General features: G+C 46.6%; 8 protein-coding genes across 9 annotated transcripts in view; 6 read left to right on the top strand and 2 right to left on the bottom strand.

Annotated features, from left to right (window-relative positions):
* LOC135824943 (uncharacterized) overlaps positions 1 to 5653 on the top strand; it is a gene marked incomplete in the record, with an annotated part of 28015 nt that extends 22362 nt beyond the window's left edge. The window contains 1 exon segment of the mRNA XM_065337682.1: positions 4730 to 5653. Coding sequence (XP_065193754.1) covers positions 4730 to 4733 — 4 coding nt within the window.
* Positions 5654 to 12200: 6547 nt separating this feature from the next.
* On the top strand, positions 12201 to 27494 carry LOC135824487 (uncharacterized). The gene is made up of 9 exons (XM_065337221.1): positions 12201 to 12416; positions 14312 to 14413; positions 16803 to 16963; positions 17549 to 17730; positions 19126 to 19462; positions 20212 to 20697; positions 22231 to 22389; positions 23050 to 23166; positions 26688 to 27494. Exons 1-9 carry the CDS (start codon positions 12389 to 12391, stop codon positions 26760 to 26762), a joined length of 1647 nt encoding a protein of 548 aa, XP_065193293.1. The 5' UTR covers positions 12201 to 12388; the 3' UTR covers positions 26763 to 27494.
* A 1388-nt stretch (positions 27495 to 28882) lies between these two features.
* Positions 28883 to 46488, top strand: LOC135824502 (trichohyalin-like). Its single transcript, XM_065337237.1, has 17 exons — positions 28883 to 29233; positions 33565 to 33660; positions 34248 to 34383; positions 34755 to 34863; positions 35500 to 35597; positions 35936 to 36015; positions 38114 to 38222; positions 38472 to 38569; positions 39084 to 39117; positions 39397 to 39437; positions 40553 to 40653; positions 41169 to 41317; positions 41858 to 41992; positions 43257 to 43406; positions 44039 to 44116; positions 45073 to 45165; positions 45826 to 46488. Exons 1-17 carry the CDS (start codon positions 29205 to 29207, stop codon positions 45865 to 45867), a joined length of 1578 nt encoding a protein of 525 aa, XP_065193309.1. The 5' UTR covers positions 28883 to 29204; the 3' UTR covers positions 45868 to 46488.
* Positions 46489 to 52936: 6448 nt separating this feature from the next.
* LOC135824638 (protein phosphatase 1 regulatory subunit 12A-like) lies at positions 52937 to 54941 on the top strand. The gene has a single exon (XM_065337363.1). It carries the CDS (start codon positions 53498 to 53500, stop codon positions 54527 to 54529), a length of 1032 nt encoding a protein of 343 aa, XP_065193435.1. The 5' UTR covers positions 52937 to 53497; the 3' UTR covers positions 54530 to 54941.
* Positions 54942 to 61050: 6109 nt separating this feature from the next.
* Positions 61051 to 65845, top strand: LOC135824612 (uncharacterized). The gene is made up of 5 exons (XM_065337345.1): positions 61051 to 61431; positions 61747 to 61771; positions 63385 to 63493; positions 64066 to 64294; positions 64615 to 65845. The coding sequence occupies exons 1-5, from the start codon at positions 61343 to 61345 to the stop codon at positions 64988 to 64990; spliced, it is 828 nt and encodes a 275-aa protein (XP_065193417.1). The 5' UTR covers positions 61051 to 61342; the 3' UTR covers positions 64991 to 65845.
* Positions 65846 to 66753: 908 nt separating this feature from the next.
* LOC135824281 (uncharacterized) lies at positions 66754 to 72972 on the bottom strand. Its single transcript, XM_065337013.1, has one exon. The coding sequence runs from the start codon at positions 72970 to 72972 to the stop codon at positions 66754 to 66756; it is 6219 nt and encodes a 2072-aa protein (XP_065193085.1).
* A 34876-nt stretch (positions 72973 to 107848) lies between these two features.
* Positions 107849 to 109781, top strand: LOC135825291 (forkhead box protein D1-like). Its single transcript, XM_065338027.1, has one exon. The coding sequence runs from the start codon at positions 108010 to 108012 to the stop codon at positions 109453 to 109455; it is 1446 nt and encodes a 481-aa protein (XP_065194099.1). The 5' UTR covers positions 107849 to 108009; the 3' UTR covers positions 109456 to 109781.
* Positions 109782 to 131140: 21359 nt separating this feature from the next.
* Positions 131141 to 131722, bottom strand: part of LOC135824615 (uncharacterized) — an 8144-nt gene continuing 7562 nt past the window's right edge. For both annotated transcript variants that reach the window (XM_065337349.1, XM_065337350.1), the window contains exon 4: positions 131141 to 131722. This exon is cut by the window's right edge and continues 424 nt beyond it. The gene's annotated coding sequence lies outside the window, so the exon portion shown is untranslated.

The raw sequence follows: 131722 nt of genomic DNA, 5'->3' as shown, positions 1-131722 counted from the left end.
TGTATCCCGCTTTAGTCAAAAGAAGAAGGCTGCTCTAAACAGTTGAATGACTGAAGACTGGCGTCAGGAGAACACGAAAAGATTGCTGGGCTGTCCATTCGGCAAGCCTGCAAGAAAGCACCGCTCCCTGCTCGATACACCGTGTTCCGGCGGGAATTCACCTCTCATCAGTTAAGCTGGTGTAGGTCAAAGAAAGGTGTGCTCCGAGAAAGCGCCGATTGCTCTCTGAGTCAAAACATCACTAGGTATGGCAACTTACAGTGCCGCTTCGTTTCCTGCACGACGCCGACTCACATGCACTGCTGCTGGGTGCTCACAAAGTGTTTGTCATGCTGGAAAGGAAGTATTGCTGTACGCAGGTATCCCTAGCGATATTTGGGCTGGGAGAGCACTACATAACACAGCGCTCTCGGAGCAGAAATTTCATTAGCCTACTGAAGCGCAACTGATGAGGGGTGAATTCCCCGAAACACTGTGTATTGAGAAGGGAGTGGTGCCTTCTTGCAGGAGTGGACGGCCCAGCATTCTGCTCATATGCTCCAGACGGCAGTCGTGAGTTGGTTGGTTGGTATATTTTATTTTACTTCGCCAGAATGAACAGGTATTGCTGCCTTCTTGCCTGGACAAGTGGATTGTCCATGCTCTCATGAAAAGACGAAGAAAGGAAAGAAATATTACATGAGAGTGTGAAGCATGCAGTCTTATAAAAGAAATATTTCATGAGAGTGTGACGCTTGCATGATGAGAGAGGAGAGATAGATAGATAGATAGAGAGAGAGAGAGAGAAGAGAGAGAGAGAGAGAGAGAGAGAGAGAGAGAGAGAGAGAGAGAGAGAGAGAGAGAGAGAGAGAGAGAGAGAGAGAGAGAGAGAGAGAGAGAGAGAGAGAGAGAGAGAGAGAGAGAGAGAGAGAGAGAGAGAGAGAGAGAGAGAGTCTCAGTCAAGCATCAGTCAGTCAGTAGGACGCGCGAGATCCAACATTCGGAGGAGCCACCTACTTCTACAATTGCCGCAAAAGTCGCAACATCTCAGTTGATGTGTGACTTTTGATGCAATCCCTATTACAATAAGTTTGTTTGGGAGGCTTGGAACTCGCCCAGGATGGGCTTTAAAGTAGGGCTGAAACAATTATACCGAATAATTGAGTACTCGTTTGATAACTCTAACGATCGAGCAATCGTTTAGATTACCGATTACGATTGTTTTGCGTTTTTGAAATTTTTAAATTTCTGATGCGAGCAGTGCATGCAGCGCAGAGTAGAATACACACATGTTGTACACAGTACTACACACTGCACGCGCTGCGTCGCAGCCGCTCAGGATGTATAAGTAGGACATGTACGCACAGTGCCAACATTTTGTACATATATCCACTTTTGGCCATTCCACGTACTTGGTCCGTTTCATCGCAATTGTCGCTTATCTCCCACGCACCTTTTGACAGGTAAATCCCAGCCCGATCTCGATATCTAACTCCCATTTGTTTGGGAGGTTGTGAAGGCAAGATCAAAGGAGACCAGAAAGAAAAAACCATCGCGACTAGCGCCAGTGGCATCGCGATTCGTACGATTGTGTTGGGAAAGTGGGGAACTTTTCGCTGCAGTGAATGCACACATTCACTGCAGCGAAAAGCCAAACGCAGCTCAAAGACCGGAACTGTAGCAGGGGAAATCGACATCCCGACCTTGAGAGCGTGACAGTCAAGCTCAGTCGCCACGTTTGAACTGCAAGTGCGACGACCTGGCACTCTTTGCAAGCCTGCAAACTGATGGCGAATTGGTGGCAAAGAAGACATTGTCCGACCTGGCAGCTGCAGTACAAGAGTCGTGGTCAGCGTATCCAGCAGAGCGTATGACAGCTGTCTGGTGAGGGATGTGTGCCTGATTCAAAAACATTGTTGAAACAGACAGTGGTGACACACGGGTCACGCTGCCCACGTTCCTCCAAGTGCCAGAGTGACAGCCACGATTGTTCCTTTCCCATCGCTGCCATACGCGAAGCGGAGAAAGCAAGATATACTCTACGCCATGGCGCCAGCAGCTATACACACCAGCGAATGTCAGCTCAAGTGACATCAGCTCGAGTGATACAGAGCCAGAGTCGGATAAACTAAAGCGTGAGTGCAAGAACGCGCTCCGTCGCCGTTTTCTTTTGTACATTTTTTGTAACCTTGCTTTCTTTCTGGACTTGCTTCATCAGATTCCATCGCTGAATTATTTTTATTGTGGCGGACAGGCATCCTGTATCATGCTTCTTCACTATGCGTATTTGAAATTTTACAGAGCGATAAAATAACTCTTGTTCTTAGTTGCGATAGATAAGCGACAATTGCGATGAAACGGACCAAGTACATATTCCAGGTGCGGCCTCTTAAAGATTATATTCGATTGATCGATCGTTATGATAAAGAGTAATCGATTGGGCTAAATGAATGGTCGTTTCAGCCCTAATTTAAAGTCTGGCTGTTTGACCAAGTTCGGGTTTTCCTGATGCGTACGTTTCTATGTGTGTGTATTTAATTAACAGGCCGATCCTATCCAGTTCAAAGACGTTCGACAAATAGGTGATGCCTTCATAAGCAAGATTGAACCTGTATTTTGTGGTCCATTCATAATAATGCAGAAAGGACTCTACGGATTATTTTCTCAGTGAGTTGTACAGTAGAGTGCTATGATCATGAAGAAGAGTACTATTATTATGAAGAAAAGTAGTATTATTATGAAGAAAAGTACTATAATTATTAAGAAGAGTGTGTGAATCAGAGCTGGTTGATAGATCATTTCTATTTTTTCATGTGCAAAAGACTACATGTACTGTCGTGGACATGGAAATCCAGTCGGAGGTCAGGCGGCCCCAGGGCGCTGGCCATGCAGCCGTGAGTAAGCAAACGATCAACACCGCGCACTAATGAGTCTGTGCCTGCAATGTTCTGTACGCCCTGAGGGCACTGGCTCCGGTCATTCGACCGGATTTCCATGTCCACGACCGTACTTCAAGGTGGTACAACTGTTCATGGGAGTACATCAGGGAGTTGTGCACAAAGCTAGATTACAATAATTGCAGTCAAACCTGGCAAGGCGACCACTCGGATAAGGTGACCACCTGTCCCAGAAGACCACTGCAACCAGAACCCAATGAAGCTTTTTCCAGTCAAATGACCCTGGATAAGGAGACCACCTGGTAACAGAGACCGTGTTTTCAAGGTCCCTTGAGCGGTTGTCTTAGACAGGGTTTACTCTTTATGCATAGGGACACCATGCAGTCTTAGTGCTGTCAAACCTGTCAAGGCGACCACTCGGATAAGGCGACCACCTCTCCCAGAAGGCCACTGCAGCCAGGACAAAGGGATGCTATTTCCAGTCAAATGGCACTGGATAAGGAGACCCACCTGGTAACAGAGAGCACACTTTGAAGGTCCCTTGAGCGATCGTCTTAGACAGGTTTTCCTGTACTTGTACTAGTGCTAGGATTACTAGATGAACCCATGGTACCGAGACTGATGTGCACTCACCTCCGGATTATTTGGACCTTCTACCTTCTTAGTGCCCTACTCCATCTCCTTAAACTCAAGGACGGAGGAGCGAGTTTGGGGTGACTGGGGGGGGGGGGTGACTCAGGGACGGAGGAGTGAGTCTGGGGTGACTGGGGGGGGGGGGACTCAGGGACAGAGGAGCGAGTTTGGGGTGACTGGGGGTGGGGGTGACTCAGGGACGGAGGAGCGAGTTTGGGGTGACTGGGGGGGGGGGGGTGACTCAGGGACGGAGGAGCGAGTTTTGGGAGTGGTACTGTCATAACGTAGTCCTGGGGCTGGTGATGTCACCGCGGGAAAAGTTTGGGATTTTGCGTGAGAATGGGTGAATTCAGGCCTATCATGATAATGAGATCCTAGTCAGTGAAAACAAACAGAAGTGAACAAAATACTGAAACAGAACGCAGTGTCGACGATAAGAAGCTCAATTTGCACATTCTCTCAGCCGACCGAAAAGCCGATTAGGCGAAAAAATCGTCCCAATTTGGGAAATGCCTGGCAAAGAGGTTTTACTTTCTCTGTTGTGGTGACTTTACAGCAGGAATGGTCTTCGCCAGCCCACCCTTATGTGCACAATGTTATCCTCTCGGTTTAACTCAGATGTTAGCACTTGCAAAGCATGCTGCCGTCGTGTATAAAAGCGGCGGCTTATATGACTTTTTAGTAGAAATTGTACAGGCTTCTACGTGAGACAGGCTTCTACACAAGACAGGTATTTCTATGTGTGCAACACTAAAACTAGGTTTATGGGCCGGCAGCGTATCTGGAAAGTCAGGCTTCTATTCAAAATGGGCTTTTAAACGAGACAGGCTTATTCGCAAAATGCTGATTTTACAGTTGTGCTCGTTGAAATCCGACAGTGAGTGAAAAACAGATGCCCCGGGGCACTTCTGAGTAGCTTACTAAGTTTGTACATGCGTGCTTTCAGTCTCAATAATGATTCGTACCACATCCAGGACGTGTTCAAGTACAGGGCTGGCAACTGAAATCCGACCACTGAGCGGTGCGCTCACATCGCAAAGACCCAGGACGGTAAAGCTACGAAACAGAGACCGCTAGAATGTGAACGCACCGCTAGGGGTTCGGATTTCAGTTGCCAGCCCTGTAGTTGACGGTGCCAAATATGCACCATTAGTCGGATTGCACTTGGCGATACTGTACCTCTGAAGTGTGAACTGTCTTTGTCTTTCCGTGTCCTGAAGATGAACATCGCTGGATGTGGCGCCGTTTGTCCGGATGAGGTTGCTAGGCAACAAGTTCACAATTGAACTAGCGAACACTTGTCATCACCGTGAGCGATTATGCTGAGATTGCACGGGCTATTTTTTGTGCTGCAGGAGTTTTCATTCCAGTCAAGTTATTATTATCCATGCTCTTTCTCTTCATTGCTTTTCTACATCGCGCCATCTCATAGTATTGGTTTTCCGTACACGCATCAAACATTCTAGACACACATGTAACATTAGCATCACTTTTATTTTACTTTGGAGCACAACGTGCACATGTATTACTAATGTAGCGGGCAAAGCAAATGCACATTCTCTTATCATTCAATACATTGGGGCACAGGTTTTGCGTCAGTGGTCAGTCATTTTAAATATGGATTTTTCTTTGTATCGCCCTCTGTTTTCTTATTAGAGAGCGAAGATGGCCTCGCCTTAGCTGTCTCCTTTTTTGGAATTATGCATTGATGTAGTCAACTACACATGGTCGATGATAGCAAAGCTGATTTCTCTGCGCCGTATAGCGAAAATTTCTTATCTAGCTCTACGCGCATTTTTCAACTGCAAGTTTCTTACTACGTTGGAGAAAGAGTAAAATCAATACATGTATTGTTCATTGGTATTCCGATACATGTATGTAGAATCGGGCTATACGATTTTTTAGCATTTTTTCTTTGACCCCACAATACTGCATCTTAGCTTTTCGTATTCTTCCCTTTCTTCCCCTTTGCTTCGCCTTTCGGCCGCATTTAATAACCTATTTTGTAAGTATTTTTCTCGCTCAGTCTCTCTACCTCAAGTATTACAGTCCAGTTGTCTGTACGCTGTACGAGAGCTAAGAATGCTGCAGGATTCGCTGGAACATGTAATTCCTTCGATACGCCATAATACCGTCGAAATCGACCGCCAGTCTCTTCCATCCTGGGTCTCGTGTACATATACATGTACGTGCATGTACATGTACATGTACTTGTGAGTGCTGTACCTACGCAACTCGGTTCCCGTGGTTACTGCACTTCTTTGTGGAGGTGTGGCACTGTATGGCAAATATTCATTTTGCCGTTCTGCCTGGGCTCCCATCTCACTGACCAAAGACTAAGTGGCCGAAAGTGTGAGAGGAAATATTAATTAGGGAGGTTTAGTCCCACGTAATCCGTGGGTACTTTACGTGTGTGTACCACGTGATACTCACTGACCCACGTACAGACGTTTTCTGATTCACGACATACCGTGTATGGAGGCTCACCCACGGTCCGCCAGAACGTGGGTGAAAATGAAAATGGAGCGCATTGTGCGAGCTATGAGGGTGCTCAGCTGAAGAAGTTTCCGAATCACGAAATCAAAATATTGGATGAGTTTCTAAGGCTCGGGTAGCTTCGTCTTTGACCAGGTTTGGGCCTTTCGCTTCATGCTTTTGTCTGTTTCGTGTGACTAAACACAACATTGCAACGTGGGTGCCCTTCATCCACTTTACGTGGATCACCCAAGTACGCGTTTTCGCTACGTGGGAATTGAACCTCCCTATTTATTCCTGTTCCGCCCGGCATCATGGATTAAGAAGCACTAAGGTGGCGTTCGTTTTTGATCTACAGGTTTTGGTAGAAACTACTTCTTCCGGTAGAGGTGTTTTTCTACTCAAAAAGGGTAGATTCTACTTTCCTCCACCGGTTCTACCAGGAAAAAGTTGGTAGAAGGCGGTAGAATTTGGTAGAGCAACGGAATTTCCAACAAAATCAAGGAGTTGCACACACAACGCCATACAGATGAAAAAAACATTTCACGTACATGTACATAAAACTATTTAATCCGGTAGAACAGCGTTCGTGCACTTACCTCTACCATCCACACACATGTACATGTACCTCTAGTCCTCTACCATCCACACACATGTATGTACCTCTACCATCCACACACATGTACCTCTACCATCCACACACATGTATGTACCTCTACCATCCACACACATGTACCTCTACCATTCACACACATGTATGTACCTCTACCATCCACACACATGTACCTCTACCATCCACACACATGTACATGTATGTACCTCTACCATCCACACACATGTACCTCTACCATCCACACACATGTATGTACCTCTACCATCCACACACATGTACTTCTACCATCCACACACATGTATGTACCTCTACCATCCACACACATGTACCTCTACCATCCACACACATGTACCTGTACCTCTACCATCCACACACATGTATGTACCTCTACCATCCACACACATGTACCTCTACCATCCACACACATGTATGTACCTCTACCATCCACACACATGTACCTCTACCATCCACACACATGTATGTACCTCTACCATCCACACACATGTACCTCTACCATCCACACACATGTACCTGTACCTCTACCATCCACACACATGTATGTACCTCTACCATCCACACACATGTACCTCTACCATCCACACACATGTATGTACCTCTACCATCCACACACATGTACCTCTACCATCCACACACATGTATGTACCTCTACCCTCCACACACATGTACCTCTACCATCCACACACATGTATGTACCTCTACCATCCACACACATGTACCTCTACCATCCACACCCATGTATGTACCTCTACCATCCACACACATGTACCTCTACCATCCACACACATGTACCTGTACCTCTACCATCCACACACATGTATGTACCTCTACCATCCACACACATGTACCTCTATCATCCACACACATGTATGTACCTCTACCATCCACACACATGTACCTCTACCATCCACACACATGTACCTGTACCTCTACCATCCACACACATGTATGTACCTCTACCATCCACACACATGTACCTCTATCATCCACACACATGTACCTCTACCATCCACACACATGTATGTACCTCTATCATCCACACACATGTACCTCTAGTCCTCTACCATCCACACACATGTACATGTACCTCTATCGGTAGAGCGACTCTACCCTACTCGTACCATGATGCAGGTAGGTAAAAACGAACGCAGCCTAAAGTCTTCCAGTGTTCTATAGCTCTGTGTTCAGACTACAACTACGCAGCATTGCCCATTTATTAGACTTTTACCAGTTTTAGTTCAGATTGATCGCCGCACCTACATTTGGATAATTACAATCATAATAAAATGACTGCACATGTTGCTGGCTGACAGCATTGAAACAAGGTGGAGGACCAACGTGTTCGTAAACGGTGACCTTACTACAACCAATCCACGGCGTTGGTACATACACGTACAATGTACTGTGTGGTTGGCAAGTACATTGTACATTGTATGTACCAACGCCGTGGATTGGTTGTAGTTTGGTCACCGTTTACGAACACGTTGGTCCTCCACCTTGTTTCAATGCTGTCAGCCAGCAACATGTGCATTTCACAGAATCACACATGTAGGGTCGATCTGATAATGAAGAGACTCAGATGTTGGTCCACCAATGAGCAACGGGTTAGAAATGAATGAAAAGAAAGAGAATAATTGCACAAAAATAAGCATAACGTTGTCATGTTGCTGTTGTAAATGCCGAATGATGGGGAGTGTGGCCAATGTATAAAATACCATGGACAGTGGGTCTCCCTGGGTTGTACGCTCTTTTGACGAAATCTCCCCACCGCCAGAGACGAACAGACGTGCCTCTGACAGATAGGCATTCGGAAGAATGATGGATAATGCTGGACAGAGGCGCTGGACGTGATGCAGAGCTGCTTGTCGGTTTATGCTAATGAAGCGTTACTGGCATCCACCAACAGCACTCACTCAGTGGACGATTCGTTGTATATATGTCTTGCATGGCACGCACTGCTGCTTCAATGCCACCTAGTGATCCAGCGCATTTTTGAAGATACTTGTACTAGTAACCGCAGCCTGCATCCACGTCTTTCGAAGCGATGCGCAGCTCTGGATACTATCGGAGTATGCGCCTGAGCACCTCACTCACGCCGATAGGGCGTAGATCCACGCCAGACTGCTTATCAAGGGCAATCAACCGGCATGGCAGAAATTGCACCAGGCCTTCAGCCGGAAGAACACGGGTAGGCGAGAGAGGTATGCAATAGCCTGGCACAGACTGGTTGATATGGGAACAATGGGAGGATAAAGGTTAAAAGAGGAGCACATCCGCCGCCAACAAGACGAGTCCATCCCAGACGGACCTGCAGACCACTCCGAGTGCATCGCCTTGGATTTACGAAGCTCAGGGGTGAGGACGTCATTATCGTAATACGGCGTGTCGTCAACACGATTTACACCCAAAACAGCGCAACCATAAACGGCGCGTGTTCATATTAGCACCCCCAGTACAGCGCGACCTAATGTGACACGGTGTCACTACAGCTCGTCTCATCTCTTGCACGCCCCATTTTGGCGCGACCAATTACGTTAACGTCCGAATATAAGCCAGCTCATTACACACGTGACCCATAATGTGCAGGCTCATGTTAGCAAGCGTGCATAACCAGTTTTATGTACTCTTGATGTTAGTATTACCATGGTGGATATCAGGAGGAAACCCGTTCTTAAAAAAGATATGCAAAAAGAGAAGAAACACATGAGAACGAGTTGTGCTGCATAGGCCCCAGCGGCAGATGCTAGCTAAATGTTGCCAAGATGCTTTTTGGGATGCTAGCTGACAACTCAGAAAGATGCTAATTTGGATGCTAGACAACACGAATTATGCTACCTATTAATGGTAATGGTGAAACATTTGGGTTGAAAACGGTGTTCCGTGCTATTTATGAATTCTCACAAAGCAGGTATGTGAAAAGAGTTTTTAAAGGTGCGATGTTGGCATCATGTTGCTATGGAAATATTTGCAATACAAAAGAGCAAATACCAAGAAGTACCAATGGCAATGTGGGTTTTGGTCACAACTAGGTAATGCAAACAAATTGAATGTAGTGCATGCAATTATCAATGTGGTAGTACCGTAATACTAGTTTCATAGTGTAATCTAGACCGAATTCCACATCCAGAATGCCAAAATTGGCAAAAATGTATCGGATGCCGGTAAAAACTGCTGTTTATGCTAGCATCGTGTGGAGTCACAAAAAGGCCCTTTTATGCTACTTTGGGTGCTAGCATTTGCCGCTGGGGCCTAGAACTTGTGCAGCAACTATCCACGACTGTAACAAGATGATAAACAGTCAGAAAGTGACTGTGCGATAATAGGGCACGAAACTGACAGGCCACTGAGACATTCAGCGGCCCGAGACCTAGCTCTAACACATCTCCAGTGCGCAAACCAACCTTCCAACTTGGAAGGTTCGTGGTTCGTGGACTACAACCTATTTGTATCTGGACCTGTTAACGTCCATCCAGGCAATATCGCCATTTAATACTGAACTGGTGTTTTTGAGTCGATAATTGCATTTTTTAGTTCATCATTGCTTTCTAGAGTTGATTATAAATTGAGTCCAGGCAATATCGCCCTTCAATACTGAACTGGCCATTTCGAGTTGATCATGATTTGAGTCTTTGACAAGTCGAGTGTCCATCTTTTGGGTTTGAGTGTAAATGAGTCGACCTGTATTGAGCGTGCGCGCTGACGGGGTGGTCTGTTTTGGGGATGTCCAGTTATGGGGATGGGGCTTTTGGGGGGGGGGGGCGCTGAAGTCAACGGCGCTGTTTTGGGTCGCGCTCATGTGGGGGCATACCGTCAACACTGGGTGCGTCTCCAGACAGCATGGCCTCAGCAGGTGGTAGCCGAGCCTCCGGAATCCGGATGCCTGTCGAGTAATGCATCCTCGAGATAAAGGAATACAGGTTGGTGATGTTCCAACGCGGCGATAGGTACATAATCCGTCATTATGATTACATTGTACTTGAAGTAGGCAATCTTACACTCGTACTTATACATGTACTCTTGTTTCATGTACTCTACAAGTACAAATTTTCGTTTGGAACTAACGTTCGCTATACATGCACTAGTATTCGTTAGGGGTCACGAAATAACTAAAGTTTGTACCATACTAAAAAAAATTATGAAAGTTCGGGGTGACGGACCTCGACCAAAAACGAAATTTAGTACGTAACAAGCCTGCTGGTGGAGTGAAATAGCGAAAGATTCCGTGAAATTGTACTTGTAGAGTCCATTGTAATTTGTAGGCGTATCTTACACTCGTACTTCGTAGATCCACTCTTGCTTGATGTATTCCATAGGACCATCCATACTTCAACAAGATTAGTACTTCAAGTACCGTATTTTCCGGAGTATATAGTGCGCACTTTAGATGTGCTATTTTAGGCCCTAAATTGCAGGTGCGCACTATGCTCCGAATATGAAATGCATGTACAGTCAACTTCGCTAATAACGACTGCGGATATAACGACAATTCGCGAATAACGACATAATTTCCATGCCCAGAGCAAAGTCCCATCCCACTGTAATACTGTTAGGTACCTCCTCCCGTACCTTTTTTAGCTGGCCTGCATGCACTTACGTACTCACCTTTTGTCTCCTTTTGTTCCGTTGGCCTGGGTAGCTACTTGCGCGCCCATATTTGCCATAGCTACCCAGGCCCTTTATCTTGCTGTTCAGACTTGATCTCTCTCTCTCTTTTCTCACTCTTCAATGTAGTCGTTTCGTTCGTCTTGGTCTCTTGTCTCGTCGTCTACTAGTATAATAAATGTCGTTCCCACTAACCTGTTCCCGTTGTAATGTCTGGATATGTCGTCTTTTTTTTCTCTCCGCGAGGACGCGGGATTTTTTTTTCATGGAGGGGTGGTATGTTAGGTACCTCCTCCCGTACCTTTTTTAGCTGGCCTGCATGCACTTACGTACTCACCTTTTGTCTCCTTTTGTTCCGTTGGCCTGTGTCTGGATATGTCGTCAGTCGTCCTGTTTCGAACTCAACAATACATAATTATAATGAGACTTCGGGTATAACGACACTTTTCGAATAAGGACACTTTTCGAATAAGGACACTTTTTTGATGCCCCGCCGAGTGTCGTTATAAGCGAAGTTGACTGTACTTCAATGAAGATTGAACTTGCACCCCCAATGAAGATGGGGGGTGCGCGTTATACAAAGGTGCGCAATACTCCGAAAAATACGGTAGCTCAAAGCGCATGCAGACCACGGACTACGGTCATGTCATGATAACAGCGTCGTACTCGTAATCTGAAAAAGACCACTCACTCACTCACTGACCAGTCCTATACCATGTATACTGCACTGGTATGTAGATCTATGTACCGGGTAGATCTACATACATGCATGTACCACCCTCTTGTAGTTGTAGTGTGGGTCTACGTCTATCTAGCTACGTATACTGGACTACAACTGCAAGTAAGTAACTACAGTACAAGTACGAGTACTCACTACTGCAGTAGTTAGTTTGTGCCTGAAGCACGCACTACATGCATGCGTATCGCGTAGCACTACTAGTACTAGCATGCTAGCATCATAATTTTTTTTGTTTTGTTTTGCTAGCCTTGGGTTTTTGAGTCTGGAGTTCAGGTAGGCTAGGCGGCGAGTGCATTGCAGTAGAAGTGAGGCTGGAGAGAGAGAGAGAGAGAGACAGCATTGCTCTGGTCCCGAGCTACATCTCGTTGGTCTCGACGCTGGCTGCGCGTACAGTTGTAAGCGTATCAGGTACCGTACACGACCGTCACGAGAATGGCAGCAGTAGAAGGCAACGATGAAAGTAAGACCTAGCCCTAGTACTCGTAGTGGTAGTACCGGTATAGAGTATGTCGCTGGAACGGAGAAGTCTGACACTCTTTGATGACATGACCGTAACAAGATTTTGCAGAGCCACCCACGGGGATGGTTTCGATCGTTTACTTCAAGCCGCACAGCTGTTAGTCGAGTCACTGCCCGAATCGGCAGCTGACGCTGTACACATGTGCCAGCGTGGCAAACTGTACAATGTCGTGGGATGATCCTTCACAACACCTATGTCTACACGTTATAAAACTAATTATTTTCACCACGGCATAGTACTGTAGTTTTGACAGTTCCATAGTGACTACAGGGTAAAGTGTCCGCTAAATGTGCTAGCGTGCTGTGGAGTACGATTGGAGAGAGAGGGGGAGCAATCTCACAGCGTTTTCTTGGAAATACCCTTCCCCAGAAAAAAATCCGCCGCTTTCCTGAGACAGATTCTTTAAAAAAGTTCAAATTCCATGTAGACTGAAACCTGTCTGCTCAAGGGACTTTGAAAATGTGGTCCCGTGTACAGGTGGTGCCCATATCCAGAGCCATCGGACGAGTGATAACATCCCTTTTGGTCCTAGTAAGAAAGGTCATTCTGTACATGTCGCCTTGACACGTCTTTACTGGAGTTGCTATACTGCACACCAATCAAGCATGGATTATTACGTCCGGGAAGGCACTGGGGGGGGGGGGGGGGTAATGAGTGAGCTGGGATGGCTGAATGTCATAGATGTAAAAAAGGGAGGAAGATTGCATGCACCGATAAATCCAAAACCCGGATGCATAGCCCTTGGTCCTGGGCAATGGTCTTGTTTCGAGTTTCATCTTGAGTATTTGCCGGACACAGCGCCTCTCCGATACGGTATACCCACAGTAAAGTGGAAGGTGCGACTAAAAGTATTCGAGGTGCTTCTACGAGTTAACTTGGATAGTGTGCACAGCACCAGTGACCAGTGCTGAGTACAGACGCCATAAGCAAGAAAACTACACCTCATGTACATTATATTTTGAACAGTTTGAGGGCTCATCAGACTGATTACTGGAAAGACAATTTCAATCCAGTAAGGCAATAACTCACTGCTTTACCGTCCGGCGCCGAAGAACGGCCAGGCTAGAATTTCACCAATTTTTTTAGAATGGTGTTGGCTGGATTATTTGCAGATAAGAACGGAAACCGTAATATACGCTATCATGTACACTCAGACGTATAACTCTGCATAAATGGACATGTAAGACTGTGCCATCGAATAGGAACGAAACTGCTGTGTTCACTAAAAATAAGAACGGGCTACGCTAGAACCCTGACCCCCCCCCAGTTCTTCGGCGCCGGACCATACTGTACGCACACTGTACACTGTACATGTACCTATACACACAGCACAATAGGAAATTAGAACGTCTTTCCAAATTTCTTAGAATGTCGGTCCGTGTGCGTGAGATATCGGGCTGTCGCCTGACAGACATCGTTGACAACCTTGGCACTGGTAGGGAGGATTTGTTCCGATGTACAGTTCAAATTCCGACCCCAGGAGCTACCGAGCAATTTGATCCTGCGCTACGGATAGTGAGCCGAGAAGTGAACGTAGCTCTGCTGAATTTCTGATGTACTGTAGAGGCAGACAATTTCGTCGGTCAATAATTTCGCCCAACTCCAAAGAAAGGGAGTTCGTGCGGTTGCACATTTCGTCCATTGATGATAAGAGTGTATAGAAAAGCTGCGCGAATCGACATTAGTCCGGCATTTAATTTAGTCCAAAAGCTCATTGGACGAAAAAGACGAAATTTAATTCCAGACGAATATATCTGCTTATACAGTATGTCAATTTACATGACTTCAGTTCCTTTGTACTTCAAGTACCTTTGCCCTTTATTCCGTTTTTTCAGATGACATGGTCGATATCGTTGATGGAGGACGCGTTTCTAAGTTCCTGCTCGGCGAAAAAGAGATCTGCTTCAATCCCAGTACAAGCAGAGCTGTATGTGCAGGTACGCTCCCGTCAATACTGTTCAGTTAAATTTTTCTTTGTTACGTTAACTCAACAGTACTGAGTACTTCTAAAAGAGAAAGCAAATCAGAAAAAAATGACGATGTAATAAATAGGAAAGCAATGAATAAGACAATAGGGCTTGAAAGTGAAAGACGTCAAAACGGCCAGGGAGTAGTAAGTTGACATCAGATTTCTATTTTTGGATCCACTAAGGTGTGACTTTGCTATTGCCTAAGTATGTGGGTGCATAGCAACCCACTCATGTCGCATGCAGGTGTGACTTTTATTTCGCCACCAGCTGTAACCCCGCCCCCAGTAGCCAAATCAGTCAGTTTCACTGGTTACATCACCTTGCTGAGAGTAAGACGGCTTGAAATGTGCTTGGATCCATACAAAAACTGGATCCAAGTGGATCCAATTTTTGAATTTTTGAAATTGTTGCTATGCTGTGACGTAGCACTTTCAAGCCCTATTGAAGCCGACATAATACCCTGATGGACTAATAAAATACAGAGGCAATATTCTTTGGTTCTGGAAGAGTGCTCAATGCCTGATTCAGGATTCAGGTTTTCATTGTGTGCCTTTGTGGACTAATAAAACGAGAAAGCTTGGAAGCTCAGGGCCCTACGCTATGCTTTTTTGCCTTGATGACCTAGACAAAAAAAGCATAGGGATGTTAGGGGCCGTCCGGGGTTACCGATTGTTTTTACAAAACGAAAAGTTTTAGTATTTTTCAGCCCCCACCCACCCACCCACCTTTTCTGCAGGTAAAACGAATTCCGATAAAAATTGATGTCAATTTTCGACACCCAAAAGTAACTGGGCATTCTCCATCAGCATTCAATAATTATTTTCAAAACGAAACTCCATCAAACCCACCCACCCACAAACGAAAACATTTCGTTTTGAAAATATTATTGGTAACCTTGGACGGACCCTTATAAATTCTTATAAATTTCTACTTTTTGTTTTTAGACATAACCTGGGATTCGAACCCGCTATCGCCCTGCATGCATCCCCCGATACACTTCGTATACATACTAATTCTTCCAAGTTGCTTCACGTTATGATCTTGTATTTGAAAGCCCTATTTGAATATGCATTGTGGCCAGCCGTCTTTGATTGTACGGTACGGGACAGGTACGGTCGAGGGTAATACGACATCATCTACCGCCTTGATGACGGCAAAAAAAGAAAAGGGATGTTATAAATTTTTCAATTTTCCTATTTTTTCAGGCATTACCTGGGATTCGAACCCGCACTATCGCCCTACATGCATTCCCCCATACACTTCGCATTCATACTCATTCTTCGAAGTTGCTTCACGTTAGGATCTTGCCTTTGAAAGCCCTATTAGAATAGTGCGGCCAGCTGTATGTGGCCAGCTGTGTTTGACGGTACGGTACGGTACGGGACAGATACGGGATAGCGCCAGGCGTGACACAAACACCAAATTAAAGCTGCGTGGACCCTGGCTAGCGCCAGACGTTACTGAAGTAGCGTCTTCTGCATGCCTACGGGAATAAAACTATATGTGGACTGATAAAATAAAAAAATATATGTGAAGTCGAATTCAGAAACGATTTTCTTCGCTGGTTATTGAATGTTACAAAGTGACTGCAGCAACAACAAGCTGCTGCTGCTCCACGCTGCTCACACCATGGTGACAATACAATCACCCTTGCACACTTGTTGTTACTGTAGTCACCTTGCAGCCTTTAATTAATGAACACATATAATTGGAGTGAAGTTGATTGTTCCAACTCGGTAGGAACACACGCTTCTTGCCGAACTTGACACTTGACTGACTCACCGTGTTACTAGTTGGAACAATCAACTTCATGACTATTACCGCCGAAGTCGCAACTTCTTAGTACATGTATGGAGCACACATGTATGTTCTGATTTGTTTTACCATGCACATTATCCGCTGTAGGTTCACCGATGACCATCGAAGAAAATCGTTTCTGAATTCGACTTCACATTATATTTCTATTTTATTAGTCCGTCATGGTATTATTGTCGGCTTCAATATTATTGTTTTATTCATTGATTTGCTGAGACTTCTTTCTCCGAAACGGCTCCTAATAACATGTCATAAGTAGAAAGAGGATTTCTGGACCTTGTACTCTACACCTTATGTTCCGGAAACCCAGGTTGAATTGGATGACACAAACCTGAAATCATAAGCTCAATATTGTCTACTCCGTAACCCGTTTCCAGAGGATTGCTGCGGACAAATCGGTTTCCGCTTTCATATTCTTTCATGCTTATTGAGAAAGTGTAGGGTTTGTTAGTTAGACTGTCTATATCCACCAGCTTTTACTATACACAAACTGTGATTGCAACCAGCCACCCATATTGTCCTCTCTTGCTCTGGTCCTCAGCAACCGAAGACCGGCTTGCGGAAGCCGCCGTGAAGTTCCGCGCCATCTTCCAGCAGCGGCTTGGCATTCCGCCGGGCAATGTTGTCACGCTGAGTACGAAGGCGCAGCACAGAGCTACCTCCGAAAATCTGGCCACAAATCTGAAGGCCTCGGCGGAAACGGTGAGTTGACTTCTGTCTTCTGTCTCCTTAGAGTGTGTACCGTCGCTTAGTGCACCCTCCGATCCAGCCCGTTCACTGCAGAAGAGGCGCATTTCAATTGTGGAGAGCTAATTTTTTTCTGGTGTGATGCAGTACATTGGTGAAACCGAAATCCGTTGATCCCCGAGCTGCACACAGTGCTCAATGTCACAGACACCCACACATTACCCGTACATCGATGATGTACTTTTGCTCCAGATCTCGTGTGAATCACACATATAGTACTGTTGGGCCCCGAAGAACGGACCGGCGAAGAAATTCACCAATTTTTTAAAAACGGTCTAGGCTGGATTTTTTGCAGATAAGAACGGAAGCCGTAATGTGCTTTTTGTTTGTACACTAGCATATTGTTAACTCATATCTACAACTGTGCATAAATGTACATGAAAAAGTGCACCACTGAATGAGAATAAAAGTGTTGTGTTTGCTAAAAATAAGAACGGGCTAGGCTAGAACCCTGACCTCCCCCCGCCTGTTCTTCGGCGCTGGACAGTACTGCACGTGGACATACTGATGTTTCCTTCCTCTGTGTTTGTCTGTGCACAGGTAGGCAGTGACGGGTTGCTTCTGTTTTCCTTTGCTGGCCATGGGAAGCGTGTTGAGGGCACTAGGCACGGTTACATGGTACCGGCGGCCAGTCTTGATGAGGACAGCAGTGGAGGTGATGAGCCAGAGAACCTCATCGGAGCTTCTCTATTTGATGAGTGCTTGTCCGGCTGCAAGGCGAGGTAAAGTAAGAGTACCGCCGAGACATCTGGTCGGTCGAGTTGCTCCCCGTACATCGGCACGTCGTCCCTACATCTCCTGTGTCTTGTTTTGCGTTTGTCTCCACATGTCTTTTGTAGGGCTGTGTTCCCAGTAAAAAAAGAAGAAGAAAAGTTCAGGCCTCGTTGCTGCATTCATCAACGCTGAAATCTGTGTACTAGCCTCTGGGACATAATGTGGATGTGTGGCGGTGGGTGGGTGTCCGTTTGCGTGCGTGTGTGTGTGTGTGTGCATGCACCTCTGAGCGTGTTCATGTGTGTGTGTGTGTGTGTGTGTGTGTGCGTGTGTGTGCGTGTGTGTACGTTCCTGCGTGCACGTGTTTGTGCATGTTCTTGTATGTGTGTATGCGTATGTGTACGTGGATGGGTTCGTATTTGAGTGTAATATTGTAGTAGTGATTACACCCATATTTTCAAAACTTGCTCCGATCGCTTCGATATTGGTCTCATTCGAATTTCACATCGTAATATAGGCAATCTGCGAGTATTATTCGAATCGGCCCAGCCATTCTGGAGTTATAGTGACTTGAAGTGCGCCAAGTTAGACTTTCCCTAGAAGCAGAAATGAATGGGAGTGGCAGGAGAATCGAGAAAATTTCAAGACAACTGACTGCACTCAGTGCATGCAGTGCAGTGTACAGGGCACACGGCTCGTTACTCGAACTGCGCGTATGATAGTGCATAGTTTGGAATGCTGGCGCAGAATAAATTCGCTCATAGAGGAAGGCGAAACCTTCTCACCACCTTGTTATTCTACATGGCCAGTAGCTTTTCGACGCTGAGGACGATGGAATAGTTCGCGACACTTCCACCCGACCAGAACAACCCGAAATCCATACCCTGAAAAAGCGCAGAGCGAAGAGCTCCTAAATTGTGTCGTATGTAAACGGGACTTCGGGTCTCAAGGGTACGAACATCTCCTCTCTCGGATAAAGCAATACACTCGATGCAATATACTGCAATTTGACCAGGCCACGCCGAAAACCACTGCGATGTCGGATTCTCCCATCAAAAGTATAGAAACTTGTTTTCAACAATCAGCGTCTGGGTGCGAGGGAGTAAATTCACTACTTATGGTGTTCTGTGAGATATTGGAGTATCGTCGGCATGTGCCGATACTGAGTTTCAATCATGAGACAGGAAGTGGCGTTTGGCAATTTGCAACTCCCGGACACGCCTGCATCCAAATAGTTACGTGCGTATTTAGAATCTTGTTTGTTTCCTCACTACCTCTTGATATCATCTAGCATTGCGTGCAGGGGACTGTGGTACATTGTACATGTGAATTCATTCATCTTCTGTTAACGAGTTTCTTGATTTCTAATCATACTTCCTTTTTTTGCAATTTTCTCCCACTAGAACGGCTCTACTGTTCCTGGACTGCTGCTTCAGTGGACGTCTATTACGGGACATACAAAGGTCCACGGCGAAGCTGAGGACGGGCGTTTACATCATGTCGGCTGCCGGTGACTGGGAAGCCACGTGGTACTTCTACACGCTGCGCTGCAGCATGTTCACGTTCTTCGTCTGCAGCCTGCTTGAACAGGAGGCCACGACGGGCGCGGTGCCGGTACGGAAAGCCGTGGAGCACGTCCAGGAGCTGTGTCCGGCTCTCGCCGCTCTACGCTACTCGTCCAGGGCAGAGCTGCAGGAAGTGGACGCTGGCATATCGCTGAAGCCCTTTCCGGAGCTATTTGTGAGTTAAACTTGTAGTGTCGAATTGTATAGCTTTACCGAGCACCGACACATAATGGTGCTCTTAGTGGCCAGTGACGAGAGGAATGTGAAATTGCTGATCGCAGCAGGGCCACGGTCGAAGAATGTGTAATAAGCTGATTACCGCCAATTGAGGTTGTGCCTTGCCTGGTAATAGGTACCTGAGATGCTGTTAAAAAAATGAATTGGGTGCATCTTGGGGAGCCTCCTCTCCCCACTCCCTCTCCCCCCCCCCCCTCCCATTGACCCAGACGGTATAGGACAGGGCCTGCACCTTGTACCTGCACTACTAACTCCCTTCATGTACAGTCAACTTTGTGTATAACTACACTCGGCGCGGCATCAGAAAAGTGTCCATATTCGCGAAGTGTCCTTATACTTGAAGTCTCATTCTAATTATGTATTACCCGTAGATGGGACTTTGCTCTGGGCATGGGAATTCTGTCGTTATTCGCGAATTGTCGTTATATCCGCAGTCGTTATTGGCAAAGTTGAGTGTACATGTACGTTTTCTGTATTGGCCTGCTCATGAAACGTCACACCGTTTGTGATTTCGGTTTTCGAAACTGTGCAAATATGCAATGTCATGTAGAGTGGTAGCACGTCAATCATCACACAACCATACGGGACAGCCATGTCGATTACTGCTCCACTGCATCTATGGCTTATGTCACGTGATAACGGCCATGTTGGTTTTTGCGGTGTTCCTGTCTGCTATGCTTGCCTCAGTACAAGCGACCGTCTTTCGACGAAGAGTGGGATCCGATATTTCAGCCATCGCGCCATGACCCTCTCTCAGTGGACTTTATCAACTCGTTGCTCTCCTTGGAGAAACATAACGAGAACCTGCTACCGGACACTCTGTGTCGCTGGTTACAGACATCAGCGCTACCTAGCCTGAAGACACTGTACCGGACCGGGTATCTGAAGCGAAGCAGCAGCAAGTACAGTCCCGTGTTCGCTTGCACGCGCAAGCTGCTCATCACGAGCGCTGCGAAAATCATGCTGGACCACCATCGCCGCCGTCAGTCACAGCATGCCAACGCTGAGGAGACCAACGACAGTGACCAATCAGCGCTGGCTATTGATGGTAGAGGTATGCCGGCTGACGCGGACGTCTTCTTGCGTGTTATGCAGTATCTCCTGTGGATCTTCGAGGAAACTGCGTCGAGCGACGAAACGACTGCAGAACCTGACAATGAAGTTGAGGAAAAGGTTAGTACCCTGTTCGTTCCGTTCATATACTTTTTCTTTCTTTCTGCCATAGGGTTGTCAAGTGCAACGTTTGATGTTACAGCTGCTGGCAAACAGACCAAGACCGAAAGTGTGTACATCACGATAGAAATACATAAACAAGAGTGTGCAACTCCGCTTGGATTGGCAAGAAGCCAGACTTTTTTGTTGGCGTCACATTATCGGGAGATCACGAGTCATACCGTACGAGGCATGCACTGAAAGTCTGTGGCCGTGCAAACTCGGCAGGGTTTCACTGAACTTCCGCTATGAGTAGGGTAAAATCTACAGAAGTGGAAGAAAAAAAATTATTCATTATTTTTCAAAATTAATGAGTAAAAATAGTTTTAAAACAGTCAAATACCCAAACTTGCGGTGAAAGTCGTATCCTAGTGCAGTGCAGATCGGCTATAGGGTTGTCGGCTATAGGGTTGTCGGCTATAGGGTTGTCGGCTATAGTAATATACCTCTTATAGTGATCGTATTCTCAAATTCATTTCGTAAACCACCCCATCCTATACATATCAGATCGGCTATAGTAATAATCGGCTATAGTATTATATCGGCTAAAATGATACGATTTCTTTGTCAAAATGATCTTATGCATACATTTTTCATCGGCTATAGTGATGATCATAAAAAATTATACATCGTACATGGCGAGATCTGATCGCGGCAGCCAGGAAGCGCTGGTACGACTATGATATCCCTCGGAGGAAATTCGAAATGTTTGGCATTGGCTGTGCTTGTTGTTCCGGGGCATCCTCGAGCGAGATCGGAGGCAGTAATGAGTACCAGCGCTGAAGCGCTACCATGGTCTCCGCCGAGATGTCGGAGAAGGCATTCAGGTAACAGCGAAGACGATCAGTGACGCGGAGATGCTTCTCTGTGACATACGACATCACGCGTCGATCGACCTGCCACTTGGAACGGTTTCAGCGGTGACGAGTCGAGCGATGGCGACCCAGACTGAGACTCTACTCCCACTAATCGATCCTGTAGATATTGTTCATATGCCGATTGAATGTGTTGAAGTGTTTCTCTTCCAAAAGAACACATTTGTTGAGCACAGCAACTCCTTGAAAACTCATGTCAAAAAGTCACGAAGTTTTTTTCCCCCACAGGAAGTACATGTAGCTCTGCACCGCGCGTACTGCACAGTCACATGCACAGCACACTTCTGCACGCTGCACTGATTCGAATGACACCATACACGCATTTGTCAGGCATACCTAAGTATGCATTATCGCCTATAGTAATAATTATATCGCCTATAGTGATATTTTCACGAAAATCAAACACCAACGCTAAAGCCGATCCGTACTGTACATGGCTTGCGCGTGCTTTGTGCAACATGTTATCATAGGCTCTGAAAAAGATGACGTCAAAAAATGTTTCCGCTGTGCACCATACCAGCTACAGAGTGGCACACTCTTGTTCATGTACTTTTGGTCACAAATACGAACATTTCAACATTATGTCTTGTGTTGCACAACGTCCTACTGTCGTCTGCAGCCCACACTTCAGTTCCGTCACTTTATCAGCATGGCAAAGTACTACTTTGTGACGTTGGCATGCAGTCTGGGCAACACGCGCAGTCTCAAGAAGTTCTGGCGCATGCTTCACGGTGGCCATAGCATTGTCTTCTGGAACAAAGCTGCTTTACAGGGACAGGTTAGTGATACCAAGGCTTTAGACATGCCAACATGCTGTTTGACTACATCAGGCGTAGTATCATCACCGTCCATGTCCAAAATACGCCGTATTTTCCGGAGTCTAAGCCGCAGCCAGATTTTTGTCACGAAATTCCCGTTTGTGGAAGTGAGTGAGTAAAAGTTTGTGTACGTTTGTGTTTGTGTTTGCGTGCGCGCGTTTGTGTGTGTGTGTGTGTGTGTGTGTGTGTGTGTCTGTGTCTGTGTGCGTGCGTATGTGTGTGTGGTGTGTATGCGTATGTGTGTACGCATTTAGATGTGTGACTCCTCTCTCGGTCTCTATATAACTTTGTATCTCTTTCTCACTCTCTCTCTCTTTTTCCCTCTCTCTGTCTGTCTGTCTCTCTCTCTCTCTCTCTCTCTCTCTCTCTCTCTCTCTCTCTCTCTCTCTCTCTCTCTCTCTCTCTCCGTATCTCTCTCTCTCTCTCTCTCTCTCTCTCTCTCTCTCTCTCTCTCTCTCTCTCTCTCTCTCTCTCTCTCTCTCTCTCTCTCTCTGTGTTTGTCTGTCTCTCTCTTTCCCTCTCCCTGTATGTGTGTCTCTCTCTGCCTTTGCATCTGTCTGTCTGGCTGGCTGCCTGTCTGTCCATCTATCTGTCTCTCCTTCTCTCTGTTGCGTACACAGATACCTCTCCCTGAGTATCCTGCAGCCCTATCTAATGACATATCATTGGCTGACGCTCTGCCACCTGACCAGGATGAATCGGACGAAAGTGAATCTGACCTGCTACAGGATATGACGGTACGGACCATAGTTGAGTTATACTTATAAGAATACCAAGAGCTATTGAAAATATGCTCAGCACACAGAGGGCACATCACTTTCACAAATTGATGTTATGCATACATATGCAGCGTGGAATAATCCACCCCTGGTTTTCCTCTCATGTACAGTGGTTGCGTGACAGGGTAGAAACAGTGAGTTGGTCTAGGACCAGGATTGAGATACGAGAGGTACATGTTTTGTTTTAGTGTTTTTTGTTTTTCTCTACAAAATCCACATATCTCCAGACACTGGGGTGAATGATGGAGTGTGGTGGTGGGGCCCATTAGGCTCCGCCGACCAGAGGTCTCGGCTTCATAGCTCCATGGACGCACCAAAGGGATATTGGGTGGGGAGGATTAAATTGAAAAAGAAAACAGAAGAAAGAAAATGGAAAGATTGTATTGCTCAGTGAGCAAAAGAATAAGTTGAATATTGATGTGAACGCTGTTAGACTTTTAAATTCAAGAGGGGACTGTCCGTGAGAAGAGATTACATGTATGTCCAAGCAGGGTAGGACACTGTACCCTCTTACTCGCGTATGCTCTGAGTGGCCCAGTTCCAGTTCGTTCTGAGGAGATGGTGATAAGCTGCTGTCTTGAACTTTTGAATGTTCTTTGGGTGAAATGGGTGGGGAATGATAGAGGTAGGCAGCTGGTTCCAAATTGGGATGGCGGAGTGGGGAAAGGCTCGGCTCACATTGTTCCGGGAATTGGCAGGAAGAACATTCTGTAACTGATGGGGATGCGCGGTGGACAGTCGTACAGCCTGGCGGGTGAGGCGTGTGGTCCTGGGTTGGTGTGTCGGGGGTGGAGCCATTCTCGAGAGAAGAGCGGGAGAATTATCGCAAAGGGCTTTATACAGGAGGCAGAGGGCAGCGATGGTGCGGCGAATTATGAGGCTAGGAAGCCAGCATTGCGGATGTATTGCCTTAATGGCTCGCTCCTGCACCCAGTCCAGCCGATTCAAGTGGGAAGGAGCTGCCCCCATCCAGACGATTGGGCAGTACTCCATAACCGGCCGGACAAAGGCTTTGTAGGCTCGAAGCCGGGCAGGAATAGTCAGCAAGTGAAATGCCTTGCGCAAGGCTCCAAGTCTCTGCGTTGCTCGGACTACAACAGTTCGGATATGCTGGCTGAATTTTAGCTGATGGTCAAACGTGACGCCGAGTACTTTGATGGAGGGCTGCTCCTCGACAGGAGTTCCATTGAAGACAATGGGGGGTATTGGCCAGTCCCGACGATGGTGGGAAATTGTAAGGGCCTGAGATTTGGCTGGCTCGAACTGCACTTTCCAATCCGAGCCCCAACTGGATACTAGGTCGACAGCAGCCTGGAGTACTCTAGCGTTGTCAGGAACAGCAGCGAGCGTTGCAATTTCGGCATATAGGGTTGTGTCATCGGCGAATGAGGCAAGGTTGGAGCCGATTGGGAGGTGGTCTTCAAGGTCGTTGACGTAGACCAAGAATAAGGTGGGCCCCAGGATACTGTACAGTCAACTTTGCGTATAACCACATTCGGCGGGGCATCAGAAAAGTGTCGTTATTCACGAAGTGTCGTTATACCCGAAGCCTCATTATATGTATACAGGTAGAATGGACTTTGCTCTAGGCATGGACATTCTGTCGTTACTCGGGAATTGTCGTTATATCCACAGTCGTTAGTAGCGAAGTTGACTGTAGATGTGCGTCGTTTAAGTCCTGCCTAGGGTATTTTTTTCAGCCGTGCTGTTACCCATGGGAACTTGTGGCCAGACGCAAGGGGTACATGGATGCGGGTAACGGAGTTTCGGCACTTGGGCTATTGGATGTAAAACTTGTCCCCTCGCCTACTGTTAGGCACTGGATCTGCCACTGGGTTTCCGGGTGTTAGCGGCCGCTGTGAGCTGCAGTGGGAACGGAGACAAAAGTGTAACCTTCAGTGGGTTCTCAATACATCAACACAGCATGCGAGCGCAGCAGCAACGAAACATGCACAACGCATGCTGCCATATCTACAAATACGACACTGTACGCATGCCGTATCTTCCACTTATACCATGGCTGGTGGGGAGGCTTATAGTGCAATTGTACATATGGATGCATGTGAATGTTTGTTTGTTTTTGTTTGTTTTGTTTATTTACGGATTCTACAGAGGTAAATGGATACCTATCATGGGAGTCTCACCAAACCAATATAATTTTTAATGAAAATAAAATTATGTATGGAGTGCAAAAAACTCAAAATGTGAGATTTTTTAAGTCACAGGAGAGATGTATCCATACGGAGACCAGATAGCGTTCTGCACACTTTGCTCGCATGCCATGGGGCATGCAGCCTGCTCGCTAATATTCATTTGAAAGCCTGAGTACAGCACTCGTACGTAAAAGTCCAGGAGTCGGATTTCAGCTGCCATGCACAAGCACTGTACAAGCGCACTGGCTCCAAGCCACTCAGCAGAATCATCCAGTCTGCTAGGTGGAGAATGTTTGGCCACATGCTTCGACTAGACACCTCATCCCCGGTCCAGCAGGCTATGTCAGCATACTTTCAGCCAGGAAGCTCAGGGTTCCGAGGCCGCCCGAGAACAACACTCCCGCGATCCATCAACAACGACCTGAAAAATTCCAGATCCACAAACTCCCTCACATCACACGAGGATCTAGTTGCACTGAGGCAGCTCGCCCAGGATCGTCCAAAGTGGAAGGAACTAATGTGTGCTGTGTGTAATGGCTGAAGTTATACAATTACACTAGATACCCTTAACAATAATAACGGATACAATTACACTAGATACCCTTAACAATAATAACGGATACAATTACACTAGATACTCTAGATACTAGATACTTGGTACTCTAGATACTAGATACTCTAACAATTTTATCAAACATTATGATAATTACCACATCAAATGCTGCGGAGACCTATCCAGAATCGGCAATATGCTGGCCCTGGCCTGGAGATCTGCAACTATAATCAGCTTCTACTTTGCAACACTAACGGATTAGTCCCCTTTGTCGATTGATGGATCAATCGGTAGATTCGGCTCTGTTTTTCTTTCCTTTCTTTCTTGTTTTGAATTGTACGTTGAACTCATTGGATTTCTTTGTATTCTGTATCTCGTTATCGTTATATTTCCCTCTAGCCCTCTCGCTTAGGATGAGCTTTCTTTTTTATGGCAGCTTAAGCGAAGGCTATATACCTGCTTTATGCAGGTTGATGCCAACGCGAACAAGCAAAATAATAATAATAATAAATGCACCACAGTACACCAGCACCAGTTTGCTGGCTCCTCATTCTGAGTGCTACAGGCAAGGGTATGTGAAGAACTGCCTTTGCCAGATTGAATTTAGAAGGTACTTCTGCGCCTTGATCCTTGAGCTTTGGAGCGTTTCCACTGATACAAAATCTCCCAAAGAAGGTTCGTTATATCCAATTTAAAATTGTGGCTTTAAATTAATCTCAAGGTGGATGTGTTTTGTGACTGTTCCACTTCGCTGCATTGTTTCACCATGGCAGGTTGTCCGTGACAGCATCGAGAAGGAGATATCTTTGTTGACTCAATTCAAGGAGGCAGATAAAGCATCATCCTAGCAGAAGATGGCGACGAACCAGCAAGACGGGTAACTGAATCCTTGTCTGGTATAGTGGCAAGATGGAACAATAGCTGCATATACTTCGTTTTTTTACATTGAATTATCTGACCCTTGAGTACTTTGCAAGTGGATATGTTTGCCGGGAATATTTTCGCCCAAACAAAAGCAGTGTGTCTGTTTCAAATTTCATTTCCGTCCGTGGATGTTGTCATGAATAGAAAGGCCTCGGAAAGTACACCTCCAACAATGCAGGCTGAAAACTTTTAGGATGGAAGTGTGATGAACTTGAATTCCCAAAGAATACTCCTGGTGCCCCAGTATATCTTTCGAACATTTTTTTGCACTGGCCATTCTTTGCTACATGTTATTAGACCAGCTAAGCTGACGGCGGACAATACAGTATGCACTGTGCTGCTTTGATGCTACCCATCGTACATGTATGCTGCTGTGGTAGAAGTATAAGGGTCTCGTGATAACACTGGTCTCATCCCGTGGCGCTTTCACTACACACCAAGGTATGACATCACATGGCGTATTTCCAACATGAGTTGGCCTGATTTCAGAATTTTTTTATTTTGTAAATTTTTGACGCACTATGAATGTGTGCTTGTGCGTTATTATCTGGCGTTGCCAATGATCAACCTGACATGGAGCAATGAAGCAGAACTGTTCATACAATCAAGATGCTCACATTTTCGCTAGAGCACGGGCCGATGTCCGTGCGCCAGTATGGGTGTTGAAGAGGCAGCAGCCTGCTGCATTGTGTGTGTGCTTTTCTGGCCCGACAGTGGCCCGGGACAATGTGTAGTTATTATTATACGAAAGGCATGCCATTGTCCACATAAGGACGACATACACAGGCTTCTCTATGTGTATGAATAGTATGATGCTGAGAATCATTCAATGCATACCCAGAAGTATTTTGTTGACTTCAGATGTTATCACTTTCAAGACCTCATAATACTCGTAGCGGGAACAGGTACGACCATTATGTACGGCGTCGTGTACAAGAGCTTGTTTGGCAGCTGCCCTGGTACCAACCACACAAAACATGGTCAGCGAATGATGCCATTCCTGATAAAACCTCAGCAGTCAGCACACAACACACCATACCTATAATATGCTGTAATTATTAGGTGGTCGTGTAGATTGCGAAGTACGAGAAGAGAACAGTAATCCAACAGCCAAGCCACGTCACGTCTGAGATACAGTCTTGATTGTACTACAATGTATAATGTACTTGAAGTATTACTAGGCCATAAATGCATAATTATGGCATATGGTCCCAACGACGACTCCCAAGGCCAGGAGGTGTAGACTGACTGTAGACTGTTGAGTATACTCTACTCTACTATACTTTATCACTCCCTTAGTATTGACTCCCATTGATTTTCGCTATACCTAAGCAGTCAAATATTCCTGCATATTTCACTCCTTAGGGCTATATTGACTGCTTATATTTGACTGCTTAGGGGTTGCGCAGTTGAACGGTGCCTAGTGCAGCATTGTCACTGCATGAGTAGGTGGTGGTGCAACGGTTGTGCAATCATAAAACCGGGATTCATGAGGTTATCGTTCTGGAATTTGAAATACGGACTGTTTGTCGTGATAAATCTAATATTGACTTCGTACTTGGTCAGTATAGGAAATAAAAACCTCGTAAAAGACCTCGGCTTCGCCTCCGTCTTTTTCTCGGCTTTTATTTCCTATAATATTGTCCAAGTACGTAGATACGTATCCTCAGTATTCCTGCAGAGGAGTGTCAAATCTGCCAGATCACGTGATCGATTGTCGCCAAGACACCCATAATATACCATGTCGTTGCTGAGGCGGAGCGCGTCGTATCTAAGCCAGTCCACCCGAGCCGTAGTCTAGATACTACAAGAGACTCCGGCATGTCATGCACAAAATTTGGTGCGCAAACAGGTCCACGTACCACAGAACTCAGAAGATCAACAGACTGGCTCCGAATAGACTGTCAACATGGTCAAGTGTCAGTGCAGTCATCATGGTCATTCGAGAGCTCATGTCCACGAAGCTCCACGAAGAAATCGAGCCCAGCGGGAATGCATGTGCATGTGGCAGATCAGGTCTCAGCTGACGCCGTGACGGACTGTGTAAACAAAAAAATCTCCGAGATTCACAACAGCTGCGCTACAATTTTGAGTTCAGTATTTTCCTCCAACTGGCTTGACGTGCGATCTCTTTTTCGTATTGGAGGGCCCAGTGTTTTACCCCATGGGCAAAGAGGAAGCGCACACAATTTTCCGTGGAGGTTCGTTGTTGATAGAGTATCGGCGGCTGCCGTGAGCGACTGGATTCCCGCTGCCACTGGGTCAAGCGAATCCGCCCATCGCTCGCTGGCCTGCAAGCGCTACAAGAATTGTTTGAGCAACCTCTCTAGTCTTTAGGGCTACGGCCCGTCGCATCTCAGGTCACCATGCCGCTGACGGACCAATCCCTTGAAAAGTAAGCTTGTGTGTATGGATCTCAGACGACCGTTTTTGGCCGAGTTCAGAATTTCTCATAGAACTGTGCTTCGCTGCGCGTGAAGCTGCAGTAAAAGAGCAGAAACTGCAAGCAGAAGTAAACATCACCATTGAAATGCATAGCAGTACAAACAATGTACTATCTTTGCAATGCCACAGCTGGTTATCGACTGCACTCACTGCAGTCACACTGACTCTGTCCGCACAGAGTTCCCTGGCCCATATGCAGCCCTTGCTTGAAAATCACCACAACTAACTTGGATAGCACACAATAGAGGAACTGCAGTGCAGTGTATGTTCATGTAACATAGCATGGACAGTGGACCTAGAGTGTTGGCAGATGAAATACAACGGCAAGGATAGTAGCGCTGGGTTTGAGAGCACAGAGCAGTGTGCGCAATGCCAGGGTTGCGTACCGCACAACGCTACAGTCAACTTCGCTTACCGTATTATCTCTAATATAAGCACGGTCCTTTATTTTTTCAATGTACCTCCGCCCCGTACTATTATTGGAGACGTTCCTTTATTGGAGACTGTTCCATTATTATTTCAACCTCATTTCAGAGGCATGTTGCCATGCCAAATTCATGTCAAACACACACATTTCAGGGTTTTTTCGCCGGTACAGATAATGAATTTACACAGTGTGCTTATAATGGAGACTGAGCACTTTATTTTTTGAATGCCGCCCCAAGGTGTTCTATTATTGGAGACGTGCTATTATTGGAGACTGTGCTTATATTAGAGATAATACGGTATAACGACACTCGGCGGGGCATCAGAAAAGTCTCCTTAGTCGCGAAGTGTCGTTATACCCGAAGTCTTATTATATGTGTCACAGTTGGATGGGACTTTGCTCTGGGCATGAAAATTATGTCGTTATTCGCGAATTGTCGTTATATCCGCAGTCAAAGCGAAGTTGACTGTATATTGCTCACGAGGTTGAATTTCTCTGGCCAGTGCCGCGTAGCACAGCTCCCAGGCTGAATGTGTGGCTCTAGCAAAGTGAGCGTCATAGGCGGTAAAGTGGTGATGAAACAGACAATAATAATAATAATTCTCGTCTACGTTCCAAACGGAACTCACGACAATGGAGTAACAAAAAGCACCGCGGCAGAGAGAGAGAAAAGAGAAGATAAAATATTTGACGAAAACAATCACGGTGTAGATTTCACATGAGTTCCAATACACCACATCAACAAAGCTCTTTCTTAGAAAAATAAAATAATAAAAAATAAAATAAGATAAATGAAATGAAATCATTTATCATCACAGTCAGTCATGTGTGTCCACACCAAAATCACAGTCGGTCATGTGTGTTCACACCACCGCAGAACAAATGTTACTCCTCTTCTGCCGGTCAACTGCACAACTTCTTAGGGTTTCGAGGTGCCGGCTCGTCTTCAATGCGACGGCGGTGAACTTGACGTCTTGCTGGAGGGTGGTGACTAAACAGGACCTTGGAGCTCCCCTCCTGTGCCTCACAGCGTCCTCCATTGATGCGTATGCAATCATTGCTTGATTGCCTGGTGTCGATGATGGCTGGCGTAGGATGTGTCCAAGCAGACGCCATCTCGCTCGCTTTGCCATAGCGGATATTGGCTCAGTGTGAGCAAGCTCATACAGGTCATCATTCGACACGACACGAGGGTAGAAGATACCAAGCATATGCCGAAGTTGCTTGCGATGGATCTTATCCAGGGAGTCTTCCAGTGCCTTAGAGAGGCCTGCGCAGCCAATATTGTACGTGAGGATAGGAAGAACGTATGCGTTGTAGAGTCGTACCATGGTGTTAGTTTGTAGATGTTGCCGCCGAAACCAGATCGCCTTCATTCGACCAAATGCCACAGCAGAAAGACCAATCCTGCGTGTCACATCTTGTGCAGTGCCAAACAGAGCGCCCAGAGTCCTGATGCTTCTCCAATGCTCTTGACCACGGTGCACTGCTGCTTCTGAAACTGGTTCAAGGTACATCCCGACCCATTCCGTTTTAGAAACATTGACTTTCAGGTCCCACTTGTCGAAGATGTCCTCTGCAAGTGCCAGAAGCTGACGGAGGTATGTGTGGGACGTTGATATGAAGTCAGCGTCGTCGGCATATGCTGTTTCCGGTTGTATCTGCGCATCGGCAGTCGGTCTTGGTGGTAGTGCTGATCAAAGATCACGTAGTGCAGCTTCGAGGTATACCGTAAACAGTACAGGTGAAAGTCCGTCTCTTTGTGGTATTCCCTTTGTGGTTGGAAATGCAGGTGACTTAGATGATTCTATCTTCACCTCAAGTGTCGTGTTGGCCATGAGGTATCGAATGATGCGTACCTCATCGTCATTAGCAATCTGCTCACTGCGGAGTACTTGCAGAAGCTTCTCTCTGTTCGCAGTATCAAATGCCTTGCTGAAATCAAGGCCGAGGACATGAATTTCTGCACTGAATCTCTCCACAATCGACGAAAGCCACCTCTTGCACCAGACTACATCCGCCGTCGACCTGTTGCGGCAAAAGCCGGACTGCCCGGGTGAAAGGTACTTCTCCACTCCCGGACGGATTCTGTTCAAGATAACGAGGTGCCCCAAACCTGAGAGCAATTTCCTATTAAGAGGAGGTGGGCAATCAATTAAGCACTAGATTCCTCACAAAATCCTTACTACAGACCGGGGAATGTTCCGATTTTTTGCTACGGGTATAAAATCGCAAGAAATAAGCCGGCGTGATTTGTAGGGCTGGAGTGGTGAGATAACTAATGAAATTGACTGCAATAGCAAATATTTTCAGGTGCAACTATTACTTGGTCTGTGCTCACAAATCGCGAACTAAAACTTGTGCTTTTTTCCCAGTTACAGCATAACAGTATCTGCTTCGAAGTATATAACACAGATTGAAATTTGGCAAAGTAGACATCTAGGTAGCATTTGTTTGGTGCCCTCACATTAACAGTAGTTTGATGTGATGAAAATGTCCTTGCATACTGCATCCAGGCAAGCAGGGGACATAGTTAGACGTGTCGCTGATTAGACTGTCACATTTCTCATCATCATTATCCTCTACTGATTTGAGTCATTGTTGAATGATTTAGGGGTGAAAGGAATATTAGAACGTTCGACTAGGTTCGTTCCAAATGGGAGTTGAAGAGAATCCGATTCGCTACTTCAAGGTGTCGAACATTCGCCGATGCATGCGTAGGTACGTGCAGTCCCATGCTTGTACTGCAAATAAAAATGTACATGACTATGCGCAGACCATAGCCAACCACCCTCATCCCCTGGTCACCCTTGTAGGTAACAGCAGCTATTCGAAAAAGAAAGCGATTTGCAGATCGTCCAATTCTTGGTTGTTTTACGAATGTGATGGAGTGGTTGCTTGAACATTTGCAAGAGCTTTATTTCTTTATGAACAGTTTGTGAGTTCGTCAAACAAAGCATACAGGTCGTCAGAATGTTTCGTTCGCCTCTATTCGGGGTTTCTTTCAGGCCTTATATCTCTCTTTATATTTCTCTACGGTAGTTACGACGCGATTGGACTCATCACATTCAAGGCTTTACTTGCTTTATCGTTAGGGTGTGCTAGTACTAGCAGTATGTTTTCCTTCAATTTCCCTATTCGTGGCACATCTCACACGCAGCCAGTTCCATTGCCGCAGCCTTCATAACCTGTTGCAAGACCTGTTACAACGCCATGAAGAACATGGATGAGATCGCTCACTGTAGCATGCAGCTGGTGAAACGGGCTTGCTGCATCCTTTCTCCACGTGATGTTAAATTCAACCTCACAGGCAGAGATGGGTATACTTGCAGGACCGGTGGAAGCTGTTTTTTGATTGGTCCGGTCATACCCTAGTCTTTCATACAGTTTGTGTATGATATGGATGGTATACACATGACCTCCTCAGCTGTAAACACACCTTGGTGGGCTAAAGGTTGGTCCGGCCTTGGCCTGACTAGCCGGGCCGGTACTTCCGAGCTATGTATACTTGGCACCTAATGTTGCCTATGCTGCTTCTATTGTGAAATTGTGAGGACAATGTTGTTTCCTCAATGTACAGAGTGTGTCTTAGCCTACTGGAATCCTCAATGTACAGAGGCAGTGTGCCGTAGGCTGCTGTAGTCCTCAATGATTGTGATGTGCAGAGACAATGATTGGCTGTTAGACCATGGAGCTCTGAGTAACAAGACAATGCCCTCACCCACGCAGCTCATGTAGCGTCTACCCACCCATTGTTGTTTTGTCTTTGTTTTTGTTTCCCCTTCTTCCGTAGGTATGTGCACTGTGATAAAAGAAACTTTCTTTTGTGAAACTGTTGTGTTTCCTCCGTGTAGATATGACCGGTTACGCGGACGCTATGAGGAAATGGCAACACGCCTCTTGGACCTGGAGCCGGCCGACCCGAAGAAACGTGCTCAGCGGCAAAGAGTGTACGTACACCAAGAGTCAACCCCCTGTGTGTGTGGGGGGGGGGGGGAGAGTGTGTGTGGGTGTGTATGTAGAATGTATGTGAAACTGTGAGTTTGCATGCTTGTTATTTTGTGGGCGATTCAAGGCAGGCACATGTATATGCGTTTGCTTGATATCAGAAACTGCTCCAGAGAGGGTAATAGTAAGTGTAGCCATCTTTGCATCACTACTATTGCATGATGAATTTTGATGGAAACGTATTACACACTTGAGTACAGTACTGGCGGTGGCCGAAGAACTGGGGTCAGCCTCCTAGCCTAGAACATTCCTATTTTCATGTATTGCAGTCTATGCACAGTTGAGTCACCGTGTATACATTTGTGTGCTGTGCTTGATGAAATCCCAGCCTGGTTGATCTTCGGCGCTCCGTTCTTTGGCGACCGACAGTACTGCACAAAATCAGTACATTGAATGTTGTTTGAAGGCTAAGGTCTGGCAAACCTAGACTGGACAGGAGGGGGGGGGGGGGGTAACGGCCTCATTTAGGGAGTGGAAAAGGTGATGAAGGTACATGGGCCTTTGTCTGGATGCTCTGAATGTTTTGCAGGAGGTCGGCTGCCGCATCCTACGTTCCACAGAGCGAAGCAAAGAGACGCACCGGCGACCCAGACTCGTTGCGGCGCATACAAGCAAACATGAGGCACACAGTCGAGGAGCGTGAGCACACGCTTGGAGGTCTCAAGGTAAAGTTCTCCAGGATACAAATTAGAAAAAATGTCACAGTTTGCGTGAGAAACGGCTGGGCTGTCCGCATCCTTAGGAACCCCACCACCCTCAAGGATCACTAGTCCTAGCTATGAGTGAAACATTCAGCTCTCTCGATCTCTATCACGGCCATTGGCTTGCGTAACGAAACGAGGCACTTCAGGCATCGTATGCAACAACCAGGGTGAAGTTTGTTACGCACTGGGCCATAATGTTCTTAGTCTCTTTTCTCTTGAACTGCCGGTGTAGCATCCACTCCCAGGGAAGCTTCTTGAAAGATGTACGTAATATTTGTTATTACTCGAATGCTGTAAAGTGCTGATAATGGCTGTCATGCCTATCATTGCAGGGTACTCTATCGCAAGTCCAGAAAACGGAAAGACAGCTAAGACAACAAGACATGGAGCTAAGGCGGAAGGCCAAGGAGCGGAAAGAGGTTGAGGGAAAGACCGAAAAAGGTTAGGGTGCTGTACTCAATTGGTTAAGAATCTTGTTATTTGCCATGTGTTTCTTGCATTCTTTATAATGATAGCTTGCATGCTTGAAGTCACTCTGTAGTTCTTTCCTCCATTTCCACGGTTACGATAGTTTTTTGCCATGTCATTTCGTAATACACCTTGTTCGGTCATGTCTAAAAGTGTTGCACTACTTCACTAGCCCCTTGCGCACAATACGAGCATGGGGCCAGGTTGTAGGTCAATGTTACAACAGAGGCAGGCCTAGTGGGGATGGTCAAAGACCGTGATTGAGAAACAGAGTGCACCAAGTTCAAGTACTGCTTGACCACATTGTGGTGGGTCACATCTATACCTTCCACCGCTTTAGGAGCTGCATCTGCGCCTTGGCCCACGGAGGGTGGTGGCGTGCGTACCTACGGTTGCGGAAAAACCGGCCTCAGGCCGAGTCTCACGCGAACCGTGATTTTTTTAATTTTTTTAAATATATTTTTGGAGCACACGTGGGGAATGACTGTGTATGATGATACTACCGGTAGGTCCTACCGGTAGGACCGGTTTAATGTGAGCTATCATTAAGCTTGGGTCTGAGTGGACTAGCGATGGTTTTGATTGATACAATTTCATCTTCTTGTTCAGATTTGCTGAAGCGGTCGAAGGATATTGATGAGGAGATGCGCCAGGCAGATCGCACAATGAAGCTTGAGCAGTCCCGTCACCAACATGAACAAGCTGAGGTATTTTATGCTGGCACACACTCGGCCTGTACAGTGTTCTGTGTGTATATGTGTGTGTGTGTGTGTGTGTGTGTGTCCCACATGCTGTATGTGCAGCGATTTCCAATCGAGACGCATGCCTTCGCCACTTGTGTCGATTTGCACTTACCTCCTACAATTCTTGATCTGTTTCATTTCTATCTGATCCGTTCGCTACCTTCGGTACAAAAGAAAATCTTTGGCGCCATCCTGTGGATTCGCAAATTTGGGTTTTTCATGTGTTTGCGCTGGAATGTGTGCATTTTCGCGGGAGTATGAGCGGTTGTTTGTTTTGTGTGTGTGCGGTTGTGGTGCTGTAGGCACGGAAGGAGAAGCAACGATTCCTGACGGAGAGACGAGTACGCCAGAACCAGGCAATCAAGCAGAATCACAAAGAAGAGTATGTGAATACTTATGTACAGTACTGCTCATTGAAATTGCTCAACAACTGCAACTGCTTGTGAAAATACCCCTCCCCCTCCCTTCATTGCAGATTATTTTTCATGATAAAAGGCATTATCACATGGCACGTGATTGTTGCCCGTACTCCAGCGAATCAGCACCTTTCGCGCCGCGGGCAATAATATGCGATATTGCCCGCAAACAAATAGTTTATTTGCCCGCAAATAAATAGTGTATTTCAGTGATCGCGTGACTACGATCGGACGACGACTCTGTAGACTGTACGACTCTACGACGAGTCGCAGTGTAGCATTGAGACGAAGATGGAATTCTTTTTGGAGATGGACATCCCGGCAATGGACATGGTCTCGAACGTCTGCCGTGTGGTGCTTGCAGGGATCATTTGTTCAGTCATGTTGGCAGCCTGACCGTCGGTAAGCTTGTGGATAAGATTCAGTTCTGCTCGAAGTGGTACTGTGATCACAAACAATTATTTGAAATAACACAAATTCAACTCAGCGTCGTGCGTTTTCAAATCCTCGCAAAGTCACTGCCTGTGTGTGGTCTTCATGTGCCACGCAAAACTCTTACCAGGCTCATCTCACCTTTGCTTGAACAACAAACACAACAATTCAGGAATGTTTTGCAATGAAAAATACAGCTATCTGGAGCTGAAAAAAGAAGAAAAATTGTCCTCAGAATTACACACCAGGGAGTCGTCAAATACTTGCACTTGTTGCAGTACTGTATTTGACAACTTCCTGATACACATGTAAACATGAAGAAACTCTTTGTGGTAGCACTCTTAATTTTTCAATTGAAATTATGATTCTGCTGTATTTTATTGTCGTTGCCATGTCTATTGCTATGACGATGCGGTGCCGGCACTTTTTTCTGTCTCCGTCTTTCAGTACTGTATACTCTCTGATGGCCTGTAGAAGACTTTTTGTTAGGGTGTAGGAGAAATATCTTCATTTTTCCTGTTTTGATAATGATAGCACATCAATATACATTGTGGTCATAATGTGTTGGCATTTGGGCTAATTTCAACAGCAGCCCGATGGTCTGCTCTGTGAGCCATGTGACAAAATACGGCCCTCGGGCTAACCTCTCGGGGCAATAATATGCCATAAGGCCCTTGCAACCATGCGATAACATAATTATACTTATTCTAACGAGGCGCATATATAACGATTTCCCAAAAATTGACTGGTTTACGTGTACCAAAGGTAACGATTCTCAACGCTCAGTAGGACAGTATAATTATGTATCGATTTCTGCATAACGATTTCTATTTTAACGACAGATATCCCCTCGAGGAAAACATGGATGCAGTGAATGGGATTTTCGGTCTTTGACCACTTGCTGGTGAGCTGATCTACTCACCTCCCACCGCTTTAGGAGCTGCATCTGCGCCTTGATCCTTGAAGGGTGGTGGCGTTCCTACGGATGCGGAAAACCCGGCTTCCAGCCGAGTCTCACGCGAACCGTGAAATTTTTTTTTTTTTTTATCCCCTCGTTAACTCGTTAGAGTTAGCACTTCGTTATATATATGGCTTTTACAGTAGGTTGGAAACGTTAGATTACGACCTATGAATAACTACAGCATGTTGTCCTTCCTTGCATCCATTGTTGATTTTGTTTCAACCTTTGAGTTGTTTCAACCTTTGATACGCTTTCCAACGGCCATAAGTGAGTTGGAAAGCACCTAATTTGTGTGCGTCGCCATGATAATCATGGTGGTCCGGTGCGAGACTGCACAGCATAGGCACAGGCCAGATGCAGGTCCTCAATTCGCTGTAGCCTACGTTCCTGATCGGATCTTAGTCATTGCCAGCCACTGGCTCAGGCGCGTAGCACCGCCTTTCGAGGTGGCTCGACCGGAGAGGGGTCCAGGGTGGCCCCGGGAAATTTGGAAATTAGGCTGCGAAATCCTGAATTCTGGGCACTTTTGGCATTGTGGTCCGGCCAAAGCCAGACCGGCTGCTATGCCCTGTGGCTATGCTGCTTTGCGTTGTTATGTGTTCTTTGTTCTTTTTTGTTGTGCTAAACTTGTTGAGCATAAAGACAAACCTTTTTCTTTTTTTTCTTTGCAGGCATGAGCTAAACTTTAAGCACACCAAACTGATGCAGCAGATGGAAACAGCTGCAAGAGAGACGGCGCGATCTGAGCGTGATTTCGAAGACCGCTGGCGGAGACTAGAGGTGGGCATTGCTTTTAGAGTGGTGTGTGTGTGTGTGTTTATGCGTGCTTGAGTATGTGCGTTCAAGAAGGCATAAATTATGTTCAATGGTATGTGTGAGCTTGTGCACCTACCTGCTCACTTGAATGTGTTTCTGTGTCACCGGGATTTTTTTCAACCCATGTGGCCTCTTACTCTCAACCTATCTCCAGCCTCTGGTCCTAAATAGCAATTACATGTATCTGTGTCATTACGTTTCTTCTATGAACAGGCGGAGAAAGCAAAGCTGAAGAAAGAAGCGCTGGAGACCAAGTTGGCACTGGAGATGAAGGCCAAGATGCGAAGAAAGCAAGGCGACGAGTTTCATCAGTACGTACATGAATGCAGGCATGTGTGATTAATGCTGTGCTTCAGCTGGGGATAGTCTGAAGTACTTTGTAGCAATGGAGGCAGGGACATCAGACACGCTATGGTCTCCACGGTATTGACCGCTCCACGATTTGCCCATGGTTCCTTGGAATCAATAAACAGGACTGATGTGGGGTCTGAATTTGAAATTTTCAGAGAAGCCACCCAACCCCACAGGTAACGTGTACTTCAGGTGGTTGACCATACCACCCTAGAATATCTAATGGCGCCCCTGGGAGGTTATGCGCTTACATCATCAGCTGAAAAGCTTTGGCAAAGTCGTGGATTAGCGGCACACCAGCTAGCCTCAGGTTGCAGCATCCAAGCTAGAGTGAGTTTCTAATTGTCTCCTGTTTTTTTTGTTCCATCATAGCATGGATGCCTCGCTCATTGTCTTATTCCCTGCACATGGGTGCTTTAGGCATCATATCAGGATGTCTGTTCACTGTCGTTCTTTTCTTCAATTTTCCATCAGGGAGCAAGAGAGACTCAGAAGAGCTGACATGAAGGTAAGGAAATGAAGCCTTTAGACACGCGTGTTCTTTCATGTGTGCACATGTGCGCGTATGTGTGTATATGTGTGTATGTGTATGTGTGTGTGTGTGTGTGTGTGTGTGTGTGTGTGTGTGTGCGTGCGTGCGTGCATGCGTGTGTGTGTACATGTGTGTGCGTGTGACTTCGCAAATGTGTCTGACGGTCTGTCTATACATTATTGAACATGGACATGTATATGATCGTGTTCACATGTGCCGGGAACGCTCTTGTCGTGCCATGCTATCATTGCACAGAGATCACAAGAAAAGGACGAGAGAGAAGCTCGCCTCGCCGAGTAAGTTCTTCATAAGACAAGATTTGTGTTATAAGCAGGACTTAGTGTGTGCCTGCCCTATCGTATTAATGCCCTGCACCTGGGTGGACTTTGCTGACATGATCCAGTCGTCCACGCTAGGGGCACTTGAAACGTTGAGGGTTCTTTGTGTGCCATTCGTATCCTACTTTACATTCAGTATAACCCTTGGCTTTGGGTATATAGACCCAGGTCTTGAGCAGACCTGCCCTACATTATTCTGAGGTCAAAAGTTGCCTACAGTCAACATCGCTTATAACGACACTCGGCAGGGCATCAGAACAGTGTCCTTATTCGCGAAGTGTCGTTATACCCGAAGTCTCATTATACATATTACAGTTGGATGGGACTTTGCTCTGGGCATTGAAGTTCTGTCGTTATTCGCGAATTGTCGTTATATCCGCAGTCGTTATTAGCGAAGTTGACTGTACATGCATAGTGGGAAAGCCTGTAAGCGAGGCAGGGACTACCTTGGAGATGTCCCGCACACATGATTATTATGCACCCGTAGTAGTCTGTAGGGAGCCGGTTTCATGGTCGGTCCGTGTCCTGCCCCAAAATGGGGTAAACTAACTTGACACAGTCATACTACTCTAAGCTGCAGTTCAGTCCACCGGCAATGCACAATGTTTACCTCGAGTTGGCTTATAGCATGGCCTGCTGGAAGTTGGAAGCATACAGTACTGTCCGGCGCCGAAGAACTGGGGGTCAGGGTTCTAGCCTAGCCTGTTCTTATTGTAAGGCGAACACAGCAGTTTGGTTCTTCTTCGATGGTACAGTGTTACATGTCCATTTATGCAGAGCTAAACGTCTGAGTGTACATTATAGTTGTTAGGTTCAACAACCTGAACCTAACATAGTGTATATCACGGTTTCCGTTTTATCTTTAAAAAACCAGCCTACACTGTTCTTGAAAATTGGTGAAATTCTATCCTGGCCGTTCTTAGGCGGTCCGTTCTTCGGCGGCCCGTTCTTCGGCGGCCCGTTCTTCGGCGGTCCGTTCTTCGGATTGATGGGCTGAAAATTGACCATGACCTCTGGGCCCAAACCAGTAAAGCATTTTTTTTGTCTGTACATGCATCTCTTGTACCATCCAGCACTCACCGTCGCACCGCCATGAGCAATGATAGGGATATGCAGTATGTCGGACAGCGCAAACAGGTCACCAAAGAGAAGTCCATGCAAGCGTCCACACGAGGTCAGTATACCGCTGGACGGATGAACAATGTAGACTCAGACAATTTGTACACCAGAAAGGTTGGGTACCGTGGTTCCCGAAGTACAGGCAGCACCCAGATTTTGTGTCACTAAATGCTGACATCTGTCCTCTTTATCACAGTTATTTTGATCATCGTAGCATAAGCAGCACCGACTTAGTTTGGGTGAATTACTCGGGGTTAAGAGTGAGGCTTGCACCCGAGTCCTCATCTCTCTTGGCTTTGTTTTCGCTGCCTGTGCTCTCATTTATCTTTGCTGGCCGCAGTTTGATCTACCTACATTTGTTTCTCCATAGCACTCGCTGAATTGCATGCTCTGCTGCCCAGTGTGGCCCCAAACTCTTCACATCTACTTCTTGTGCTAACTAGGGCACCCTGCATTGCATACACATTTGCTGTGGCTACTTACCCCGGCAAAAAAAGCATTGGTTTGGCTCCCATGAATTTTGTTTTTCTCTCATGCCCCCTATTCCTTGTTTTTTCCGCACATGTGCAGAGGGAGTCACCGGCAATGAGCTCCGTCGCAAGTCCACCTACATGACGGAGGCACGGAGAGCGGTGGAGGGCAACATGGAGTTTGTCGAGCAGCAGACTCTGCTAGGACTGGCTGATGATCGCGATAGCTTCGCCGTCAACAAAGCGAAGGTATGTGTGCAGATTGTGCCCTTATATAATGCTTTACTCTGCTGGCGCACTATGGTCTGTTCCGAAATATAATGTACTGTCATCTGGAACAATAGTTTCCAAGCCTCGCAGAGCCATGCGATCAAAGTTACTGAGCCACAAACAGTGTACGATCAACCAGAGATTTAAAACATGGGAGAGAAATGTTGTATGCCACGAGGCCTTTCCTGCCATGCACCAACCTATAGGGAAGATTCACATTTTGTATTCTTCATGCCCCAGACTGTGTGTACAATAACACTGTTGACAGTGAGATTTGTCAGGGCTGGACAGGGAAGCTTGACAGAATGCTCACCACACCAGCTTGAAGAGCGGTATACCGAAATACAGAAGACTTCAGGCTGCTTTCGTTTTACGTTTTAACGATTTCACTCACTCAGCGCGATTCAAACAGTATTAATTAAGCACTCTCCTACACAATGATCCATGGCTCAGGCAATATGCTGAGATTTTCTTCATGGCCCTGTCTCTGTATGGCGTTCTTGTGTGTTCTGCTTCCAGCTGCTTGAGCTCGAGGAGAAGTTTGACACGTTCTGCGGGACTGTGGCCGAAAAGCAGGCATGGGAGAAGTCCATCGCACAGCAGGTGATCGAAATGAAGAAGAAAGCTCATCTGGACGCAGCCAAGCATGCAAAGGTACATAAAATACCACCAGAGCCAATCCTCAGACAACATAATGGATAGTTCGTTAAGAAGAACACTGATAAGACAAACGTTCGCTTTAGAAGAACTAGTGTTCATAGCTCTATTCAATATATCACTGTGTATTCACTGGGTATAAGATATGGATAAGGAGAACTCTCGTTATTGCGAATAAATACCACCGGTCCCTTAGTGTTCGTCCTAAAGAGGTTTAACTGTAATGGATGGTGATTAGAGTTCCTGATCAGAGTAGTAAGAGAAACAGAGCTGTCGTGTGCCGAAGAATTAGGTCATCAGCTTTGTAGCCTGAGACATACCTACATCGATGTACAGCCGTGTATACGCAGTGGGGTCAATGTGTATATATCGGTATACTCTTTCAACGTAACGTACATGTACATGTTCGTGCACAAGAAAAAGGAGAAAAGGAGTAAGCAGTGCTGCAGCTACTGCCCAGTACAATGATTACGAACAGGGTGTTAGTGGTTATGTAAGGTGGCGTACCACAGAGGTTGCACAGGCCATGTCATTTGTTTCAGGTATATGTCTGCTGTAAGTCAACAAATATTCGGCGCATATTTATTTTCGGCCTGGTTACGTTTGAATTTTTGGTTTTGCAAGGTTCAGTGTGACAGTGTATACAGGCGGCAGCAGTACAGGCCAAAAAAGTTGATGCTGCTGAAATGGGTTTTAGCCCTGGGAGGCCGAAATTTGAATGGGCCGAACATTTGCACACTTACAGTACGCTGTCTTTGTGTGTATGTGGGATGGGAGTGCATGCGTGTCTCTCTCTCTCTCTCTCTCTCTCTCTCTCTCTCTCTCTCTCTCTCTCTCTCTCTCTCTCACACACACACACACACACACACACACCCACACACACACCCTCTTGTTTTTTCTCTCCATAAATTTTGCACAGCCAGCTAGTTACTGGCCCTCAAAATAATATCTTGGGCGCATCCAAGAGGACAGGAGAGCCTACTTACTGACCATACTGCAGGCATACATAGTGGGGAGTGGCATTCCGTTGTGTGATGAATGCCAGATGATCGGACAGCATACCGTGAAAAAATAACCTCATGCATGACATGTCATCAGCGCCAGCAAGGAATATTGTCCTGCCTTTTTTAGGGTAATGGCAATCCTACGGATTTGAAAAGCTCGCTCTCTAGCCGAGTCTCACACGAACTGTGGATATCACGACCATCCAATACTTATCTTCTTCATTCTTCATTCTTCATGTGTTTCTGTGTCTCCGTAGGTCGGACTAGACCGCAGTTCCACGCAATACAAGGAATCGCTGCATGAAGTAAAGCGAGCTACAGACACTGCCGGCAAACAGCAGGCTATCGTCGGTCAGCTAGAGAAAGATCTGGCCAGGCTGAGAGCAGAGAACGAGAATAGGATACGGGTGAGTGGAGACCTGGCTGTAGTGAGGTGCCGCCCTGTTCACCAGCACTCTTGTTATGTTTCCTAGTGAATATCTGTATGGTGAAGTCGTGTTTGGATGTTACTCAAGTGTTTTGTGAGCTAGCGTGTGTGTGTGTGTGTGTGTGTGCGTGCGTGCGTGCGTGCGTGTGTGTGTGTGTGGGTGGGTGTGTGGGTGTGTTCAGGTATGACCACGTGTGTGTCCATGTGCTGATGTATGAACATTGATGATGTGTGGTTCTCTGCCTCTGTATCTCTTTCGTTGTCTGTCTGTCTGTCCTTCTGTCCTTCTGTCTTTCTGTCCTTCTGTCTCTCTCTCTCTCTCTCTATCTCTATCTCTCTCTCTCTCTCTCTCTCTCTCTCTCTCTCTTTCTCTCTCTCTCTCTCTCTCTCTCTCTCTCTCTCTCTCTTTCTCTCATTCTCTCATTCTCTCTCTCTCTCTCTCTCTCTCTCTCTCTCTCTATTTCTCTCTCTCTTTCTCTCTCTCTCCCCCCCCCTCTCTCTCTCTCTCTCTCTCTCTCTCTCTCTCTCTCTCTCTCTCTCTCTCTCTCTCTCTCTCTCTCTCTCTCTCTCTCTCTCTCTCTTTCTCTCTCTCTCCTTGTTATGCTTTTTCAGCTGGAACGCCTGAAGCAGAAGAAGGAGGAAGAGAGGCTGGAGCAACAGCTTATAAAGGAGCATTCACAACTCACAAAGGCAAGTCATGGCATAGAATAGTGTGCTTGCTGAATTGCTTGTCCAGTTTTTATTGAAGCATGTGGTTGCAAGTTTAATCCAAATCCAATATCAGATGTTCACGTCATCGGAAATAGGATTGAATTAGTCAGGTGTGATTGCGGGGGATTTCTGTTGTCCTGGTGCAGCTGCTGGTCCAGTTTGACTTGGAAAGCCCTGCCTGGCAACAAAAACCCTACAGGTCATCCTCTCTGACATAAGATCTCTAATGTCCTTAGAGCTAGTAAGACTCGGATGGAGAGCCAAGGATGGAGAGCCAAGGATGGAGAGCCTAGGATTAATTGTTGAAGAAAGGCCCAAAATGGTACATGTTATCTGTAGTTTTCGTTCAACACTAACGGCAGTTATAAGCAACTATAGCAACTTACTATTGCTTATACAGAGGCGTCGGAAGGGATTTCAGTGTGGTACGGTCAGCCATCTGAAGTACAATTTACTTGTGGGGGGGGGGGGGGGGGATGGCTGAGCCGAACATTTTGGAAATTTGGAGCCCAGATCAGTGCAGTTTATTGATTCACGGGGTACTTGGGCAAATAGTGGTACGGTCAATACCGTAGTGACCGTACCGTGTGCGATGCCCCTGTTAATACTGTTAGTGTTGGACACAAACTACGTAGAACATGTAACATGTTGGTCCTTTCTTTTAAATTGAGTTCTTAGAGCTCAGCATCTTTTTCCTTCTATGTTCTATGCATGCTGTCATCACTGGTCATCGTAACTGGTGACTACAGTCAGTGCCGGAGAAATTCGACTTCCTAAATAGGATGGCGAGGGGGTACTACACAGCCCTAGCACAAACTCATGGCTCTGTTTGTCACGAGGTCGAATTCCTTTGGGCCAGGGCTGTAATGTTGGACAACAATGTCAGCTACTGGATGCTTTCTTCTGTCTTGATTCCGTTTTATCCTTTCCCACAGGCGATATGCAGGAAAGCAGGCAAGGAGACGGAGATGAGTGCGGCTGCAGCGAGAATGGCAGAAGATGCTCTCACTGTGGAGATAGAGGACGATGTAAGTTGATAGTTAGGAGCAATGGTGTGCTCATTTTATAGAAGTCCATGGCCCATGGCTGACCCATGGTTAAATCTATACTGTAAGTGTAGAAATGTTCGGCCCATTCAAATTTCAGCAACCCAGGGCTAAAACCCATTTCGGGCGAATCAAATGTTGTGCCTGATGCCTGGTTGATCCAAGGTTGAAAACCGTCGTGATATGACAGGATTCTGCTTGATCCAAGGATGCACGTTCGATCCACAGTACTTTTCTTGGCGCGTGAAACACCGCACTTTTCGTGCATAAAAAGCGGTCCGTTCAGTATAGCATTCCGTTTGCTACAGGGTCGGGCAAACACAGTTGGTACTGTATTGCGCTCTATGCTAAATTATCCAAAGATCTGCACGGTCGTCGGATACTGTAGAGTCACTACGGTATTGACCCTACCACTTTTGGCCCCAGTGATATACACTGATCTGGCCTCCAAATTTGTCGGATCAGCAACCACTCTCCCACGAGTATATCGTACTTCAGATGCCTGACCGTACCATACCAAGATGGCTTCCGACGCCCCTGATCTGTGTGTGTATGTGTGTGTGTGAGTGTGTGTGTGCGCGCGCACGCGTGCATGTGGAATGACTGATCATAATGAACTATGTTTGATTGCTGTTTCACCAGGAAATGCTGAAATTGACGCGCATCCAGCCCGATCTTCATTAGATCTAGCCGGCGTCCTGCTGAACACAGCATTGATGACACACTGACACAAGCATTTCTATGACTAGGCTGCAGTGGAGTGTCCACTGTGCCACTTGCTGATGCTGCCTGCCCGCTTGCTAGTGCATGCGGTGCGTTGCCAAGGTAACCTACGTGCACTTTTCGTTTGCGTAAATTATTCGCTTTGTCGCTTTGCTCTTTCTTTAGTTTTGGAACTGTGTGAAGTTGAAATGCGGATTTTTGGTCTCTCTCTCCTTTCTCTCCCGCAGGCTCTCCCGTTGCCTTTAAAAGATTCTTGACAATGTGCTATGCCTGTTTCGCCACTTAGTAGGCCTCTTACCCCCCCCCCCCCTCCCGCCTTTGTGTCATTTCCGATTCTTGATTTTCGTTGCGCACTCATTGTCAGTGCAAAGTGCGCTTGTTTCCGCTCACAAACACTCTGATTGGCGTCCCGTGCAAAAAAGGCACGTGCTCATGTCTAGTCCAGGCATCACGCATGTACTCCTACATCATGAGCGAACGTGCAAATCGTTATTCTGTGGAACTGAGTTTGTCGTACTCTCATGCTAAATCATCTAGTCGATTTCGTGCGCGTATGCGAAACATGGAGTTTTGTTCCATTCACTGTGGTGAATTATGTGCTCCGTGTATGTCATGTGTGCGTGGGGGACATTTTGTGCAAAAAGTGTTTATCCGTAGCCTTGCAATGTGCGTGAAACGGAGCATTACAGCAATAACTTTTAAAAGCGGTTGCCTCTGTTCTCTTCTGCCTTCGTGGTATTGCTCCATCCTTGTGATGTTGAGCACTCTAGCAATCTCGGAATTCCCCGTCATCCTCAATCGTGTATATTCTGCACCCCAGGGGCGCATAGCCTTCAGATATCTTGGTGTGTCCCCTGTCGCTCCACCATCTCGATTGGAGTTGGAGAAGCATCCTCAATCTTGTATTTTCTGCACCCCGCTAATACCCAGTAGTGATTTGGCAAACCAAAATCCATAAGGTTGGCAGCTATCTTGGTGTTTCCCTGTCACCCTACCACCTCGATTGGAGTTGGTAGCGGCATGCATGTTATATGCTGGTGAGTGAACAGGGTGTGTAGTCTCAGCCCTGCTATGGCTTTCAAGGGCAGGATCATAGCATGAAGCGTCTTCCTAGAATGTGTACATGTGCATGATCGTGTGAAATGTATGGAGGGAATGCATGCAGGGTGATAGTGCTGGTTCGAATCCCACCTTATGTGTGAAAAAGAAAAGAAAAAGGTGAGACCATAGTGTATTTCTTATCATGAATTATTTGTAGCGTCTAGACTCTAGTACATGCATGCTCATTTTAGGGGCCTAGTATTATTACACTACAGTACAGTACTCTGCATGCTCTGACGGTCAGAGACTAAACAGTCTGTTCACTTACCAGTGCAGTGACTGGTCCGTGGTCGGGTATGTTGCCAGCCAGCACTTGCTGGTCAGCCAGCCAGTCAGGCTGGCCAGTACGCTTGACGTTGTACCGTGCAACACCGGTAAGACGTCATCCCGTGGTGTGACTGGAAATTGGACTTAATATCAATAGATTCTTCTTATCCGAACACACTTCAGCATGGAGCAATACATCCAATATATCTGTGCTTAGGGAAATGTGCGTACTAAGCCATGTACGTCTTAGAAGAGTATGTGAGTTCTTCTGGGCCTAGTTTAGATGGAGGAATGAATGCCTTTGGCTTTGCTTTCTATCGGGCATACACAGTACTACAGAGCAGCAAGGCTACATTGTAGTTCATTGCAACACTCAGTTGCATGCACACTGCTATCATCTCGCTAAGATCATGTATCGTAGCACCCTCGAGCACACTGGGTGTATCCTTTTGCGGAGAAGTAAAATAATCAATAATTTGTTGTATAGACCAGATTATACAAGGAGCTGCTCGCTGGTCAAAGTGACACGTTGTATTGACAGGCCAGCTGTCAGAGTACAAAATTCCATTCCCAGGATTTCTTGACAGGTTGTGTCAGTGGCCATTCTGACCCGGCGGAGGTGGGCCCCTTTTTGTGCATGCGCTGCCACTGCCTAGGAAAGCGACCATTTTTGGAAAGTCTATCATCACTTCGGAGCTGTCAGGCGTTTTTCTAGCATACACGTTATGACCTTGTGCGCTGTATTGTGTTCGTGAAGTCGTGGTTTTCGCCTGGTCTGACATGTCCTTCTTAGTCTAGGATGCATTTGAGCAGTGTAAAAGGGCACACCACCAACCATACGGATAATTTCTGTTGAGGCGAACTGGTGTCCTTGCTAACTTACATCTGGAGTACGTCTCTATTGGAGTTTTACGCCATTTTAAAAGGTTCAAATAGGGGCATGAAACCATACAAATGGTACGACGCGACACCGTTAATGTTATAATTCACCCAAAAGGAGTTTGAGTCTGTGCTGTCTCGACTCAGCTGACGGGGTCTCCCTGTGCTTCCCAAATGCTATCTGAGATTTGTCGCCAAGTAACGTTGGCTGGCTTCATCCACTTCAATGCAGAATGGTGCCGTTGTCTTCACACAATGCAGCACAATAATAGAGAATTAAAGAGAAAAGGGCCTATACCTTACGAGTTATGATTAAAAGTCCTCGAAGGTAACGAAATTTCTCTTTACATAATACTATTGGATCAACATTCGAGTTTCGCTGTATTATTGTGAAGATGCACAACAAGAAAGAGACTAGAGGAAAGCTTGAGACCATCAACATAGCCTGTAACATGGAAAGACGATTAGCAGTATTCAGTATTGCGGCCGATGTTTTCGAAGGTCAAACATGTCACATCACCTCACATCTTCTTCCGAACGGGTACAAGGAGCAGTAAATGGAGCAAGCCTGCGGAAGGAAGCGACTAATACCACTGGGAAGCGAACCCGAGAACCTAATGATAGGCCGTCGACGCCCTACCTTCTGGCTATGGTGACGTTGCGATCCCTATAGAGACAGTGAAACTTTAGATTGTCTTCGTGTATGTATCATGTAATTATTGATACTGATAGTACCGGGCACTGTACTACTTCCAAGTACATACTTTTGTTCTTAATCCGAGTATACAATATTCTGTATTTGTCGGCCCAGTTGGCGATCGGAATGTCCTTTCGCGCCACTGTGAAAGGGCTTGCCAAAAACTCTGCTGGTTTCAGCCCAACACATACAGTTCGGGATAAGTGCAAAATATTAATTATTAGTAATAGCGACGCATGGAAGGGCGATGCAATACATGCCAGAACGGGGACAAACACTAACTGCACCTCGCATCGTGAACTGAATGCAGGAAAACCATGAAGAACACTGATAACACAAACATTCGCTTTAGAACAGCTAGCATTCATAACTTTATTGGATTAAACACTGTGTATTCACTGGGCATAAAAATAATATGGATAAGAAGAACTCCCGTTATTGCAACCAATTACCACCGGCCCCTTAGTGTTCGTCCTAACGAGGTTTGACTGTAGTTCTTATCAGGTGCCATAAGCATGTGTACATAATTCTAGGATTTGCAGACTCAGTCTCCTGTGTTAACGTTACTGTTTGTCTCCAGTGCTCTTGATGTTGACCGGTATAATATTCAACCTTGCGACTGACAGGCCTCAATCGTTGATGAGAAAAGTGTCGTTACCGGCGAAAAAACAGTCAAAATTAATGGTCACTTTTGTCGTTATTATCCCATGCGAGTGGTTAGCGTTTTAATCAAAGTACATGAGCAGAGTCTCCCACCGAACAAAGAGTGTTCAACACAATGAATTGGAGCCTGTGCTCGCAGGAGGGAGGGAGAGAGGGAGAGGGAGAGGGAGAGAGGGAGAGAGAGAGACATATAGAGATAGATAGATAGATAGATAGATAGATAGATAGATAGATAGATAGATAGATAGATAGATAGATAGATAGATAGATAGATAGATAGATAGAGAGAGAGAGAGAGAGAGAGATGTAGTCTTAGAGTACATGTCTCAGTCTTGTGTATGATGTTGATCTTGGAAAGGACTTAGGTACACCCATGGGACGTCTTGTAACATATCAACGTCACACGTGCCCGTACATCGGACGCCATGGTTGCACAGTCATGGTCGCCACCGCCACTGCTTGCTGGTGTTAGCACTCAAGATGTTGACCAACTGGATACAAGTACATGTAGGTGATAACATCGTCACTGTTCGCTTAGGATCAACAGCCTGATAGCACTAACGCGATCAAGAGACACGAGACCTGAGTTGTCTCCACAGTATAGAAATCATCAGCTTATCATACTATTCGCATGCATATAGTTGAATCATTACTCTCACTTCTCGGTGTAGGCTAAACGGGGTTACAAATGCACAAACCTCCGACCTATCCTCATCCCCAGTTACCATTGGCCTCCCAATGCCTGTAGATTATTCAACATCGAAAACAGAGACAACTAATGATTGCGAATCACAGTGGTCGTTAGGGCAAAGTTGCCTATACATATTTGTAGCATGTACATTGTACACCCAGCTGCTTTTAGTGTCGAGATTGCAGTAAATGGCATTCACTTGATCCAGTGTATCCCCTGCACAAATGCCCGCCCAACCAGACAGCTCATAGCCGCGAGCTAAACAGCATGACATTGTGTTAGAGGGCAAGTTGCTCTATTGCTGATGTACACTGTACATGTAACGCATCATGTAATCCAGCCAGTATGCAATGTAATGATTTGCAGACCTCACGTAGAGTCTACCACACGCAATCACACCCACCTGATCTCACTGATAGCTGTTTACTGATAGTTACTGTACATTTCGTGGATACATGTACAACTATGTGACTTAAGATCAGTGTCCTGTGCATGAGTGGTCCCTATCATCAACCCGACCATGAACTAGCCATGAACCCTTTCGGCAATTTTAGAGGGGGTTTTAGTTTCAAGAAAGCGGTGGGATCATTTGAACTAAGAGCCTGTTCTTGTAGTAAACGCTGTGATTTCTCACGGCCGGTATCTTCGAGGTGATGCAACGTACCGTCGATGAGGGCTAGACAGCACTGCCAAATCCCTTTGACGCAGCTCACCAAATCAATGTGTGGGTCTTCCTCACTCAGTATAGTCGCGTCGAGCGAACTCTAGTCGCGGTGCCGAAAGGTGACCTCACACCCCTGAATGGCCGCGTCCCTCAAGACGAAGCACAGTCGCCATACTGGCTGAAATGAAATGGATAGCACACTCCTGCGATTCGGAAGTCAGCCAAAGATGGCTTCCGTTCTTCGTGTTACTAAGAGCATCCCAAATGTGTCATGAGTTCTTTGGCATTGAAACAAACCAATTCTACTTTAATACATTATATAGAACCATACTTCCAGAGTAGCGGCATAGAGTAAAGACTGAACAATGGGAAGTCAACCTGAGAACAGTACTACAGGTAAAGATCTAAGTGTCAAATCACTACCACTATCAGTCTATAGCGAAATCAATATTCACCTCCGGGGTTCATTTCTCGATACATATAAAAGACAAGCCCCGGGGGTGAAACGGAGACCAAAATTCACTGCATTGTTCCTACTGATACCCTTGTCGTGCAATGCTTTAATGTTTGATGGACACTAAATGTTTATGGGTGGTGTAATGAGGATGGAAAATCAGTCTGAATACCCTATCGGATTGTTGGTTTTGTTGGCATACGTTTTTAGCAGGCATGATGATCAAACTGTCATTAGCCTCATCAGACTCAGGACATGAAGTGAACAAACACTCTGGATTGGCACGTCCGGGATTGATCCTGCTGCTCGCGAAATCCATCGGAAATGGGAAATCCTTCACATCTCCAGTGATTTCGATCATGGCGTCCCGTATGAACAAGATCAAGCTGATATCCTTTTCTGGTGAATAGAAACGGCCGAAACTTGAAGGAATGGTTTCCGAATCCTATGAAAAGAGGCATCAGACAACGAACGAAGCTGACCAAAAAAGAGTGATTGATATCAACGCAGGATTCGACTTCAACATTCTCGACACGAGCTCATTCGACACAGTTATTACGTTCCATAGGCACACATGACGCTGTTCAAGCGCATTTCGATTCAGACAATCAAACGGCGCTGACGTTTTCCCACCATACAATCGCAGGTCACGCACGCCCAAGGAACTACGTTCTTGGCAAGGTCGATGTGCCCCAGCATTGAATATTAAAAGTAAATGCTTCATTCATCCCTTCATACCTTCCTCCCGCATTGCACCATATGTACCATAGCGAAGTCCCAGATGGACACAAAGGTGATCAAATTCCATCTGGCGACCAAAGGAAGACCCTGGGCTGTTTACGAATAGGACGAGTCGTCGGACGCACGAGATCCCCGTCATACATTTGGGTGATACAACCAATGACGCGTGCTAGAGCACTGATAAATCATGGCAGATATGCACAGATTACGCGTCCGGGGTGGCTGGCACAAACAAATCGATCAGCATTGATTCGCGGCGCCGCAATCACAGTGGAATTCGGGCAGCGCTGGGAGTCCATGGTCCCTGGTAGCATGCTAGTACTAGTAGATGAGCGGCATGGAAAGGTTGTTGTACTTGTATGTACAGGCGACGATGTCTCCCAACGGCAGCAGGATCTGGCCTAACTTCAGCGTGTCTTCTGCTTTATGTCATTGTTTGCGTATTGTAAAAAGTTTAGGCAAGTGTATTACACTATGGCAGGGTGGATTAACCCATCCACTCTATCGTCCAATCTATCCATCCAGTCGTACCCGGGGTCGCCCGTGACCCTCCTACGGGGCACTATGCTACAGGCGACGGCCCTCGGACAGCCCAGTTGACAGAGACGGCCTGGAGCTGTCCATGGCTGGCATCTGCGTCTAGACAGGCTCGATGCCACCTAGGAATTCCGCTGGCTGCTGGCGACCCGGATTCGGTGAGCGACAAGAATGTGCACACACAGGCCAGTGCACAGGAGATCTTTTGCCTGTACTTCTGCGCATTCCAACACATCAGCATGGATAGGTATGTACATGACCGTGGCTGAGCAATACATTGTATCATACTTGTATGCTAGAACAAGCAATCCGCCTACCGACGCTCGCATGCCCTTATATCTTCAGACTTGTTCCTAACCCGACGGAGAAGGAACAACAAAAACATCGCCCCCGTCGTACCATTAGCAAACAGAGTCGTGTGGTACGGTGGTAGAAAAGGCAGATCCAGGCAGCTCGGAAGCAAGCTAAAGGTGCCATTTTTTTGTCTCCGGCTGCACTACGGTAGAGAAACTGCCACGTTTGGAGTGAATTGCGTAAGATTAAGTGTGTTTGAAGGATCATTCATTGATGTGAACAGTGAGCTAGTGCCCCTCCTCAAACAGCAGTAGAAGTAGGAGAGTATTGCGACTATCGGGGCTCTCTCAGCAGCATCTCTTGCTCCGTTGCACATAAGGTCGCACCCGTCTCCTTCACTACCCGATTGTCGGCTGCAAGGCCTGGGCAAACCCCTTTGACGATCGCTCCACCCAGATCAACTGTGACCGAAACCTGGGTTCTGAAACCAAGTCAGTGCATCGCAATCAGTCTGGCTTGAAGGCCACTTATTGGATGATCCATCATCTTCTCTATCAACTTAGCAGTTGAGCAATTTTAGACAAACGCACCGGGAAAGTAGCGATGGCGCAAGTTGGTGTTTTGAGTTCGGGCCGCAGTCGGTCTATGTCACTACCCAATGCTAATCGCAGTGCGGGCCGACAACAGCGCGTACGTCGCGTCAGCTTTCCGCAAGAGATCTGTTTCCACGAGGCGGTGAAGACGGGGGACCTGCGCGAAGTTCACATCCTGCTCGTTGATGGCGGGTTCGATAAGAACAGCCTCAGCCAGAGCGGTATCTCTGCACTGCATCAGTGCTGTCTGGACGGTAGGTTAGCTCTAGTGACTGCATTAGTTACGGCGGGAGCTGACGTGCACAAACGTGACGTGGACGGCTGGCAACCCATTCACGCGGCCAGTGCCATGGGCAACACGGAGATCGTCGAGTTTCTTCTGGAGCATGGCGCCAAACCGGACGCCCTGACGCCGCAAAACGAAACCCCCGCCGACCTGACGGAAGAGTCCGATGTATCCACACGGCGCGTGCTGGCCGAATACGTGCGGAAGCTTGGCACCCGAGCATCATTCGCCAGTGCTGACAGTGGTCTAGCTATGGGTGAAGACTCAGGCGACGAGGACAATCTTGCCAAGATCGCACCTTCGACCATCCTCAGCAAAATCGAGAAGGATAAGTGTGAGGAAGATACGGAACGGGTCATCACCTGGCCCCTACGTCACAACTCCGTACACAGCGAAATGCCGAGCAGGCACGCCGTAGCAACGAGGCCTACGGATGGTAGCCGAGCGGGCAAGAGGCTGGATCGGATTACGTCACAGCCGGGATCGGAGGAGAGACTACCGTCCTACACGGAGGCAAAGGCCCTGACCCCAGCCATGCGTTTCTCTGCAGTTGAGATATCGCCCACGTCTTCAACAAGAGTAAGTGGCGTTGTCACAGCAACCAGTACAGTACAGCGTGGTACCGCGGCAATGATCAAGGAGGCACGAGAGGGACGAAAAAAGTCGCAATTTGACGATACACCGGCCCTGTCGTCGGCACGCATTCCCAAAGCGACGAAACGACTAAGTGACTTTGCTGAAGAGATTTTTGTCTGAGATTACAAAATCGCTCTTCTGATACCATACGAACAATATCTAATTCAGGTAGTCGCTGAGCTTGAATCCTAAACTGTTGATCCATTCTTCATACGACAATTTTATTTTATCAATTTTGACTACACGATGTATCCGTCAGGGCCATCACAATCATAAGTATTTCAGGCCTAGATAACACGGAGAATACACTAGCTTATCACGTACATGTATAGCTAACGTAGTTCAAAACGCAGATAATTATCGTTTTTTTGTGCAAGAACCAGAACCACGCAGAAGCCGATCGTGCTACGTACCATTCACACCATAATCAATAGGTATCACATATTTTTATTAACCCGATTTATAACAACTTCAATGAAGCTTCTTCCAATCCGGAGAAGAGGTTAATATACAACTGAAATATCACTACAAAATTAATGAAGAATCCCGATGAGCTTGTGATGGGTGATTTGGAGAAGAAAAGCTAATGCATGCGTTTCAATGTATATCACTTCTAGTTCAGGAGCACGTTAACTTTGAAGGTTTCCCCAGGTAGGAACAGCAATCGGACGGAAATCAATGCCGGTCGTGGCCCTCTTGATCCGTTCCTAAATTCCAAGAAGGAAACTATTTGGTTGAATTCTGCTAGTGGAACATACATGTACAATGATTACTGCAACTTCACCATAGCCTCAATTGATTATTGACAGCCTAAATGGATTGATTGTCTAACGACAAACGTCTTTGGGGTACAAAGGCAATGGCTACCACAGTCAAGACTTGGCATGCTGAGTTGGTTTCAGCTTGTGCTGGCTAGATGTGAGGGGTATGGTAGACTTTTAGCTCAAAGCATGAACCTCAGGGAGCCTTGTATGGAAGGCGTTCCCACAGGAAATGCTGCACACGGCCCAAGGCATGGAGTCTCCAAAGGCAATGGAGTGGTTTTCCCAGGTCTCAATCTGCTGCAAATGCAGATTGGGAGCCTGTGTGTCCCCTGATGTCAGGTCCATGCGAGTATCGATTACCGCACTCTCAGGAGATTAGTGCCGTGCAGCAGGTCTCGTTGAGCTGCTCACTCGGATCACATTAGTCTCGGGCGAGCCCTCACATTGTGCCTCGACGACTGGTTCAGATAATGCAGCGTCTGTGATCGAGATTAGATCAATCAGCTTTGGGCACGGAAATGTAGCGAAGCTAGTAATGTACACCAGCGTGTAGTATGGGTGCGTGGAGGAAGATGAGGTTGAAACAGTGCAGAATATTATAGTCATTGCATGCGTTCCACACACCCCACACGCCTATTTTGTTGTATGAAGTCAAGTATTATGTGTATAAACGTGCGCATCACTGATACTGATATCGAGGAGCTCACACGAGCCCGTGGGTGGCCGCATAGCGCGACCGGACCATTGCCGGGTCACAGAGCGTGAGAACCGTCAACGTGACGGCAAAGAGCGCGTGAGGTTTGCGGTGAAACGCCTGTCAGCACGTTGCCTGCGGACTGCACTTGACGTGATGACCCGTGAGCTGTGCACTGGCTTCTCGCGCTAGTAAGGTGCCGTCGTGGACATGGAAATCCGGTCGGGTCGGCGCCCTCAGTGCGTACAGAATGCTGCGTTGGAGTGCACGTACGTGTTCATCGTATAGGTACACACGGCTGCATGGTCAGCGCCCTGGGCCGCTCGACTATTGACCGGATTTCCATGACCATGCCAGTACATGTAGTGAGTAACTGCACAGTCACTTAGTATGCACGACGTGTACAGCAGAGCAACGTATTCGAATATTCCAGTATTATGCTGTCTAGTTCATTGTGCATGCAATCTGTTGAAGCACTGGGCCATGCCATGGGTCATACCGAACAGTACGGGCATTATGTTCAACTTCGAATTATGTGCACAAGTGAAATCAAGTACAGTGGCAAAGACCATGACAGGTCACGTTAGTTCGCATTAACCGAGGAGAGGTCCACACAAATCCAGCCAGGTCCACAAAAATTATGATGACATGATGTTAGCGCCGATTTCTACGCACTAGTGAAATCAGGTTGCAGCAATCCAAGGACTGTCGCGGGTCATGTTGGTTCCCATTCGCAGCGTTTGACGAATTGTGAACACAACACACCGCTTCAGGCGAACACAGTCCTAATTCATATCACAGCTATAGACATGATCCGTCAGTTGAGAAATATACAATGTACCCAAGCACATTTACGAATATACACTGTACAAGTACGACTATAGTGTTATTTTTCGTTGGCTGAGCGTAGCGAATGAAACGAAAAATGTATTTTTGGCCAGCATTTTCACCATAGTTACGGCCCCAGGATTGCGTCAGCTGGTTTTTGTCAGTGTTCTCAAACTTTTCTCTTCATCGTGGTCTTTCTCTTTTCGTTGTAGTTTCCCACCCGCCCTCCCCTTTATTCTCACTTCGGGATAGGTCCTGCAGGTTACATTTTGTTCATTTATCTTATGGGGTTATTCTAACCGGTTTTTCCTCAGGGTTGTGCTTCCGCCGGGGTCCTGAGGTTTTTCCGCCAGCTTCGGGCTGGTTAATTATCCGGCGGCCCCATTCGCCCCAGTGCCAGTGGTTCACTTCTTGCATCATGTTGGTCTGGTACATACGTGTACATGTAGATGTGTGAGGTGGCATGCCCTTCTTCTTGCTCATGTATACACTACGCTAAGCTCTTCCATCTTCCACCGTGAGTGAACAAAGACCACACTACTACTGTGATCTGTATCTTTCTGTTGTGTGTGGGTGTGTCTGCGGTATACGCAGAGGCCAGCTAGCTGGCAAAAACACGGTTTTTTTGTTTTTTTATTGCCCACCACAAGGTTTGTATGCTTCTGCCAATTTCACTGCTTTTCGAGCAGAATCTGCCACCTTTTCGAGCAGAATCCGCCGGTCCCTAGACCAGTGACGATACAAAGAGATTATGATAATATGCTTCAATGAACTGCATTGCAATACCATAATCGTTCACCACCAAGTATTCAAGAACCAACGATAAGCCTTTAAATGCGATTTGCACGACATCAATTTAATTTAAAACAGTCACACTGAGGTACTCCGATACTAGTTTATCTCAGTAGTGATTTTCAAGTCTCGTTTCTACAGTGCGTAGTTCTGGCAAGGATGTCGAGATGATCAGTGTCGGCTGAGCTTGGTCTTCCCAACTGGCACAGCCACCTGGTTTAGCCGGCACCACATCAGTTCGGACACTGCTCTCTCTCTTTCTCCGGCTTCTCTACCTTCCTTTAATTACAGTGGAACCTGTCTAAGACGACCGCTCATGGGACCTTCAAAAACGTGGTCTCTGTTACCGGGTGGTCTCCTTATCCAGGGTCATTTGACTGGAAATAGCATCCCTTGGTCCTGGTTGCAGTGGTCTTCTAGGACAGATGGTCGCCTTATCCGAGTGGTCGCGCCTTGACAGGTTTTACTGTACTGCATGGGTAGGATAGGTCATGACGTAAGGAAATAATACAGTTCATTTTAACCCAACCCTGTAATGATAAATCGATTATTCACAAGTGATTAATGCCCAACCGTAACTATTGTCCCTGTTATCTTCCAATAGTCAGTACTATTCACTTCACGAAGTGAATAGGAAATGCCTTGGATCAGACCAATGTCCAGTTTCTACAAAATGAGGAAGAAGAAAGCACAAATGTCATGCTATGATCGACTATACAGCAAAGCTCGGTAAACTTTTCGCCGTGAGCGCTCTCTGACATTGAAGTTTGGGCATAAGAATACATCACTGGTCACTACACGTCAGTGTGATTCGCCCAGCAAGGCATTCCGAGAAGCGCTGATAGTCGTGAGGAAATCATCACAATTTTGTTGTCGTTGCAGGTATTGCATTATGAATTGGTTGAGTAGATAGTTCCGTGTTCAATATTGATTGTTTATTTTTATTGGCGAACTTAGAAGTCGCGACTTCGGCGGTATTAGTCATGAAGAGCCTCGTTGGAGCAACCAACTTTATTCTCTTTATTTTTTTATACAAATAATCTACGTGGAGATAAAAGTTTAATAATAGCTATGAAAAGTATGAATGTGTTCATGAGTTGTTTCTGCACTGTTCATGCCCATTTGTCACACTTACTCTTTATCTTAGTTCTCACTGTTTGTAATACTTACCACAACTTACCCGTCATGTGTCACACTTCTTTGGATTTTTAACCTTTGTTTTTCCCTTGATCACTTTAGTTCCGTATTTCCACTGATGATCGGAGCTTGAAAATCGATTTTGGAAACACACAAAACCAAACCTTGAACAAATTGTCATGTTGCATGGTGATGTCTGCGGCATTCATACTTTTCATAGCTATTACTATTTTTTTATATCCTTTTTTTAATTTATTCGTGTTCGATGTTGAGTTTTTTACAATTTTTTTATTCTATTTCTCGTTTTTCATTCGTGTTGGGTTTACATGTAACTATTCACTGTACTGATACATGGTGATGATTGTGCTTCGCTTTGCCCGTAAAAGAGGCCTTCCCGATTACACAGGGATGATCCGACGTAGAAGTACATGTACATTCACATGACTCTACATAGTATCCTATTGCTACAGGTGCATGTACATGACTGTACCTGTGCTGAGAGATACAATGATTATGTACATGTACATGTACATGACTGTACAATGACAATGTATGATAGACAGTAGAACTCGGGTAACATGTACATGTACGTCCATGACCAGCAGAAAAACCATACTGATTAGTGTCCAAGGGGTGTTTTAATCTTGTATTCGTCCTAAATATCGAGCAGTAGACTCAATACTCGCATGTTCCGGACAATGAACGTGCTGAGCAAGATTCTGTCTTGTTTCTACCGTGCAGTCTCTGCAGAAGTGATTTCCACTGTACAGTGAATACAATGTACAGACAGACCTCGTCATGAATATGTTGGCATGCATAATCTTGTCACTGTTGTCAGACAGATCCTAGCCAGTTACCACACTTTGACGCTCTGCTTCAGACTAATTTTTTTCTTTTTCTTTTTTTTTTATCACAAAGAACACTCTTTGCATGATGGACAATTAGATGTAATTAGAAGTACATGTACATATCCAGGAGATAGAGTGGGTGGGACCTGTGAAGCTCAGCCTACCTGGAGGTCTCGGCGTCATGGCTCGCCAGATTCGCTTTGGAGTGGATTGGATGGGGAGCTGGAAACGGAGGGACTACGAGTACGAAAGAAAACGGGAGAATAGTCATTATAAGAAGACAAGAGGGTGTTCGTGGTCGGTTACAGAGGCAAATGTCTCGCAACCAGTACGTCGTACATAGGAATACTAAAGATGACACTTCGTTTCTGGGTGATAATGCCGCCTGTCGGCCAGTGGGTTCACCCTGCCATGCAACTTGTACAAAGACGACACTTGCCTGTGCTAACGTGACAGTTTATGCAACTACATGTACATGTACATGTAAAAGATTGTATGGTATTCAACACCTCTTTCCCCCTACATGTACTTCCTCCGTATACAAAAACTTCGTGACTTTTTTTTGAAAGCTGCGCAAAGCTCTGAAATTGTTCCGTTTGACTCGGAATAACACTCGTGGCATTGTCTAACCTGTTTACAAGCTATATACAAAGAAAAAAGCAACTCAGACGAATGAGATTGAGTTTTTTCAGAGTCTTCGTCGCTCATGTCATTGTCACCTGACGACGCTGACTCCGCATCGCCAACAGTCACTGCTTCCGCTCGCATTTCGTTCAGATTCTTGTCACCTGCAGTGATGATCCGACGCTGGACTTTGGCTACGTCCTCTTCATCTCTAGAGCTGTGTACGAATCGGTGTCAACTATATTCAGTTGTTTCAACCCGCAACCTCCATTATGAAGTGAAACGAGTCGTACAAGCACATCCACACGCTTCGCATTTTCTCGCCAGGATAATCCTCCCAAGCATTCTACAATGGCTTCGAGGAGGTCCCTGCGATTATTCCCCTTGGCGACAAAGGAGGCGCCTGACTGGAGAGAGGCGAAGAAAGCCAGGCCATCGACATTCTGATCCTGAGTCTGCGCTGGTTGCACGACGACTGAAATGTTTCATCTTGCCGTGCGAGCGAAACAAATCGATGTTCTCACGCTGCGTAGATATGGGACCGCGCACCGCAAGTACCAGAGTACGAGCCTGGCCAGTTTCAGGGCAGCGAGTGCCGCGTGACTGCGTGTTCCAGCCACGAGCTAGCTACACTTCGTCCCTACTGACACTATAGTATAGTGCACTGTGTCAGTTTCGAGCAAGTAAGTGTTAGTTTGTTTTCATTTGACTCTTGAGTTTCTGTCGGCAACGTCCTCACACGCATGGCGTACGTAGAGAATCTGTTCGGGATCAACCAAACTCACCTCGACATGGACGTGGGTTGTCGATGACAGCCTTTTGCGACGTTCGTTGAGCAGGTTCTTGCTCAAAACACCGTTCAAAAAAAGTCACGAAGTTTTTGTATACGGAGGAAGTACATGTATAATAATGTCGATACTACCTAAACACAGTATTACTATTAGTTGCTGCAGCTCGGGCATCAACGGATTAGTATCTGGTGATAAATGTTCCGAATCTTGTCTTGTCTTGTCACTGCATTTCCGTCTGTACCAGCCACAATTACGACATTTGTTTCTTGCCGATTGCACAGAGGCACATGATGGTCACGGTGTTGAAATAACTACATTAATTTTAGTACATTAGTGCCTGCTCTCCAGAATAGTTCCCAGTTGACGATCTGTATTGATAGTGCAACCCTTTCTTTTCACTTAGTTTATTTCGTCCTCGACTGCGGCCATTTTCTGGCGATCACCTACGTTCAGAAATGAAGACGACCAGATCTCTCACAGCCGCCCTTAGCATACTGCTCGTTGGCCTCATGTGCAGTGTCCACGGAGGCTCGTTGCAAGCACGGTAAGTCGTTGAAGTACCTGATATTTGTCCGGTAGGAAATCCGGCAGGTGAGGAGCTGCAATTGATGTCCTGATTATTGAGGGTGGTGGTCTTGTTTCAATTTTATGACACGGGTGTGCTGTACGGCCCTAAGAAAAAAGGGCTCGCGGTTCCCGTTAGACTCGGGCCGTCGGCTGGAGGCCACGTTTTCCGCAGCCATAAGGACGCCACCACCCTCTGTGAATCAAGGCGCTGAGGTACCCAAACTAAAGAGAGGTGGAATTATTTCTAATGCCATTTTCATTTGGTGTGAATGTCGAATATGTTCCTGTCCAGCACTACGCGTCGGAGCGGCCTCTTGGTAAGTCTAGGTTGACGCAATTTACATGTACTTCCACGATAGGTAATACAGTGTAGTGTAGCTTTTAGCCACAGTAGCCCTTCTCCTGTCGAATCCTCATTGCGTAAGGTATTTTCCGCAAATCCGTTCTAATGAAGAGTTTTCATATCTACATGTACGTGTATCACATGAAAGTACGGAACAGCCATGTTGGTTCCAGGCTTCCACCCCTGCATCTACGGATCACATAATGTCAGCCATGTTGGTTCCAGCTATAGTCAACCCCTGCTGGGCATCAGCGGGTAATGCTAGTAAACTCAGCCGATTATGCTTTTCAGAATGCCAGCAAAAACAGGATATTATGCTCGTCTTAATGCTTTTTATGCTAGTTTAGGGCGTTTTATGCTAGCAATATATCCAATTGCAGCAAACAAATCGCAGAAGAGTACGCGAAAAAGTCTGTTTCCAAAGTAGGTATAAAGATATGCACGCAAAAATTGATTGATCGGTGGTAGACTACTTCTACTCCAACAAAGGCAACATCGTTGTACGCAATGGTATAGTTTGCGTTGGGATGGTCATGTGACACGTATAGGCATTTGATCAGGGAGTACTGCATTCTACGACTCTCTGGCCATGAGATGCTGAAAATCGCAAATTATGCTAGATTCTCCAAAAAAAGCCTCATTATGCCGGGGCAATGCCCCCCTCTGCGAACCACCCCCATTATGCTAGTTTTAATGCTAGCATTACCCGCTGATGCCTAACCCCTGCATCTATGGATTACATACTAGTATTATTAATGTCAGCCATGTTGGTGCCACTGTTGCATGCCATGATCACTTTCGACACAAAATTTAGTAATAATATTAGGACAAAGATTTGAAACCACTCTGTACTTCAATATACATGTACATGTACGCTATTTTGATCAACTTCAATCTTCATTGCTCTCCTTGACACATATAGGCACAGAAAAGATTTACACCGACCTTGTTGGGAGTCGTAAGAAGTCTGCGACAGTTTTCCTACATGTCCTAATAATTATGACATGTTTACCTTTCCATACCATGTGCTTTGAATTAAAGAAATTTCTCGTAGTTAGAAGTTGAGACTCCGCCGGTTATAGTGATGAAGTTGACTGGACGTTCCATACATGCCAACCGTCCAGGGTTTCCCGGGACAGTCCAGGGAATAGGGTGTTTGTCCTGGGGTCCAGTGACGTCCTGAGAAAGTCTAGGCATTGAGATGGAACTTGAAATCAATGATTTTCTCCTTTTTGTGACGTCTCCAACTAGATCCGTTGTATGGCTGACTCACGACTCACACCTGCCATGCATACGGAGCACTGGAGGTTCACGTCAAATGTCAAGTTCGGCAGCAAGCGTGTGTTGCACGTCGGAGCAACAAACTTCATGAGGAATTGAAATGTCGAACCCATGGCGGGCGGAAAGTGATAAAAAATTATTTCCACTCACGACGTGAGATAAATAAGGAAATTTTCTGGAGTGAAAACTGGCCCTGCAACAACCATGACAACCAGTAATCGAGCCGTGGACCATCGCCATGGTGTATAGAAACAACGTAAAAATACAGCACTTAGAGCGTTTTGTGTCCTGGTCCTCACTCTGCAGTATTACAATGGAGGATACTGGAAGCCTGCCACATCATCCGGTGCTGACTCGGGATTACCCTCACCGAAAACCGAGGGTGCTGCGTGCAAGGATGTCCTGGAGAGGAACGGTAAGAACCATAGTTACAAGCCATGGATTTCATTCGTTGATGTTGTCAAACAGGGAATCTTAAACAAGGCTTACATGAGGATGTCGGTGCATGTACAATCATAGTATTACATCGTGAGTTTTGCGTGTTCATCGCAGTCAAAACTCATGCTCACTTCGCGTGGCACATCCCACTTCTCTACTCTATCTGCTGTAGACTCTATTCATCACACTAGTAATCTGGTAATCATCATAGGGTGTTTGGAGTGTGGACCTTAGTAAAATACATTTTTTTCCAAATGCTTCAAGTGCACTTCCCAGTCCAGTGATACATCTTCAGTAAAACCTGTCGATGCGACCACTCGGATAAGGCGACCACCTGTTCTAGAAGACCACTGAAACCAGGACCAATGGATGCTATTTCCAGTCAAATGACTCTGGATAAGGAGACCACCCGATAACAGAGACCACGTTTTGAAGGTGCCATGAGCGATCGTCTTAGACAGGTTCCACTGTACATGTACATGTATGTTCAAAAGCTGGTTTAGAAGACCGCTCGTATCACTGCTTGTCTCTTGCAATGGTCGCGCACAGGACAATACCACTGGGATGGCTTTTACTCACTCACCAGCAGTGCTGGTAAGAAGTACCGCGCATATTGCGATACGACTCTTGAAGGCGGTGGCTGGACCCTGTTCGCTAGCAAGACGTCACTCAGCACACCGATAATTTCGAACACGTTTAGTGAAATCGCCGCTGAATCTACTGACAACGATGCAGCTGGCTGTATCCCGTCGAGTTCGTGGTCGCAAGTCCTGTTCCGGTAAGCATGATATGTTTCAATGCAGGTTACGGGACAGGCAATGTCGAATGAGTCCTTTATGTGGCTACGGCGTCAGTGTTTGAGATGCCACACTTTTGCCTCTCTATACAATACCATTTGAAAGGGAGATGTAATCTCTCAGGGTCTCTTTTGTACTTTGTAGAATTTCGAAACCTCTGTTCCCATTACGCAGCAGTTGCAGTTGTGGCTGTCTCCAAAACGTGAAGAAGGTGTCTGTTCCGAACGTCGGAGCTTGATCTTAGTTCGTTGCGTCTCCTAAAACCTTTGTTCAAAAATAATATTTCCCCTTCTATTTTCAGATTCAAGAAGGATGGTGGCAAGTCTCGTTTGATCTACACGCGTAGTCATGGCAATGCCGATTTTGACAACTTTCTCACGTGTGGTAAGCGCGGCAGAGCCGAGATGTTCCGCAAAGTGGGCGGATTCTATTCGTTTTCGCTCCACAACCACAACCGACGCAGCCCGGCAGCTAACTTTTATACTATTCCCAAGCTCCATTTCAAATCCAATGGGATAGCGGAGAACTTCGCATGGACTGACCATTGGCTGGGAATGTGGGATACGCCTGACGGCACAAACAAGTATCGTTACTCAAACACCGCAGCGGCTAGGGGTCGAAAGTGTATTGCAGGAACCTGTTACAGCTCGGACACAATCTGGCTGATGTATCGCTAAGGAGTAAGGCACCTCACCAGTACAATCATGAATGTCATTAGAACAGAATCGCTTGCTTGTGAAAGGTTGTAAAGAAATAAAGAAATAGCAGATAAAGAACAAATCACAGCCCGGCTCCTGTTAGGCTGTTTTGCTTCTGTCCCGGTGCAACGTTCACATCATTGCCAAGACCAGCTTCTACCACAGCGTCGCTCTAGAGAAAGGTCATACAAGTAGTAATGTCGAGTGCCTCAGTACTCGGTCAGTTGTGTGCCTAGTTATTGCACTTTCTGACTGTACATGTATATAGCATCTAGTTATAGTAGTGGACAGTTACTCGGAACTCGTATCCATACATGTTTGTCCTTTTCCTTTCTACATCTATTATTGGATCAACATCCGAGCTTCGTATCACAAAAGCTAGCCATTTTGTACTTCCATTGTACATGTACATGTACATGTACATGTACTCAATTCGATTCGCCTGTGCACAATGTACATGTACATCTACATCTACATGATTGTACAAACGTGCATGTAGACTATCAGGTTCACCAGCAATGCGTACTGCAACGTAATAAATCATTATTGTACATGGCCTCTATTCATACCAGTGCTGATCACCCAGTTGATCCGATATAATGATCTGGAATCGATAACTCGCACAAACAATTAGAGTGAACATTTTTAGAATACACATGTACATGCACACGCACGTACGCGCACTGCCTGTCTGTATGTCGCTGTTTCTGGCTACCGGTATCTGTCGCTGTCTCCGTCTGTCGCTCTTTCCCTCCTTTTGAAATTACTTCCTTTCTTTGCCGACGCACCCTCCGCCCTCTTGTACATGTACATGTATAATGTATAATGTAAGTCCCTGATAGGCACCGGCGGATTATGCTGGCATAATTATTGGCATAATTTGGTGGTTGAAAATTTGGAGCATAATTTGGCATCCTTTCGGAGGTTGGAGCATAACTACATGATTGTACCGCAGTTCTAGTATGTAGGCTACACAATTGTGTACAATGCACCTGATCAGTGCTGGTGGTCTGCATGGTAAAGGGTTCGGAGGTCATGGAGATAGTGTTTTCAATGAAAAGCAGGGTAGAAAATCATGGCAATACATTATTGTATGCTCGAACTCGTTGTGGCTCATAAACCCAGAGATATTCTCGAAAGGCAACTAACTGTCTTGAACCATACTCAGATTTACTTCGATGACCATTCAGAAGAATACCATCACAAGCAGAACTTTGGAAAACAACAACTGTGCCTACGCTCCGATGAACTTATATAGCAAGAGCGACGGCCACATCCAACACCCTGCCTCTACACCAACACTTAGCACATGCATGTAGATAAGAAGAGCGCGTGATGACGAATAAGGTGCTAAGTGCTAGCGTAGAAACAAGGCGCTAGACGTGGCGCGTACAGGCAACGATTTAGCAGAGCATGGAGAGGAAAACTGTTCAGCAACATTCAAAGAAGCAGAACGAGAACGAATAATACTTCAATTGAGGCTACCTCCGTAACATTCTCCTCTTCCTCGATATGAGACAACGTGACCAGATCGAAATAAAACAAAATAAATAGTACCTTACTAGCTCCACCACTAAGAACCCAACATCGTGTACTTAGCAAAGCAAGTCCAGGTGGCTAGACAGCAGGTCCGCAGCAGGGTAAAGATATAGCAATACCGCTGACTAATAATAATAAGAAGATAGAGGACATGCAATGATTTTTAGAAGACAGACAGCAGAAAAGCTGTCCACATCAGTCCATCACTCTGGCGCATACTCCAGTGGGCACAAGCGGTTGATGGGTCGCACAAGAGTACGATCACCCACCTGCACCTTGGCAACACGTACTCGTTCATCCTTCCCGGGGTAGACTTCCAGAACCCGAGCCAAGGGCCATTTACGCCTAGCGGTGTCTGGAGACAGCAACAGCATGACATCACCAACCTTCACGTTGCGTTGGTCTGCCGTCCATTTGACCCGCTTGCTGAGCTGAGGCAGCCACTCCTGGATCCAGCGACGCCAGACATGCCCAAGCAGCTCCTGAATGCGTTGCCATCGCTGACGCGGATGATCAGACTCCGGTAGGACGACTTCTCCAAGTCTCCCGTTCAGAAAATGATTCGGGGTGAGGGGCAAATTGTCGTTGGGGTTGACTGATATGGCAGTGATCGGGCGAGAGTTGATCAGATCCTCTGCTCCGGCAAAGGCGGTCAGCAGATCCTCGTCGGTGATGTCACTGCCAGACAGAATGTGGTAAATAGCACGTTTGGCTGCCTTCACCATAATCTCGAACACACCACCGAAATGAGGTGCTGCTGGAGGGTTGAACGACCAGGACACACCATGATGTGCGGTGCCCGTCTGGATTTTGGTTTGGTCGATGTTGCGAATGAGGTCCTTCAGCTCCCGAACTGCACCAACAAAGTTTGTGCCATTGTCCGATATGACTTGATTGGGAAGGCCGCGCCGGCTCACGAACCGGAAGAAACAGTTGATGAAACTAGATGTGTCGAGTGAGAATGCGAGCTCCAGATGTACAGCGCGCGTCTCCAGACACGTGAATACACACAGATAGCGTTTGGTTCTGGCCCGACCGCGTCCCTGCATGGTGAGGAAGGGGCCGGCGTAGTCGACGCCCACGCGGCTGAACGCACGATGAGAGGGCACGATCCGACTGACCGGCAGCGGTGCCATTCGTTGCCCAGCTGGCTTGCTCCGGTACCGGCGACAGACTGCGCATTCCTGTTCCCACTCGTGGACGGCCTCCCGTGCGGCGATGACCCAATAGCGGGCGGCGAGCGCAGACAATGTTGCGTTCGTCCCCGCAGCGTGCTTTCCCTTCTCGTGTTGGAACCTGATTAGCATCTTGGTCACGGCATGCTTCCGCGGCAGGATGATCGGATGGACAGCGTCTCGTGGCAGGAACTCCGCATACTGCAAGCGCCCTTCACAGCGTAGAACACCATCGTCGTCAAGAAATGGACACAGCTTGGCCAGCTTACTGGTAGCATGCACTGCTTTGCGTTTCCTCAGGAGGACTATCTCAGCAGCGAACGCATCACGCTGCGTGTTCCGAACGACGTACAGCTCTGCGTCAGCCAACTCAATCGGGGTGAGCTCTCCTGCCAGGCGATCCTCTGCTGCTGCACGGCAGTTCGAGATGAACCGCCGGACCCATGTGAGCGTACGGATGGTCTTCTGCCAGTCTAGCCACTTTGCTGGGTCAATGATCCAATCCTGCTCGGGTGGTGCATCGTTGGCACTTTGGACGTCTGCATGATACGTTTGCATGTCCTGCGAGCGGTTGCGTGGCAAACCTTTTACCTCCTGCCGAGCGCCGGAGCTGGGCTGAAGCGTAGGGCTGGCAGGCCATGGCTCGTCGGTTGACAGGAATGCGGGCCCAGTCCACCATAGGTCCGATGATGTCAGCACTGCTGCAGTACACCCACGAGAGACCAGATCTGCGGGGTTCTGGTCAGTGGTCACATGCCGCCATTGCTCTGGCTGTGTGAGACGACGAATCTCAGAGACGCGATTGGCCACGAATGTCTTGAACTGCCGACTGTGACCATGGATCCACCAGAGGACGTTCATGCTGTCAGACCACAGATAGATATCCTGATTCTCGAGAGCAAGGCTGATGACGGCTGCCAAACGGGCTGCCATGACGGCGGCTATCAACTCTAGTCGTGGGATGCTCACCGCTTCCAGCGGGGCGACTTTAGACTTAGCTGCAACCAGCCGGCATGTAGCTCCACTGGGGTCCTTGGAAATGATGTAGGCGACAGCACCCATTGCCTTCTCGGAGGCATCTGCGAATACGTGCAGCGACGACACACCGTCAGCTGCCATGAGTGGTCTTGGAATGCGTAGCGTCTGCAGATCCCGCGCATCAGCAATCCACTCCTTCACCAGCTTGTCCACAGAGGGCTCCAGTGGGTCGTCCCAGGTCGAGCCTCGCAGCCACAGTTCCTGGATGAGCATCTTGCCTCGAATGATGTACGGCGCCAGCAGACCCAGCGGGTCAAAGACGGATGCTACCCGTTGTAGCACTCTCCGCTTGCTGAACTCCTGGCCGGAATCCGGTGGGATGGCAAAACTGAAAGCGTCGCTAGCAGCGGACCACGAGATGCCTAGCGTCTTCACTCTTGGCAGCTCCCCTGGTGACAGGTCGATGGAGCGTCCATGTTCTGACTCAGGTATCACTGCCAGAAGCTCGGTCGAGTTTGAGAGCCACTTCGTCGGGTGCATGCCGGCCGACTCCCACACCTTCACAAGAGACTTGTAGAGTGCGATGCCATCAGCGACGGTTGGCACGGAATCAAGCGTGTCGTCCATGTATGTGGACTTGTTGACTGCTTCAGCCGCACGTTCATCCGTACTGGTGAGCACCCTCGCATGCTCCTGGGAGACGAACTGAGCGAGGAATGGTGATGAGGCGAGTCCGAATACCACACGCTGGAACTCATACACTGCAGGCTGCGCATCGGAATCACAGTTGCGCCATAGGAATCGTTGGTATGGCCGGTCGGATTTGTGCACACCAATCTGCAGGTACATCTGCTTGATGTCACAGGCAATAGCAACAGGATGCTTGCGGAACCGCAGGAGCACGTCGCAGATGTCCCGTTGCAGCTTCGGCCCCTTGTTGAGGAAGTCGTTCACTCCGACGCCTTGGAACTGCGCCGACCCATCAAACACAATCCTCACTTTCGTTGTCTGCTTGTCCAGACGGACCACCGGAAAGTGAGGCAGGTACCAGATGCTGTGTGGTCGTGGTTCCTCCTTCGGCACACGGCGGATATAGCCCTTTGCCAAGTACTCTTGGATGATGGCGCTGTACTTGGTACCCAGACCGTCCGTTAGGAGCAGCTTCCGCTCGGTGCCAATCAGTCGTTTGCGTGCCATGGCGAAGTTGTCGGGCAGGACCGGTGGTGTTGTCTTCCACGGAAGGCCCACATGATATCGACCGTCGCTGAACGCCAGGGATTCCCGTGTCTTTGTGAGCAGTTTCTCCTCCGCCGGTGACAAGTGTGGCAAGTCGGGTACGGCTAGCTCCTCGACGTCCCAGAAGCGACGCAGTAGCTGACTGATCTCATTGCCGCCGAGCTGCAGCTGCGCATGGTACGCATGCCCCATACGCGAACTGCCTGGGCTCGCCCGTACCGGCCCCACACAGGTCCATCCTAGCGGGGTGAGCCGTGCGACTGGTTCACCCGGCTTACCAGTCACCTCGTGCAAGGACTGGTGCGCTGCGACACAGTCCAGGCCGAGCAGAACGTCGACTCGATCAGGCTTGGCGGTGGGAGGGAAACGTATCCCTTTGAGATGTGGCCATGTCGATGCGCCGCGGTGCCAGTTGACTGGCTTCAGGCGTCCTGTTGGGTGCCGCACTGTCCAAGCATGGAGGTCTGTGCTGAACATGCCGTTGACACTTGCTACGCTGCAAGACACATGCACCGACTGAAATGTACTCGGTGTTCCGTCCAACGTGTTGACCGTGATGCTCTGCAACTCCCCGTGCAGACCAAGTTCGTGTGCTACGCCCTCACTGATGTAGCTCATGGTGCTGCCATCGTCCAACAGTGCATTGACGTGAATGCTTGTGTCGCCGTGCTTGATGGTGACCGGTATCGTCCTCAGGCTGATGGTCACGTGGGTGCTCTGGGAGGCGTAGCACTCCTCTTCCGTGGACGGAGAACCCTCCGTGACGACGGAGCAGAATGTCTGCTGCTCTGTTTGGCTGGACGACTGTTGGGTGCTAGCTGTGTTTGGCATAGCGCATCCTGCCCGACGCCCTGAGACAGAGTTCGCTGCTGGTGCCTGTGTGGACGGGCGTGTCACGCTGCTAAACACAGGGCCTCTGCTCTGTGTGGCGTGCAGAAAGCGATGATGGAGCTTCGTGCACCCGTCCAAACCACATGGCCGACTCCGCGTGCAGTCGGATCCATTGTGGCCGACATCCAGGCAGCGGAAACACACACCTGAATCCTTGGCAATGCGCCATCGCTTGTTCACTGTCGCAGCTTTGAAGGATAGGCACTGCCACAGCTTGTGTTCACCTTGGCACACGATGCACTTTTGTGATTTGGCTGCCGGCTGGCTGCTGGTCACGAACGTGCTTGGTCGAGGCGACCGGTGGACCTTTGTTGGCTGTGACGGCTCTGCCTTACTCACGGGAATCAAGCCAGCTTTCGTCTCCGCAGCGGAGACCATGAACTCTGCTTCCTGGGTACAGTACTCAAGCAGCTCTTCTACCGACTCAGCCTTAGCTTGTTCATGCCGCCACCGGTGGTAGCGGGTGATCAGCTGCTCATCCAGCTTCTTGAGAAGAGTCAGGTAGAAGGTTCCGGCCGCCAGCTCAGTAGCTCGGCCCGAGTCCTTCAAGTTAATGACAGCGACTGCCAGCAGTTCCGAGAACCGCTCCAGGTCTCTCGGGTGCTCCTTCCGCACGGGTTTGAGGGCCTCAATTTCTTCCAGATGGATGGCAACTCGGCGCCTCTCTCCGCCATATTTTCGGTGCAATAGGGCCTTGGCTGCATCATACGCAGCGATGGTGTACCCGAATCGGTCGATGGCTTTTAACGGCTCACCCTGGACATACTGTCTTAGTCGAAGCATCTTGCATTCCGCGGTTAGCGGTGCCTTGTCCACACAGGTGGAAAACGCTGCCCACCAGGACTCGAAGCGCCGTTTATCGCCATCGAATGTGGGTATTGTGATTTTCTTCATACTCGCCCATGGCCCGATGTCGGCTGCTAGTGGTCGTTCACCCGTCAGTGGAGGCTGATACATATGGCTGCTCGAGGACCCAGTCGGTTGGGGAGCCATGGATGTGTTGGGGACTGTCACAGCGGGGACGACCGTTGATGCACTTCCAGCTGCACCTCCAGCTGCAGGGACCGTTCTAGGGGGTAATAACACACTCACTGCTGGTCTCAATCTGGACTGAGTGCTGGCAGTGGACTGGTGGCTCTGACTAAACTGAACAGACTTCTTGGTCAGCTGGGCCGTTCCCAGTGTGGTGTTGCTGACGCTGCTCCTCTTGGTGGGCTGACTGACTGCGCCTGGCATAGTACTACTGGCAGTACCATCATTAGCACTGGCCACTGACACACTGCTACCACCGGAACCGGTCACTGGCGCTGATGCACTGCCATTGCTGGTCTGATCAGCACTAGAGGTACTGGCAGTAGATGGTGTTGGAACCCGGAGTGGACTTGTGACACCTTGACTCTCATGAAAGGCCAAGGCACTTAGGCTACTAGGAGAAGTCTTCATGCCAGATTCCACCAGCCCAGATCCAGCAGACCCAGAGTACAGCATTGACCTGGCCCCCAACTGGCCAAAGTCAGACCGCTCCGCACCCACCTCCGTCAAGTGATCTGGCGTCATCATTGGAGCTGAGTACCTCGCCGTCGAGTACTGGCTGTATCCCAAGCCATGACCAGCTCCAAACCGCCCACCAACACTAGCGCTGTACGTGGCTTCTTCCAGTGCTCTGTTCACAGCTGCGCTGTACTTCTCCTCAAGCTCTTCCAGCTCCGCAACCAGCTTCCTCCGTTTCGACAAGTCTCCGTCTCCAGAGCACAGTCCCAGGAGATCGCCCACGACGCCTGCTGCACCAGAGTACGCGTGTTCCAGATATCCAAGGTCGTCATCACCAATCCCCTCTCCGTTCACTATCCGAGTCAGCAAACGTCTTCGAATGTTGGTGAAATTGGCCTTGGCATTGATCTTCATCGTTCTCAGGCATTCTTCGCTGAACGCCGGTTCTTCATCATCATATTCTTGTTCTTCGTCATCAATATCGGAAACTCCAAAATCCTTCACCGTGCCCTCTGACTGCTGAATGCTGCTTGAACCGCCACTACGGGGGACCTGCTGTTCGTCCGCCAAACCTACGTCCGCCCCGACTTGGTCCGTTCCTTGCAGACTCTCGTCACTTGCCACTGACAAAGAACTCTTTGTTTCCGCCATGGTTAACATTCAAACCATCCTCTGCTACCAAATAATGTGGCTCATAAACCCAGAGATATTCTCGAAAGGCAACTAACTGTCTTGAACCATCCTCTGCTACCAAATAATGTGGCTCATAAACCCAGAGATATTCTCGAAAGGCAACTAACTGTCTTGAACCATACTCAGATTTACTTCGATGACCATTCAGAAGAATACCATCACAAGCAGAACTCTGGAAAACAACAACTGTGCCTACGCTCCGATGAACTTATATAGCAAGAGCGACGGCCACATCCAACACCCTGCCTCTACACCAACACTTAGCACATGCATGTAGATAAGAAGAGCGCGTGATGACGAATAAGGTGCTAAGTGCTAGCGTAGAAACAAGGCGCTAGACGTGGCGCGTACAGGCAACGATTTAGCAGAGCATGGAGAGGAAAACTGTTCAGCAACATTCAAAGAAGCAGAACGAGAACGAATAATACTTCAATTGAGGCTACCTCCGTAACACTCGTCTTCCTCAAAGTTCATTCTCACACTGATACAGTACATGTGGCAGAAGATGCGGTGAATCAGCCTTTATCAGATATCCTGGGGCGGACGAGATAGTGACGGGTAGTCCGCAAAACTCCGCCTACATTATGCATAGGTATAGTTGATGTTTGGTCATGATGGAAGGAGAGGTGGAGCTACGGGAGAGATGAGCTGATTATTCGCAGGGTGAGGGCGACATCGGTTGGACGAGTATGACGATTACGAGGACAATTGAACATGATAATTTTCAAAGGTAACTCAAACTAATTTGGCAATGAAAAAATCTTTTTACAAAGGATTTGAACGAATGAATAGAAGAAGTAATGTTTTCTCTTATTCATGTTGATCTCTAGCATGCATGGACACCTTGGTATGGGGATACTCATGTAACATTGTGTTGTACTTATGGCCACTTGCAAATACGAAAAAGGCACAATTTTCCGAACTTTGAGGCTCCATAAGTACAACAAAGTGAATATGACTGTATCCCAGCATGCCAAAGCATAATATGAGGATTTTGCGAGCATAATGCGAGAATCCATGAAAGCATAATTCCATTATTTCGCGAGCATAATCCGCCGGTGCCTAGTCCCTGATACTCCTGAAGGCTTATACTACATTGTAATTTACTGCAACTAATGGTGACCGTGTACGTTGTCCTGTTCACTCACATACATGTGCACCTGGCCTCACTCCCCTCTTTGCACCAGTGCAGTGAAGCGTTTGTACTACTTTTTTTCTCTTTAACTTCCAGTATTTCTTTGGCTCCGGAGCTGTTGTCTCAAAGTGTTCTACAGCTGCTTCTGTCCGTTTGGGTTCCGGATTTAAAGTTTAATATCAAAAATATTTGAAGTTCTGACGTCTCTAACTGGAGGGTTAGGTTTCATGGGACACAGGTCAAAGAGAGTCAAACCCTTTGTGCTTCAGGTGCCAGAACCTAAATGTACAGTAGCTGGAACAATAGATTTCCTGTAGGTGGTGAGCTGACGTCGTGTCCTGATCAGCCACAACCCAATTCTGGCTTCATCCAATGTCATGCATGGACGCGTACTTACCGGTATACAATCATGTATGATAATACATGCGGCGGCCGTACAAAAGACTGATTTAACTTCGTACGTGTCAGGATAGAAGACTTCAGTGAATGGCACCAGGTTTTGGTCAAAGAAAACATACAAGTACTGATGGCGAAGTGTCTTGGAGGTTGTGTCACGCCTTAAGGCTTTGGCACACACATGTACATGTAATCAAAGTCGGAGAAAGGTCCAATTTTGTGCGGCATGGCAAGTGACACAATATCACCACAACCTCCATGTTCCGAGTTCCGTGGTCCACTGGTGTCATATCAATTACTCACTGCTTTTTGGACGTCTTGTTTTGTTGCAAGTGCGAGCACTAGTGGCCTGTGTCCACCCACCCATTCAGGCTGGCTAGCTGTGGAGAAACTCCTAATATGGTGCGGCACTTTCAAGTGCCACACATGCTCAACCTAGCACACGTGACGGTGTGACACTTGTAACTGAGGACGCGACGGGTAGCCCGTGGCGTTGGTCCAATGTTATGTTGTACATGTGATCAACAAGGTCACCAGGGACAGTGCCAAGGAGCTTATAACTGATTGGTGAGAAAGGCATGCCATAATTATTGCTTGTGGTATGGCTAGGCGCTCTATTTTTGAGTTTTATCGTGAAGTGTTCAGAGATGGATAAGTCTATGGCCCTGAACAGGCACAAACTGCTTGCCAAAGGCTAAAGCCGCCCAGTGCCACAAACAATGTACAAAATAATGTACATGTACATTTTAAATCACTTCAGACTCTTCTCTTTCTTGTATCTCCGTGAGCCATGGCGATAGAATAGCACCATAACACACCGAGATCCTCTAGCTCTGTGTCCGACGTGATGGTTGGGAAAGCACAGTCACAAGAACTGTCCACCGTACGACATTACATGCACAGTATACATTGACATTGTAAGTCATTTCAGATCGTATGTTTCATCAGGAGTAACTCTTAATGATGATGATACTTAAGTAATAACGTACATGTAGATGGTGAGCCAAGGAAAAAATTTGTAACATGAAAACTGTGCGCAAAAATTAAGGGATCGAGTCCACCAACTAAACCTTTCATGCCATAGAATCTCTCAGTACTCCTTGTTAGTTTTATGCTAGATTGTGCATGCCTGACTCTTCCAAATCTGATTAAGGTGGTGGACTCGATCGCATAACCATTTCCAGGTTACGAAATGATAATACTAATAATCTCTATTTCAGGATGGTAGGCTAGCTCTTCATGCATATTGACGAAATAATACTAGTAGTGACAGCTGCATGGTCTACAGTATCACATTGACGGCAATGCATCACACAGAGATAACAAAGTGACAGGTGTCTGGAAGTAAAGATCATTTCCGATATCACCTACCGACCCTCGAGCCTACACACTCCTCGCTTCCTCCTGGCCAATAACACCACTTGGCAGTGGAATACTAGATCCCAATCTATGCGCCCTATGGCCATCTTAGAAAATTGCTCTTTCCCTAAAAGGTTTGTGTCCCACCGTGGTCCGGCTGATCTGGCTAACGCAGAGATCGACAAGATAAACCGAACGAGCAGGTCAGGCGATCACAAGCTACATGTACATACATGTACATGTATACATGCATATCGTAATCTACCCACTAAAGATCTCGTAGTAGTCACGGTACTAGTAGTAGTACATTTTTACATGTACAGTCAACTTCGCTTATAACGACACTCGGCGGGGCATCAAAAAGGTGTCTTTATTCGCGAAGTGTCGTTATACCCGAAGTCTCATTATACATGTATGTATTACAGTGGGATGGGACTTTGCTCTGGGCATGGAAATTCTGTCGTTATTCACGAATTGTCGTTATCTCCGCAGTCGTTATTAGCGAAGTTGACTGTACTTCAAAGTAGTACAGCGTTGGAAACTGAAATCCGACCCCCGGGCGGCGCGGCACGCCGCCCGGGGGGCGGATTTCAGTTTCCAGCGCTGTACTGCATGTAGATGTAGATAGACAGGGTATGTTAGGGTGACTCCCTTCAGCAACACAGTGCATACAAGTTAGTAATAGAAGCATTTTTATCTCAAGTGTCATGCTGTAACATGGAAGCTAGTGGCCCCAACAACACCAGGCTGATCGATCGACTGATAACAATGTGAAGGACTAATTTAGCGATTATCATAATTCTATATTCGGCGGCGCGGGGGCGTATTTATGTAACGTGCGTGGTCTAAGGCTAGGAGGCTACTACCCACAGTCAGTCAACCAACGTATCTGAACTTACTCCGGCACGGCCTGGAGGTTATCTTATATCAAAGTGAAAGTGAACTTGCTCTCTCTCAACCACGACTCTCTCTCCTCTGAGATGCAAAACTACAGAACTTATATAGAATCTAACAAGGCCGTTGGCAAGGAGGGGCCAGCTAGGAAGCTTCAGCTGGGGTCTATTGCGGGAAACAAGCAGCAGGCAGCAAAACAGCTAAAGAATGTATGCGATAGTGTAGCAAGCAACCTGGCAATGCCATTGATTACTCGCAGCGCGCATCAGTGCTACAAAGGAAGCATTGGAGCATGAGACTGATATCACAGTGAAGATAAGTCCATACAACTGCACAAGGACCTCTTGCAAATGAAACATAGCGGCACAAGTATTGTATTTGGAAACAATGAAGACTACTGATAATTAGTGTTGGTCTAGCTACTCTCCAGTGTGTAGTGGCGCCATGCAAGGATCATGGAAGAACAATCGTAAATGTAGGAAGTACTGTATGCTTCTAAACAATAAGAGTCATGCAAAATACATGTACTAATGTAGTCATGTGTAAACTGTAAAGCAGGGATACTACATTTATGCGCACCACGACATGTATGAACTTGCAAAAGCCAACCCAGCCAGGTGATAAGGAAAACAAGTGATGTGTCCTGTTCCCACGCTGTTGTTTCCGGGCTGCATAGCAGGGCAATCACGGGCAGTGACGATAACGGCTCATCAGGTGTCCTTGTGCTTAAAATAAAACTCGAATGTTGAGTTAATAGCATTCATCTTTAGAAGAGAAAGGACTAATAAGTTACGAGTTATGGCTAACAATCCTCCAAGGTAAGCAGATACTACACAGTCAGATTGTGCGACAACAGGGTACAAAAATGACAAGGGTACTAAGATACTCGGCGACCTGGCACCTAGTTCCAACACATCTTGGAAACGCAAACCAACAACCTTCCAACTTGGAACGCTCATGCGCGGAAAGTTCCAATGAGTTGAAGGCATGCACCGCGAAGATGTGCCCGAGCTACATGTACATTTACATGTATATGTATGTACCTTGGCGTGATGAATGTGGAATGTTTACACGTGAGCCTAATGTCGTAATGAACCGTCACTTGCGGCGAAATGCACGTGTCGTTGTGTGAATCTACTTGTAGTTGTTCCGATTAAACTTGTCTATCATCGCTACTGTGCATGTGCGTGGTAGGAAATCGGCTCTCCGTTAGTGACAATTTTTATTGGTCTTCGCTTGGCTTCCCCTCTTCATGTATTTTGTTATTTATGAGTGTCTATGAGCCTCCCAAGGTGCGTGGTCTGTTTGTTGCCTTGCGTCGCTGTTGTACTGTCGTGGACCTAGAAATCCGGTCGCACGTCTAGCGGCCCCAGGGCGCTGGCCATGCAGCCGTAGCACGTTTAACCATGCACTGCATGCCGCTGGTCGCATCGGATCAATATTATGTGCACTGCATGCAACGTTCTGTACGCGCTGAGGGCGCCGGCCCCGGTCAATCGACTGGATTTCCATGTCCGCGACAGTAGATAGACCGGCTAGTCCAATGGTCTTCCTAATGTAGTCGCGTCACCATCACCTAACGTTCGACATTCTTTGTTGCCGAGGGACAAAGTTCGTGCACATATTCGTGGCGCATCCCGTCCCCTCGTTGGAACTTTACGCACACGAGCCTTTCAAGTTGGAAGGTTGTTGGTTTGCGCTTTGTAGATGATTGTGTTGAAGGTAGTTGTCAGGTCGTTGAATGTCTCATTATCCCTGTCAATGTTGTGCCTCGTTGCTCTATCTGACTGTATAATCTTGTTATCTTGGTGGACTCGAACTTAGAAGTTGCGACGTCGGCGGTACTAGTCATGAAGTTGATTGTTCCAACTAGGAACACACGTTTCTTGCCGAACTTGACACTTGACGATTCGCGACTGCCATCCGGAGCACACGAGGAGCACGTCGCACCTTCCTCTCGGCGAACCTGCAAGAAAGCATCACTCCCTGCTCAATACACAGTGTTTCGGGGAATTCACCCCTCATCAGTTGAGCTTGAGTAGGCTGAGGAAGATTGTGCCCGAAAAGCTCTGTAAGTTTGTATCCCTGGTGATGGTTTGGCCTGGAGAGCAGTATAATAAGTGGTCTTTTCAGGCACAATCTTCCTCAGCCTACTCAAGCTCAACTGATGAGGGGTGAATTCCCCGAAACACTGTGTATTGAGCAGGGAGTGATGCTTTCTTGCCGGTTTGGAAGTTGCGACGTGCTCCTCGTGTGCTCCGAATGGCAGTCGTGAGTCAGTCAAGTGTCAAGTTCGGCAAGAAGCGTGTGTTCCTAGATGGAACAATCAACTTCATATCTTGGTGGACTGTTAGTCATAACCAGTAACTCGTAGCTTATTGGTCCTTTCTCTGTCGTAAGAACACCTTTGCGATTGTTCCACTCGACACATCCTCGGTGACGTACACACTCACTGTTCCGATGTATGCCTCTTTTGCTCAGTAAAAGAGTGTCCTATAGCTCACCCAATGGACAGTGTTCCTGATGAGCCGCTGATCGTATAGCCAAACAAACAAACGGGGTGTAAAGCATAACATTCCAAAGGTAAATGGCTACACACAATGATATTATACACTGTTTTCTTATTGTATTGTTCTAAAATTGATTTATTTTAATTCGGTATCTCAACAGTTTGTTTATGTTTATGTATACTGTCTTTCGGACCTTCCCAAGTTGTAGATTGTACCCCTCTTCATCTCAACAGTACAATGTACAACTTGGGAAGATCCGAAAGACAGCATACATAAACATAAAAAACTTGGCAATGTATGCTACCACACAGCTGAAGAGTGTCACTCAAGTGAGATGTTTTCAATTTCGGACCACGTTGCCAGCTCTGAGAGCCAGGGAGATGCATGACTTGTAATTGCAGGAATCAGTGCTCCCACTTCGCGTTGTGACAATGTCTATCGCCAGTGAGTTTCTCCTGAGCTCGGGACGCACCACAATGTAGAGGGAAAGGAATTTCCGGCCAATCGTATCTAACCACACATCACGTCAACACGTACATTGTACTTTTGTAGATAGCTAAGCCTCCAAGATAGCGTCATCTCGTGTCTGGGGGCTCTCAAGGCATTCATGCATTATACCAAACTGACAACGCTTCGCCAAATAGGCGGAATGGAATTTCCGTCGTTGCGAAGAGAACGACGAACGTACAGTAACTACAAAATGTATGTGACCAGTTGATGAAGTCCGCATGCCAAAGGCATGATTCCAGTGTCGATGTCCAGACCAAACTCTTCTCCATTCTTGTCACAGCTGCCCAGGCCGTTCCTTCCAAGTTTCTGGCACGCACTCGCCAGACAGAATGCTATTTCCGAACAGCAATCGAAATCACTCCTGGAGTGTCCTAAATTTCAATAGGCCCGCATGAGTACGACTGAACGATGTTAGGAAGTGCTGATAGTTTGTCACACTAGTGCCTGTCGCGCTCCGAATTTGGACAATTTGGCCTTAGTTTTCGTCTGGATGCACCAATCGCTACGCGTCGAGTCTTCCTTCCTTTGTGATGCAATCGGCATTCCGGATATGTAGAGGCAAACTCCCCCATCTGTCTTCAACGTGAAGTGATTTCCATCGTGAAATGATGCACATGCTACGTACAAACATACTGGAATCCACACACGGACCACAGTAACTGATCAGACAGACACACAGACACAAACACACACACATCAAATCTCCAGATCGGAATGCGGACGGTAGTCGCCAGACGCGAGCACCTGCCACTGCAGTCTTCCCTCACAGCATCGCATGATGACTGATTATACAGTTCTGGCAACTGAAATCCGACCCCCTTGCCGGCGCGGCGCCCCGGCAAGGGGGTCGGATTTCAGTTGGCAGAATTGTACATGTACATGTACGTGTGTACGTGTATCATCGTGGCTCTGGTTCATGTACATGTACATACCAAAGCATTACCAATAGTCAATAGACTGTTCCTGAAGTCATCGTATCCTCGCTCTCATTGCATGTTCTTCGTACTTCAACCCAGACTATGTGCACCTCTCCTACCACAATCATTGCTTCTGCCTTCATGTAGACCTACATTGTACATGTACATATTCATGGACATGTAAAATGTATGTGTGCATAATATATTGTATAAGCATGGTGTTTATGTGGTGCTATTCATCACCATGATCAATCATCAAACCTGATAACTGCTGAGTGGTCTAATGTGCGTGAAGACTTGCTGTTTCAGCACCTTCCGTAATCCAGCAGAATTTCCTAATTACAAATATTGCATGGGACAACTGTGTTACGTACTCGGTAGTGTTGCGTGTGAATACATTTACATTTACAAACGTCACACGTGGTTCACGTATGACTACAGGTGACTGACGACATGTACACACGTACATTGTACACGTCCACACGTTCAGTCGGTGTCATGACTCCACACTCATGTGATTCTGTTGCCAAGTGACGGAAGAAACGCGCAACAATACATACATGTACATGTACATGTATGTATTGTTGCGCGTTTCTTTCGCAGCATTGGGTATCACGCTCCTCGGCTTTCGCGTTGTTGAGCACTCTCAGTAGGCTGCTCTAGTGCTGCTGCATCGCGCAATGCCCGCTACATTTTGTAGTTTGAGCACTCTGGCGCTAGAGCGACGAGCTACCTTAATGTCTGTGGTGCCTCCTTTGCACCATGGCTGGTAGCTCGGCCTATTTAGCTCGTAGCTGTACTGATGAGGCCTTTATGGCCGAAACAGCTTGCTGTCCACAGCATTGGGTATCACGCTCCTCGGCTTTCGCCTTGTTGAGCACTCTCAGTAGGCTGCTCTAGTGCTGCTGCATCGCGCAATGCCCGCTACATTTTGTAGTTTGAGCACTCTGGCGCTAGAGCGACGAGCTACCTTAATGTCTGTGGTGCCTCCTTTGCACCATGGCTGGTAGCTCGGCCTATTTAGCTCGTAGCTGTACTGATGAGGCCTTTATGGCCGAAACAGCTTGCTGTCTACAGCATTGGGTATCACGCTCCTCGGCTTTCGCCTTGTTGAGCACTCTCAGTAGGCTGCTCTAGTGCTGCTGCATCGCGCAATGCCCGCTACATTTTGTAGTTTGAGCACTCTGGCGCTAGAGTGACGAGCTACCTTAATGTCTGTGGTGCCTCCTTTGCACCATGGCTGGTAGCTCGGCCTATTTAGCTCGTAGCTGTACTGATGAGGCCTTTATGGCCGAAACAGCTTGCTGTCTACAGCATTGGGTACATGTACATGTACATGTATGTATTGTACCTATGCGTGCATTGTGGGCTGGTCTAAGTGGTCTTCCTGGGCAGAGCACTGCTTGATTCATACCATCTACACTGTACATGTACAATGTACAATGTACATTGTAGTTGGTCCATGTCGAACTACTGGCACTCAATTTGTCAGCTTACTTCGCTGTGTTATAGTTTTGTTTATACCGTGGCCGTGGGCAACATTTGAGATGGGTTTAGTGAGTGAGTGTTGCAATGGCTAGGAAAACAAACATTCTACTTATGTGGACAGCAGTGTAAACGCTGATGTTTTATCTTGAGCTGATTTCCGGCGTTCAGAGGCCTGGACAGCACCAGTCCAGAGTGCGGAGTACATGTATAATGTACATCCTGGGCGTGAAGTTACTACTCTGCAGCTGTTCATCTACATGTACATGTACATGTAGATGACTGTACACTCAAACGCCTCTTATCCGGACGCCTCAGATACGGGCACGTCTCTCTACCGGCCACCCTTAGCTTGAATTCCTATGGCAAAAATGCTTCAAATTTTGGGGTTGAACTTTTTTCCGAATGCAGAAGTACTTATTTGTCACTGCCAACCTGTGTAATCCATACCTTTTTATCCATGGATTATTTTTGTAACCTGAACATGTGCAATATGCACCAAAAAAACTTCTTCAAAAATGATAATGATACATGGTAGATGAGTTATCCTGAGATACGGGCAAATCTGAGATACGGGCAGTGCCCGGTCCCAAGGTGCCCGGATAAGAAACTGTAAGTAATAGATAAGTACTTCTGTTTCTGCCTCCCTTTGCTCTAACACACTACATGTACTGTCACTAGTGTAGTGATGCTGCTCGTCACGGCTACAACTTTATAGTACAAGGCATCGAAGCAGAGCCGAACCCGATAAGTCTAGCATACTGCATAGTGCTTGTATACAGGTCGATCTGCTGCTGGGTTTACTCACTAGGGACGGACAGCCTGACATGATCTTGGTTACTATCCATCAGCACTGGGCCGAAGGCCGGAGATTGGCACCCACCGGGCTAGCATCCAGCAACCAAAAGTGGGGCCATGCATCATTATGGATATCGATATGATGGTAGGTAAACAACAGAGAGAAACACACAACACTTGTTTAAATATAGATCATAAAAAACACTAACAGTCTCCTCTTGAATTTAAAAGTCTAACAGCGTTCACATCAATACAACTTATTCTTTTTCTCACTGAGCAATACAATCTTTCCATATTCTTTCTTCTGTTTTCTTTTTCAACTTTTAATCCTCCCTACCCAATCTCCCTTTGGTGCGTCCATGGAGCTATGAAGCCGAGACCTCTGGTCGGCGGAGCTAAATGGACCCCACCATCACACTCCATTATTCACCCCAGTGTCTGGAGATATGTGGATTTTGTAGGAAAACAAAAACAAAAACAAAAAACATCATTGTACTTTGTAGTGTCATGATGGCTTCTCTGTACATGTACATGTACATGTACAGAGAAGCCATCATGACACTATACGGTCACAGTGCACGTACACATACGCCACGTCAATCTGTTCCACTTCATCACTGCACTGACCCTGCCGTCAGTGTCGATCCGAACTAGTGAAATCGCTCGAATCTTTGTTCGCAGTGGAGGGGATGAATGGATCATTTTGCTTTTGCCTGGTCACCCAGCATCAGGTGCTCAAAATACCGGAAAGCAGATGCACGAACATCTGTCATCTGGCCTTGCGCTGGCGTTAGGCGTACATGTACCGGAATCCTTTGTTTTTGTTTGTTTTGTTTTGTTTTTGTTTTTGTTGTTCAAACAATTGCTATGTGCATGAACATGTATAATCACATCTCGGGACTTCGCACAGCAATAGGGACCGGCTGCGGATTCTCCTCGAAAAGGTGGCAGATTCTGCTCGAAAAGCAGTGAAATTGGCAGAACCATGCACACCTTAACTTTCTATTATGGCGGGCAATTCCTCGCAACCTGCTCCATTTTTCTATATACCAAACATGTATGAAACTTACCAGAAAAAGTACCGAATTCTGCCCATTTTTCTGCCGGCAGAATCCGCCGTACCCTAGACAGCAGCCGTCAACGGACTTGACCGTTTTTTTTTAATGCGATCAGTATCATAGACTTGTATGGATCCGCTGGAATGATGTCATAAATGCGCGAAACCCCTTGGCCTTGCAATACAGTTGCACTTGTTTTGGATGCACACTATTCTGCTGTCTGTAGTTACGATGGGGTCACCAGACAAATAATCTGCTCACTCTAAGCTAGCTAGTATTCTGGAATTCATTTCTTTTATCGACACTACAGACTACAGTCTAGAGACTCAGTGTTTGCTTTGCGTTTGTTTGAAGCTTGTCACTCTCGTGTTAGGCCTAAGAATAGTAACCGAAATCTTGTTGATACCAAGGACATTCCGAGTGGCTTTCCTAATAAGGCGAAGAAAGGTTAAGTGAGGCGAAGTGCCAGTGTTCGCACGTGTGTAAACATTCCGATGATGTTGTTAGAGAGTGTTAGGTGCGTGGGTCACGTGGGTCACGTGGTTTCCAATGGAGATGAATGATTATGTACACTGTAGTATCTGGAGAGATTGATGTCTAGCCTCTTCATCCCGGTGTACATGACTGTAGTACTTTGTCGTGTGTCCTGAGTATTACAATCATCAGCATCATCACCTTGTGGCATGTACATGACTGCACATACCTGTAGTTTCCAGTGCCCACTGCAACCTTTGATGACGTAGACAATGAAGAGAGACTCGACAGGATCTAGGAAAGGCACATAATTCTCGTTTTCAAACATTTGGCTGAAGAGCTATCATGTCGCGTCTTATCAGGCTGTTCTCGCTCATCACTACAGTATTCAATAAGTTAGTTACAATAACAATGCCTGGCACAATCCATATGTGCCGGTGCATAGCTACGGGAATAAATGTTTGTCTCTGTTCAAAACAGTGCCAGTGAAAAACAAACACAAAACGATATTTTGGATCAGATATTTGTCCTACTGGTATTAGGAAACGTTTGTTTCTTAGCCACGCTTGTAGTGATTACCCAACAGAGGCGATGTGCGATGCGTATTTGTAGCTACATGTACACTGTCATGCTTAGTCTTTGTTTCGACACTATGAGTATGAGTATGAAATACAGGTTGCGACTTCGGCGATGATTTTGTTTAGGAATGGGTTTGCTCCCACACTGGAGCTCGCGCTATTCCGCAGACGACTTGACACTTGACTGACTTACGACTGCCATCCAGAGAACACGAGAAGTCCATCGAACCTTCGACTCGGCAAACCTGCAAGAAAGCATCACTCTCTGCTCAATACACAGTGTTTCGGTTTGCCGATTAAGAGGATGATCTAAAAATGGTGAACTGACCACGCCATATTATTACTGTGATTATTTGTTTTACCATGGTCTACGTCTAGAGGAGAACGTACATTGTACATGTACAATGTACATGTACATGTACATTGTACATGGCATGGCGATATCTCAGATATCCCGGAAAATTTCCACATCATTGTTTTGAGCAATTTAAACCGTTCAGACACGGGTCATAATTTTGACATGGCAATGTACAAAGTCATGTACATGTATGCGAAATGTGACAGGTTCGATTCTGAAGCTTGTTCATTTTCGCCCAAGCCATGGAAGAGCTTCCTGGCAGCTCCTCTGACTCGACACAAGTGTCGGACATCAAATGACGCGCCATTCTACTGCTTCTTTCACCTCCACACATGCATTCTCATACATGGTACAAAGTGAATGTGAACTGAGCCCGCTCTATTCTGTTGACGCTGATCACGATGTCAATGGTTGTTTTACTTCGAGAATTCAAACGAGAGTTTCTTCCCAGTAACAAGATCAGATTCTCGGTAAATCTAATGCTGAATGTTGAGGGGGCTTGATCCCATGCATTTTGTCTCCGGTGCGATCAGTATCGTATACTTGCATGGATCTAAAGGAACGATGATCTAGAATAGTGTTGGTATCCAATCGCGAAAAGTTGGTCCCATGACCCTCATGTCATGGCCCTTTCCCAACACATCAATAGGGTGGTCATGCAGGTGAGAACTTCTTGGTCCGCCCACACTACTCCTCGCCAAGCATTTAGATCAAATATGGGAAAATACTGCAAGCTCTCCCGCATCGTGCACAATCAGCCCGTTGGATGACGCACTGACAGAAGCGACAAACGCTGGGGTCAAAAATACATGTACATGTACATGTAGGAAGTAATTCAGTCCTAGTATGTACATGTACATGTACATACTAGACAACCCTTTGTTATTTCGACCCCACGCAGTATGGTATTGTTGTGTTGAGCTAGTGCAGTCTATCATAGGACTTCTTCGGCGCTATTACAACATCATCTGTTCTAGCCTGGCAGAGCGAAAGCCAACCGCTGCAAGCAACCTCTCCACTGGTCTGCTCTCACTTTCCCGAGTGCCGGAAAACACGCAATCATAGCAGAAAAAGGATGTGAATTGGAGGCGTGAAGCGTGGTCTTGCCTCTTGCTTGCCAACTCTACACCATCATTCCTCCAGCCCCCTCCGCGGAGACAAATGCATAATTATACAGTCATGTACTTTCAGGTTAGTTCACTGATTGCAGGGAAAGACACAAACGGGGAAATTATGGAGAAAATTGACTGTCACCACCAGGTTTCGAACCAGGGACCTTCGCTTGAGGCAGTACTTTCAATTGGTACTGTTTTTCTACCCCCCCCCCCTTCCCTGAGTCGATTACTTCTGTTCCATTGCGATGTCACCTTTCTAGAGGTTGTACATTGAATTTGTAATCATACAATCATGTATATGTACATGTACCTCCATAAACATACCTTCTAGCATAGTTAACGATCTACCCGTCGGGGCCAAGGTCATGGAAAACTTTCCTCACTCAATGTTAAGAACTGGCGGTCGGCTTCGGTAATAGAGCAATTATCCACTTTTCTTATCCCGATATCCCCGGAGGTTGTGATTAAACTTGCGACCAGCTTCTAGCTGGGCTAGTGATGGCGCAGGTGTTTACAAAAAAGACCTCACCTTGGCTCCTCGAACTGGTGTAGGGATCATGATGGCGGGTTCCTTCATGTGGCGGGAGTAAGAGGTAGGGTTGCTCCTGGAAATACAACAAACTTCGAAACAACGTCCTTGTTACAGGTACAATGCAGTTGATACGGATGATCGGGATGCGAATACGGATGATCGGGATGCGAATACGGATGATCGGGATGCGAATACGGATGATCGGGATGCGAATACGGATGATCGGGATGCGAAAAACAAGAATGATGCAGTGGGTATCTCACAGGATATGAACAACTCAATCAATCAACCATTCTACCTAACCTTCTCTTGTCTTTATCGCTAAATCACCCCCTTCTTTTAGGCTATGGTGCGCAAGCTCACGTTAACGCCGAGACCATAGGTCGGTGTTGTGGGCTTGCCTCACCAGCACAGGCTTGCTTTGCAGCCCCTACTCTCCCTGCTGTTTTGTTATTGTATACTCTGTTGTCTTCTCCCCTTCTGACGAGTGGGTTGTATACTTAGTAAAAAAATAATAATAATAAAATCTACGAATACTTCAATAAGCGGCAAGGCGTCAACAATGTGAGGATAGCGATCAACGGGACCAACTGAATCGACAATAATTTTCATAATGGCTTCACTATCCATTTACATGTACGAGAGAAGAAAGTGATGTGATGGACAAAGAGGAAATTTGACTATGCCAGAAATTGGCGGACTAAATTGCATATTATCCTACTTCTAAACAGATGTCGCACAACTCTCATGAGAAACAAACGTGGAATAGGGTAGCAACAATAATAATGACAAGGCCATTGTGAGAATAGAGATTTGAAGGGGACAGATTGTAGTGAACGTCAAAAGTGAGATATTAACAACTGTAACAAAGCGACAAGAGCAAGTTAGTTTAGATTTAAACAATAGTGCCTCCTGTGGAGATCGGCTGGAGGGCGCAGTTACATGTGTGGTGTGGTAGTTAATGAGAAATCTGAAAAGGGCAGAATAATGCTGCTTACCCCTTCATTCATTTGCCTACTATCCCACTATGATATCCCACGTAATATCTTACATCAGGTGCCATCTCTCATTTGCCCTGTTGCGATCATGCATCATGTGTTTGCGGAGTTCACGAGATCCTTTCTGTGAGCGATCGGTTTGGCATCCGGAGTCTGCTGAGCTGGTTGTTGCCGAGGCCCAGGCTGCTCGCATGTGAGAATCTATTAATTGCAGCAGATTCTGTTTATTATAAATACTGGACATGGATATTGGATAACTGCACTCAGTGACTATTTACATTTTACAGGCTACGTTTTACCCCTTTTATTATTATTATTATCATTATAATTGACACAAGGGAATAGTCTCAAACTAGATCATTATAATTGTAAAGCTCTCCTTTTGATCTTGTCTCTTAGTGTTGTGACTATATGAACAGCTCGGAGTGAGGATAACAAGGATGCAGGTTACAGGGTTATGGCCCCTTACACGCCCGATTCGTTGAGCTCACCTCCTCTCCCCTGACTTTACTTGTGAGGTCTGCATTCGCCACGAAGGTGAAAAAGGCATAGTGGTGGCCTGCGGAAGCGAAGGCTATAACTTGTGTGTTTCCGAACATTCACGTGATACTAACGCGGATCCTGCGAATATTATTATTATCATATGAACAAATAGAGCTCTGTTTGTGCTGTTATCTTGTCCAATGCACAACACGTGTACAAAGATTCGAACGGAATCAAGAAGACATGCTCCACAAACTTTCTGTTACGGTCAACAATGTAGTTATGTGCACGATCTGAGCAATGACTTCGGATTATAATGATAGATGCCTGTATGCAATGAAAGTCCACCAGTGTTGCGGTGTTTCGTACTTTAGTCTAACCAGACCAACCAGAGAGCCAAGAGCTTAGTTCTATCTGTTGTACTACGATCAGACAAAGAACCGTTCCAAATGTTCTTCTCAGCAGCGCTTACATGTGCCGGTAGGCGCGACATGGGTGTAGCCAGATGGGTGTGAAGCTTCTCGGAATACTACTGGAGACCAAAGGCAAAGTCCCACAGCTACATGTACGTGTACGTGTCATGTAGTTCCACTTTAGGCACACGGGCAGATGGTCGCTTTTAACGTAGTTACCTTGACGTGCATGGGACGGGGGCATTCTGATTTCTGACACTAAAGCAGTTGGATCTCGCTTCCAGTCACTTGGACAAAACAATAGGCTTCCAGTAAACGACTTGACGTGGTGCCAGGAACAGTGGCACGACCCGAGACTGGCCTCCACACCTGACAGTGTGCGAGTATTGCAATGTCAGCCTGGCAGCTATACGTCCAGAAAGTGCTAAACGAACGAAATACAAAACTACATGTAGCTTTGTGTCAGCTTAGTTTTAGGTTTCAGTCTATGGTGCCAGACACGTCGTCAAAGCAAACATACTGATACTGTGACAGCTTTGGTGTCGCTGGAGATTGTGCCTTGCGTCCTGTTGGTCAAGCAACTCTCCCAGCCTAGCCTTGGTAGCGAGATGCTGCCCCGAACCAACACCTTACAAGTCCACGCCACTCAACACTAGTTCATCACTTGCTCCCTTGTGTTGTTTCAAGTGATGGCACTTGTCCGCGGTGTCCACCTACCACTTAAAGACCGCTTTACGGACAAACTCCGAATATGGTGTGAAGCGTCCAAGTGGCACACATATGGCTCAAGTGCATGTGCGACACTTCGGGAGCGGAGGGCCGGCGGTACAGCCAATGTTATCATCACTGCGGATAAACACAAGTAGTTGCTGTGACAATACGGTGCCGGAAAGGGCAGGTAAGTGCCTGCAGCAAGCCTTGCCGGTGTTGGGGGTTGCACGAGATTGCAATCTCTACGTTTTCGGAAAGCATTTGATGGCCCTACCGTTGGGGACGATGTTGGTCAAATTGTTTGTGCAGCGTTGCCTACATGCTACGAATCATGGTAACGTCCTCCTCTACAATGCGCCATGGCCAGAAAGACTTCAGACACGTTCCAGCAGATGGCATAGTGCAACTTGCTTAGCCCAGCCCTTCCGTATATCCGAGTTTGTTTTTGAAAGTGGGTGCGTTGGGCGGGGGATTTTATTAAAACCCCTCAATGATAATCTCGGAACGGTAACTGTATCACCGTCTATTGTATATCTACATGTACATAAAAAGTAGTCTTTGTTGATATCATATCAGGCCGTTAATGTGGCTGTAGTGCAAGTTGATAACTGTCTAGACGCAGATTCACTTTATACATGTACATGTACATGTACATGTAGGGTACATCACTACATGTGGAATAGCATCCATTGACTCTGGCAGATTAGGCACTAGCACCTTTTCCGCGTGCTGCGACTATGAGTGGGCTTTCGGCGTGGACCCAGCGTGCGCCGGCGCATAATAACAATATTGAATTTAGTGGTCGGCAGGCAAATACTCGCACGGTGTATGATGTACCATAACATAAGCAGTGCAGTTATACCCGGGACCTCGTAGCAATCATGCATGTGTATGTTTTGAACTCAAAAAGTAACAATTTCAACATTCTTGCCATTTGTAGACGCGAAGTAGTAAGGAAGTGTCAGCAAGTACATGTACAGCATGGGTGGTAACCGCATGGGGTTTCTAGGTTTGTCTGCAAGCGATAAGCGACACTTAAATATTTCAGAGCAATAGAACCCAATTGGCCGTCGAGTATCGGATCGTCAACCAGGGCATTTTGCCAAATTTGGAAATACGTTCATACTTCCCTGAGTGCTGGGGGATATCGCTGCGGTCCATCTCAGCCGGCTAACACAATAATGAGGCGACCAGAAATAGAAACTAAACGAGCACGTGGTGTTATCACAGCCAACAACGCAGTCTGCTCTCAAGCTTCTGAGGACCGTTTCTCACGTCAAATGCGCTGAAGAGATAATTTCGTTTGCAAGCATTGTCCGTACCCAGCTGGAAGACTTCCTGGCGGGGGGTGGGGTATAATATTATTGTTCTGTGAGTGTGTGTACCATTTAGTGGAGAGAGGAGGGGAGGGGGGAGGGGATAATTGTACATACATGTACATGTATGATCACGGTAAATAACATCTAAGATAAGTATACGGCGAAGAGACAACAATTTTAATATTGAAATAAGGAGGACGAGCTGAAGTGACATTGGACTACAGTAAAACCTGCTAAGGCGACCACTCTGATATGGGGACCGCCTGTCCTAAAAGACCACTGACACCAGGACGAAGGAATACTACATGTATTTCCAGCCAAGTGACACTGGATATGGAGACCACCTGGCTACAGAGACCACACTTTGAAGGTGTCTTGAGCGGTCGTCTTAAACAGGTTTCAATCTACTTTATTAAACAATGTCAAGACGATGCAAAAACAGTCTAAAAGGTAAGGAGAAATACATATTGATACAACCTCCACCACTACACTGCACTCTCAGCCGACTTGACCCTCCTGCACACAACTATCACCACTGCGACGACACTTCCATTGACGCGATATTGATAACGTTTATTCCTTCAGACAGCTGTTTCGCTAATACATACAATGTAGCTCATCAATGAAGGTGGAGAAGTACATGTAAGAAGAAAAAGCGATGGAAAAAAGATGATTCCAACAAGTTTTCGTACAACACTCTGCTGATATCTTAGTGCTGTCATCGTATTCTGCTTACCCTACTTTGATTGCTATAATTACTTACTTTATTCCCATTTTTTTAGTACAACGGTGATTGCTGAAGAGTGTTGTGCGAAGGGGTGTTCAAATCATCTTTTTTCCACCGTTTTTTCTTCTTACATGTGTTTTTCCAAACCCTTTAGATTGTTTTCGCATCGTCTCAATCGCTTGACATTGTTTATTAAAATAAACCAATGTCACTTCAGCTCGTCCTCCTTATTGTAAAAATAATAATAAGATCGATGGCGTATCTACATGTACGTGTACAGGTACATGTAGAGTGAAGCCTGTCGAAGGCGACCGCTCAAGGGACCATCAAAACGTGGTCTCTGTTACCAGGTGATCTCCTTATCCAGGTTCATTTGACAGGAAATTACATCCCTTGTTCCTGGGTTCAGTGGTCTTCTAGAACAGGTGGTCGCCTTATCCGAGTGGTCGCCTTGAAAGGTTTCACTGTAGATGTACATGTACACGTTGTTACACTAATCAGTGATTATTGAATTCAATAAGAGCCTGGCAAGATTGCATTAAGTCTTATTGATCATTTTGCACGTGCACGAATGCGCTGACTGTTTGGCTTGCCACTTTTCTCAGTGCTGTTATGCTGCATCTTTCTTTAAATTCATCGTTGCTCTCGTCCCGTGGTTGGATTAACCCTCACTTCCTTGTATTGGCTATTATCATTCTGTGCCATGAAGTGCAGACAGTAAATAAAATATAAATAAGTACCGGTAAATGACAATGCAGGAAGACGAAAGGCCTGTACATGCATATTCTCATTAGAAAGCGTCTTCATGCATGCCAGACCTTGGTAGTTATAGACATTACGTCCTACAAAATCCACATACCTCCAGACACTGGGGTGAATAGTGGAGTGTGGTGGTGTATTTATGACGCCAGTCAGTTTATTCTTCGAACTCATCTCTTCCGAGCTGTTTCAGCACCATAACATAGTGCAGATCACAGCTTTACATGGATGTCGGTAGCGTAATCGGCTCTCGCAAATGGCGAGCACTAGGCGCAATCCGTCATTATTAGCGATCTTGGTTCGCAAAAGGCCAAGTCCATGATCCAGTATGGTAATGAGAGTTTGCTTGCGCGGGTACGTGACCAAATTGCGCATGGCCGAGGTAAGCGCCGAGTTCGGCGAATCCATAACATGCAGGAGAAGTGCTACTCATCCTCCCGACTTATCCCAAGTAATCATTGCTTCATCACAGAGGAAACGGTTTGGGCTCAGAGGGTCATGCATATCCTGGCCTTTTTGCAGCATATTGTCAAAGTAAACAACTCTTCCAAAGTGCAGCTAAGGCCCCAATCGGATATTGTGTGGTTTTGAATGTGCGGTGTACATGTACGCGTTCCTGTACACAAGATGGAGGGGAGAACATGAGAATTGAGATACACGTACCAGTACATGTACAATGTAGGTAATTGGCGATTTCCACCCAACAAGAGTTCTGACAAAGCAAAACACTTACTGCGCCGATTGCTTCCAATCTTTTCTTTCCCAAAGCATTCCCCTGCTCACCAAAAAGACGACACAAGTAATTCGCGTTTGTTTCACCATCTACTGATCTACATCTAGATTTAGTTTCAGACAACGATCACACACATGTACAGCGGGGAACATCATTCAGGTTCGTAGGGCAGACTTTGGCAATTACGATGTTCGCCAAGATCAGCAAACTCGAGGGAAAGATACCAGGCCCCAGACTACCCACATTACACATAATCAACACCAATCTCTTGCAAAATGAATAGCATGTGTTGGGATTTTTAGGGGCCTCCGGCATTACATAAAAGTGGTAAGTGCTCGTTCATGACAAAATAGAAACTCCGTAATACTCGGAGCTGAGGTAGAACGTGCAAGATCGTGCCGACTCTAGATCGCAATGCAGTGGTATCAAAAGTACATTAAAGTATGGCCGGAGCATTCCTTCAACGTGTCGTCATTGTAAACTTGTCTTCAATCTAGTCTCAGCTGCCCAGCAAGTTCCTTCCTTTTCTCCATTCACACACTGTCGAACATAAATACTAGTTCCGAAGTGTACTGACTACAGATACGCACCACACGAGATCCGTTTCGTGTATGCCGGGCATTTCCCAAAGCGTTTGTTGTCAGGAATCACGGCTGCGTTCTCACACCAGAGGGATATAGGCCGAGCCGTGCTCCAAATTTGGCGATTTTTGTCCCAATTTTGCTCAGAGCACACCAATGGCTGCATGCCTAGCTTTCCTTCCTCGTTGATGCAATCGGCCACGCAGGCACAGTATAGACAAACGATTCCATCTGGCTACAATCTGCTGTTATATCCGCCCGCAAGCCGCGGTCACACTGCACACAGACATACCGGCTACTGGTGTTTTACAGTGGGAATATCAGCAGGAATGCGGACGGCAGTCGCCCGACTCTGGCACCTGTGGCCGCATTCCGCAGAATGTAAAGCCACGATTGTTTGCCTTCGTGGCCGCTAGGGGTTTTTCAGATATCGAGGCATTACAAATAGTCTGCAAATAGTCTCTAGCATCATAACCTCACTCTCATCATTGGTCTCGCCAGGCAGTTCGAGACGATCAACGCTACCCGCCTCTCCCCTGACGAATGCGTTGCGAGCCTATGCTGCCTGCTGCTGCCAAATTCCCTGGAAATGAATTTGAGCGTCATACATCCACTTTCGTGTCGACGTGTCGATGACGACGACAAAACCTTTCGAATACTAGCAGTGGAATCGCTATACAATACTGCCGAAATGTGTTCATCAAAACTTTGTCGCAATCGCTCGCTTCTCCTGGTGATGAGGTGCTTGATGTGGTTTGGATGCGATGACCATGGCGTGATTTCTGGGTAGGGACGCTAAGGATTACATATCGGAGCTACGATATACACGTGCATGTAACATCAAAGAAGGAATGACTGTTATATCTCCGCTCTCCGCTCCTCGTACAATCCCCACTTCACATCACAATGCATCATTGCTTGTGAAATGGGCAATTACATTCCGCGCTGTACTCTCCACCTTTCGGAGGGGGGCTAACATGCATAATCACTATCATACACATACATTTACATGTACATGTATATACATGTATACATATACACACATACATGTACATATATTATACTTTTACATGTTACATTGTATATGTATTCATAAATCCATATCCTATACACTGTAGTAGTCAGTGACGGAACATTGAAGAACAAAAATCGGTACATAATAGTGTGGTTACCAGTACCATTATCGCAACACCTTTCAGAAATAAAGGTTTTCTCATGCTCATTGTCATACAGATGCACATGCACATACAGGTATTTCGTAGACGTGTTGATTTGGATTTATAATGTAAGGCAGAGTACAGACTGCATGCAATGTAGAATGCTCAATGCTGTTGACAGCAAGCTGTTTCCACCGTTAAAGTTAAAGGCCTCAGCAGTACAGCTACAAGCTTCTATCGTGTTGCTATAGTAACTTGCCATGTGTCGGTGCAGCAATCGACATCAGTTTCTGCTGAACTGAGGCATAACGCTTCCTGGCACTGCTGCATCCCTGTGGCGAAGCCGGGCAGTGCATGGGTGCTGTGTCAGTACCATTGCATAGTACAAGTATTAGGCGTCAACCCAGAGCTAGCTACAGAGGTCCTGGTGTTTCCGTCTTTCAAGTACATGAAGCTGTGTTATCCGAAATCTACATCTACATTGAGCTGGTACTGGAGTGTTCCAGTTGCCCGGTACCTAGAGAGAGGCACAACTGAATCGGGTGCTTCCTTTCCAAAACCGAATCATTGATAGAATTATATTATGTTCTTCAGTTAGGCCCAGAACATGTTGAACCCGTGACAACACAATTGGGTACCTTACGTCTTTTCCTGTTCTTCCAGAAGAGACGAAGATTGTAAGATGCTTTGTTGTCCCGAATCTACAGCAATCTGGCACTAAAGTGCTCTCCAGTTACTCGGTAACCAAGACCTGCTCTGTATGGTACATGTATAATCATGTAGTTCTACATGTTCATGAAAACAAACAATCCAAGAATCTCCACAGCAGCGTGTGCTTTATCTTAAACTGATGTCCGGTGTTCAGACTACAGAGTGTAGAGTCCAGCGTACACGACTTGTAGTTATCAATTATTAATACTACAGCTGTTCACCTTTTGTTCCGCCCGTTGCTGAATCATTACACAGATGGCGCTGATCACATCCGACTACGATTGAGATTTGAGTGCCCCACAAGCAGTCGTTAGTTCTGTATCAGTCAAGGATGTTGAAGTACAACGTCCATATACATGATTGTACTTGTACAGTGCTCAGGTTCATGTCGTTCCTGGAGAAATGTCATGGTCAAAGTCTACGGAGTGCAATTATCATAACTCGTTTCCTTGTGTTTTCTTCTTCTATTTTACTTTTATCACTGGCTTATTATCCGATTTGAATGCAATTATCATGGTTAATGCCTACACAGATGTGTTCTCTCTTGTATCACGTCTACATGTGGATACATGTACTGAAGTATATAATACATGTATAGACGGTGTTACGAAACGGGAACTGCTCTTTCTTCTGTCTGTGTTAATACATGTACATTGCAGACACATGTACAAATTCAAACACAAGAATATGCAGGACCACGAACATGCTATACCTACAGACACGCTCACCGCCGCCGCCGCCGCCGACTGCTTTTGTTTGCACGATGCTGATCCAAACAGCAATGCAGCTGGAACTGGAAAATTGAACATCAAACCATTATGATTGTGTCTTGATAATTGGCAGCAGCTGCTGAGGTAGTGCTGGCTACTCGGAGAGCAGAGTACAATGTTGTTTCCAGACCAATGCTAGTCGAGCAAGAACCTCTGTTATCCACAGTGGTTTGGTTTTCTACAATGTACATGTGCATATGTTTGCAATATTTTGTCTATTTTGCCTTGGTGGACGACAGCAACGCTGGTGAGTGGGTGTTCGGGCATCTCCGCATACATGTACATGCGTTTATCATGTTTCATTTCGTACACAAGCAGTAGCTAGAAGTGAAACTATTGTCAATTGGTTTCCTCAGGAACAGCCAGCAATGTACTGTAGCTTCTCCCTCTTCCATTAACTTTTATGCAATGCAGATTAATGGTCGAAAGAACAACCACTGGAAATGGGATTACTTTTACAAACCTTCACTAGTTTCCATTTACAACTGAGCTGCATCATAGTGGCAACAATCAATCGGCTGTGAAGAAACACGCCTCAGTTCGTACATGTAGTGTTATACACGTAAGTTCTAGAAACCTGCAACCGGCATTTTATCGGTACAACCCAATGGTTTGAACTCGTGGGAGACAACGTGCGAAAGATGACATACAGTACACGTGTTACTCCACTTGGTGTGATGTATCTCACTTCCAGTCCTTCTATTGGCGGCCTTGCTCCGGATCCCTGAGCATCCGTTTCAGCCCAAACCATCAACAGTACCTGTATCATCATTACTTAGCATGCCAGATTTAAACCTGCCCTCGCATTGATATCGCAATAGCTTCCTCAACACGTGTTGTAGGCTCACGAACATGGGGATGCGAGATGGACGTACCTGTTGGACCAAGCGTCGAAAACGTAAAATTCTAATTCACAAGAGCGGACCCAGATCACTAGCTACATGTACATATGCCATGAAAATTGCACATCATGCAGTGACCAGTTGTCTACCATTGATAACAGGCCTTCATGGAAGGATTCCGACGTCTTCCGCTACGCGTCGCCGTGGGAAATGACGCAGAGTGAACTTGCGCTGTGCATTCTTTCTGACCGGCAATGGGACTGCTTCTACTGGACGCGGAAGACAGCGGATAACGGCATTTTTATGCCATGTTGTTCAGTCTCACCTACACTACGTCTTCGAAGGGACTTTCTGGGCGACTTCGTACGATTTGTCAAGGCCTGCGATGTTGAGTTCGTCAAATCGGACAGGCACTCGCATATGGTGAAACACATTCGATGATGCCATCTTCATTTGGTCCGTCGATTCATAGCAGTAGTGAGTTCTTTTCATGAGTTCCCACTATGTTATGGAACGAAACATCTTGTCAGGAGTAACTACATGTGCATGTACTTGCTGTTGTGGAGTGTTGCTGGTGAAGTGTTCGTTCTGGTGTTTGCAAGCGTCGTGTGGTCTCATCCGGCCGAAAACAAGAACCTACTACTTGTACTAGTGTTGTTCACTCTACAGATGCTCCTGAAATCGGATTCATACCGTTATGTTCACTGCGGGAGATTGAGATTGCTTATTCCGGTTTGTCAAGTCGCAAAGCTACTGCGGTTTGTCAAGTCGCAAAGCTACTGAAGTACTATTTGTGGGACAGCACATCTGAATTCAGTTGCAGGCATACACGCATCTTTCTACAATGCAATTTCCAGCTCCAATGGCCAAATAGTGAACTATTTGAATGCCATAACATTTCTATGAACAGTAAGTCTGAACTTCAAACAGGCATAGGGGCAGAAACATTCGATCCAACCAATCAAGCACCAAAATCATCAGAGCCCCAAGAACATAGTCAACAGTACTATTCGGCTATACCACTCGCCACTAATGTGTCAATATTTGAATATTATTACAGTGGTTACCATCTATTTGTTAGAGTCTTTTCACTTGTCCTGTTTGTTGCTTGCAATACATTGCATAGTTTTTCATTATCTAAGAATAGATCTGCAGACTTCAGTGTCTTTTAATCCTATCCACTCAAGTATACTTAAGACTATGTACAATACACATGTACACAGTACATCAATAGTATACAGCGAGCATTCCTAATACGGCCAAGGCTGGTTAAGTGTCTGTTTCAGAACTCAGAGGCACACGTAACAGATAGAGTACTAGTAGTTGCTAGCAAGCACAGCTCTAGTCCACAGTGCAGCGCAATCCACATACAACCAGTGTCAACCACCCACACTATTATACACTGACCCACACGTAAAACCCTTGGCCTTGGACGGATGTGGTCTGCGCTGATTGTGTTGGCCACGCGGCTCACGTGGTTGTGAATGTGGACTACAATGTGCATTGATTTACTAACATCAGGGGTGTCTTGGTGCCTCTTCGAACTCGACTGGTGTCTTGGTCCCTCTTCGAACTCGAGTGGTTTTAACTCTTGAGAGTTGAGTGAAAGAGAAGGAAAGGTGAATGACCAGACAATGTACATGTATATGACTTGTACATGTATATGTGTAGTGCAATGAACTAGTGAACAAGTAGTATGTTTAGCGTAAGCGGTGTATCGTAGTGTTTACTTCACTTCTCACCCTACAAAGTACAATGCAAACTACGATGATTAAATAATAATTAGGGTGTTGATTCAAGTGTATGTCACTGCACAAGAAGACCCGTCGCTTGCTAGCTACTCTTTGCAAGGATCGATCCCGCTCGGTTGCGTGTGTTGTTATCCAATGCATTAGAGAGGTTAAAGATGCGCGTTACTTCCGACGTGACGCGCAATTTCACCTCAAATTTGGCGTAAAACTCCAAATTTCGACGTGAGCTGCAGGTCTATCACGTTGTTTTTCGACGCTCCAGCCAAATAACGCGAGCTGAACTTTCGCGTAACGTCAGAAATAACGTGCATCTCTATCATCACCCACTGACCACTAATCATCCACTTGTATCGCAAATGAACATGACTGCTTGAACTCAAACCTACATGTGCATACATGTATATCGTTACAATGAATATGTATATATATTTGCTGGTACAAACCATGGCAATGGTCAAAGTTTCGACATCCGTGTAAGGCTACGAAGGCGGTGTAAGTCGTCCATCGTTGTCCGTGTCGCCGGCTGCAAGTATTTCGATGATCCTACGCTGCACCATTCGAAATAATCGGACACTGAAAGCAGCGCGGAACATCTCTGTTGACAGAGAATAACGCATGATGTGTACAATGACTTTACTGGCATGGAAAGATACAGTCATGTGCAGGTTCACATACATTTTCTTTTTTTCTCTTCTTCCGTGGTTGGTCTCACCCTCTCCTCAATTCAATTGGCTGTCTTGACATGCCACGAGGTGCAGAAAATAAATAAATAAATAAATAAATAAATGTACATGTGCATGTTCACATACACTGTACATGTGCACAATATCAATATGCACAGCTAAAACAACTATCATTGAAGGGTGTCTGCCATACCTCACATACATGTACATGTACAATAACATGTACCTCAGTATGCAACGGAAATGATTATAATCAAATGTCAAGTCGGCAGGAAAAGAACGAACTGTGAGCAAGGGACCACCCAAACATTTCTCGAGTATCGTAGATTCGGCTACTTCCAAAGGCTCCCTGTTGCGTCAAGTCGAATATTGATGTCATACAAGTCTTGTGCGTGGGGACAAGTTGGGAGTTGGAAACTTGCCCATCTAAATGTAACAACGTAAATGTGAGTTTCAGGGCTAGGATCCTGTTCCCCAGATCACCCATGTTCAGGCGAAAGCTAGGGTGTGAACTCACTGCGTACGCTGGTAAAGTGGTAAGTATCCGAATCAGGATCAACGAATGCCATCGACAGCCATAAATAGTCCAATGGCATGTCTTCAAAAAAAACTTTAACCCGCCGCTTACGCAGGAAGTGAACTTCAATTAAAATGTCCATGGCGTTAATATCCGGCGGGATAGTCCCCGCATCAGAGAGGTGACACACATTCCTGCTAACTAGTGTTGGATTCGATCAAGGTCTGGGACGCGAGCTCTCTCTATGGTGGAATACCGAATCAGCTTTGGTCAGGGACTCCTGATTGTTGACATCATTGACAAGTAGACACAAACTGGACGACTGGCGGCCGCCAAATCCGCTTTTGATCCGAGTGTAATGCACTTAGAGCCATAGAGGTGCAGTGTAAGACTGTGAAAGATTATTGTCACCGTTATGGCATGCAGGGACCAGGGATGACAGGCCTGAAGACAACTGACGCCAGCAAACACTGCCCTCGCCTGTCAACGAGTGCCATGGTGTGCGTCATGCAGGGTAGAACGGACCATGGGTTGGTCGGGTGAAGCGTGGGCTTATTTTGCTTGCCATCAGTGCATCACTCCTTCATGACAGACTCTCCCATTCCAAGAACTACATTGCACTGAAAAAGTAGCTCTCAGAAATATGCTCATTCCCAGTGTTCGTCAACCTGCTCCTACATGTTATCAACAAAATGTTATTTACAACTTTGCCCTATTACCTTTCTCATACGTTTCCATGTTGTAAGTGCAATCCTAGCATCGCTCACATTCCATTACGTGCATGTACATGTACGTGACTGCATTTATATTGCGCACATGTTCGTGCATGTGCCCGCGCGTGTGTGTGCGTGTCCGCGTGCGTGTGTCCGTGCGTGCGTGCGTATGCGTGCATGTATGGCCATACACGTATCTCATACTTTGTCTCCCCATGGTACAGTATCAGCAAACACATCAATCAAATCAAACAGCATCACTCAGCCCCTGAGTATACATGTAATGTATACCCAGTACAGCCGCCTAGCCGGTGCCTGGATTGTTGCCTAGCGAGTAGACGCGGTTTTCAGGACTTAGCAAGGTACATTGTACATGTACATCATATCTACATGTACAATGTACAGTGTAGATAGAAACACCTTGAAAAGGCTATGGTGGAGATTCGGATTTGCCAGCCACTCGGAAAAGATCTGCACTATGCCGAGACGACCCGAAACAGACGTAACAGGACGAAATGCGATCAACATCTGCACAGGATTTGTCAGCTTTCAAATAACTGACTTCAACACTTGATCCTATCGTACACCTGCTGACAGGTAAGCGCTGGCAGTCAGGAATAGTTTGACAAGGAAGCTGTATAGGAAGAATGTATCCAACACGCTGTAAAGCAGCAATGGAGTGTTGTTTTTGACTGATACACAACCGAATTTCCAAACGTTCACTCACTCTCATGCTTTTCGTTACGTACAATGTACATCCCCTCCCCCTCTCCCCATTCAAAACTGTAAGTAATAACAATACAATGTCATGCAATTCCTGTTCTACCAATGTTTAGGTACCTTCCTAGCCTATAGTCTTATTATCCTAGACGCTTAGTTAGGGGAATTGGGTGTTGCTCCCCACGTGGGACCTTGCGCTATTCCTGCCGACTTGAATTCTCACTTGACTGACTCACGACTGCCATCCAGAGCACACGAGCCGTCCATTGAACGGTCCACTCGGCAAACCTGCAAGAAAGCACCACTCCCTCCCTGCTCAATGCTCGGGGAATTCACCCCTCATCAGTTGAGCTCAGTTAGGGGAGAGTGAAAATAAACAATACATGTACAAACAAAATCTAGCCGAGGAATTGTATGTTGCTCCCTGCATGCATGGAGCTCGCGCTTTTCCTGCCCACTTGAATTCACACCTGTCGGCGCCGCTTGCTCCCATGTGGGGAGAAACACACAATTCCTCAGTATCGCCCAAGTAGCTGCAACCTCTTCTTAACAACAACACCTACATGATTGTACATGTAGCTTGGTTCGAAAGTTCTCTCGCCTCAATAACAGTATCTCGGCTATCTGCAAGCGGGTAGGTTCAATTTTACATCAGATCACATCCATGGCTTTCCATCCATTCAATCTACATGTACATGTACATGTACACTTACAAAATGTAGCTTTCTGAGCTAGACGCACAATGGGCAGCAGAGAGGGATAAGAAATTTCCGTCACGGATGCCAGCCGGAGATAATTCGCTCACGATATTTCAGAAGGACCGCCCTTGGAGGCGCGATTCATGTAGTGTCTGGATCTGCCCGCCACAAACATGTTCACGTGAACATACCGTGTAATTTTTGCGTGTGTGTATGCGCGTGTGTGTCGTAATTCGTCTGGACCAGGTACGCAAAGGAATGCGAGCATTCCTTACACCACTGCCTAATTCCTGTGCGTACTTTAGTTGCCTATCTCACACTGAGAATCTACTGGTCGGATGTCTGCAAATCTAAAAGGAGTTACTCCAAAGGCTGTTATTAACGCCTTCATTGTAAATCGCAGGACGCACAATCTGCTTCGGTCACGCGGGAGTGTCCCTCGTACCCGCATTCCATTACCGGGCGATGGACAATAAACGTCGATTTCCTCAGCTAGATGGGAATCGTTTATGAAGCACTCTTCTAGTGGTTTAGACATTGTAGCTTGAAATGAGTTGCCTCGCTGTGCTTTCTCTGCCACAACGCGACTATAATAAATTCCAGTTGGGGCGTTCAGGGGAAGGAAGCAAGCAATTGGAGGTGATATCCGGCTAGTTACCCGGCTGAGAACACTGCTATAAAGTTATACTCGACTTCCAGCAAGGTGCCAGGCAAGGTGTACTGGCTTCCAACTAATACTTCCAGTTTGCATGCTCCGGCCAGGTCTAGGGTTGGGTGAACGCCCTGTCACTGGCAGGTCGTGCGCTGAACTACCGCGTGTCGCGGGTGATCAAGTAGCGACGTATACCATAGTGCAGGCATTAAGCGCTCACTTGAAATACATGTTTCCGGCTGTGGACATGTTCTTGTGTGAACTAGATCTAACGTCTACTATACTCTACGCCTACGGATCTGTCGTACTCCAAGCTTCAAGTGGAATGCGCTAGAAAGAGTGGGAAAGCCGCGGCCCATACCAGCGGACGAAAATAGCGCCAGGCCACGCTTTCGACTGGATGTTGATCGAGCAGGACGCAGAGGGTTCTGTAAAAACCCTTTCTTTGTTCTTGCTTGGCTTCATCCCGTGCGCCATGGCTAAATGCAGACACTACGGGTAGATGCTGCCCTACTGTGCAGCTGTCTTTTCTTAGAAAGTCGGGGACAGAGCTCTGCTTCTTTTGCCTAAATTTAGGAGCGATCATTCAGAGGACGCCGGTTTTGAGAACAGATAAACACACTGTCCATTCTCTGCTGGCGGTCACTCGCATTTGTAGTGGCTTTGGTGGTACACCTGGCATCGCATGTATCAGGCATGCTTGTTGGTGTGAGCATCCGGCGGAATCAGGAGTGAATATATTACGACACCTCTACTGGTGCAATGTACACTATCCCTTGGCGACGTATAATTATTATGATGTATGGTCTATGGTCCTGGCTCCATAAGTATGGAGTTGCGCGGTGTTGACCCGGATGATCTCCGCTGCATGCACTCTTGTTTTAGCGCCTTGCCCTCCGCGCCCGTACTCCAGAGATAAACCTTCTGGCTCTCTTGCGCCATACCATATTTAACCAGCTTCGTGTGCGCTCGCTGGGCGTCGCTGCGAGCTGCTACTCAACGCGGAACTGATCCGTGTCTCCGAACTGGGGCAGCGTTACACAACGACATACATTGTACAAGAATGGTGCATACGCTCCATTCTTTTTTCTTTTTGTCATGGTATCTATAGTAGTCACTCAGTGTCTGGTGTGTAACGCCGAAGTCGCAACACCCTCTTCTTCACACTCACACTGTGTATTGACTCCGTGTCACCGATGTGTAAGACCTGTGGCTGTGCACTGAAAATAGCTGGATGCCGTCTCATCGTGCGATGCAGATTTCGTCTGGACTTCCATTTTGATAATTGACTGACATGTTCCATGCTGGTGGCCATTCAAAGTCTTTTCTGTCCCGGTTATGATCCTGTTAGTATCATTTTGACCATGGATTTCCCATGGGCTCTGACTCTGAGTCGGAGGTGCACAAGGCGCCATCAAATCGTATCGAAAAGGCAAGACTGAGTGGTAACTGTCAATGGCTCGACGAGCGTAACATGTTATACTAAACTACATGGTAACTTGGACAGGATATGTTCAGGCAAACTCAAAACAATCAGCGTCTGTGCAGTGAAGAGACGAGCTCCAGAGCAGTAAGGCAGGCATTTACTGACACCAAGCGGCACACAGCCAATAAAACAACATCCCTGGATTCTGTTTGGTTCCTGGATGATCCATTATCGGCGACGAATTCAGGCTTCGCTTGTGAGCCTCTGCGTACTGCTTGGAGATGCAGCGTACAGGTTCGGCTTCATATTCTCTGTGCTACGCTGATGAGTACACAAAGGACGAAACAGTTTTGTCCGCAGATGGAGCATACATGTACATGTGCATGTATGTACATTTGTACGTGTGGCTCTCTTTTGGATAGATATGGATACTGTTTAAGAAACAGTGTTATGATCCAAAACGTTGCACAATCATACGCTCCAGTCACTGTAGAATACAATAACATAACCAGCAACACATGCAACGGCAGTGATGACACTCCGGTTTAGACTAACTACAATGTACTTCGCTCGTGTGCGAGCGTATGGCACGCATGTGACTTTCCAACTTGGGGGAAACCTGCGGAGCGATTTCGGATTTGTTTTGTCGGTGTTTCGAGAGGCAGGCCGCTCCGCGCGAACAACACAGCGATGAGCAGGAGCTACGGGATATCGGCACTGAGTGCTCACTGAACGCATTGCACGGTTGTAGAAGGAAACCGGTGAGAAACGATCGGTGGACGACCAGGGGTAACTGGACCGGTTACTCATCTGTCGGACTGGTTTGTCACTTCTTCAGGCACTCTCCCCTTCGAGTTGCAGGGTGTATGTAGTCTGTACATGTATTTCGACACTCATCTAACGTATAATTTCGTTGAGTTTCGGTGCGAAACGTCCATGAAACGTCAACCCCCTATTCATTTCGCGTTGCAACATGCTAGAGAGGAAATCAGGGGAGACCCGAGTGAAGTGAACGGTCATTCCTTGCGCGGCGACTTTCTTGTTACGTACAATTATACTGCTTCAAAAGGGTGAAATGCACAGTATTCGATTCACAGCCATCTCCGTGATCCATCACGAAAACACAACGTACCTGATATAGAACTCATCAATGATCATCTGTCATTGCTATGGAATCCCTTCTTGTTCCATCTGGGCGAAATGAAATCGAGATGACGCTGTAATTGATAACAGTCACAACGCAGCTCTGAAGTTCCTAGGCGAGTTGAAATCTGACGTGAGTAACTGAGTGCAATCATTCACGACCGCGATACTAGGATGCGGCAAACGAAATGCAGCACGCCTGAGTTTAGTTAGCTGGCAGGTTCTGCTGTTTGGGTAAAATGTCCAAATGTTATCGTTTGTTTTTCATGTTTAGGACCAAGAGATACGCATAGACTCTGCGCCCGCAGGTACTTGGTCACACCTAATAATATCCCAATGATTTACACGTAGTAGATCTACTGTACAGGCGTATTCTTGTACAATGTCATGTAGAATCAGCCATGTAACCAGTTTTGGTATGGTGTCTACTTTTGGTAGTTAGCTGCTCAGTGCGTCCACCAAACCAACAATACATTATTATTATTATTATTATTATTATTATTATTATTATTATTATTATTATTATTATTATTTGTAAGAAAGGTTTGCTCCCCACACCGGAGCTCGCGCTATTCCGCCGACTTTACTTGACACTTGACTGACTCACGACTGGCACCCAGAGCACACGAGAATTATTATTATTATTATTATTATTATTATTATTATTATTATGTATTTGCCTGTAGTGTTGACCGTTACTCCTACGCATTCATTCGTACTGTAGTAAAATCACTTTGAATTGGTGCCAAATATACTATCGTCACTTTACAATATCAACAAAAGTTTTTAATTGATCATCATTACCATGAAGGCATTGAAAGTCTTTGTCCACGCGAAAGCTTTCATGCCACTCACTTCATGCTCCGCATCGGATGTGTGTAGTCATGTAATTGTCATGTACATGTGCGTGTGTGTGTGTGTGTGTCGTTCGGTGAAGCGTGTACAATGTACATATACATGTACATGTATATGCGGCGGGGTTTCTGCCTTATTCATCGTCCCTTTGTTGATTCGCGGACAGAGCGTGCACATCGCTCTGAAATGAAAATGCAATGTGAAATCACACATGTACATGTACATGACACAATTGCACATGTAATAGTGTTCTGTGCGTTACAATAGAAGTTTGTTCGCTAGAATATTACTACAGTCTACAGCCTAGTACAGGCATAGCACATGATGATGGTTAAGAAATCCACTACACCGTAGACCCTTCACCGTTTGTTCGTCTTGCATTACGCAGCGAGTCGACTTCATTGTACCGGTACACTGCGTATCTTGTGACTCTTCTAATGTCTGAGTGGCTAGCCACCTTTTCAGACTTGGTGTTGGATTTCCAGGCTGGAAAACTAAAGTTTGTGGTGGCATTCAAGGCTGAGAGGATTGATCCTTGAACACCTCAGCAAAGAGTTCGGTGTCCACTAAAAATAGACAAATCAAAAATTAATTACAAATGCCAATGGCCAGATAATTTCAGATCATTATTCATTGTGTGGAAGTGAGGTAACGTCAGAAAGCGGCACTCCCGATCAAAAATGATCGCCCTTGTGCTCCCGTACCGTTGTAAGCTGAATTTTTCCGCATGCTACAGTCTGTCAGTCATGTATTTTCATCATTTACAACGTGGAGTTTTCTAGCTTGCATCAGTGACGTCCCCGTGGTTCGCGTACTACCCTGTGTGAGGGTCGAAGTCTCAGTACTGACACCATGGACACTAAACATGTGAAATCTCGTGCGAGGCTGCACACTGGCATGATGCAGTGCACACATTCATATCCGACCTTGTGCTCCACAGAGGCAGCGGTGTGAAATGACATCACACGTCACTTTTGCCTTGTTAGGTCAGGTGCAGAGCGCTCCTCTCGAGGAGATCAGGATTTTGGCAGCGTGCGCGCGACCGCTGCACTGTACGACGGCATGTTCAGCCATTTGCGACCGTACAGTGGAATGCCGGTGTGCGTACATTTCGCACTGCGCTAGTACCGCATTCCGTAGGTTCATCATGGCCGGGCGCATGGTCTGCATGCCCGTGGCTGAGCCTGACCTGAACTCGCTCCGTCACGAAGTGCTGAGTTGCGCGCTGGCAAACACTCTAGTCCTGTCAAAATTGCCAATTATAGTCTGGACAGAATCTGGCATGTTCGGTGTTGTCAGCTAGCGCTGTTGGCCTGACACCGTTCTTCGCCAGCGCTATATCAGGACGAGATGGAGTCGATTCTCCTCAGAAGCCTACAGCCGGCGAACGAGGAGACTTGGAGAAAAGCTCAGGAAAACAAAGTTCGCCTCAAATATTGCCTCGCAGTGAATATATTTATATCTACACACATCACTATATCAGCAGTTGAATATCCTTCTTTTGAATTGCAATCATGGTTGACTCTCATTGTGATGGTCCTAGCGCGGCAGCCGCCTCTACAGGAATGCCAGCGCTCATTCCCATGCCGCAGCAGCAGCAGGCAATGCCAGCCCAGGTCAGCACCAGCGCAAGCAGTACGCTTGGTTATCCGTTCATACCGCTCGCAGTCCGCTACGATAGCGATGCCGAAGTCAGTATGATCGCCACTAGTCAGCAGCAAGAGGTCTATGAGTACGAGCAGGCCTCGAGCGAAGCCAACCTGCAGCGCAGCAGCAGCAACAACACACCAAGCTCGCTGCGCTCCAACGCGTCAGCGCCGGTCTATCCGAGTTACGACGCTTCAACCCTATCCACAGAGCAGATGTCAGTGGGCGATGAATCCGAGGAGCATGAGCAGCCAATGTCGGAATTCCACTTCGCGCCTCACACCAACATCGGCAAACCAAAGCAGAGCTTCATCGCCATGATCTTCATGGCCATCCGTGCATCACCCAAACAACGTGCTTCACTTTCGCAAATCTACGAGTTTGTCAGTAAGAACTTTCCCTATTATGACGAGCGAGAGGTCAGGACTGGAAAAGCAGCGGCCAAGGGCAACTGGAAAAACTCAGTGCGCCACAATCTCTCCCTGAACGCCTGCTTCGTGCGAGAAGGTCGCAAGCCGGACGATCCAGGCAAGGGCTCGTACTGGAAGATTGATACTGAGTACAGCGACCTGTACAAGGATGGGTACTGTGAACGGAGAAAGGTGCGCGTCAAGAAGACTCCACGGCGGCCCCGTGTTCCGCGCAAGCAGCACAACTTGATCACGTCCACGAGTAACGGTAGCTATCAAATGCCGCCACTGTTCAACCAGCGCGATCACTTGAGCATCCAGCCATCAGTCGCACCCATGCAGAACGCCGGCAGTAATCAGCGGCAGGTCAGTCAGCAGTACAGCTCGTCGTCGACATCAACTCCACTCACCCCGCCCGTCAGTCCCGACCTGGCTATCCGCAGTCACACGGCAACAACGAGCACGCCATCACCCGCTATCATCACCGCATCTCCTCCTCAGCCATCCACCGCCGCCGTCCAACCGCAGGTGTTCACCTACCATCACACAGCGGCAGCACCGGCACACACAGCATTCCAGACCGGCGGTGTGCTCAGCGGACCGCCAGTGCCCGTGACGGCCTCCGGATCCCCATTCTCCGTCGCCAGCCTCCTCTCCAACGGCAGTGCTGCTGCCAGTGGATGCGCGGGCCCCGCTCCCATGCCCGCCGTCAGCGTGGGTGGCTCACCCGCCATCACCTTCTTCCGCGTGGTGCCCGCCGGAGCCATGGTAGCGGCACCGCAGTGGCCCGGTTACGCGGCTGCACCACCAGCACCCATGCCTGCACAACCCGTGCAGATGCCAATCACGTACTTCACGCCGGCCGTTTCGATGCCATCTCACCAGCAGCCGTCAGCCATGTAAAAAAGAAACTTTCTTCATGCTCTATTTTTACCTCATCCCCTAACCGTGAACCTTTTGGCTATTCTCTTGATTATAACATCACTATCTATGACGTCATTATGCCACTATGACATCAATTCTGATATCACACTGGAGAGAGTAGAAAGTTTCTACTCATCTTGATTCAGTAATCTCCACATCTTGAATGCAACAAACTCAGAGAGTCTCAGATATTTATTCCAGAAAAACAGTTATATTTTCTCTTTATCGACAACATGTTAATCAATGCTCTCGGCTGCTCCTGTGCAGTCGATGCTAACAGAAAAAGGAATAATTCCCCAAACAAACTACAGTGTGTTGTTGTCTTGCTGTGCATCTGGAGATGTGCCCTGGTCTCTCTACTGCAGTACTGGGAGATAAGCATTGGTGAAAACGCATGACTGAGGCCCAGTGCCTGCAGTGAGGGTAGCCCACATGGCATAATGTTGATGAATGAGAGGGCGACATGACTAAGGTGTGTTGGCTTCATTACGTCTCCTCAAAGATACGTTGAGTGTGTGATCTCATATTATCGTTTTTTTGTTCTGGCGCTGCCTGCACCAGATTACGACATTTAGCTTGTAGTGACATGGGATTTGCTGTTAACTGGAATCTTCCATGGGTAGATGGATCAACAACATTTACATGTGTTGATTTCGTACCTGTATATGTCACCACATTGTTTGACGCAGCTGTGACTGTAAACAGAGAGAGAGAGAGCTGATTGATGGGCACTGACATGATGGAACATGCAGCTACGTGTACGTACCAGGACTGAATATACCCGTTATCAAGTACTACTAGTACTACATGAGTCAGACTCTTGGCAATGACTGTTGTAATGCTTCATTGACTGCTAGCTCAGCAATGGACTACTAGTACTAATAACCTTACTGGTCTTAGGCCGCGGTCACACCAAGCGCGATTCAGCCATTCAGCGGAAAAAAGCGCTTTTTGACGTCATCGTCGCTACGGAAACGGCTGAATTTTCGGCTTCAGCCTTTTTCAGCAGTCAGCCGTTTTCAAAGCGCTGAATGGGAGCGCTGAATGGATTCAGCCACTTTCAGCCATTCTGGCGCAGTGGCGGGAAAAATAAACTCGTTCAGTTCTTGCTTTGTCCGCATTGGCAGTGGATTTCTTTCTCAACCTCAATCGATCTCAAGGTTTACCACAGCTCACGGAGATGCCCCGTGCACGTAAGCAGTCGGCTCCCGGGCCCAGGCATTCCAGTCGCAGGCGCACCTCGTCGTCCCCGTATGCCGACACTCCAAATCGAGCCCCTAGCCCTGCGGACCATGCGGCCGATCGTTCCGGCAATGCCCGTGCGGATCGTTCCGGCAATGCCTGTGCGGAGCAGGACGATATCCCGTCCGCCGTTCCCCAGCCGGCCAGCTTACTCACAACTGGCCTAAATCCACGTTCCGTTACGGCGGCCGTGTCGACGGCCCTGCACCCCCTGCTGGCTCGAGTCGAGCGCCTTGAGGAGCGAATTTCAGCTCGCCAGGATCTTCCAGCTTGCATCGTGTTCTGCCACCTTCCGGCTTTCGTTGTTGGTGAAACTTCTCTCCTTGCCTTTTTGTCGGTCATCATGGAATCCTGGACAGTAGCACTGGAGCGGCGACTACTGGAGTTTTGGTTTGAAACAAAAACCAAGTATGAGACCACTATGAAAAAAATACCAGAAAGAGAGCGTGGATCTTGGACGAACTGAAGAAGTGTGCTGGAAAAGGCGGACGGGACAACAAGAGAAAATCATATTCAAAAATGAGCGGGAAGAAAAAAACTCTAGCACACAAAAAAATCCAGCCGATTTCGCGAAGTGGTGTTATGTGACCAACCGCCCCATTCAGCACAAGCCACTTTCAGCGCAAGCGGGAAACGGCTTGTTTGGTGTGACCGCGGCCTAACTAAGTCCTTGCACGCACTGCTTCCCGTTTCTTCAGCACACTGATGTACACATGGCTGCATGCCAAGACATTTTTAAACCATTACAAGTTCAAGGGAAAGCCGAAAGTAGGATAGCGTGATGCAATTCTGTCTCTGTATCCTGTACAGTATAATGCTCTTTGTCATTTTCTGCATCCAATGAATGATCCATGGCAGTTTTCGCTCTGGTACCTTAGTACTCGGTTTCATCAAGTACATGATTACGCTGTCATGCAATGAACATTGTACATGTAGTAGTAATATTCCATTTCCAGACGAGACTCATCTTCTCATGTCGCCATTTTACACGTACACGTACATGTATAATGTGTCAGTACATTACAAATTTACACTGTACAGTGTACTGTGTACTGTGTACTGTGTACTGTGTAGCTTCAATGGCATTCTGTACTACTTGTATTTTCCCAACATCACAAGCCTTTCAAACAATTGATGAGTTTAGTTTCGGTATTTTAAAAGCGTTACATTTAGGCTGCAAGTACAGTACAGGGCATGTACCTCAATCCTTATTCAAACTCTGCATCATGTACAGTACTTCATTTCGCGCTCGGGACATGCGTCGCATCGGGAAAAACTTGACTTTGGATTTGTTGTTCTGAAGTATGTAGCAATTAAGTGGTGTCTCTTTGTCTTTGCTCCTCCCTTTCACACACGTTGCTTCATGGGTTGCTTACCAGTCAACCAACCTCACTTGTTCGTGGAGCACGTTTGAAGGGTTCTACTACATGTAACGTCTAGTTCTAGGATTCTTTCCCACATTGCGTCTACTGTGTGCTACACGAATCAAAGCAATGGCCTTTCTGTTAGGCAGTACCGTCAACTAGGATGAACTCATCTGCTTCACTACCTCTCTCTCTCTCTCTCTCTCTCTCTCTCTCTCTCTCTCTCTCTCTCTCTCTCTCTCTCTCTCTCTCTCTCTCTCTCTCTCTCTCTCTCTCTCTCTCTCTCTCTCTCTCTCTCTCTCTCTCTCTCTCTCTCTCTCTCTCTCTCTCTCTCACTCACTCACTCCTTTCTTCCCGGTTGCCGTGCTTGTGACTTTTTTCCCCTGCTGCCGTGCTCATATTAGTTATCTAACTACAGCTGTATCTTCTTCTTGGTTCTGTTTGTCCGCTTATTATTATATTTTCTTTTCTCTTATTATCAGTGGGACCATTGTCATTAGGTTTAGGCCTGTTTTGGAACTCCACTTTAAATAAAGCCAAACAACAAACAACAACAACAAGCAATACCAGAAACCCTCTCTTAACCTTTTTCAGAGAAAATCTCTGAAATCAATCTCCGCAGTTCTGAATAGTCAGATAAAGCTCGGGCCAATGTTTAATTGTAGCTCTCGATAGTGCACAGTTTTCAGAATAGTTTATGTCGTGTCCCACAAATGTTGATAATCCAGAATGTACAGTAATGATGTACTGCACATGTACAGTGTAAATGTATCTCTCTTCATTATGTGATTTTCGCACGCTATATCACGCCAGACCTACATTTGTACATGTACATATACAACGTACATTGTAGCTCTGTGGATCAATAAATTATTCATTCCCAGTAGAAAGCACCTACATGTACATGTAACAGTAAACACACATGAACACCTCGTGACTTTTTCACTTGGCGATAAGTCACACTCCCAGCTGCTTTGCTTTCAGCGCTCCAGTTATAGTCCCAAGTTCAGATGTAGGCTCAAACGAAGCTTTTGATCAGGCATGTATGGCCTTTCATCAAATGAACTGTGCCTGATTCGCCGAAATCTAGTGCTGCCCATATCTTCCCCAGAAGGGGTTGGTAAATCCCTTCAACGACGCGCTAATCCGGACGGGGGACTCATCAGCGGCGGTGATCGATTTCTGCGTGCCAACAGGTGTGGCTTAGCAAGTATGCAATTGGAAGGGTTCGATTGTTCTTCAATGCAGGTGTGAACAATTCTCAGCTCCATTCAGCCACTTGTCAACTGGGCCTTTTCGGGCATTTTGACCTTCGTTATTGTTCTGAGCTGTATTATTAATATTATGCTTTAGTAGAAAGCACTGCAGCAACATGTATTTGTACATGTGGAATGTAGTCGCCTAAGGTGAGGTCTGTGTAGTGTGTTGCTTAATGCCAACCAATGATTCCAATGCCGAGCAGCTACATTATAATTGTACCTGTAGATTGTACGTGCCGAATTGAGCGTCTCCATATTTGCAGAGGTCTGTAAGAGGCAGGTCTCCGCGCCGCCACACCCACAGTTTCTCTTCGCATGTTACGGCGACGTTGCCTTTGTCTAGCGCCGAGAGAAGTTCTACTTCTAGTCGTGTTGTCTTTCAGTTCCCAATGCGCCATCCATGTATGGGTAAAGCTGGGCTCCGAACCTGCTCTCAAGCGTTGACAAGACGTCTAAAACCATGTACGCATGTTTCAGGTGTACTCATGATAGACTTCGTTACGGCCAAAGACGGACAGCTAGCAGCTGGAATGCGACCCCGTTTGCATGTTAACTGTCAGCCGTTGGTGCTGACATTTGACGGGCTGCTGACGACTGGGACCCACGCGCTAGGGTCGACTGCACTGGCAACCTTGTCAGAGGTGGGTACTGTACCATGCAAGACCTGTAGATCTGCCCAGTGGAAATGACAGTCGCTCTGTTGTTCTGCCAGTGTTGTGCCCGGATAACGTCGTTCCGGAAAACACGAAAGCATGTGCAGCTGGAGAGTGTCGTTTGACGATTGGCATCCGTGACTTGCACTTTATCTCCAGTGTGTTGATGGCCAGTGGGCAGTACGCATACATGTACATGTAGGCCTCAGTTGTAAAACTGTAGCAGCAGCTGTAGCGTTCTGTAGTACATGTACGTACTGGCACAGTGGCAGTGGCAGTGCGGGATCACAAAATGCCACTCGCGCCGCAAACGTATATTTCCCATGTAGACATGTACGTATGCTATCTCTCGGTGGCTTTCCGCTATCATATTTTTATTTTAGAACATACTGTACATGTAGAGTGGAATATCATTGTGCAGATCTACAGTACAGTACTCAGTAGCGCTGATGTTTCATTGTTTGCCAACCAGTGTTGCCAAGGACCACACGTGAATGCGTACGTGCACGTCAGACGCGAGCCACTGCATTGACAACAGAATAGGCCGGGTTGTCACACAGAACAACACAACCCTGGCTAGGTGCTGCGGACGTCACAATACGCCATCGCCTGTTGCACTGCAGAGAGAAAACTAAGGGAGTAAGGACACTCTACCAATGTACCATGCTATAGCCAAATCCATGACTCATACAAGAGCACACCTTTACATGTGAACATGATTTTACAATTCTTACCTCGCCTGCTATCACGTATCAGGCAGATATTTAGATATTTGCATTGTCATTGCAGTGTCATGGTATTAGCTTATACATCCACGTGTACATGTGGATGTGCACGAAGTTTCTACCAACCATGCATTGCACATCATCCACAATCAGCCGTGCCACGTACCAGCCCGATCATCAGCGCGTTGTGAATTTTTGTGGCGATTTGCTTTCCTCCTGGTACGAATATCTATTCGCACGTCCCCTGAGTCTGATTCCTCGAACAATGATCGAATCAAAGACAACGAATTGGTTTGCCACAAACGCACGTCACAACATAACGCCCTCAAGAATATTGTTTACTCGACAGTGAATACTAACACCTTCTACTAGGCATCGCTAGGGGTAGTTGTGAAGTACCGCCGTTATCAACAGTCGCGGCATGGCGTCCTTTCATCAATAACTGACTGGGGATAATGTTAGAATGCCGTGAAAGAGTATCACCATTGGCGTTGAATGTGGAGAGGATAGCTGGGTGGCGCAATGAATAGGGCGGAAATTAATTCAGTCAACGCGGACAACCGAAATACAATGTACATGTAATACTAGTAATAACAATCATGTTCATCTACATGTGAAGAAGAGGTTGGTGCCGACTTCGGCGATACTTCGGGAATTGTGTGTTGCTCCCTACGTGGGAGCTCGCGCTATTCCTGCCGACTTGAATTCTCACTTCACTGACTCACGACTGCCATTCGGAGCACACGAGAAGTCCATCGAACATTCTACTCGGCAAACTTGCATGAAAGCACCACTCTCTGCTCAATACACAGTGTTTCGGGGAATTCACTCCTCGGGCTCCTGAGTTGAGCTCCATGACCGACACTGACTCACGCTGCTATCTGGTGTTCACGAGGTGTTTGTCGCGCTGGAAACGGAGCGTCTCTGTAAGTTTGTATCCCTGGTGATGTTTGTGCCTGGACACCACTATATGTCATGTAAGTGGTCCTCTTCAGGCACAATCTTCCTCAGCCTACTCAAGCACAATTGATGAGGGGTGAATTCCCCGAAACATTGTGTATTGAGCAGGGAGTGGTGCTTTTTTGCAGGTTTGCCGAGTCACGGAGTGGAAGGTTCGATGGACTTTTCGTGTGCTCCGGATGGCAGTCGTGAGTCAGGCAAGTGAGGATTCAAGTCGGTAGGAATAGCGCAAACCAAAGGATTTTGGCGTTGTACGATATACAGTACAATGTACATGTACATGTACATGTACATGTATATTATGTACAATGTAGTGTAGGTATCGTGTGCAAGGACAATGACAATGCATTTGCATGTACTTGCTCTTCGGAGGCACCTAACTGCACAATCGTGTTCATGACTACACATCTACATGTATGGACATGTATCTAGGAGGTCTGTGATTAAAATTATCGTACAACGCCAAACCCCTGTTGTTTTAGTCACAACAATCCGTCGGCGAGCGTTCTCATACGCTCTTCAAAGAATTCTAGTCAATATTTGTTATTGATATCGATAGCATTATCAAAGTCATTCAGCGCCCGCTTTGGCGAGCTGTGCATAGCAATATTTTTAGGCAGACACGCCCTTTTCTAGAGGCTGAAACCCTGTCTGGCTCAGTCTAGTATTCATTGTCAGTTTTATTATTGAAAATTAGCTATCGGATATCGCACCAGAGCGTTAGTTTCCTTCAAACACCTACTGAATGTACAAGCACCATTCAACTGAAAAAGGCATGCACCAGCTTTTTCCACGTCCACCACACATCTGTCATGTCACCTCAAAGCGGGGAAGCCCTAGTAATGGTTCATGAATCCGCCGAGTCCACATTCCTTCTCCGTTTCTCTCCGTTTTTCTTTCCTTTCAGTTGCCTCTTTCTTTCTGGTCTGTTTTACTTTCTCTTTTCGTTCGTCCCTCTTGATACATGCACATGTATTTGTTAGATTGACAGCATAAAACAAGGAGGAGGACACTGTGTTCGAAAACAGTGACCTTACTACAACCTACCGCGGAAGGTTGTAGTACGGTCACTGTTTTCGAACACAGTGTCCTCCTCCTTGTTTCATGCTGTCAATCTAACAATTGCGTGAACTACAACAAGGTTTATCTAATACTGGTTTACCAGTTTTGGATTATATCATGTACGTGTATGTATACTTTGTACTGGTGAGGCAACGAAAAAGAGAAAGGACCAAGGAACTACATGTACATGTACAAATTACGCTATACTGTCCACTAACACCTTACACCACCAGTTACTAAACAATCAGCTCATGTGATAACATTGCACGACACTGACCCACTTACACTGACTAGTAGTACATGTACCATTAGTATTACAAGTAAACATAGTGTAGAGTGGGAAGCATGCGAAAATAAACTTGCCGATAACCCGATTTCCAGATAACATTGTAATCTCCTCCGTACCGGATCCGTCGCTTCTATTGTGAATTGGAAATTGTAATCGATAATGGATACACAAATGTACACTATGAAAACTTGGCAAATTCCGTTGTGACTCAGAGTGTTATGGCTGAACCTATCATCTGACAACGAACATGGATAATATAAAAGGTTTACTATTTCCGAACCATTAACCCGTGAAATCGCCGATTAGTGTATCATGCAATGCTGTCGGTCTGCACATGTATATGTACATGTATGGAGTCAATTGGTTGCATATTTTTCCGGGAACGGGCACGGTAATTTACTCTTCATTTTTCTTTTTTACAGATATTTTATTTGCATGGTACTTCAAAGTAGATATACATGTATTATGTACATGTACATGTAACGATAGTGTCCTTTTTCGTGATGTCTTATTCCTCCCAACATTGTAATGGTCGAAGTGAACTGCACACTTCTGTGCAGATATCGAATGTACATGTACATGTACATGTACATGCATTGTACTGTTGAGCCACCGAAGTGAAATACATTCAATAAGATACGATACGATGTACATGTACATGTACATCGTATGTTTGAACAACAGCGCCACCTCTTCGTGCCTGGTGGCGATGGATCAAATCGAGTTCGATTGGTTAAAAGTAGGGCTATTCTTCCGCCGCCAAAGCTACATGTACATGTACATTGTACATTTTGTACAATGCACGAATGGCATGGACTGGTGTGAGACAAAGGCGGTGCGATCGCGAAGTGCGGATACGATACCATTTCCTAATGTCACATCCCTTAAAGTTAAATCATTTCTCGTGACACCACGCTAAACATCATCTTGCCATCACATTCCCCAAGGTCGGAGTTGTTATGGAAACTCGGGTAAATATTGACAACATGGTGAATCCTTGTTTACATACGGTTTATGCACTGTGCCGTTACGAGTAAATGGACATGACGTGATTGCGACAGTCACTCCTGTCGCTACAAGTACAACACATGCATAGAAACATGCCATGCCAACCTGACGTGTACCCGCATCTCGCACACCCTTTCTTCGTACCTGGCCGTGTATAGGAATGATTTCATCCCGCGCCATATGAGATGTTTACATGTGACATCGTGCGGTTATTGGAGCCTCGAAGCTCCCTTTGCCCTTCGCCGAAACGCATGAACCTCTCTTCGCACGACAAACATAGTCATGACCACTTCTTTCGCTAATAATTTGAATTTGAAAAAAAACTCCATGAAGCAAAAAGACATAACATGTACCCCTATACTGCATGTTCACGTGCATTGTACATGTACATGTGCAGTGCTGGCAACTGAAATCCGACCCCCTGAGCGGTGCGCGCACATCGCCAAGACCCAACACGGGATGGTAAAACTACGAACCGGAGACCGCTAGAATGTGAACCCACCGCTAAGGGGGTCGGATTTCAGTTGCCAGCAATGTACTTGTACCTGAACATGTATTACGATTAGGTAGACGTTGGCGGATAATGCCAGCAGGAAAATCGTCAGAATTTGGTACAATTACGTTTTCAGGTATTTTTCGTTTCACGCATGTTGGCAGAAAGATGAAGAAATGGAGCTGAATTCAAGGAATTGCCTGGCATAGAGTTTGTATGGTTCTGCCAATTTCACTGCTTTACCTGGAGAATCTGCCAAATTGTTGAGCGCTCTACGCCAACGGCTACGGTCAGGTCTCAGAATGCAAACCTTGGAACACGCTAGACTCATGCACACGCGCTGACGCACACACACACAGGCGCACAAACACATATAAACATGTATTTCTCACACACACACACACACATCACACACACACACACACACACACACACACACGCACACACACACACACACACACACACACACACCAACACACACACATACACCACACACACACACACACACACACACACACACACACACACACACACACACGCACACAAAAACACACACACATAAAACATGTACATGTATATACCATATCATCTATACACACGCATGTACCCGTACGTGTAGTCCGGGTCGCTTACGGAAAAAAACCTTGAGGAGCTTTTTTTTTCATTTTGTCTGGTCAAAAAAGGGGCGTTAGTCGAAAGCCTAGATTGGCCATGCATGGCGTCTAGCAACTCGGCAACATTCAAGTCATGACTTGGCATTAAAGTTTACCCATGAGCCAGGCCAACCATACAATGTTCCTGTGCCTTAGCTACTGTAGTGAGTGTAATAAAGCCAAATTGCAAACCATGTGAAGTGTTTGTGGACATCTACAATGTACATGTAGATGACATCCCCATGTACATTGCATGTACTGTACTGCCTGTCATTGGGCTAAATTATCACCTGGCTCGTACGTGCCTGTAGAAAAACACAACCTAATCAGTGGGCGGACTTTCTCGTTGTTTCCACAATGTCCTGGAGCCAGTGCACTGCCTCTCAGCACCGTACACGTGACATACTTGCACCGTTTGACACTCTACAATGTAGAACCAACTTGGCAGCTGATGCGTCCAGTGTTTGTTTCGGCGAGCCGCAACCTGTCACTTGCAGCACTCTTGACAGACGTGGAGGTCGCATAGCGTTGCTGTACGTGCAGCGATGCAGGTGGTCTAGCTGTTTCACGGTACATATTCGTACAACGAAATCAATAAAGCCATGTACATGTATGTACACTGCTGTACGTGTACCAGCAGCACCTGAAGAATAATAGTAGGCTTGCTGAGCCTGAGGTCATGACACTGCAACGACTACTTGAATTAATGACTAATGACTATTGTGAATTTCACGTGTCTTCTTCGTCTTCCACCGTCGAATCTATGGAGCTGTCACTTTTCCAAGGAACATAGCCTGTGGCTCGCATACTTGGTAATGTTGAGGGCGAACAGACCACCCGTCCAGCCGTTGACATGCTATTACCGCCGTGTCATGCGTGTAAGGCATTTGGATCTCGCCACGGTCTCAGTGTCCGCAGCGATGCCAGGTCGAATTCTTTGCGGGTCGTTTCGGGGCGAGCTCATCCAGCGGATGTGTTGGACTATCTTGCATGGGCCCCGGCCCCTTGTCCCGTCTTCTCAGAAACTCGCCGTCACTGTCAGAATAATCGTTTGCTCAGGAAAATCTGCTCATGGCCTCAATTAAGAGTACGTGTTTCCGTGTCCGTGTTGTTTCGTGTCGGGTGTTCTCCCATCATAGCGTACCCCCTTTGGTGCGTCCATGGAGCTATGAAGCCGAGGCCTCTGGTCGGCTGAGCTCAATGGGCCCCACCACCACACTCCATTATTCACCCCAGTGTCTGGAGATAATGTGGATTTTGTAGAGAAAAAAAAGAGAAAAAAACATGTACATGTGTACATGTACGTTGTAGTCTGCATCCTTTATGACCATCCGTTGCAAGGGTATCACAATGTACATGTACACGTACACGTACATGTCAAAAGGAATTCAAAGGTTTTCTAGCCTTTTTTAACCCTTTTCTCCTGGGGTCCCACGCACAACCGTGGGCTTCAAACAGATTTGCGGCCAAACATTTCATCTTGTGGCAAGCCTACATGTACGTGTAGATAAGCGGAAAGAACTAAAGTCAAGAATTCCATGAAGAAACAGTTGTTGTGCTTTTAATTATACTATAGTCGTCCAACCAAACAGGCAATGATGCCTTGCCCTGCGGACCGGTAGCGCCTTGGCCAATGTCATAATATCCCCACGCCACCCGCATACTTGTAACGGCAGTACTACATGTATTATTATTATTATTATCATTATACTCATTCTCGCGTTGAAGTGTAGCAGCAGTATGCTGCGTCCACAGCTTCGCTTATGCAGAATGGCTTGGGTGAGAGGAGAGGGGAGAGAAAGCAACAATCTAGGTACATGTACTACATGTATACTGATCAGTCACATGTACATGATTGTATAATTATCTACACGGCCTACGTACCCCCATGCCACCCGCACAGTACTATACCATTGTATACTGATCACTTGCACTGCCTTCGCGCTGAAACACAACATTGCATACCTGCCGTGGGATAACACCACCTACATGTACATGTATAGTATATACTAGGCTATCATAGTGAACAAGACCACACAACCGCGAGTATAGCCCCAGTATCCTGAGGATTGCTTTTCAGCATGAAACTTTTGAGTAGAGACATTTAGTCACTTTTTTATTCCACCGGATTTTCGTTTGTTTATACTATTGTACTACACTGTACATTGTACATGTACATTGTAGATAGTTGCACCTTACTTTTTTCCCCTGCACCTTACTTGACTATCGACATGTGTGTACTTAGCCTACGGCTACGGTAGCCCTGTAGATTAGCATTGTGTTGGATTGGATTGGATTGGATTTGTTTATTTAACGTCGAATAACAAACAGGCAGTGTTGCCTTATTACATGAGATCGACTGTAGCACCTACTCCACTTTTATGTTTATGTATCTACAAGTACACACTAGTCAGAAAAACAGATGGCTTGATCAGTCACAACTTAAAGTTTCATGCCATCTCAGGCACTCATCAGGTGAAACTTAACTTTAAGTCGTGAGTGATCAAGCCATCTGTAGTCATCGGCGGATAATGCCGGCATAATTTTGAGCATAATCACGGCTTTCTGAAAAATGGCATTGCCGAGCATCCTTCAGCATACATGTAACTGCTGCATAAAACCGCTAACTGTTAGGGCCTCAAAGGTCAAAAGTTTACCGTCCAGTGTCCGTTGTTTGTTACAAAGGCAAGGGAATCTTCCTATAATATATCCACACCTGGGACTCGGCAGGGAGTCGTACCATACCACGGTATATATCTGGCACGGCTCCGTGAAAGGGCCTGATCTGAAAGGGGCTGGTTCCTTCTCCCGATCTGAGACTAGATCTTCTTCCATGCAGTTTTCTCCGGAAGTCCACCTTTGATCCCGAGCACACATTCTATACATTTTAGTGGCATTATAAACATGAAAGGGCACAGTGTCATAAAGCATAATTTGAGCATAATTTAGTAATTTTTCAGAGCATATTGCCAGCAAACTGAAAAGCATAATCCGTGTGATTTTCGAGCATTATCCGCCGACGTCTAGCCATCTGTTATTCTGACTAGTGTGTCACGGCTCTACCGTCCCGGTATCGAGCTCTCTTGGATTTCTGGTGCAATATCTACAAGTACATGTATGTCATTCGGATCTTCCCAAGTTGTATAATTATTGTACTGTTGAGATACCGAATTCAAAATTAATAAATCAAATACACTGAATACCAAAAATATATATTAGGTGTGAGATTTCAATCTGCGGACAGAACTGTTTCGTCCTTTGTGGACTCGTCAGCGCAGCACAGAGGAAATGAGGCCCAACCTGATAGCAATGGAAATAAAAAATTTCCAACCAGGCCCGAACGTACCTTGCCAGAGTGCTCAAACTGACAAGTCAGTGAGCTCTGCATAACGCAAACAGCAAAGGCACTACCCCACGCAAGAGTGCTCAACTGCTACAAGAGCAATAGCGAAATACTCAATCTGCGGACAGAACTGTTTCGTCCTTTGTGGACTCGTCAGCGCAGCACAGAGGAAATGAGGCCCAACCTGATAGCAATGGAAATAAAAATTCCCAATCAGGCCCGAACATACCTTGCCAGAGTGCTCAAACTGACAAGTCAGTGAGCTTTGCATAACGCAAACAGCAAAGGCACTACCCCACGCAAGAGTGCTCAACTGCTACAAGAGCAGGAGCGAAATACTCAATCCGCGGACAGAACTGTTTCGTCCTTTGTGGACTCGTCAGCGCAGCACAGAGGAAATGAGGCCCAACCTGATAGCAATGGAAATAAAAATTCCCAATCAGGCCCGAACGTACCTTGCCAGAGTGCTCAAACTGACAAGTCAGTGAGCTTTGCATAACGCAAACAGCAAAGGCACTACCCCACGCAAGAGTGCTCAACTGCTACAAGAGCAATAGCGAAATACTCAATCTGCGGACAGAACTGTTTCGTCCTTTGTGGACTCGTCAGCGCAGCACAGAGGAAATGAGGCCCAACCTGATAGCAATGGAAATAAAAATTCCCAATCAGGCCCGAACGTACCTTGCCAGAGTGCTCAAACTGACAAGTCAGTGAGCTTTGCATAACGCAAACAGCAAAGGCACTACCCCACGCAAGAGTGCTCAACTGCTACAAGAGCAGGAGCGAAATACTCAATCCGCGGACAGAACTGTTTCGTCCTTTGTGGACTCGTCAGCGCAGCACAGAGGAAATGAGGCCCAACCTGATAGCAATGGAAATAAAAATTCCCAATCAGGCCCGAACGTACCTTGCCAGAGTGCTCAAACTGACAAGTCAGTGAGCTTTGCATAACGCAAACAGCAAAGGCACTACCCCACGCAAGAGTGCTCAACTGCTACAAGAGCAGGAGCGAAATACTCAATCCGCGGACAGAACTGTTTCGTCCTTTGTGGACTCGTCAGCGCAGCACAGAGGAAATGAGGCCCAACCTGATAGCAATGGAAATAAAAATTCCCAATCAGGCCCGAACGTACCTTGCCAGAGTGCTCAAACTGACAAGTCAGTGAGCTCTGCATAACGCAAACAGCATAATTAGGTGTGAGATTTCGATATGTTGTACATGATGATGAACCGATCTCGTTCCTAGCACAGTTTGGAGCGGAACTGTCTAGTAGCAGCACTGAAATCATTATACTGTATACATGTACACGTTATTCCTGATGATGGGCCTTGCCCGAAAATTTGTGCTAATGTATATCAATTGCAGTGTAGCCTAGAGACCGTTAGAGAGTGTGTACAAGTTGTGTGTACAGGATGTATGGATTCAAGTATTGGCTGCAGTGGAGTCTCCAAACCTTGAGAAAAACGTATACATGTAAGCCAATTAAATTCTTGTGAAAAGAAGAAGGACAAAATGTTACGAGTTATGACTAACTGTCCACCAACGACCGTTTTTAAGTAACCAGATCTTATACAGTCAGCGAGTGCGACAGAATGGCACAAAACTGACAAGGATTACTAGCTTGCTTGCTTTCGTGGAGTGTGGCTGGTGAACTGTTCGTGCTGTTGTCTGCAAGCGTCGTCGTATGGTCTCGTCGGGTCAAATGAAAACTCTGACTAAGGATTACTAGTCCGGCGGATTCTGCCGGCAGAAAAATTGGCAGAATTCGGTACTTTTTCTGGTAAGTTTCATGCATGTTTGGTATGTGGATAAAAAATGGAGCAGAATTCGAGGAATTGCCCGCCACAAGGTTTGCATCGTTTTGCCAATTTCACTGCTTTTCGAGCAGAATCTGCCACCTTTTCGAGCAGAATCCGCTGGTCCCTAACTGGAGTACTGAGACATTCCAACACTTCTCCAAGGCGCAAAACAACAACTTTCCAACTTGGAAGGCTCAGGTTCGGAAAGGTCCAAGAGGGGAAGGAAATCGCAACGAAGAAGAGCACGAGCTACGCATCACCGACACGGCAACAAAGAATGCCGAAAGTTACTGGATGATGACAGGTTTGCGCCTTGGAGAAGTGTTTGAGCTACATGTAGGTGTCAGGTCGTCGAATCAGGCGAATGTCTCCGTAGATCTACTACTCCTTGTCAGTTTTGTGCCATTTTGTCGCACTCGCTGACTGTGTAAGATCTGGTTACGTTGGTGGACAGTAGTAGAGAGGTTAAGATGCACGTTATTTCCGACGTGACGCGAAAGTTCAGCTCGCGTTATTTGCTCGCACGTCGAAAAATCAACGCGAGCGACCTGCTGCTCACGTCGAAATTTGGAGTTTTACGCCAAGTTCGACGTGAAATTGCGCGTCACGTCGGAAATAACGTGCATCTTAACCTCTCTAATAATTATTAGTAGTAACTCGTATACATGTAAGTACAAATTTTCGTTCACGAAATCCTTCGAAGGCTTCGTATGATCACTCCACCAGCAGGCAGCAGGCTAGCAGGCTAGCAGGCTTGCTACGTAGATCTACTAATTTCGTTTTTGGTCGATGTCTGTCACCCCGAACGTTCAGAAAAAAAACTCTAGTTTCGTCAAAATAATAGTGAAAGCACTCCAACAGTACAGGTGACGGAGCTAGCGCGAGCAAACACAGCTGAACTGTCTGACCGTGAACAGTCGAATCGTATTGTTTTGCCGAACCATTAATTTTTTCAGTTGGTTCTGTGGCGAGCAGCTAGAAACATTTTTTTCGTCTGTAGTTCAACAGACAGTACCGAGAGGACGACTAATCCTAAGCCTATCCGGTCTCACTCTCAGCTCGCAATGCTTTCAAGCCGGCAGAAACAATTTTCAAGTGCATGCATACTAGGAGGAGGCGAGGTTCCCTCTCCAATACTTGTATAATTATCAGCAATTTCAGGATACCGTTTCGCTTCGAAGTCGGGGAGCTCCAGCGACACAAAGGACACAACTCGAAATGACGACTCATCAGCTCCACGATGTGTCGTAGGTAAACGTAGGTAAGCATTTGAACAAAAACTCTTTGGTCCTGACACATACAATGTATGTGTCAGGACCAAAGAGTTTTTGTTCAAAATTTAATGACTATTATTTTGGAAGTTGCTTTTCTGTACTGCCATGACCAGCGACCGTGTGATAGTGGAAGTGCGTGAGGCTACAAATTCGTGTGTTGTTGCCTTAAGTCAGCGTATCCTTACATTCACCGATGATACAGAACCGTATCGAACGGTCCGCCAGGTCAGGCCATGGCCGGCTTACTTCTAAAAAAAGTTGACCTACCCATTTCCTGTGGAACTCGTCAGTAATGTTCATTTCCGGTGCAGACTCCCCTCAGGCCGTACCACCTAGAATACCGCTGCTACGACCCTGTACTATTTTTCAACTTGATGCTGATAATTATAGTAACTACTTCCAACGCACACAGCCACATCAAGTCCTTGGCTACGCAAAAAAAGAAAAGCTAGGGTCACCATACAGGGGCGTCGGAAGTAGAGGTGAAACGCTTCCATGTTTTTCATGTCCGGGTACCCTAATGCCAGCATAGTTTCCCACGGTTTGGGCATCGGTTCCATACACTCTTTTCTCCAGACCGACAAATGGGTTCGTGAAAGTTGTTTTTTTGAAAACATTTTTAACGAGCAAGAACGAGACATCGGAGAGTCCATGTGCGAAGAAGATAATGACCAGGGGAACGCTTTGAAAAAACGGTGATCGTAAGGCAAGACATTTAAATCTTGAGTAGACTTGACGTGTACATGTACAAGTACATGTGTTCGCACGGGAACGAGATTTTTCTTGACCGAACGGGTACCCGATTCTTTTCAGCTGGCGGTTCCAAAACCGGTTCCTTACCCGAACCGTTTCACCCCTAGTCGGAAGGTATTTTAGTGTGGTACGGTCAGCCATCTGAAGTACAATTTACTCGTGGGAGAGGGGTGGCTGAGCCAAATATTTTGGAAATTTTAGATCCCAGATTAGTTTGATTGATTCACGGGGTACCTGGGGGCAAAAAGTGGTACGGTCAATACCGTAGTGACCGTACCGTGTCCGACGCCCCTGCCATATTCCTGATGATGCCCTGTTGAGGAAAGATTTGGAAAGATTAGGAGAGGTGTATATAGCCAAGGACTTGTCACGGCTGTGTGTGTTGAACTTGGAAGTAGTTACTATCATGACGAGGCTATAGAGGATGTATGCCATTCTCATTTTATTGATGTTATTGCTTGCGTTTTCCGAAATGTGGACTGAAGGCAATGGCAGGTTTCTGGGCCTACCAGTCAGTTTTATGTGCAGTGTACAACCCCCCCCCCCCTTCCCCCAAAATACATAGGCACACTGAATGCACAAATATAGCCAGGAACAGTGTTGAAATGTTGGATTTGTTGCATCCCGATCAAGATCATTGAGATTCGTAGCATTATCGTATGTATGTTTTTTGTCGCGTCCAAGTCAGGATTGCACGGGTTTGTATCCGAGCAATCCACCTCCAGATCTAGAATTGGGTTGCTCGAAATCCTTTTTCATTTTCGGTAATATTCTCATTCTTCAGAAGAGGGGGGGGGGGAGGGGGTTCTCGAATTGAGGGAATTCAGTGATGTGGAATTTAAGGGAACACATCCGTTCGTACTGAGTTCATCAAAGTGAAGAGATGGTAAAGACAGTACGGGACATTTTCATAGGAAGTTAGGAACCCAATCCCTAGAACCCCGCAATTTGCAATCCTAATCTCGCTTCGACTAATGTAGTACGCCCCTGGTTTCCGGGCGCAATAGAATGGCTATTTGTTCTGTCGTGAAATTGTTGGAGCAATAAGCTGGGAAACAGGACCGAACCTACACAACATGCGTTGTGCAAGCAAACTTCTATTGGAAACTAAAATGATCATCACCTGAAGAGCTGAGGTGCAAATGCGCTAAGCGCCAGATTTGAGAAAGTTTTAGATCGTCGGTGTAATCAAAGACCTAGGTACACAGCCAGGCAAAGTTTCACATTAAAAACTATTTCAAAACTGGAACCCAGAAACGTGGCAGCCCTGTACTTGTGCCCTGTCCCGGCACACCTGGGTAAGAAAGAGCTGTGAAAAACGGGGGCACTGAGTCTCATTAGCATAGCCAACATAACTCAGTCACGGTTGTCCGATGCTCGCTGTGCGGATGAAACTCGAGGTCCAAGCTAAACATCTAAGGAGTCTCGGTGAAGGTGTGCTTGATAATACATTCTTGAAAGTATGCTGGCCGTTTGGTTGGTGAAGTTATGGAGCACATGATGATGAGATGTGTTTTCTATGTAAACGGTCATCTTCAAGAGTTCAGTTTTCCTTGTAAACAATATACAGCTCCAAAGTGTCCAGTATGTTCTTACTACCAGTCGATGCTTGTCTCTGTGCTGTGTCTGTCGGTTTGCACAGCGGTCGCTGAGCTGGCATTGGACATTGTGGCCTGCTCAATAGCTGTACTAGAAACCAGAGTAATAGGACACTCATCACGTGATCCAAGTGAATGATGTCATGTTACCACAGGCTAGCCTGCAGTTTGGCCATCTTGCATCTGTGATGGGTGCAGGCAGTTGCACTGACCAAGTGACGAGGCACACGGCAAGAACTCCACAGGGGTTTTCTTCCAGCAGCAGCACAAGTGTAACACGGATATCGTAGTGAACAGAATGAACGAGACCTGTCGATTGAGCCATGACCTGGCCAGAAGAGCGGTGTTGGCCGTGTGCGCAGTCATCATGACATCATAGCTCAAAGACTGCGGAGAGTACAGTGCTTGTTCTGAAACCTAAAAACCGTACAAATGTACTGTGCACGACTGTCGGAAGGATTTCGCCCGCTCCAACAAGCTCAAGCGACGCGCTCCGACTCACACTGGCGAAATGAAGTTGTCCTGGACATTCTGGGGGTGGGAGAATCGTTCTATCCTCTCTAGAAGAGGAACGAAAAAGCTCTCGGTCGGTAGCCAAGAATGCAGGGTGCATAAAACTTGGGGGCGAATACCCAGGCCCACTTCACCTCACCTGCACAGCTATTTTGGCTTACTGCAGCAAGTCCAGCAACAGCACTGCTGCCACCACCAACACCACAAACAACAGCAGCGGGCAACAGAAGTAGCAGAGGGCAGCAGCAGTAGCAGCAGCAGAAACAGCAGCAGTAGCAGAAACAGCAGCAGCAGCAGAGACAGCAGCAGTGGCAGAGACAGCAGCAGAAGCAGAGACAGCAGCAGCAGCAGAAACAGCAGCAGCAGCAGAAACAGCAGCAGCAGCAGCGTAAACAGCAGCAGCAGCAGAGACAGCAGCAGTAGCAGAGACAGGAGCAGTAGCAGAGACAGGAGCAGTAGCACTGCAGAGACAGGAGCAGCAGCAGAGCCAGGAGCAGCAGCAGCAGAAACAGCAACAGAAACAGAAAAAGGTGAACTCAACAATAAAATTCCGCCATGTGCGGGGGTATCTGCAGATTGTGCAGGAGAGATCCGGAGTTGCACACTCTTGTTTATGTACTCTTGCTGACACTATGGTCAGTATTCTCTCTGTACTCAGTGATCCATTAGACTATGACCAATGTATCCTCGTTATACTTATAAAACTGAGAAGATAGAACAAGACTTTGTTTTGCTTGTCAATTGTCATGCTATGCGATCATAAGGCAATGTATACGAACTAGAACAGGAAACTGCTCTGTTTGACGTGCCAGTCGCTATCGAGCACACTGCAATCAAACTTACGATTCACGACTCTCAACCGCCGGTCCGGGCGCAGGGAATAGTGCCCTTGTCCATGGCCTGCGAAATGGTGCTGGTCTGGAAAATGGTCACACTACGTCTGAAGATGTTGTCATTATTTCTTGAGTTGTTATGGCCAAGGTTGCTATACCAGAGGTTTCTCATCACGAAGTCACATCCGGCTGCGGTCCGCTACCCTCAATTTGTGTGTTTCAAATGTTTATTCTCACTATCGCTATCGCTGTCTCTGTGTGTGCCAGTATTGCGTGGAGCGAGAAATTCTGTTAGCTCGGCGTGCATTTGTGGAGCTGGTTGATTCAGCATTTTAATTTTTTTATTTTTTACTATTATTCACTTATCACCCACTACAATTCACTGGCATCACTGAGTTTATTCCCGTAGCTATGCAGAAGACGGTACTTCAGTAACGTCTGGCACTAGCCAGGGTCCATACAGCTTTAATTTGGTGTTTGTTTGTTTGTGTGTTTGTGTCACGCCTGGCGCTATCCCGTATCTGTCCCGTACCGTCCCGTACCATCAAACACAGCTGGCCACATACAGCTGGCCACAATATTCAAATAGGGCTTTCAAACGCAAGATCATAACGTGAAGCAACTTGGAAGAATGAGTATGAATGCGAAGTGTATGGAGGAATGCATGTAGGGCGATAGTGCGGGTTCAAATCCCAGGTATTGCCTGAAAAAAAGTAGGAGAATTGAAAAATTTATAACATCCCTTTTCTTTTTTGCCGTCATCAAGGCGGTAGACGGTGTCGTATTACCCTCGACCGTACATGTCCCGTACCTGCCCCGTACCTATCCCGTACCGTACCGTACAATCAAAGATGGCTGGCCACAATGCATATTCAAATAGGGCTTTCAAATACAAGATCATAACGTGAAGCAACTTGGAAGAATTAGTATGTATACGAAGTGTATCGGGGATGCATGCAGGGCGATAGTGCGGGTCGAATCCCAGGTTATGTCTAAAACAAAAAGTAGAAACTTATAAGAATTTATAACATCCCTATGCTTTTTTTGTCTAGGTCATCAAGGCAAAAAAGCATAGAGTAGGGCCCTGAGCTTCCAAGCTCTCTCGTTTCAATACACATGTACATGTACGCCTTTGAAATCATTCCACTGGCATGTCCTCCGGCCCTCGCTCTCACTCACCCTGCAGAATGATAATTTTTACGAAGGATAATGGCGACCGTTCAGTGACTAGTTTGCAAAATGGTTTGTCTCGCCACTTTGCATGTACCCAGCTCCTATCATGAAATGCACTAATAGCCAATGCGCATCATATCATTGGTGGCAAACCGTGGCCATGCATGCAGATGAATATTTATGAGCCGCCAGCAGCTGGCTTCTGATGCGATTCCTATGCCATGAGTCATCAAATATGATGAAAATTAATGATGTCATCCAAGGGCGATTCATAATGACCATTGACCACGTCATCATGAACAAGAGCTATTCAGTACTCTGCACATGCAAAAATCAAATTCCTGTTTTTGCACACAAAAAAATATGCAGTGTCTAGAAGTAGGCTAGAACCGGTGATGCACACACACATGCAACAGTATACTTCAAAATCCACACGGCCAACCTTGCTAGCTGCAAGGAACTCGAAGAAAGCACGCATTTCAATCTGTCAAGTCCCGGCTTTATGTGATAAATGTTTTACACCCAGTACATAAGTATTCCCGGGGGCCAGTCATAATCTTACAACTCCTTGGTTCTCACACTGCATGCACGACGATCAAACGAAGCTTGCCTGCGGAATCCGTACACGTCACTATGCGTACGAGCGTCTCAAACAGCAACACGGAAATGTACAATCCACCATACATGTACTGATAGCAACCTGATACTGATTGTGTGGAGGGGAATACCCTAAACAGACGAGAATAGATAAACAAAGATCCTACTAACACTCTAAAAACAAAAGTACTGACACTAACAAGCAAACTGTCGAAATAATACTTCAGTAGTAAGAATATTTTTTCTAAAATGCTCCTGTGAAAACTATTGTAGCTAATTTGTGTGCTTTTGGGATCATAACTTGAATACAATTATCTAAGAGGCATGATTGTCCAGCCCTATAACTGCGCTCATGTGCTACGGAGAGGACCATAGATAGCCACAGGCGAACGCCGCTCCTGCACCAGCCATGCCTTGGCCGGAAACCATCAAATCAGCAGCATAACCCTAGAAAGTTTACGGGCAGCATCACGTGGATGAAGCGTGCTAGAAGAGAAAGTTACAAAAATCCGCTTTTCCAGCCAACATTATCCACCAACACCTAACCAAAAAATACTAGATTTCCTATAATAATAATAATAATGTCAGTTCGCATATCACTCATTGCATGAGGTCAACGCATCTGTTGACAATTTCGAGCCAAGCAGCTCTATC

This window comes from Sycon ciliatum, chromosome 9 (genome assembly GCF_964019385.1).
Source record: "Sycon ciliatum chromosome 9, ocSycCili1.1, whole genome shotgun sequence".
In the NCBI taxonomy this organism is placed as follows: Eukaryota; Metazoa; Porifera; class Calcarea; order Leucosolenida; family Sycettidae; genus Sycon; species Sycon ciliatum.
The sequence above is the reverse complement of the archived record's forward strand: the minus strand, read 5'-3'. Positions and strand labels throughout refer to the sequence as shown.

What these genes read in the sequence shown, in the direction of transcription:
- LOC135824281 (XM_065337013.1), bottom strand. Translation starts at nt 72,972, where the DNA reads ATGGCGGAAACAAAGAGTTCTTTGTCAGTGGCAAGTGACGAGAGTCTG.
- LOC135824502 (XM_065337237.1), top strand. Translation starts at nt 29,205, where the DNA reads ATGCCGCTGACGGACCAATCCCTTGAAAA. An exon ending in AGAACGAGAATAGGATACGG is followed by an intron (nt 43,407 to 44,038) that starts GTGAGTGGAGAC and finishes ATGCTTTTTCAG; the next exon opens with CTGGAACGCCTGAAGCAGAA. An exon ending in CTGTGGAGATAGAGGACGAT is followed by an intron (nt 45,166 to 45,825) that starts GTAAGTTGATAG and finishes CTGTTTCACCAG; the next exon opens with GAAATGCTGAAATTGACGCG.
- LOC135824612 (XM_065337345.1), top strand. Translation starts at nt 61,343, where the DNA reads ATGAAGACGACCAGATCTCTCACAGCCGCCCTTAGCATACTGCTCGTT. An exon ending in GGAGGCTCGTTGCAAGCACG is followed by an intron (nt 61,432 to 61,746) that starts GTAAGTCGTTGA and finishes GTTCCTGTCCAG; the next exon opens with CACTACGCGTCGGAGCGGCC. An exon ending in CGCGTCGGAGCGGCCTCTTG is followed by an intron (nt 61,772 to 63,384) that starts GTAAGTCTAGGT and finishes CTCACTCTGCAG; the next exon opens with TATTACAATGGAGGATACTG.
- LOC135824487 (XM_065337221.1), top strand. Translation starts at nt 12,389, where the DNA reads ATGGCAGCAGTAGAAGGCAACGATGAAA. An exon ending in ACAATGAAGTTGAGGAAAAG is followed by an intron (nt 20,698 to 22,230) that starts GTTAGTACCCTG and finishes TGTCGTCTGCAG; the next exon opens with CCCACACTTCAGTTCCGTCA. An exon ending in AAGCTGCTTTACAGGGACAG is followed by an intron (nt 22,390 to 23,049) that starts GTTAGTGATACC and finishes TTGCGTACACAG; the next exon opens with ATACCTCTCCCTGAGTATCC.
- LOC135825291 (XM_065338027.1), top strand. Translation starts at nt 108,010, where the DNA reads ATGGTTGACTCTCATTGTGATGGTCCTAGCGCGGCAGCCGCCTCTACA.
- LOC135824638 (XM_065337363.1), top strand. Translation starts at nt 53,498, where the DNA reads ATGGCGCAAGTTGGTGTTTTGAGTTCGGGCCGCAGTCGGTCTATGTCA.